Source organism: Bos grunniens, chromosome 6, assembly GCF_055505025.1.
Source record: "Bos grunniens cultivar Pamir isolate PY7600 chromosome 6, Bosgru_T2T1.0, whole genome shotgun sequence".
In the NCBI taxonomy this organism is placed as follows: domain Eukaryota; kingdom Metazoa; phylum Chordata; class Mammalia; order Artiodactyla; family Bovidae; genus Bos; species Bos grunniens.
The window spans coordinates 106934311-107078489 of NC_141170.1; the positions used below are offsets into that span (position 1 = coordinate 106934311).

Below are 144179 nucleotides of genomic sequence, written 5' to 3' on the forward strand. Positions count from 1 at the left end.
TGGCTTCTATTTTTAGGCTCAGCCTTTTGTGCAAACTTGTCATAAATTCTTCCTATCTCTCTGTATGCTGCTCTTTGCAAAGGTCCTCCCATCAGGAGAAGGAATCACTATTCCCGTCCTTGAATCTGAGCTTGACCATGTGACTTGCTATGTTCAAAGGGGCCCACGTACAATTAATATAAATGGAGGTTTAAAAAGGGCTTGTACTTGGGGACTTGTCTGTTCTGTTCCCATTTTTCAGAAGCTCGAGAAACCAGAACTAGACTACTGGAGGATAGGAAACTACATGAAGCAGAGATTAGTTGTCTGTCCTTCCAGAAATGAAGCCCACTAGGCCTAACTCAGAGAAGGGAATGGCACCCCACTCCAGTACTCCTGCCTGGAAAATCCCATGGATGGAGGCGTCTGGTAGGCTGCAGTCCATGGGGTCACTAAGAGTTGGACATGACTGAACGACTTCACTTTCACTTTTCACTTTCATGCACTGGAGAAGGAAATGGCAACCCACTCCAGTGTTCTTGCCTGGAGAATCCCAGGGACAGGGAAGCCTGGTGGGCTGCCGTCTTTGGGGTCGCATAGAGTTGGACACGACTGAAGCGACTTAGCAGCAGCAGCAGGCCTAACTAGTTATGAAGGAGGCCATCCAAGATCATTAGCCCCAGCCCACCTTCTGGGGCTTCTCTGGTGTCTCAGACGGTAAAGAATCTGCCTACAATGCAGGAGACCCAGATTTAGTCCCGTGTTGGAAGATCCCCTGGAGAAGGGAATGGCAACCCACTCCAGTATTCCTACCTGGAGAATCCCATGGACAGAGGAGACTGGCAGGCTACAGTTCATAGGGTCACAAAGAGTCCGACACACCTGAGTGACCACAGGGATCTGTCAAGCTTGCACAGACAAGAACTGCCCAGCTTACTCAAGAAATCATGAGCAAATAAAGTGACTATTATTTTAAGCTACTCAGTTTGGGTGTTGCTTGCTAGCCAGCATTATCACGTTGCCAAACCACCCTGCGGTAAATTTGGCTCTGCCTGTACCCAGGCCATGATTCAAGGCCTGACAACAAAAGGTCAGGATTGAAGCATGCTTTTCCTAAAACAGAAGCATGCTGAACTGAGAATGGAAAGACCAACAAGGACTGATTCCAGGTACCGAGGTGAGGAGAAAAACGAGTTGAATGGCTTCTTAGAAAGGAGATGCAAAACTAGAGGGCAACAGGCAGCTGGGAATAAAAGTCATGAATCTAATGGACATAGTAGAAAGTCTATTCTGACCTTAACTTTTGTCATATAGTAAGCCTTTTGTGAAAGAAGTTCCTTCAATATTATACATACAGAATTTCAACATATTTCTGGCAGTATTTGTGGAAAAGAAGTAAATTCAATGAATATTTTTCCATTAGGATATTTCAAGATGGATAATTTCTGAGTTTCTCCGCGATTGTGGGTGTCCTACGGAGCATGTTTATCGCGAGACTGTCTCAGCCGCTCCTACGTATCTGTGGCTGTGCCGCTTTTCTTATTTCCTCCCATGAAGGAGCTAGCTATTCAGCTAGTTTTCAGGTTTCTGACAGAGGCCTTGCTCCATATGTAGTTGTAGACTTGGTGTGTCGGTGGGAGGAACGATGCCTCCCTGGACCTTCTGCAGCCTGGTGCCGCCTGTGTGGTGTTGGCCACGGCGGAGGCGTCGTGACGGAGCACATGCCTTTTGGTCCCATACAGGCTCAGCCAAGCCCAGCTGACGTGCATGTATGTGACATGGGAAGATCCCACCCAGACTCATGGACCCTGAAAACAGCTGGTAACTATAACTTTGTATTTGCTTCACAGACAAGTAAAGCGAGGCTTTGAGTTGTTAGTTGACTTCTCAAGGTCACATCGCAGATCCCAGACACAATTGGCAATGAAAAGCGAGGGGTCTCTCTTGTCTCTGCTTTCAAGCTTTCCTTTTTTCATGACATCATGCTCCCTATTATTATGTTTAAAAGTAGAGGCCTTCCTTCTTTTTTATAAATTAAATACTGGAAGATTTTGATTTAGAAAAAGTTAAAAAAGCATAGCCCTCTGTAAAAATATTAATGAAGTCAGTTCTTATATTCAGTTATTCAGAAGGAATTTAATTTTCAGAAAGTGGAAAATAAGTGGAATTGGTAATGACTATGCTATATTTAGATGGAATATAATATAATGCTTAGCCCCCCACTGCCCCCACTCCAGTCTCTTAGGAAGCGTTTGATTCTTAAGTTGCTGGGTCAGCTGTAGCAATACTAACAACGTTGTTTGGTGATACTAAAATACATGCAAATGTTTTATATTATTCTTAATCCAAAATGGACACATTTTACTGATAAGTCTTTTTAAATATTTTTTAAAATTGCATTCCATATTTTAGAATGTTGTTTTTCAGATTTCCATATGAAAATAATACTATGGGAAAGGCATTTCATTGCTTTACATATTATAGTAATTGATGTAATTTCCTTGTGATACCAAAGATTCAGCTAATAAAAATAAGGTTTTATAGGTCATGTTTTCCCTTGTGGCTATTTTCTGTTTACTTGTCACAATAAATTAAAAAAAATAGATTTTCTGCAGACATTTCTCTTAGCATATTGAGAATTCTGAGCTATAAGGTCTGCTTATGAACTACAGTCTGATTCTAGTTTATAAAAAAATCCACCTTAAAAACTTTTGGAAATAGAATGTATTCTGTCTCTTTTAGTTTAATACTGCATGGAAACTAGTTTTGTAGCAGTCATAAATTTCTTTGGGTGTGAATGAATTTAAGGAGTCGACACTTCCTTTTTAATATGTTAATAGTTTGAGCAAAAACTTACATGTAAATATACATTAAATCATATAATATCTTTTTTGTGAAACTATCCAGTGAACTTATGTGTCTCTGAATTCAACATAGAATAATGTATAATTATAGGTGTGCTGCTGCTACTGCTGCTAAGTCGCTTCAGTCGTGTCCGACTCTGTGCGACCCCATGGACAGCAGCCCACCAGGCTCCTCCGTCCCTGGGATTCTCCAGGCAAGAACACTGGAGTAGGTTGCCATTTCCTTCTCCAATGCGTGAAAGTGAAAAGTGAAAGTGAAGTCGCTCAGTTGTGTCTGACCCTCAGCGACCCCATGGACTGCAGCCTTCCAGGCTCCTCCATCCATGGGATTTTCTTACGACTAGTCTAATAGGAGCTTTTCAAATTTATAATTTGATAGGTGGAAAATAATTATGATTTGATTAAGCATTCTTTCCCTCAATGCTATAAACTTTAATGACATTTGTAGTGAGAAAATTTCTAGTTCTTATTTTGTGAAGTAGAAAAAGTCAAAATGTAAGGGAAGGAAGTAAATACTTTAAATGCTAGAAATGTTAGACTGTATAGGGAGTGGTAAGCAAGTAATGGTGTTTCAAATAATTTGAGATTAAATGGGAAAAGATTATAGCAGAATAATGGAAGGATAATTAAATATTTAGAGAAAATAAAAATATATAATGGCAAAAACCACTATAATATTGTAATTAGCCTCCAACTAAAATAAATAAATTTAAAAAAAGAAAAAATATATAAACATGGAAAGAACTCACTTTCAATAAAAAGGTAGCTTTTCCCCATACTGTTCTAATTTTAACATGTTGATGTCGTGTCTATTAGTTGAATTTCTTAAATCAGTGTTATTTTCTGGAAGTAACTAGAGGAATCTGTTATGAAAAAGTATATTTTGTGTTGTGGTTCCTATTAAAGATCCATGTTGTTGAACTAATGCATTGATTCTGAAATAACAAGCAGCTGAATGTAGTTCCACTGTTACCATATCCTGAAGTTTTATAACGCACACGACTACAGCAGGTTTAACAAGGGGTACTTGCCTCCCACCCACTGAGACCCCACTCCAGTTAAACCATGCATGAAACTAATACACAGTGAAACATCAAAAGTACCTTGAGTGTAGAGTAATTTTGCCTGGGTGCTGCCCAGCTTATATGTTTTCCTGTGTAGAATATAAAATTTATTTTTCAAAGTTCCAGACAAGTGCACACAAGATGAGGTTTCTTCTGTGTATATTTTCATTAATCTAATATTAAAAAGTCAGTTACTTTGCACAATGATGAATTACTTGGGTTTCCTCCAATTGATTTTCTACATTCAGCAATTATAAAAAAAAAAAAAAAAAAAAACAGATCTGTTTCTTTTGTGTTTGTCTGTCTAGGACATTAAGTGCCTTTTGTCCAGAATGCTTATTTTAGCTTATAACGATGGTGCATTTGATTGATGCTTGCCTCCCCAACCCCACTGCAGTAGTGAGTAGGTCAGGCTTTGCTAGACTTAGGGCTTAGCACAATGTCTGTTCTATAGCAATACTTAATGAATATCAGCTGAAGGAAGAGTGCTCATGGATATTGATGTTACACGGAATCAGGGTCCTTTCTACATTGTGTTTAATTATCTCAGTGAATATTAAGGTTCTAGGATCTTTGATATCGCTTCTTAACTTTGAAAAATGTCTCAGTTAACTCTGCTTCTCCAACGCCCCCTCCCAGCCCCATCCCCTTGCCCCTTTGGAAGTGAGAGACTGATTGGGAAGTTATGAGGACTCCCAAAGTCCATCAAATGTCTGGCTGAAAAAATTTGCTTTTATCTTTCATGGGTACACTGAGATGACTCATATTTATTAATTTGTTCTTTTATTATTTCTTCACTTAAATATTTAAGAAGTATGCTACAACATAAAAGTGTTTTCCTAGTGGCTCAGTGGTAAAGAGCCACTACATTGCATCCTCCTGCAATGTAGGGGATGTGGATTTAATCCCTGGGTTGGGAAGATCCTCTGGAGGAGGATATGGCAACCCACTCCAGTATTCTTGCCTAGAGAATCCCATGGACAGAGGAGCCTGGTGGGCTACAGTCCATGGGGTCACAAAGAGTCAGACACGACTTAAGTGACTGAGCATGCATACACATGTTACAGCAAACACTAGAATAAAGGGTAATGAAGTTTTGACTATGTAGCTAGGTCTGCTTTTACAATCGATAGTATGGCAGCAGAAAGCAATGGTACATTGGCTCACAGGCCAGTTTCCTTGCTTGAGAGTCACTCACCTGAGAGGACTGTGTTAACTTTTTCAGAAGGGATGAGTTGAAGAATTAAAATGCAGCTTAGCAGGCTGAGCAGGGGTTCTTTCCTCTTTAGGAATAGGGAGCCCAAATTGAAAAATAACCATACCAACCCCACCCCTTCATCTCCTTCTGGAAGATTAAGATGAAGCCCTGTTCAAATCAGCTTAAATAGAAGGCAATGAATGTATTTGGTTTTCTAGTGCACAGTTAGCCAAATAAGTTGTTAACAGCTGTGCCCCAGGAGACAAGATTTCCATTAGGAATGCCATCGTTAACCAGGAGGATGAAAGCTGAAAGTCCATCTGGGTGACTGCTGGGAGAGTTCCTCCTTCCTGCTGAAGGTGAACACCAGCATCATAAACAGATCACACGGCATGCTTGAGAAGGAGAAAGGGCTTAAGGAGTGTTTCTCCACACACTGTAGAGGTCTAGAGATGGAAGAATTGCTGGAGTTAGTGGAGGAAGTGAGAATAAAAGAGAACAGAATGTGAAGATTTCAGTAATATGAAAGGAATACACATCTGGCAATAGGAGAAACAGAAAGGAAGAGGAGAAAAGGGGAAGGAAGAAAAAGAAAGAGTGAATATGAAGGAGAGGGAGAGAGAGAAGAAATTGACCAGGGCACAAAGAAATGCCATTCTGTACGCTTGGAGACATTCTTTGAAGGCTCTCTTTTATTTATTTATTTATTTTTTTTGAAGAATTCCAAAACAACAAGAAACACCCCCAACTCTGAAAGCTGCAAGGAAATCTGCTACTGGTCCTGTGAGGAAACAGCATTTATGATAGCTGGTGATACTGAGTATCGTCTCTTGGGGAGGTTGGGGGCTGCTTCTTCAAGCATATCTCTAAGACATGGGGATAGGGTCATGGAAAAAGGGCAGAATCAGATTCAGATGTACTGAATCTTGGCTGTAGATAAGACCTTTAGTAATGTGTTTAGCTTCTTTAAATAGCCTAGTTTCTACATGAATGGGCTAATGTCCTTTATAGTTTTTTATTGTGAGGGTTATATGAAACAATCAGCATATCACAGAAGCATCAAAGTATGATTTCCATGTTAATGTGTTATTTCTATCTTCCTAAGATTTTTCGGAGATCAAGTGGTGATACATAGTTGATGTGGGGGTAAATGATAATCTCATGAAAAAAACATGGAGGTATATTTACAGCATACAATTTTTCTTGTGTAGGAAATTCAAAAGTTTGGATTTATAACTGAAGTTTGCATTCCTACTGACAGTTGAATCTTTCAGAGAACAAGTGAAGAGTGAAAGGTCTGTTTTGCATATGCTGTAAATAGTAGTTTTCTGATGTACTCCTGGCTTTTAGTTAGGTGTGGGGTTAGGGATGGAGTACAACCAGAAAGATCAGCTTTCATTCAAAGGTGTGAATGCCAAGAGATGGGGATCACTGGGGTATCTTAGAGGCTGCCTTCCACAATAACCAAGAAAGAAAGAAAGTGAAGTCACTCAGTTGTGTCCAGCTCTTTGTGACCCCCATGGACTGTAGCCTGCCAGGCTCCTCCGTCCATGGGATTTTCCAGGCAAGAGCACTGGAGTGGGTTGTCATTTCCGTCTCCAGGGGATCTTCCTGACCCAGGGATTGAGCCCGGGTTACCCGCATATTGGCAGACGCTTTACTGTCTGAGCCACCAGGGAAGATCCCCCAGTAACCAAATCCTACTTTTAACAAGCCCATAAAGATAGTTGGAATTACTGCCATTGTCAGGAAGGACCCTGTGTTATCACTGCATATGTAATGTTGCCTTGAGCTAATTGCAGTTTACACTTTCTGAAATGTATGCACTATTTAATACATTTGTAGACTTGACCATAGAATTTCCTTTTATGATCTTCTTTGTGTATTTACTGTCTTTCTACATTTTTAATGGCATTTTGTTCTTACCAGTCCTTTGTTCCCACTGCACCATCCTCCCCTGATGGAAAAGAGAGCTGTAAAAATGTTTAAGAACAACTGACAGAGGAACTGAATAGGGAATTGGATACTGTATTCAGTTTAGGGCCAAAAGCAATAAATTATAAGTTGACAATTTGAACACCAAAGATCTTTCCCTCTAAAACAGGGGTCCCCAGCCTCTAGGATCTAGTGCCTGATGACCTGAGGTGGAGCTGATGTAATAATAATAGCAGTAAAGTGCACAATAAATTTAATGTGCGAGAATCATCCCAACCTCCCCAACCCTAGTCCATGGGAAAAGGTCCAGTGAATTCATAAATAACAACAAAAACAAAATAAAAGTAATATAAAAAACAAATATAAATACAAGTAAAAAATAAGTAAAAATAAATTTAAAAGCAAATAAAAATCAGTATTAAAAAACATTTAAAAGCGACAGAATAAAATCAAAGTATATAGTTGAAAGAGAGTCTTAGAAATGATTTACTCAGTCTCTCATTTTAAAGGTATGGAAAGTGAGCGGTATAAACCTCAGTTTCCAAGCTGTTGATCAAGGATACCCCAAACATAGTAATGTAAAACCAGACTTCTTACATTCCCTGCAAACATGGCCCATTTCAGTCAATGGCTTTTGCAAGCCCTGAACCTGTAGGTCCCTATGGACGCTCTCATCGGCTATATCCAATTCGTCATAAAATTTGGTTCATTTCACTCCTCAAATAAAGTGTATTCGAATCCATTTACTTTTCTCTCTCCTACTAAACATCTCTCTGGTCCAAATGATCATAATCTACATTCTGGATTCCTGTAAAGTTCTTTTCCCTCATTGTGCTTTTACACCTTTCTAATCCATACTCCACAGATTTGGTGCAGTTTTTTAAAATGCAAATCCAATGTCATCAATTCTATTTTTTTTTTTTTTTTAACATTGCTGTTAACTTTGAGACCAAATTTGCTAACGAGTCCTCCTAGATTCTGCAGGATCTGGCCTCTTTCTATCATATCTGGTACTGTCTTCTCCTTACCTAAGGACCTAAAGTTCCGTTTTAAACTACTCTGCTGCTTCAGTTCAGTCGCTCAGTCATGTCTTACTCTTTGCGACCCCATGGAGTGCAGTACGCCAGGCTTCCCTGTCCATCACCAACTCCTGGAGTTTACTCAAACTCATGTCGATTGAATCAGTGATGCCATCCAACCATCTCATCCTCTGTCATCCCCTTCTCCTCCCACTCTTAATCTTTCCCATCATCAGGGTCTTTTCCAATGAGTCAGTTCTTCTCATCAGGTGGCCAAAGTATCAGAGTTTCAGCTTCAGCATCAGTCCTTCCAGTGAATATTTCAGGACTGATTTCCTTTAGGATGGACTGGTTGGATCTCCTTGCAGTCCAAGAGACTCTCAAGAGTCTTCTCCAACACCACAGTTCAAAAGCATCAATTGGTGCTCAGCTTTCTTTATAGTCCAACTCTCACATCCATACCTGACCACTGGAAAAACCATAGCTTCAGGGCCTTTCTTTAAAGACTTTACTCTGCCCAGACCAGTGTTCTCTGCTCTGTGTGTCCAACCTATTCATATCTTGGGTCAGATATCACTTCCTCTAGGATATCTGATGCACATATTAACCTTTCAGATGTATTCAAACTTTGCCTACATTTGTAATAATATTTTTAATTTGTGTGATTATTTGGTTACTTCTTATCTTCCTCACCACATTGTGTTAGGACTGAGAAAATGAATGTTTTGTGCACTATATTATTTCAGTATTGGGCACAGAATCTGAGATCTAGAAACACTTTTATGAATAGTATCTGAATGAATGAGTTGGATCCTGGACTCAGGAATTATTGTACCAACTCAGGATCCTGGTCGCTTAAGTCAGGTCCAGTGTGATTTCTACCACGTTTACCTGCCTTTTCCTCCCTTGTTAAATAAATAGTACTGTCTTTTAATTGAAAGTGAGAGAAGCATGGGAATTTTAATTCATAGTGACTTCTTAAAGTGGAAGGTGAATAATCACTGAAATGAAAAAACAAGGTCTGTTGTTCATAATGGAGTTTGTAAATAGAAAACCTTATTGGACACAAGTCTCAGTGCTAAAAAGTACAGAGGAACATGGAACAATAGGGAAGATGAATTATTTTACCATTATCATGATAAAATAAAAGCAGGGACTATAGACATAGAAGCCCAGTGTTTCCCTTTGCCTGGCAAAGCAATAAAGCTATCCTTTTTACTTCATACTCCCCACCCAAAAAAGTAAAAATATTAAAAGCAGGGACTAAATATGTATGTTATTATAAGTGGGCACAGTGTAGAAAGTAAGTTAAAGGACACAGGACTGGAGAAAAAGCACTAGTCACACTACCATTGCTGGCATACCTGAGCGAGATGGGCAAAGCCATGACTTCCTTTTAAGCTGTAAAATGTAGTATCACAGACTTTTCACTTTTTTCTAGTTAGTTCTCAAAAACTTTAGAAAAACTGATCACGTTGATATTTGTGTGTGTGTGTGTGTGTGTGTACAGGTGTGTCAGTTGCTCAGCCGCGTTCCACTCTTTGTGGGACGTCCACTCCCGCAGTCCACTCCCATGGACTGCCGCCCACCAGGCTCCACTGTCCATTGGATTCTCTAGGCAAGTGTACTCGAGTGGGTTGCCGGTTCCTTTTCCAGGGGATCTTCCCGATCTTGGATTGAACCCAGGTCTCCCACATTGCAGGCATATTTTTTACCGTCTGAACCACCAGGGAAGCCTTATTGATATTTGCTTAGAGTATTCCCCAGCCCTCTCACCTCCTGGAAATATTAGCTTAAAGGAAGGGAAAAATAGTTTCAGTGACCTACTAACCTCGTTAGATTGTTAGAATTAGACTTTGTCCACAGAAAGCTTCCCTGTGATTCATACTGGGCTCTGAATAAACATTCTAACTTTTGGAAGTAGTTTTTTAAAAATCACAATATTTTCCCCCCAAACAATGAGAAGATCTATCTTGAATGTTGTAACTAAAGAGCTTGGAATTCTGCTGTCCCCTGTGGAAGAAGCAAATAGAAAAGACTGCCAAAAATATACCAAACACCTGGAAAGGATGGGCTTTAAGCCCTCTCTCAGGAAGTGATCATGCTGTACATCTCCCACCTGGATGGAAATATGCATTCTTGCTAACTTCCTGAGTAGGACTGTGTTATTTTAAAACTGACAAACGAAAGACTTGCCTAGACCATATCTGATTGTGTAATTGTTGTTAAGGTTGATCACTCTAATAAGAAATTGCTGTTGCGCCAGCATTTGCAGGTACTGATTCAATATTTTTTGGATTCTATACAAAAAAAGTAAAAGTAATAAATATAATTTAAAAAGTACTTATATTTGGAAAAAGGAAAAATTAATGACTGGAGAGAAAAGAAGAGAAAGATATCTGTATCTTTTTTACTTCATACAAAAATCTTTGCTATTTGTATATGGTAGGTGAAAAGTTTTCAAGTTTTCTTTATGATTTATATGAAAATTTGTTAATTTCTAATGGAGGTTTGGGTTTGACCCTGAACACATAGGCACATTGTTTTTAACCTCAAGGGAACAGAATATATTAAATCAGGAATTGTATTTTAACTTAAAAAAAATCATTAATTGGAGACAGAATTTTCCTTTGTTGTTTATTTTACATTACATAAAAACCCTTCAATAAGTAGTTTACTTATGATATTTGAACAATGAATATCAGTGGCTTTGTTGAATTTAAGGTAATAATGTTCAAGGCAAGTTATTTGTGTTTGGGGAGCTTCAGTGTCTTAATCCATAAAATAAGGATAGTTGTTTGTGAAGATATATGCCTATTCTGACAACTTTATATAACTCAGTATTAAACAGCAAAATTAAACTATAAAGGAAAACTAAAGGAGTTAGAAATTAAACACACCGCAAACACACACAGAAAGCAACTTTCCAGGTTTCCCCATCTTTTTGCTATAGGAGAAGTAAACACATTTTTGGCTTTCAAAGGTATATTTTAGAAATATCATTTTATCAGTGACTATAAATGTTAAGCAAAAAGAAACATAATAAACTTCTCAATGTCATGACTTGATTTAATTTGTCTTTCATGTATATCTCAATGGAATGTTTTCTATATACAAATGCCCTTTCTGAAGGCTCTATGAAGCAGAGTTGGGCATCCTCTGTCCCCACTCCCCCAACACCAGTGAAACTGTTAAAGCCTGTACCCTGCAGGAGAGAAACCACAACAGATAAAGTAATAAATGTACCTTCTTTAACGAAGAAAATTTATGGTGTAAGGAGATACTATTGTTTAAGTTGAGGATTTGATTATTCTAACTACTGATTTGCAGATAAAACTTAAGCAAGTCACTAGATACTAATTTTATGATCTATAAAATAAATTGATGAGAATTCTGAAATGCCTTATTCCAATTTCAAATTATAAACGGAGGATTTATAAAACCATCTACCAAGCTGTTACAACTTGGTAGAGGACAATCTACCTCTAGATTGTCAAAAGAGGAAAATCTTTTGACAAGGTATAAGGCCCAACTGGCCACCTGATAGGAAGAGCCAACTCATTGGACCCTGATGCTGGGAAAGATTGAGGGCAGGAGGAGAAAGGGATGACAGAGGATGAGATGGTTGGATGGTGTCACTGACTCAGTGGCCATGAATTTGAGCAAACTCAGGAAGATAGTGAAGGACAGGGAAGCCTAGTGTGCTGCAGTCCATGGGGTCACAAAGAGTCATACACAACTTAGTGACTGAACAACAAAGTCCATGGATTTTATCAAGGCAAAACAAATTAGAAGCATTCTCATTTTGCTTGACTCTCTAGGGAATAAACAGGTAACTGGTCTTTCTTTTATTTCTGAGATTTTTTATCTGATAGTTTGCTCTGGATAGTATGATCAATGGAGAACTAGAAAATGTCTTATTCCTTTTAAATTCATATTACTAAATGTCAGGGCCGTAGCCATTTGCTAAAATGCTCAAAGTTTTAGCACTTAGCACCTTCCTGCTTTGTCTCAATTAAAAATGCATTAGTTGAATATGTGAATGAATAATTGTCAGAAATTCAATATTGGCTCATATGCTGAATTTCCATCCTTGAGAAAAGATACCGTTTATGTTACATCTTGAGATCTCCCTCTTAGCCAGTATTTTGAAGTTTACAAGGGGCACAATACCAGACAGGAGATCAGAATTTAGAAAAACACAGTTTCTCTGTTAAAGGAACACAACAAAATAGAGTAAAGTATGTCTTACTTATGGAAATTAACCTGCCCCAGCAGCTTATCTGGCCTAAATCAAATTTATAATGGGCATTTTCCAAAGTGGGGTGTATTCTTCTGGTTTCCCATCTGCCTGGTCCTCCTGATTTGGTGATGTGTTATGGACTGCCACCATTTGCAACCATTCTGATTCATTTCCTGGCTTTTAAAGTTCTTTCCTGAACTAGTGCCTTCTTGGGCTGCCATCTCAGAAGCAGACCTCTCTTCCTTCTTTGGACCTACTCCAGTATCAACTACATGCAGCTCAGGCCTTTTTTGTGATGACTTGATCAACCAAGGCCCAGATCCATTTACTTTTCAGCTCTAACAGATAACCAGACAGAAGCAAGATTCCTTCTTTGGATCTCCTTTACTTTGGACTTTAAAGCATCAGTTTTTAAATTATTTTACTGACTTGTAGGGAAAACATAATTGATAGCACTGACTAAGAAGGGGAAGCATGGCAAGCACATTAATTCAGCATCGTGAGGCACTTCTGTGTCCAGTGCAGTCTCTGGTCACACATCCTGGGTCTTCTCCTTGTATCTTCCAGTAAATCCTTAATTGATTCAGAGGATTTCTGGCTTGTCTTCGTACCTCATTTCTATCCCTTGTATGAGTGAGGAAAAAATTATGGCCCCTACCATGTTTGGTAAAATAGCTATCTGGTTGTTTTGTTCTCCTTTTAAAAAATTCATCATTTGAAGATTTACTCACTATTCCTCTAAAACTTCTCAAAGTTTTAAAAATACATTTGATGTAGAGTACCAGAAGCAAAAATAATTGCAGCTATCCTATGTATCAATCTTCATTAAAACAAATTGACCCTTGACTTCAAACTGCTAAGCACCTAGAAGGTTTTAGTGGAAAGAATTAATGATTTTGTTTGCTTCTTGTTTTCAGTTGGAATATAGTGACACAAAAAGTTTATTTTAAAGTTAGGGAAAATATTTATGGTTTATTTTAGTAGAAAGATTCATTTTAGAATAACTAAAGTTTGATCTATTTATGCAATATAATTACTTATATTTTTGTGCTAGTGACTGTAGAAGAACATGCTTGCATCTTATTATTATTAATATGTTTTCCCAACACATTAATGGAAACTTGATGTCCATATGGTTATGACTTTGTGGTAATGATTCTTGTCCTTATGTAGGTCTTCCAAGCCTATAGAGAAAAATTCTCATTCCAAGACTACTGGTATTAACCAGCTACTATTCAGATTTGAGGTCTGGGTAAAAAGAGGAGAAGAGAGAATGAGAATAGCATACAATCCAGAATGTGTATAATATTCGTCATATAAGCAGACTGATACGTGGAACTCCTCCGAGCAAAATGATGCCTTGTGAATCTGTAGGACACTGTCGATTTTAAAAATGATTAAAGTTTCATTTCAAGGGTGGAGCACCCCACAAATAGAGGTTACAGTAGGCTGGTGGCAACGGGTGCAGTGAATTGACTCCCAAGCCTGGCTCATTGTTGGAATCTCTTGGTGTGGCCCAGCAATGCCAGAATCAGAAGTTCTATGATACATCCTGAGAATTCTATTTTAAGAGCCTTTCTAGTATGTGAGCTATCCTCCTAATGGTCAGAGAGTAGACATGGAGTCAGAGAACCAGGGTCTGAGATTGTCAAGCCTCACTTTTCTTTCACTAAATATAGAGAAATGATACTTTTCCTGTAGAGCAGGTGTCTGCAAATCCCAATACCAGGCCATGGTCTGTTAGGAACCAGGCTGCAGAGCAGGAGGTGAGGGATGGATGAGCCAGTGAAGCTTCATCTGTATTTGTAGCTGTTCTCCATTGCTCACATTACCACCTGAGCTCAACCATCTAGTTGCAGGAAAACAAGCTCAGGACTCCCTCTGATTCTGTATTAGTGAGCTGTGTAATTATTTCATTATATATCACAGTGTAGTAATAATATAAATAAAGTACACAATAAGTGTAATGCACTTGAATCATCTCCAAGCCACCCCTGATCCATGGAGAAATTGTCTTCCATGAAACTGATCCCTGGTGCCAAAAAGGCTGAGGACCACTGCTGTTGAGTGCTGCAATGTGAGAGTAGACCACATACAAAACACCTGCCCCAAAATTGTCTCTTAGAGGATAACCACTATTTTTAAAATTGATAATAAATGTTATAATCCAAGGCGAAGAACTTAAACAAGGAGAACAAGATTTATTAAGTAGAACTAGAAGAGTTTGGAAGCTGAGGGTTAAGAAATAATACAACAAATTAGGAAAATGGTGCACAAGGAATTAGATGAACAATTCCGAGTGATGATGGAGCTGCTGAAGGGGAGGCATGAATAATGAAGGTCAGAACTACTGAGAAAGTAAGAACCAAGTGGTCAAATAGTGTTGAGGACTGGCCTGGAGAGGGAGCCAACCCAGAACTCATGGAGAAAGTCCCTGAACCCTAGATCAAGAACCAACACAAAAAGCCTGAACAGCAGAGATCAGAACCTTCCATGTGTGAGAATGTGGCATATGGTTCAGAGCTAAGATACTGCTAGGACAGCCTCCCTAGATTTAGGGTATGGGAACAAGGAATGAAGAGCACGTATTTATGGATCATAGGTGAGCACAGGCAGGGCTGGACCATCGTGTCTGAGGTGACAGTATAATTTTCTCCAATTGCTTTCCATTTTGTAGATATTAACAAACTGATCAAAAGACCAAGGCAGTTGACATTCTCACATTTGAACAGAATGTGAAGAAATAGATGTCTTTCATGACCATGACATGACACCAGATTATGCATTAATTATTAATTATGATAACATCACCATCTTGTTTATTAATTAGCATAGAAGATTTTTCTCTCAATGCAAAGGCCTGTTAGCTCAGATGGTAAAGAATCTGCCTGTGATGCAGGAGACCTGTGTTTGATCCCTGGGTCGGAAAGATCCTCTGGAGAAGGAAATGGCAATCCGCTCCAGTATTCTTGCCTGGAGAATTCCACAGACAGAGAAACCTGGCCAGGCTAGAGTCCATATGAGGTCACATCGGACATGACTAGGCAACTGTCACTTATCACTTGGGTCTGAGAAAGGCAAAGACTTTGCTTGTGAGAAAAATATAAACTGAGACTTGGATAAAAGAAACAGCATCCTTTCAGGGGGGAAAGTGGTCAGTCAACAGAATTACTAATAAGTTGGAAGTGTACACAATGATTGAATATAGAACAATTAGTATATTATTGCTACATTTATTTGGATGTTGTACTTAATGAAATTTTGCTACCTACTCCAGATCATAGGGTAATTTTAGATTTAAAAAAGCCAGTTTTTGTATTCTTTTTTCATATTTAATTTTGGTAAAGTCATTTTATTCCTTTGAGTTTCATGAAATTATTCACATGGTTTTAATCCTACCATTTAATTATGTAAATCCCAGACAGAACTAGAGATTAATTTCTTGCTTGAATATTGTTCACTCAAAATGTTTAACAGTGTCATTTGAATACTTTGGCTAAGGCATGACCATTTAAAAGTCTTCATAGAATCTAGGAAATTTTAGAGATCTGACTTTCTCTTATAACAAACACTAAGATGCTACCACCTTCCACACTAAATATTTATACATAATTAAATAAGTTGGGTCTCAATGCAATTGAATAGTTGATATAACATACAATTTTGTACATATGGTATTATCAGTTAATAATAATTTCAATTTATAATTTTCTTTTCATAGTTTTGAGCCCATAAAACTTTTAAAGAGTCTTAAAAATCTGCCAAGCCCAAGATGTGGTGTTTTTAAAGATTTATGGAAAAACAATTGGCTTAGGAGTAAGGATTATTTTACATATATAGGATAACTTCTTAGAAAAAGCATCTCTTAAGATTCATTACAAAGAGTCAAGAGAATGTTGATCCATTAAATATCTTATTTCTCAGAATAATAGAATTTAGTGATTAGTTTGGGGACGGGGTTGATATATTTACATTTATGTGGCTTCTTTCCTAAAGTACTTTGTAAACTTCTTAAGGCATAGTTTTCCTTTTTAGGCCTCATTTTAGCCTCAAGATTCATCTAGTGACTTCTACTTAGTGGGAGTTTATAGATTAATTATTCCTTAAAATGTAGCCACCTCCTTTTTTTTTTTTTTTAACATTGTGAGTATAGTTTCTGGCAGAAATCATGAAAATGTGTTACTAATAGATTTATTGTGCAATACTTAAGGATTTACTGTGACTTCCTATATTGTAACCAACAGAAAAAAAAAATAATGGTCAGCATTTAGGTCTTTGTATTGAAAATAACCTTCTCAAAGTTTACATCTTTGCATATTACTGAGTTAATGCCAGCGCTGAACTAATACATGAGTAGAAAAAAGAATATTCATTTCACAGACTTGCTAATAAAATTGTTACAAATTAACTGGTTCATTTGCTAAGAATTTTCTAGTATGAAGAAATTTGTCTTTTTAAACAGTAAAATCCAATGTATATATTTATGCGAGATCTAATTTCATCTACTTTTCCTTTTCAACTGGCTGTTTAAAATCAAGTAGTGTTGAAAGGCATTGTGCCACATCTAAGTCTGAAATGCCTTAGAGCTGTAACTTGGGTGGAGGTGGGAAAACAAAACAGTTCACAGGAGGTTTATTGTGAAAAGGCCACCAGGACCACTAATTTCATGTTGTAGGGCAGATTCAGAAAGCTGCCTAAGGCTACAACACTGCTGTCTTCATATAGTCAAATCAAAAGATTGTTGTTTTTCAGTTGCTAAGTCATGTCTGACTCTTTGCAACCCTATGGACTGCAGAATGCCAGTCTAAACTCGTGTTCATTGAGTCAGTGATGCCATCCAACCATCTCATCCTCTGTTGCCACCTTCTTTTGCCCTCAATCTTTCCCAGCATCAGGATCTTTTCTAATGAGTCATCTCTTCACATCAGGTGGCCAAAGATACAGTTGATAATATGGTGGAAGAATGGAATGAGTAACATGGGCATAAATTTCCTAAATTATTATTAAATTGTGGAACTGACTTTCATTTTGAAACTTTGTTTTTCTCCGTTTTTTAATTTAATAGAAAAATGATATTACCTGCTAAAACATCACTCATTTGGAAAAATACAAAAAATATACCAGATATATTATCTCTGTATGTAATTGTGAGGGAATAATTAAAAATATTATTCTACAATATGCCGTTTGGGAGCAAGAAAACAATGACATCATTTAGCAGATTTTGAGTTTGTGAAAACATAATGTGACAAAAGAAGCCAACGTCTCTAGCCAACTTAAATCATCACAGATTCTTACAATATGTCTATATTCCTCGGAAAGAAACATAAACGAATGTTAGAGGATGAAATATACCATCTTAGTCATAACTTTCGATATGTTTCCTTTAACAAGTTTTGGTTACATATAAATGCTTCTATATAGGAGCAAAACAACTCATTAGATTTTTGCCTGAGCATGTGCAAGAAAGTATTTATTCGCTAGAGAAAAGAGAGGGGAATGAAATAGAGTGCAAAGAGAAACAAGGAAAAAGACATCTGTGTGGTGTGATAGGATAATGGGATACAGAGTCCTGAAGAGAGATCCCTATGGATTTGAGAAAAAGCTGGAACCCCTGACAAAAGCTTACTCTAAGTAAAATAAAAGCACTGCCAAATACAGAGGCCATAGATTAGGGTCCCAGAGTGTATTTACTGAACCTAATTGGATAGCTTATGATGTATTTGAATATCTGGTTCATGTTTTAAAGAAAAAGCACTGTTAAAAAAAATCTGTAGCTGCTGCTCTCCTTCCCCAAAGTTGTTACCATAGAAACCACACTCCACTTTTAAACAAGTATGAGTGTTTTGGTCTCACATACATAGTGACACTCTTTTGGAAAAATACAAAAAATATACCAGATGTATTATCTCTGTATGTAATTGTGAGGGAATAATTAAAAATATTATTCTACAATATGCTGTTTGGGAGCAAGAAAACAGTGACATCATGTAGCAGATTTTGAGTTTGTAAAAACATAATGTGACAAAAGAAGCCAACGTTTTTCTTTCCCAAACATGAAAGCCCAGATGCTGCTGTAGGAGGTCCTGTGATGAAAAGACAAGCGCTCACCAACTATCCAGGATCAAAACTTAGAATTCTTCTGAGCAGAGGGGAAAGAATTTGGAACTAAGAGTTAAAGAATTTTGTTAGGCCAACAATTTCTGTTTATTTGTGTGTGGGTGCTCTGCCTGGCTAAAGAGCATTATCTCTAGCTGCAAGTTGGAATTTTCTAGTATTAGGCTGGAGAAACAATGATAGGAAAACAGGTCACATTAGAACTTTTCATGGCACTTACTTTCCAGAAGAAACTTAATTTTAGAGAACTTTTTGTTCTAAACTTTTTGTTAAGGACATCGTAATCAAGGTCTTGAAACCTTTTGTTAAATGGAGATGAAATACTTACCTTTTAGTATAGCTATGAAGATTAAGTAAAGTGATGTTTTAGAACAGACTAGTATAATAATTGTGATAATAACACTAATAACAACTGTTATGATTGAACTGTGAGAAGGCAATGGCACCCCACTCCAGTACTCTTGCTTGGAAAATCCCATGGACGGAGGAGCCTGGTAGGCTGCAGTCCATGGGGTCGCTAAGAGTCGGACACGACTAGGCAACTTCACTTTCACTTTTCACTTTCATGCATTGGAGAAGGAAATGGCAACCCACTCCAGTGTTCTTGCCTGGAGAATCCCAGGGACAGGGGAGCCTGGTGGGCTACCGTCTATGGAGTCACACAGAATTGGACACGACTGAAGTGACTTAGCATAGCATAGCATAGCATAGCATGATTGAACTGTAGTATCTTAGAATGTGAATCTATTCGGAAATAGGGTCTTTTAAAAGGTCGTTAAATTAAAATAAGGTCAGCAGGGTGGGTCCCAATCCAGTTTGACTAATGTCCTTATAACAAGAATAAATGTGGACATAATGGAAAGACAGCAAGCATGCTCCAGAACAGAAGAGAGACCACGTGAGAACAGAGAGAGAAGGGGGCCACCTGCCAGCCTGGAGAGAGGCCTCAGAAGAAATGAAACGTGCTGACACCTCAGTTTTGAACTTCTAGCTTGCTGTACTGTGAAAAAATGCATTTCTGTTGTTTAAGCCACTCATTCTGCAGTATTTTGTTATTGCAGACCTAGAAAACTAATATAATAACAGGGAGTGGAAACTTAGAGTGTTTAATTGTAAAAAGCGTTTACAATTAGTACTATTTCTTGGGACAGTTGCTAAATCAGTGTAGAGTACAGGTGAGGCTGTGAAGGGAGTGAGCACTCCTCTGCCTTTGCCCTTCATATCCCAGCAGACCAGCTGTAGTTTAGGCAGTTAATTTTGTCTTAGTATTGCAAAAACAGAGAGAGAACCCATCTCTGACAGTACCTGACAGGGTCTATCACAGTTTATCTTTGGTGTGTCACTTAGTTCTAGATGGAATTTACCTAATTATCAGATAAAATCTGCATATTTTCTTGAAGTTTTACTCATTCTTCCTATGAAAATTTAAATTCACAATAGTGGCTGAGATTTTTTCCTCGCTTTCAAATTTTCTTTCTTTTAAATTTGAGCATGGAAGTAATGGAAATGAAAATCCATTCCATAGAACGTTTGCAAGGCATCCTTCATACTGGTTCAACTTGGAAGACCTATAGCTCTTTCCTCTCTCTTTAAGTATGGCCAGTTTTCTTTCTCACGTTTAATATACATTTCTTTATTCTGGTGAATATGGATATGTTTATTCTTAGCAAACAGGAAGAAGTCTGAACCCCAAATCAAAATGCAAATTTAGTCTAAGTTCAAACTTGGGGGAACCACTAAATAAATGTGCCAAAGTATTATGATGCTTTGGGCTTCCCAGTGGCTTAGTGATAAAGAATCCACTTGCCAGTGCAGGAGACACGGGTTCCTTCCCTGATCTAGAAAGATCACTTTGCGTGGAGAAACTAGGCCTGTGCACCACAACTATTGAGCCTGTGCTCTGGAGCGTGGGAGCCACAGTTCTGAGGCCACGTGTTGAAACTGCTGAAGCCTGTGTGCTCTAGAGCCCATGCTCTGCAACACGAGAAGCCACCACAGTGAGGAGCCCATATGCGCCTCAACTCGAGACTAGCTCCCGCACAGCAACAAAGTCCCAGCACAGCCAAAAATAAATTAATTCAAATTATTTTGTAAAAAGTATTATGATGCATTAAAAATGTTATTACAGTTTCTCTTGGTTAAGATTTCTGTATGTGTGTATATTATTTATGCATATATATATGTATTATCAGTTATATATTAGAGATAACCTTTACTGTATGTTTTTCAACCCACCCATCTGTCTATTATTTTCTATCAAATTCATTTTAGCTTAGGACATATACACAGTTAATGCAGTTTTCTAGGCAGGAATACTGGAGTGGGTAGCCATTCCCTTTTCCACGGGATCTTCCCAACCCAGGGACTGAACCCAGGTCTCCTGCATTGCAGGCAGATTCTGTACTGTCTGAGTAACCAGGGAAGCCCTATATACAGATTAAGTGATAATTAAACCTTAGAAAATTAATTAAAATAGTTCTTTCTATGAGATTACACATATCTCAGGTTAATAGATACCAATCCACATGTTTTCTGTGTTGATGTTTTCCTTTAAAGACCAAATCTGATTACCATTTGTAAATTATTTTTAAGATAGTTACTTGACTAATATCTTGGTTCATTTACCTGAGACAGAAAGCAAAATTGAGAAGATTCATTCAAAGGCATATTGACTACAAATTGTGGTAATGCTAGAGTTCCTAACAAAAATCAACTACGTATGGTTTAGTTATACAAGTTACTAATTCCTTGGGGCATCTTAAATTTGCAGTATGTGTATACTAGTTTTTCTGAAATTTAATTGAATAAGGCATACTTTGTAACCGGCTTGTTTTGGTTACTGTTAGTTTATTCATGGCTCTTCAAGTTTTTATTCCATGGTCAGTTAGTTTTTCTATGTTTGTTAAAACACATGTTTAATCTCAAAATGACATCATATAAACCAAGGAACAGACGTCTTTCACAGACTATCCTAGTACTACTAAAACTGTGATAATTTTGTGTTTTCTTTGCCGTGTATTTTAAAATAAGTTTTGACAAGTCCTTACATTTATTTTTCTCTAAAACTGCACATTTGTTATTTTGAAGTAAGATAGTATTGTTTATGTACTTCGGTAAGAGAATAATTTTGGAATATTAAAGAGCAGGTGGAACGTTTAAATAGTTTTGTTTTTGCATTGGAATAACTTACTTGGAAATGTAATCAGTATCAACAAATATTTTAAGATTTCCTGGGTGCTTAATGCATAGTAGAATTCTAGTAGTTTTTGTTGTATGAATAAATCAGCAATAATAATTTTAAATGTGACTATCATAATTTAGACAAAGCCTGAATTTTTAGTTTGTATTTTTTTAAAGAATCATACCTGAGGCCTACCACTTTTATACATGTTTTAGCTAGCAGATTCTTTTCTCAAACACTGGTTCATTTGTAGTGTGAAGGTAATGTTTTATTGAGAATAAGTTTCAATAACCCATTGATTGTAGCTGCCTCCCATACTGTGACTTGTACCCACATTCCATGTGAAAACTGATTACTGCCACTGGTACTGCAAGTACCTGCCTTTAGAACATAAGAATACCAGATACATTATTTTCCATATGTTTCTCCTGAGTCTGTCCACTGGCCAATGACAGTGCTGTGGTGGTCATAAGGAAAGGTGTGGTTTCTCTTCCACACCGTCCTCAAAAACTGAGGGCTTGCTTTCAATTACTTCTTCCCTCCATGTCCTCTTTACTCTCTCGTTCCTTCCTTTCTAGATAGTGTATATGAATATCATTTTATAGATCCATCATTGTTATAAATATGTACACAAAAATGTCTATTTATAGTAAATAATACATTGAAACCTTTCTGACCCAAGAAATTGTGTCTCATCAAGTTTTTTCTCCTACTTATATCCATTATAGGTTTTGAAATCAATAGCTTATGTTGATGGAGAAGGCAATGGCACCCCACTCCAGTACTCTTGCCTGGAAAATCCCACGGACAGAGGAGCCTGGTAGGCTGCAGTCCATGGGTCGCTAAGAGTCGGACACGACTGAGCGACTTCACTTTCACTTTTCCCTTTCCTGCATTGGAGAAGGAAATGGCAACCCACTCCAGTGTTCTTCCCTGGAGAATTCCAGGGACGGGGAAGCCTGGTGGGCTGCTGTCTATGGGGTCGCACAGAGTCGGACACGACTGAAGCGACTTAGCAGCAGCTTATATTGAATATCTGGTGAATGAATGATTGGCCTGAATATCCTTCCAAGAAGCGCTCCTTTATTAGCTGTATGAGGTAATGCTTAATTTGTTTTAAATTATGCTTTCAAGTTTTAAAGCATAATCTTTTCACCCAGTATTCCAAGACAGGTGAACATACATTATAGATGCCATTTGTATGTTTTTAGCAAACCTATAAACTCATATCTGGAGTCAATAAGATTAAATTTTCTCTTCTAAGAGAACTGGGCAAAGACTGAGTGGAGTTGCAGAAAACTAGAATTGCTGTGTATACACTTGAGGTTGCAATTTGAGAGAGGTGCACCCTAAGGGTAAAATGTAGTATCTGCATTCTAGGAGCTTACTAAATGCTTACTAAATACTTACTAAATACCATGAAACAATAAATTACATGGGTATGAAACAGTTCTTAGACTTAGTTGGTATATAGTTAAATAATCTGATAAATGGTATAGGTATTAATAGTAAGTGCCATACGAGTTCAGACACTGTGGTCTGGAGGGGTGGGAGAACAGTTTCACTGAAGGAAGTGGGACCTGAGAAAAGTTGGAAGCTGATGCAACACTATATGGTTCAAGGTCCTGGGAAGCTGCTACCACCCTGTGCTGGCATCACACTGTCTCTAGACTTGGGGGCCATTGACTATGCATGGTCTTATTAGTCCAAGTCTTGTGGGATACCTATCTAATAAGCTTCCATATCATCAAGGGTAGTGCTTTTGTACCAGATTAATAGTTCTGGTTGCCCTTCTTCCTCCAAGAGTTGAATCAATGCTGTCATATGTCATATCCCTGTTTAGCTCTATCATAACTAAAAATTTGATTACAAGAATACTCATCTTCACAAAAACTCTCACCTTTGTACCATTCTGTCCAGCACTTAATTTGATCCTCTCACTCCCAACCTATTTCCCTTTAGAGGCCTTGTTCTTGATCAGAATACTACTCTATATGTTTCAGTTCTTCTGGGAACATTCTCTTAGATTCTTGTGTTGGTGAAAACTGCCTGTGCCTTAATAGCTGTTAGCTTTAATGTGGCCCTCTCAAGTAAAAGCTGCTTGTTCTTTCTCACACTGATTAAATGAGGTATAAGAAGATATAATAAAAATTCAAATTTTAAGGCAAGATAAGAACTTGAACATAAAATTTTTCTTTGCCATTTGGGCTTCCTCCCTCCCCTCCAGTGTGATTATGCATCTGCATTATGTATTAACTAGACCTTCCCAATGGCAAAAATACATGCTCAACCGTAAGGATCAATTTTTCTCTTTCTGGCACCAGCCATATAACTCCTGAGATGATAACATTCCTTAAATCCTGTAAGGGGTTGTGATGACCCAACACTCACTTTGTAGGTGCATACATCTTTTGTGAACTTTATGTACAGTGCCAATATAGCTCTTCCCTTAGAGATAGCGATTGGTGCAGAAAAGACTGGGCAGAAGACCTAGGCAGATACTGCGCTGTACCTGATGGAAGTTCGTAGATTAAACACTTATGATCTTATCAGTGTTATTAGCTGCCTTACTTGTATTCTGCCTGTTTTACAAGATTATTGTTTCTTGCATTACTAAATGTGTGATGGAGCCTCAGATAAAATTAATGATGACAAAGAAAGAAAAACAAGTATTGTATATTAACGCATATGGAATCTAGAAAAATGGCATTAATGAGCCTAGTAGAGAATGGACTTCTAGCCACAGTGGGGTAAGGTGAGGGTGGGATGAACTGAGAAAGTAACATTGACATATGTGCACTCCAATGTGTAAAATAGCTAGTTAGTGATAAGTGGCTCTGTAACCCAGGGAGCCCAGCCTGGCCCTCTGTGCTGACCTAGAAGGGTGGGATCGGGGGAGGGGAGGCTCAAGAAGGAGGGGATATATGTATAATCTGACTGATTGGCATTGTTGTATGGCAGGAAATAACATTGTAAGGCAATTTTCCACCAATTAAAAATTTTTTTAAAAGTAATGATGATTTGAAACGATTAACTAAACATATAGTCTATAAGATCAATCAGTCACAAAATGCCTCCCAAACCTTTTTTGAAATTAAGACTGAAAAGGGAAAGGATTATAAAATGAAGACTGTTGCCCATCATCTAGCTCTACAAAAATCAAGCCATTAGCTACTACAGGCACTAGTGTATGATAGATACACCCTGAAAGGAACTGAGGGTGAGGGTCAATATGAGGCCCTTTGTGCCCTGGGAAAACTTGCAGAACTGGCCCTCAGATACTTTGAAATTTTCGGGAGAAAATTTTATGAACCCAGTTTCTTGCTCTTTCCATAATTACAAAAGCACCAAAACTAGTAACAGCAACCGTCTGCTGAGATGTGTGCTTGAATGCACACGCCTCCTTTGCCAAAATCACAGCATACTAGCTTCCCCACTTGCCTCACCAAAACAGTTCTCAGAGCTTTCTGAGAACTGTCTCTCAGGTTATAATCCTCAGGTTGACTTGAATAAAAATTTCCATTTCTTTCTCGGATTGACTGTTGATTAACTTTTCAATGACAAAAAGATTGGGTTGTTGTTTTCTTTGGTTTTTATTTCCTGTACCAGCTCTTCATTCTTTTCTTTCCTGCAGATGCCCACTACTACTTTTGAGGCTCGTGGCACTTCCATAATATCCCTCTTCCATATTTTTTGTCATAGCTGTATATTTACCTACTTATTCAAGCCCTTTTATTCAAGAATCTAGATTCCTTAATCCTGTGTATTTCTTTGTGACTTCAGAACCACGTAAATAAATCATCCAAAATGATACAGCTTTTTGGTTCTTTCTTTGGTCTTCTCATCTTTAAATTTCTTTTTATTTCTCTTGGGCAGCCTCTTTTATACAGGATCTTTTCAGAAAATATACCACTTCTGAAATCTTGGTTCTCAATAACCGAATCACCCGAATCACTGTTTTTCTAGAACATTTATGCAAGTACCTCTATTGCCAAAATTCTCCAAGCACATCAAGATTCTAACCCCTACTCACATGTTTTAGTGGTCCGCTCCAAGTTTCATTTTTTCCCCTCCTATTCCACCTACTTTCTCTCTTCATTCTAATAACTTTGTTGCAATTTTTCTTCAACCCCTTGGCCCTGTGTTCTTCCATTTCAATTACCTTGCAGAATTCTGCCATTTGCTTTTGTAATTGAACTTCAGTTGGAAAACTTTGCTAGGGAAAGATCCCATGGCTCTGTGATCTAAAATCTCAAACTTCCACTCAATACCGCTCATTGACTCTGCCTTTTTCTTCTAGTGGGATCGTGTTTCCACTTCAAGATAAGACTTGGCTATCTCCCCTCTTCAAGCCACCTGTAACGTCTTCTTCACTGTCACTCTCAATGGATCATTGTGCTGTTTCATTTCTTCCCCTTCCATTTTCACTGAAACCTACTGTTACTAGATTTCCATACCCACCAGTCTGTGCCCAGCATTCCACTGAAATCTTAGCTGGGTCAACAATAACATACGACTGTCTGCATCTTGCTCAATTTGCCATTGATAGATAATTACTTTTTCTTCTTTTCACTCACCCTTTTCCTTTGGCTTCTGCTTCCTGACTGGTATTGATATTTTAACTTAATGGTATCATCATTGTTTCCTCTACTGGCTACTTCTCCTCTATTAGACCTTTAAATGCCCAGACAGACCCACCTAGATCTTCTTTGCATCTTAAACATACTTTTTCTAAGTAATCATTTGACATAGATACTAATTCATTTTTTATTCTGATGACCTTGAAATGTTTATATTTATCCCTGAGCTCTTGACTTGTATTTCAAACTACTTATTTAAATCAAAATTGGATGCTTCCTACACTTTTCAAACATAACCTATTTTAGGAAGCAGAAATACGTGGTTTTTCCATTCTAAATCTCTTGTTTAAACTTCTCTCTTTCTTTGCCACTTTAGCAAATAACGTCAAAATCCATCTAGTTGTCTCTTCTAGAAGCAAAGAATAACTTGTTATTTCTTTCTTTTTATTGCTATACCAATCTACCAGAAAATGCTATTGATTGTGTCCCCAAATTATTCTCCAAATTTGTTTACTTCTCTTCGTCTCCACTTTCCTATATCAGATCAGATCACTATACCTTTTTTGTCTTAAATATAGATACTTCCTTTTTTTTTAAAAATGTATAGTATTATTCCCTTCAGATCATTCCCTACAAAGCTGTATAGTATGACTTGGAGTCTAATCATGCCATTTGTCTTCTTAAAATCCACCAATGACTTCTAATTATTCTAAGAATATAAAGCAGACTTCTTTCCATGACCTAGAGAATCACACATGCTCTGTTCTCTGCCTGCTCTTCAAATCCATTGCAAGCCACTCTCTGGATAATTTAACATGTTACTGATACTGTAGTCTTTTAAAAATTTAATTAGCCCATCAAGGTTTTTCCCGTCCATATTTATTTGTAGTCCTTGCTGCATCACTGTGAAACTCTTTGCAGGCTTCAATTTTAACACCATAAAGGTTGCATCTTTGTCTTTCTCATTCCTTGTTGATTTCCCAGTGCCTAGAATGGTGCCTGTCACACAGCAGGTATTCAGTATGCATTTACTAAGTTAAATACATGAGTAGATTCATCCCTAAAGGTTTAGATAGAAATTCCCCTCCTCAGATGGGCTTTTGCTAAATACTGTTTCTGAGGTAGCTCTTACCCCAGATTAAATTACATTTAATCTGTCCCTTATTACTTTAATAGTATTCCATAGCATTTTAATTTTCTTCAAAACAGTTATTTTAATCTGCAATTATCTTGCTTATTTATTTACTTGCTTGATTATTACCTGTGTCCTCTAGTAGAATATAAAATCAGCAAGGGCATTTTCTGGCTTACTTATTTATCACTGAAACTTTAGTGCCCAGCATGATATCGGCACACAATAAATCTGTACAGAAACCCCCAGTAAATACTATGAAACAAACTAATGAATAAGAGGGGCATTCCCTCATATGATATTGAATCTGTCTGCCGTGTGGGAGATCCATGTTCAATCCCTGGGTCAGGAAGATCCCCTGGAGAAGGCATCTCCAGTATTCTTGCCTGGAGAATCCCATGGACAGAGGAGCCTCGTGGGCTTCAGTCTATGGGGTCGCAAAGAGTTGGACTCGACTGAGCAACCAACACTTTCAGTGCCCAGCATGATATCTGCACGCAATAAATCTGTACAAAAGCCCCCAGTAAATATTATGAAACAAACTAATGACTATGTAAAGAAACAAAAAGAGCAATGCAGAAAGATTTCTGAGGAAAAGATGAAAGACAATGAAGGCAGACTATGGTAAACAAGTTACGTGACAATAAATGTAAAGACTGTTGTTTACTCCCATTAAGATTACTTATAAAAATGCCACATTGCACAGGTTCTTTTATAAACTCATCCAGAGAGTACAATTTGTTCTTCCCCTTTATTTTCCTCCTTTTTCTGAGCCAATTTCTTACCCATGACAAATGTGCTCTCAACCTCTAGTCATGGTGGAAATATTTTTTTCCAGCCTTTGATGTGGAAATTTTTCAGTGGTTTTGGAAATTTAAATAGATTAGTCAGACGTAGTTTTTTCTTTTTTTTTCTTCTTTGCTAAACCAGGAACACATTCCTTCTCAGATAGGATTTTATCTGGATGTTTAGTAATCTCACTTTTTGTACATGCCTGAACTTAACTCATAGCTGTCCCAATGCTGTATTGTGGTTGTCAAGCTTTTCTACAAAAAATATTGTCTTCTGTGGTTTTGAGTTTTTAATTTAAAATATCCATTCATCAAAAAGTGCACAAAATGTGAATGTAGAACTCCACCTTCCAGATCAAGAAATAAAAAGTTGCCAGCACCACAGAAGACCTACGTCTAATGCACTCCCAATTTCTATCATTTCCCTCCTCCATTACAGTTTGGTTTGATTAAAATTCATAATTCATATAAATAGAATTATCAAATATGTATTTTTGTGCCTGGTTTATTTCGTACAACATTATGTCTCAAAGATTCATTCATGCTGTTATGAATAGCAGTATTTTATTCTTTGTTATTGCTGTTTTTTGTTACACTGGACACATTATCACAATTTATCTATCAATTTCATTATTGATGGCAATTGGGCTTGTTTACAGTTTTTGGCTGTTACAACTAATGCTGAGAATTCTTCTACATGTCTCTTGAGATACATGTGTAAGCACTTCTCTAAGGGATATCCTGGTATTAGGGTTGCTATCTTATAGGGTATGTATATTATTCAGTTTTAGAGAATACTATTTAATAGATTTCCAAATTCTTGACAACAGTTGAACACTAACCAACAGAACATGAGAATTCCAGTTGTTTCATGTTTTTGCATATCTTGATACAGAAAGTCCTTTAATTTTAGCCATTGTAGTGGGTATGTGGAGAAGGCAATGGCACCCCACTCCAGTATTCTTGCCTGGAAAATCCCATGGATGGAGGAGCCTGCTGGGCTACAGTCCATGGGGTCGCTAAGAGTCGGACGCAACTGAGTGACTTCACTTTCACTTTTCACTTTCATGCATTGGGGGAGGAAATGGCAACCCACTCCAGTGTTGTTGCCTGGAGAATCCCAGGGACGGGGGAGCCTGATGGGCTGCCGTCTATGGGGTCGCCCAGAGTCGGACACGACTGAAGCGACTTAGCAGCAGCAGCAGCAGCAGTGGATATGCAGTAGTATGTAATTATGCTTTAATTTTCCCAATGACTAGTTCTGTACCACACTTTTTCATCGATTTATTGGTCATTTGGATATGTCTTTTGCCCATTTTTCTTTTGGGTTGTGTATTTCTCTGTTATGATTTTTCTAAGTATGTTTTGTTTATCCTGCTTACATGCTCCTCAGTTATATGTATAGCAATATTTTTCTCATTTTCTGGACTTGTTTTTTAACTTTCCTAATGCTATCTTTTGGTGAACACAGTTTTTACATAGTAAGGTGGTTTAATGATCATATCTCCCCCTTATTCTTAGAGCTTTTTGCTTCTTGTGTAAAAAACGAGCTACCTGGCTCAAGGTTGTGATATATGACTTTGTATTACCTTATCAAACTGTATAACTCTTTTCTTATCTAGATCTATTCTCTATCTAGAATTGTTGTTTATGCGAGAGATGTGGGTAAAATTCATGTTTTTACCCATGCCTCACACATCCATATTCATTTTCCACCCATACCTCATGGATGGTGGGTATCCAATTAAACTAGCACCACTTATGGAGAAGTCCATCCTGTACTCACTGTGTTTTAGAGCTAATTTGGCATAAATCAGGTGAGTATATTTATAGTCTCTCTGTGCCGTTACATGGGTCTATTTTTCTATCCTTATGCCAACAAAACACTGCCTTAATTATTTCAACTTTATAATGTTTTGATTTTGGTAAAACAAGTCCCACCTTATTTTCCTTCAAGAGTGCTTTGGCTCTTTCTCTTTTCCTTTTTTTTTTTTTTTCAGACTTTTTTTTTAGAGAAGTTTTAGGTTTACAAAAATATTGAGAGGAAAATACTGAGATTCTTCATATATTCTTTACCCCTATACATGCATAGCCTCTCGCATTATCAACATCACTCAGCAGAAAGGTAATTTTTCGTTTGTTTGTTTTACTAAGGATGACCTTAAAGTGACTCACCATAATCATCCCAAGTCCATTATTTACTTAGGGTTCACTTTTGGTGTTGTACATTCCATGGGATTTAGGCAAATGTATATTGACATATAATCATCATTATTATATCATTCAAAGCATTTTCACTGCCTTAAAAATTCTCTGTGTTCTGTCTATTCACCTCTTCCTTCCCTTTTCCCCACTGGCAACAACTGATCTTTTTATCATCTCCACAGTTTTGCTTTTCAAGAATATGATATAGTTGAAATCGTACAGTATGTAGCATTCTCAGATTGGCTTCTTTAGCTTGGTAGTAAGCATTTAACATTTTTCCATGTCTTTTTATGGCTTGCGACTGATTATTTCTCTTTAACACTGAATAATATTCTATTGTCTGGATATACCAAACTTTATTCATTCACCTGTTGAAGGAGGTTGCTTTTAGGTCTTGCAATTGTGAATAAAGCTGCTATAAATATCCACATACAGGTTTAGGTGTGGACACAAAGTTTTTCACCCCTTTCAGTAAATAGGTTCCTTCTGAGGAGAAGGAACACTGAATTGTATGGAAAGAGTGTGTTTTGTAAGAAACCATCAAACTCTTCCAAAGTGGCTGTATCATTTTGCAATCCCACTAAGAATACATAGAGAGAATTACTGTTGTCCACATTCTCACCGTCACTTGATGTTGTCTGTGTTCTGGATTTTGGTCATTCTAATTTGTGTGCAGTGATATCTTGTTTCAGTTTGCTTTACTGTAATGACATGTGATGTGGAGTATCTTTCTCATGCTTATTTGTCATCTGTATATTTTCTTTGGTGAGATGTCTGTTGAGGTCTTTGACCCATTTTTTTACTTGAGTTGTTTGAGCTTTTACTGTTCTTAAGCTTTTGTGTTTTCATATAAATTTTTGAATCAGCTTGTCTAGCTCCACAGAAGAAAACAAAGAACCTGTTGAGATTCTGATTGGGACTGAATTGATTTTATAAATTAATCTGGGGAAGTTAACTTCTTTATCATATTGACTCCTCCAATATATTATTACAGCCTTTCATTTTTGTGGGTCTTTTAAAATTTACATGCAAGATTTATAATTTTCTATGTGGAAATGTTGCACATGTTTTGTACATTTATTTTGAGTATTGATATTCTGTGCTATGTAAATAGCATCTTTACATATATTTTAAAAATTATGTTAAAAAATCCCTTTTTTGAAAAAACAATGGTAGGCAACAGACAGACTATGTAGAATAAAGGTAATACTGAATATTTTAAAGATAAAATTCACATAGTTTTTGATGTTGCTTGTGAATCATTCATTCATTCAAACTTTAATGAATGCCTACCACTTACCAGATTCCATGAGACTCATAAGGGAGATGAAATGGTCCAAATGCAATGTAATAATTCTATAAAAGAGGCATGTATACAGAACTATATGTACATATATTCTCTCTCTACATGTACACAAGGGTATATATATAACATATTTTATACATATATACACATATAATATATACATATTGCATATTATATAATATGTACAAGTCATATGCATATATATATGTATACATTATGTACATATTTTATAAATGTATTTGTAATATACATATGTAAATATATTTATATATAATTTTAAAATTTATAAATTATTTTTTCATATGTATCATCTAATTGAATCCCTTTGACAATCTTGTGAATTTAGTCTTGTTAATTATTGTGGTAGGAATAGGAACTCATACAGGTCCCACAGATTATAATTATGGGGCTGGTACTCAAACTCAGGTCTTGGACTCTGAAGGAGGAGCTCATCCCTCTGTTTCATAAACTTTCCCTGGCACTGAAGTCCTACCAACTTATAAGGTACAGGGTTCCCAGGGGAAACATTCTAATAAATAGAGATCAATGTTGAGATCAACATGAATTCTCCTGGAACGTAAACTCCATGAGAGCACATGCATAGTAAATGACATGGCAAGAGAATGCTCTGCACAAATGAAATAATTACAGACATCTCTTTGATCTTTAATGGCAAGTTTGCTTTTCTAAGTTGTTTTTCTGCAGCTTCCAAGCTAGGCTCTGAGTCATCCCACAATAAAGCAGTTGAAAGAACATTTTAGTTCAGACTTAAAGATGCTGAAAGTAATCATAACAAGTTTGAAAGCAAAGAGTGAATCATTTTTAGATATCAGTTTATTCAAGTCATTTACTATAACTCCTTGTAATATATGATTAGCTGGCTTATCAACTCATCTGACCCTCAACAGATTTGAGAAACTTATAAAAATATGTATTTAATCTGAAAGGAATATAGGACTGTATCCTAGTTCTCATCCACTAGTACTTTGTCAAAACCTTGGGTACATAAATTACTCTGTTTCAAATCAATGGAGTAATTTTAGAATTAAGTCTTCCCTGGTGGCTCAGTGACAAAGAACCCGACTGCCAACACAGGAGATGCAGGTTTGATCCCTGGGTTGGGAAGGTTCCCTGGAGAAGGAAATGGCAACCCACTCCAGTACTCTTGCCTGGAAAATCCCCTGGACAGAGGAGCCTGGAGGCTACAGTCCATGGGGTCACAAAAGAGTCAGACACGGCTTAGCAACTAAACAACAGCAACAACTTTAGATATAATTTACTTAATCTATTAGTTCCATATAATATGACAACAATAATCGTAAATTTAATTCAGAATTTTAATTTACAAATTGTTATAGAATCATAGAAATGGATTGTTTTTCATGTGTAACTGAATTTTTCTAAGTTTTCAGTTCTGTTTCCCAGGGCTGTTAATTTCCGCCCCAGTGATACCAGACTACCCTCATATTTATAACTTTTTGCATTTTTAAGAATTGAGGACTTCCCTGGCGGTCTGGTAGTTTCACTGCTAGGGGCAAGGCTTTGATTTCTGGTCTGGGAGGTAGTTCTGCATGCTGTGTGGTGTGACCTTCCTCTCCCACCCCCCCCCCCAAAAAAAAAGAAAAATAATTCAGGTAAAATTAACATAACATGAAATTAATAATTTTAGGACATACAAGTTACCCACATTTAGTCCATTCACAGTGTTGTGTAATCACTACCTCTATCTAGCTCCAAAACATTTTCATCATCCCCAAAGAAAATCCCATATGCATTTAATAGTTCAGTCCCAGCCCCTGTCTCTCTAGACCTTGGAACCATCAATTTGCTTTCTGCCTCTATGGATTTACCTGTTCTGTATATTTCATGTATATGGAATCATATAATAGGTGACCTTTTGTGTCTGGCTTCTTTCATTTAACTGTTTAAATGAAACTGTTTTTAAGGTTCATCCCTATTGTAGCATGTGTCAATGCTTCATTCCTTTTTATAGCTGAAAATGTTTCACTCTATGGCTATACCACATTTGTTTGGTCATTCGTCAGTTGATGGACAAGTGGATTGTTTCCACCATTTGGCTGCTGTGAAGTGCTGCTATGAATAGAATTCTCTTTAAAGGTTACTTATTTTTTTAATCTCCCACCCACTGCACTATTGCCAACATTGGTCAAATATACTCAATATGAGTCCAATGGGTTCTTTTTCTTATTTTTTAGTTGTTAAGTCTCATGAGGCTACCTCATAAAAGAAGCTATTCCAGTATTGTTGTTTAGTCACTAAGTTGTGTCTGACTCTTTTGTGACCTCATGGACTGTAGCCTGTCATTTCCTTCTCCAGGGGTTCTTCCAGATCCAGAGGTCGAACTGAAGTCTTCTGAATTGGCAGGTGGATTCTTTAGCACTGAGCCACCACGGAAGTCCTAAAACACAGAACCATAGTGTATGGATAGGGACTTGAACCCTGAACCCTCAGATTAAAAGTCTGATGCTCTACCAACTGAGCTACCCAGGCTCTATTCCAGTTTTAGTCAACAGTAATTGTTGGATAATTCTCTATATCTAGCCAAATATTTGTGTTTTCTAATTCTATTAAAATCACTGTAAAATATATATGCATATAAATCACTCAAAGAAGAAACTGAAAAAACATACTTTGCTGCATGTATTTAAAAAACAACCAATTTATCTAATATTTTTATATTTGAACTCCTTTTTGCTTTAATGAAAAATCTTTTATGTGTATGGCTCACAGCACACAGCACTGTGAACCTTGATTTCATTCACTTGGTAATTCCTAGAGATTTCTTCTCAGACTATTCCCTGCATAAACAGGGGTTTTTTATTTTTGTTTTTTTACAAGAATTTTTGAAAGCTATCTTTTTACTTACAGCTGAGAATTCTGAAGTATCTTCTAAAGGATTCAGATTTGTTTGTGTGGAAAATGAGGGAGGCAGGAAGAGGGAACCAATTCTCATAATATTGCAGAAAGGCCACTGTTTAATACTCTTCTCTAAAAATGTTCCCAGCATGTTACAGGGCTTCCCTTGTGGCTCAGATGGTAAAGCGTCTGCCTACAATGCGGGAGACACGGGTTTGATCCCTGGGTCCTCTGGAGAAGGAAATGGCAACCCACTCCAGTACTCTTGCCTGGAAAATCCCATGGATGGAGGAGCCCAGTAGGCTACAGTCCATGGGGTTGCAAAGAGTCAGACACTACTGAGCAACTTCACTTCACTTCACTTCACTTCTCTAAAAATAAATGCAAACCTCCAAACTTGCAGTTTTCCCCCCTTTAACCTTGAATGCATCACATCCCATTAGTCACTGATTGACATTATTTATCATCCTAGAATACTTTATAACAACACATACGTCTGAGCCACTTCCCCTAATAAGGGCTTTAGATGGACATGGACACGTAATAAATCTAAGCTTTATTTTCAGGAGCATTTACATTTTCTTGGGTTGAGACAAGCAGTAATTGAAGTGCAAAGCTGTCTCTTCTTTCCCTCTTTGGATATTAATGCCCATGTAAGTGTCTCTTTGCCACCTTTGTGCTATTGACAGTGTCATTAGCTCAGTCTCAACAGGGACAAAGCATTTTATACATGGAGCAGAATGCTTTTATACTGCTTGATGAGTTTTCTGGGATTTTAAACACTGCCAGTTTTATTAAAGGTGGATGCCTACACTGTGTAGGAACAGTAATTGCAGTTGGTTCAAAGCAACCATTGTGAGAAGCTTGATTTTTAAAGAATAACTATATTTTCTCTTACTAAACTTCATTATCGGAGAAGGCAATGGCACCCCACTCCAGTACTCTTGCCTGGAAAATCCCATGGATGGAGGAGCCTGGTGGGCTGTAGTCCATGGGGTCACTAAGAGTCGGAGACGACTGAACGACTTCACTTGTACTTTTCACTTTCATGCATTGGAGAAGGAAATGGCAACCCACTCCAGTGTTCTTGCCTGGAGAATCCCAGGGACAGGGGAGCCTGGTGGGCTGCTGTCTCTGGGGTTGCCCAGAGTCAGACACGACTGAAGCGGCTTAGCTGTAGCAAACTTCATCATGGAGGTTTCTTGCTTTATCACCATTACTTTTCTAGGGTTGTCTACATTTGCAACCTGACCAAAGAAAAGTTCCAAGTTGTATGCAAATATCCAACAAGCAGTGCTAAAACTATTTGCAAGATGGCCTTTTGGAAAATAGTGCTTTCTATTACAAGCTGTTTGTGTACCCCAAACTCATGTTGAAACCCTACCCTCTCTCCTCATGTCATGGTATTCCAAGGTAGGGCCTTATGGAGGCAATTAGGATTAGATGAGATCATGAGGATAGAGCCCTCATGAGTGGGATTAACACCCTTGTACAAGAGTTTACTCTCTTTTTCTGCTCTGCCATATGAGGATACCAGGAGAAGATGGCTGTCTACAGCCCAGAAGACAGTTCCCACCACAACCTGACCATGCTGTCTCCCTGATCCCAGACTTTCAGCCTCCAAGACTGCAAGAAATAAACTTGTGTTGTTCATAAATCACTCCATGTATAGTACGTTTGTTATAGCAACCTGAATGAAATAAGACTTTGCTTTCCACTTAGAGTCTCTATTTCATTATGGTTGCTAAAACAAAAAGAATGTTCTTAATAAGCCATTTAGTGCAGTTTATTTTATTTTTTAATTTATTTAATGTATATTTACTGAATGTCTACAACTTACCAGGCACATGTGTTAACCTTTTTTTTAAAAAAATAAATTTATTCATTTTAATTGGAGGCTAATTACAGTATTGTATTGGTTTTGCCATACATCGACATGAATCCACCACGGGTGTACATGTGTTCCCCATCCTGAGCCTCCCTCCTACCTCCCTCCACGTCCCCTCCTTCTGGGTCATCCCAGTGCACAAGCCCCGAGTACCCTGTATCATGCATTGAACCTGGACTGGTGATTCATTTCACATATGATAATATACATGTTTCAGTGCCATTCACCCAAATCATCTCACCCTTGCCCTCTCGCACAGAGTCCAAAAGACCATTCTATACATCTGTGTCTCTTTTGCTGTCTTGCGTACAGGGTTATTGTTACCTTCTTTCTAAATTCCATATATATGCATTAATGTATTGTATTGGTGTTTTTCTTTCTGGCTTAAATCACTCTGTGTAATAGCCTCCAGTTTCATCCACCTCATTAGAACAAATTCAAATGTATTCTTTTCAATGGCTGAGTAATACTCCATTGTGTGTATGTACCACAGCTTTCTTATCCATTCATCTGCTGATGGACATCTAGGTTGCTTCCATGACTTGGCTATTATAAACAGTGCTGCGAGGAACATTGGGGTAAACGTGTCTCTTTCAATTCTGGTTTCCTCAGTGTGTATGCCTAGCAGTGGGATTCCTGGGTCATATTGCAGTTCTATTTCCAGTTTTTTAAGGAGTTTCCACACTGTTCTCCATAGTGGCTGTACTAGTTTGCATTCCCACCAACAGTGTAAGAGGGTTCCCTTTTCTCCACACCCTCTCTAGAATTTATTGCTTGTAGACTTTTGGATAGCAGCCATTCTGACTGGCGTGAAATGGTACCTCACTGTGGTTTTGATTTGCATTTCTCTAATAATGAGTGATGTTGAGCATCTTTTCATGTGTTTGTTAGCCATCTGTATGTCTATTTGGAGAAATGTCTGTTTAGTTCTTTGGCCCATTTTTTGATTGGGTCATTTATTTTTCTGGAATTGAGCTGCAGGAGTTGCTTGTATATTTTTGAGATAAATTCTTTGTCCATTGCTTTGTTTGCTATTATTTTCTCCCATTCTGAAGGCTGTCTTTTCACCTTGCTTATAGTTTCCTTTGTTGTGCAGAAGCTTTTAATTTTAATTAGGTCCCATTTGTTTATTTTTGCTTTTATTTCCAATATTCTGGGGGGTAGGTCATAGAGGACCCTGCTGTGATTTATGTCAGAGAGTGTTTTGCCTATGTTCTCCTCTAGGAGTTTTATAGTTTCTGGTCTTACTTTAATCCATTTTGAGTTTATTTTTGTATATGGTGTTAGAAAGTGTTCTAGTTTCATTCTTTTACAACTGGTTGACCAATTTTCCCAGCACTACTTGCTAAAGAGATTGTCTTTTCTCCATTGTATATTCTTTCCTCCTTTGTCTAAGATAAATGTCCATAAGTGTGTGGATTTATCTCTGGGCTTTCTGTTTTGTTCCATTGATCTATAGTTCTGTCTTTGTGCCAGTACCATACTGTCTTGATGACTGTGGCTTTGTAGTAGAGCCTGAAGTCAGGCAGGTTGATTCCTCCAGTTCCATTCTTTCTCAAGATTGCTTTGGCTATTCGAGGTTTTTTGTTTTTCCATACAAGTTGTGAAATTATTTGTTCTAGCTCTGTGAAGAATACTGTTGGTAGCTTGATGGGAATTGCATTGAATCTATAGATTGCTTTGGGTAGCATACTCATTTTCACTATATTGATTCTTCTGATCCGTGAACACGGTATATTTCTCCATCTATTAGTGTCCTCTTTGATTTCTTTCACCAGTGTTTTATAGTTTTCTATATATAGGTCTTTTGTTTCTTTAGGTAGATTTATTCCTAAGTATTTTATTCTTTCCGTTGCAATGGTGAATGGAATTGTTTCCTTAATTTCTCTATTTTCTCATTATTAGTGTATAGGAATGCAAGGGATTTCTGTGTGTTGATTTTATATCCTGCAACTTTGCTATATTCGTTGATTAGCTCTAGTAATTTTCTGGTGGAGTCTTTAGGATTTTCTATGTAGAGGATCATGTCATCTGCAAAGAGTGAGAGTTTTACTCCTTCTTTTTGCATCTGGATTCCTTTTATTTCTTTTTCTGCTCTGATTGTTCTGGCCAAAACTTCCAAAACTATGAATAGTAATGGTGAGAGTGGTCACCCTTGTCTTGTTCCTGATTTTAGGGGAAATTCTTTCAGTTTTTCACCATTGAGGATAATGTTTGCTGTGGGTTTGTCATATATAGCTTTTATTATGTTGAGGTATGTTCCTTTTATTCCTGCTTTCTGGAGGGTTTTTTATCATAAATGAATATTGAATTTTGTCAAAGGATTTCTCTGCATCTATTGAGATAATCATATGGTTTTTATTTTTCAATTTGTTAATGAGGTGTATTACATTGACTGATTTGCAGATATTGAAGAATCTTTGCATCCCTGGGATAAAGCCCACTTAGTCTTGATGTATGTATGATCTTTTAAATATGTTGTTGGATTCTGTTTGCTAGAACTTTGTTAAGGATTTTTCCATCTATGTTCATCAGTGATATTGGCCTATAGTTTTCTTTTTTTGGGGCATCTTTGTCAGGTGTTGGTATTAGGGTGATAGTGGCCTCATAAATGAGTTTGGAAGTTTACCTTCCTCTGCAATTTTCTGGAAGAGTTTGAGTAGAATAGGTGTTAGCTCTTCTCTAAATTTTTGGTAGAATTCAGCTGTGAAGCCATCTGGTCCTTTTGTTTGGTTTGTTTGCTGGAATATTTCTGATTACAGTTTCGATTTCTGTGCTTGTGATGGGTATGTTAAGATTTTCTATTTTTTCCTGGTTCCGTTTTGGAAAGTTGTACTTTTCTAAGAATTTTTCCATTTATTCCAAATTGTCCATTTTATTGGCATATAGTTGCTGATTGTAGTCTCTTATGATCCTTTGTATTTCTGTGTTGTCTGTTGTGATCTCTCCATTTTCATTTCTAATTTTATTGATTTGATTTTTCTCCCTTTGTTTCTTGATGAGTCTGGCTAATGGTTCGTCAATTTTATTCATCTCCTCAAAGAACCAGCTTTTGGCTTAGTTGATTTTTGCTATGGTCTCTTTTGTTTCTTTTGCATTTATTTCTGCCCTAATTTTTAAGATTTCTTTCCTTTTACTAACCCTGGGGTTCTTGTTTCTTCCTTTTCTAGTTGCTTTAAGTGTAGAGTTAGGTTATTTATTTGACTTTTTTTCTTGTTTCTTGAAGTATGCCTGTATTGCTGTGAACCTTCCCTTTAGCACTGATTTTACAGTGTCCCACAGGTTTTGGGTTGTTGTGTTTTCATTTTCATTCATTTCTATGCATATTTTGATTTCTTCTGTGATTTATTGGTTATTCAGCAGCGTGTTGTTCAGCCTCCATATGTTGGAATTTTTAATAGTTTTTCTCCTGTAATTGAGATCTAATCTTACTGCATTGGGGTCAGAAAAGATTCTTGGAATGATTTCAGTTTTTTGAATTTACCAAGGCTGGATTTATGGCCCAGGATGTGATCTATGCTGGAGAAGGTTCCGTGTGCACTTGAGAAAAAGGTGAAATTCATTGTTTTGGGATGAAATGTCCTATAGATATCAATTACGTCTATCTGGTCTATTGTATCATTTAAAATTTGTGTTTCCTTGTTAATTTTCTGTTTAGTTGATCTATCCATAGGTGTGAGTGGGGTATTAAAGTCTCCCACTATTATTGTGTTATTGTTAATTTCCCCTTTCATACTTGTTAGCATTTGTCTTACATATTGTGGTGCTCCCATGTTGGGTGCATATATATTTATAATTGTTATATCTTCTTGGATTGATCCTTTGATCATTATGTAGTATCCTTCTTTGTCTCTTTTCACAGCTTTTGTTTTAAAGTCTATTTTATCTGATATGAGTATTGCTACTCCTGCTTTCTTTTGATCTCTATTTGCATGGAATATCTTTTTCCAGCCCTTCACTTTCAGTCTATATGTGTCCCCTGTTTTGAGGTGGGTCTCTTAGAGACAACATATATAGTGGTCTTGTTTTTGTATCCATTCAGCCAGTCTTTGTCTTTTGGTTGGGGCATTCAACCCATTTATGTTTAAGGTAATTACTGATAAGTATGATCCCGTTGGCATTTACTTTATTGTTTTGGGTTCGAGCTTATACACCCTTTCTGTGCTTCCTGTCTAGAGAAGATCCTTTAGTATTTGTTGGAGAGCTGGTTTGGTGGTGCTGAATTCTCTCAGCTTTTGCTTGTCTGTAAAGCTTTTGATTTCTCCTTCATATTTGAATGAGATCCTTGCTGGGTACAGTAATCTGGGCTGTAGGTTATTTTCTTTCATTACTTTAAGTATGTCCTGCCATTCCCTCCTGGTCTGAAGAGTTTCTATTGAAAGATCAGCTGTTATCCTTATGGGAATTCCCTTGTGTGTTATTTGTTGTTTTTCCCTTTGCTGCTTTTAATAGTTGTCTTTTGTGTTTGATCTTTGTTAATTTGATTAATATGTGTCCTGTGGTGTTTTGCCTTGGGTTTCTTGGACTTGGGTGATTATTTCCTTCCCCATTTTAGGGAAGTTTTCAAGTATTATCTCCTCAAGTATTTTCTCATGGTCTTTCTTTTTGTCGTCTTCTTCTGGGACTCCTAGGATTCGAATGTTGGGGCATTTAACATTGTCCCAGAAGTCTCTGCGATTGTCCTCATTTCTTTTAATTCATTTTTCCTTTTTCCTCTCTGATTCATTTATTTCTACGATTCTATCTTCTACCTCACTTATCCTGTCTTCTACTTCTGTTATTCTAGTTGGTTCCCTCCAGAGTGTTTTTGATATCATTTATTGCATTATTCATTATATTTTGACTCTTTTTTTATTTCTTCTAGGTCCTTGTTAAACCTTTCTTGCATCTTCTGAATCCTTGTCTCCAGACTATTTATCTGTAACTCCATTTTGTTTTCAAGATTTTGGATCATTTTCACTATCATTATTCAGAATTCTTTATCAGGCAGATTCCCTATCTCTTCCTCTTTTGTTTGGTTGGTGGGCATTTATCATGTTCCTTTACCTGCTGGGCATTTCTCTGACTGTTCATCTTGTTTATTTTGTTGTGTTTGGGGTGGCCTTTCTGTATTCTGGCAGTTTGTGGTTCCTCTTTATTGTCGAGGTTCCTCGCTGTGGGTGGGATTGGATGGGTGGCTTGTCAAGGTTTCCTGCTTAGGGAAGCTTGTGTCAGTGTTCTGGTGGGTGGAGCTGGATTTCTTCTCTCTGGAGTGCAATGAAGTGTCCAGGAATGAGTTACAAGATGTCAGTGGGTTTGGTGTGACTTTGGTCAGCCTGTGTATTAGGCTCAGGGTTATGTTCCTGTGTTGCTGGATAATTTGCTTTGTATGTCTTTCCCTGGAGCTTGTTGGCCCTTGGGTAGTGCTTGGTTTCAATGTAGGTATGGAGGTGTTTGATGAGCTCCTATCGATTAATGTTACCTGGAGTCAGGAGTTGTCTCGTGTTCTCAGGATTTGGACTTAATCCTCCTGCTTCTGGTTTTCAATCTTATTTTTACAGTAGTCTCAATACTTCTCCTTCTACACAGCACTGTTGATAAACATCTAGGTTAAAGATGAAAAGTTTCTCCACAGTGAGGGACACCCAGAGAGGTTCACAGAGTTACATGGAGAAGAGAAGAGGGAGGAGGGAGATAGAGGTGACCAGAAGGAAAAGAGGGGGAATCAGAAGAGGAGAGAGCAAGCTAGCCAGTAATCACTTCCTTATGTGCTCTCCACAGTCTGGACCGATCAGAGATGTTCACGGAGTTACACAGAGAAGAGAAGAGGGAGGAAAGAGACAGAGGTGGCCAGGAGGATAAAGGGGGGAATCAAAAGGAGCGAGACAGATCCAGCCAGTAATCAGTTCCTTAAGTGTTCTCCACCGTCTGGAACACACAAAGAGATTCACACAGTTGGGTAGAGAAGAGAAGGGGGAGGGAGGAGATAGAGGCGACCTGGTGGAGAAAAAGGAGAGTCCAAAGTGGGAGAGAGCAGTCAAGCCAGTAATCTTGCTCCCAAGTAAAAATAGGTACTGAAGATTGGGTTCTTAAAGGTACAAAGTTGATAACAAATACCAAAAAGAAAAGATTAAAAATCTAGGGTAGAGTTTGAATTCTCAAAAATACAATATTAAAGAAAAAAACAAAGTAATAAAAATTATAAAATATATATATATGAAGTTTGCTTTAAAAAATAGGGTCTTTTTTTTTTTAGCGAAGTAATAGTAGGTTGTAAAACTGAAAATTAAAGGAGTAATAGAGGACTTAAAATTTAAAAAAAATAAAATAAAAAAAGATTTTTTTTGTGGTAAATTTAAAAAATGATAATAGTAAAAATATATCTAGGACTTTCTCTGGTGTTGTTGTGGGCAGTGTGGGGTCAGTTCATTTTCAGATAGTTCCTTGATCCGGCTTATACTTCTCAAGATCTATAGGCCCCTTCCTATGTAGTCGGTGCTAGCTGCAGGGTTTTAATCTAGTTCACCTGTCACTTCCAAAGCTGTTCCCTATGTTCTGCTTCTTCTGTTTGCTGGTCTCTTCAGTTTCTAATTTCTGCCCTGACACAAGGGGGTGGTGGTGGTCACTTTTTTAGGCTCACTTGTTCAGTCGTGCTGTGGGGAGAGAGGAACTCTGCAAACAAATAACACTGGCGTGTGTGGGGAGTGTTCGCCGTGTCTCGGCCACACTGGGTTTGCCCCCACTCACAGCGTGTGTGCTTTCCCAGTCTATACTGCTCAGGCTCTAGGTTGCTCTGCCAGGGAACTGTCTGGGGCAGGCCCCGGTTTCATGGACTTCCCAGGTCTAAGCCGCTCAGGTTCGGGTTCTCGGGTACTCTACAGAGGCACAGACTTGGTTTGGGCCTGTGTTTTGTGCCCTTCCCAGGTCCAAGCAGCTCAGGTGACCAGGTGCTTGGCAAGCATGGTCGCTGCAACTTATCGCCTCCCCTGTCCCTGCTGCTCAGTTTTCTGGGTGTACAAACTGCGCACCTTCTCAGGTGTGCCGTGTGTCTCTTCTGGGGAGCTGATCTCTGGCTGCGACCCTGCCTGTGGATGTCGACCATCCAGAATCCCAAGAATTCTTGGTTAGCAACAAAGCCTGCTTGCAGTTTGGTGGATGATGTCTCTCTGGGGCCGTGGTTGCCCCCTTCTGGCTCTGGCTGCCCTCACCTGCCTGTCTCTGGCAGAGGATGGGCCAGTCCGCAGCCGGCTAGTTCTGCTCGGTCCTTTGTTCTGTGAGCGGGCCTGGCAGTGTCTTAGGTTAGGGCTTTTCACAGGATAGCTATCCCACAGTCTGGTTTGCTATCTCAAGTTAGTTCCCTCAGATTGCCCTTGGGGCATTCAGGCCTGGTCCTTACTCTAAGCAATGCAGCCCGTGCCTCCCTGCCCAGCCCCTGCTTGTTAGTGGCAGATGCAAGCATCTGAGCTGCTTCTCCACTGGGAATTGGCTTAGGCACATAATCTGTGGGTTTTATTTATTTATTTATTTTTCCTCACAGTTATGTTGCCCTCTGAGGTTCCAAGGCTCACCAGAGACCCGCCAGTGAAAGTGTTTCCTGGTGTTTGGAAACTTCTCTCTTTTTTAAGACTTCCTTCCCGGGCCGGATCTCCATCCCTACTAGCTCTTTTGTCTCTTTTTATCTTTTATATTTTTTTCCTACCTCCTTTCGAAGACAATGGGCTGCCTTTCTGGGTGCCTGATGTCCTCTGCCAGTATTCAGAAGTTGTTTTGTGGAATTTACTCAGCGTTCAAATGTTCTTTTGATGAATTTGTGGGGGAGAAAGTGGTCTCCCCATCCTATTCCTCCGCCATCTTAGAACCGCCCTCCATTTAGTGCATTTTAAAGAACAGAATTATTTATCTGTTTCCTCTCATGTTTGAAATTGTCTTATATCTTCTTTGGTCAACAAAAATCAAGTCAATGTTTTGTGGCCTGAGTATAGATGTGGTGTATACCTCCTGCACACAGGATAAAGGTCTGTACGTGATGCAGAGTTTTAGAAAGAGATATGCATGAGTCCCTTCCGTCCTCATGCTGTGGATGTAAAATGAGATGAAGTGACTTGCCCGAGGTGATGAATATATTCACTGAAAATACTGGCAGGAGCATAATATCTACACATCCCAAGTGTTTTTTTTTTTCCACACAGTGTTTTTGGTATGAAGCCATAAAGAATTGCATGGGGCATGGCCGGGGCAGACGACATCAATCTTGAAGTGATTCTCCACTTATGTGACAGTTGATTCCACCGAGAAATAAAGAGTGGTAGTTGTTTTACTGTTAAAAATTGTGTAAACCTGAAGTTTTAAAATAGTCTAGCTTTTTATAATCAAGTTCTTCTACCTAATATTGTAGAAAAGAAAGGTGAAAATGTACAGTAAATTATAAAATAAGCAGTGATAGAAATTTGATAAATAGATTTTGTATTTCATCTAAGCGTTGCTCCTATAGATAATACATAACAAGAAGAGTGAAATAAACCATCTGGGTTGAAAACTGTAGAAGAAAGGCACTTAGTTGGAAGCTTGTCTATTAAATGAAAATATTTGTACTAGAAGGGTTTGATTTTTGAGTGCATGATAACAGGCAATTAATTTCTTGGCTATTCTAACTCATGTTTTTTTTTTTTTTTTTTTTTTTTTTTAATTTGAAGCTAAACATTGGGCATTTGAAATAATTCTTTAAAATGCAACTTATAGATAAACCTACTTAGAATTCAGTAAACTGAGGGCATTGGGTAAATAGAGTTATGAAAAAACATATGTTTGTAAACACCATGACGTCTTTCCCTGCCCTCAACTCTCTTCCTACTTCTAATGCATCTCTCAGGGGACTTCTTTTCAAGCAGTCATTTAATGAGGGGTTACTATGCACCATGTTATCATACTAGGTGATTTACACAGATTATTTTATTTAGTTTTCAGAACTACCCTGTGAGTGAAGGCTAACTGGAGCTAATATGAAGCCTTTTATGATGTGGAGCCCACTCTGAACTTACAACTCAAACCCGGTGTACTTTGTTCCAGAATCCAGAAAAGACCCAGCAAGCAGTGTGCCTCTCCCTTTGTGGTAAGTGATAGAAGATATAGCTAGTTTCTGTCACTTTCTAAGTAATATCCTGACATTGCCTAGTCATAGACCTCTGAAACTTCTCTAGTTTATCTTCCACCCTCTGGTGTGCATGGATCTTATTAAAGCATCTAGCTTTCTTTATTTCTAATCCCAAAATGCATGTAATACATGTGGTTGTCAGTATAACAAACAATCCAGTATAACATTCCACAGCATATAAAGATTGTAGGGACTATGTGATGAGAGAGGGCTGAAAACAAAATGGTAAAGATACACTTTGTCTCTGAGAAGCCAACTGCTTCTAATCATCTTTGTTAGATTTTCAAAATTATAGGTTAAGTTGATAGCTTTATACTAGCTATTGGGGACCACAGTGATTTTTCCTTATCCAGAACTGCAGATTAAGATTGTGATAAGGCTCAGTCATTCTCCAAGACTTATCAAGCTTTGCACCAGCCAACTAGGCTATTGAAATGGACATATGGTATGAATCAACTTCTCTGCATTAAAAAAATCTTTTATTGTGGATTTAATGTTTTCAGTTCACTGAGGCAGTGGTATCACTTTTAGATTTCTGTATTTCGAGGAAGGTGGGAGAGAAGGGGTGAGAGGAGGGGAAACTTTAGTGAAAGCAGAGAGAATAGCTGTATGGAGACGATAGCCTGACGGAAGCTGCAACATTCAGAAGCGATGGCGCCAACTCCCAACCTCCAGCAAGGACCTGGGAGAATATGCAATGCCCTGAACTCATCTTTCTCTAAGACCCTCCCAAAGTGCTGGTGCCTCCTATCGGCCAAACCAGCCAGAAGGCAGAGGAGGCTGCAGCTGTCACTGCATAGCGATCAGCCTCTGGGAGAGCAAGCAAAATAAATAAAAATGGAGAGCATGATGGATAGGAGTGCTGATTACTGAAAATAACCAAAACTCAGGCCAGTCACAGTGGTAAGTACACTGATGCTAGCTGTTAAGAGGGAAATGAACAAGGCTGTAAAATTATAATGTTTACAGCATCTTGCAGATTTCTTTCAAGCATGAATCTTGGTCTACATTATACTGACTGTTCTTAAATGTCACTAGAAGCTCAACTGAACTTCTGTGTCCAGTTTTGAATTCTGTACTTAGGATCACCTCTTCCATCCTTCTCTTTGTTTAAAGCTGGTCATTTGACCCATTCCTTCAGAATGGCCATATTTTAAAGCATCTAGATCTGAAGATGCAAAATAAATAAAATAAAATAAATTGCTTTGGTTTCTAGAATCTGGGTAACCACCTTTCTGCCAAAGCTCTTCTCCATTAAAAATCTGCTCATATCTGTCTTTTTCCCTCAAGGTTTGACTAGGGATTATTTCTGTTTTCTCGTTTGGTTGGATGAAAGTATTTGAGGATGACACTTGGAAGTACATTAGCCATTTTTAAAATGACTGTATTTGCTTGTTACTATTTTCTGTGTCGTGTAATCAAATATTTACCTCATCCACAGCAGCAATAGCTGTTCTTAAAACCATTTATTTGCTTCTACAATGAAGTTGTCCTGACCAATTCTTTTTTTTTTTTTTTTTTAATGTCCAAAGATGTATGTCTTACAGTTACATGTTGGAGGGAACTGGTGCCAACCAAGTGGTATGCAGTGGAGAAGTTTTTGTTCTGTTTTGTTCAGTTTTGTGTTTCTAGGTGGGTTTTTGAGCTAATAGATCTTGAAATACCAAAATCATATATGTGGAATCTAAGGAACAACTATTTGTGAATCATAAATAAGCTGTGAGTAGTAAACTGAGATTCCAAATACTTCAAGACATAATGAAGCAATACCTCTTTAATTATCCATTTCAGAGAAAGCCCATCACCATCAAATGTTGTTTACCTCACATTGAACTCTGAATAGTGCAGGGGAATTGACATTCCAGAAGAAAGATACTCTGAAGACTAGCAAGAATCCTCATTCTTTTCTAGATTTATATAGGCTAGATTTTAATAGCTAAGTGAAAATTTAAAGAAAACATATTAAAACTTAGAACATATATTTTCTCTTGCATTGATTAAGGGACTTTGGACTACAAAAGAAAAAAGAAAAAAAAATAATGAACCATGATAAAACATCTGGTTGAATTTTGCTAGTTATTTATATTTTAAACATTTCAGCTTTCCTTATTTGAATGAATAATGTTTATGTGGGATAATTGTTATCGTTGATAATGCTGATCTTTCAAAAGAGAGCATTGCATTGTTTGTGGGACCTTAATAATGTGGGAAATTGTTTTTTTTCAATTCAGTTTATTTGCTCAAACTTTTTGGTGAACATTGCATACCCTAGCAGATATGGTGTGGTTTAGAAAGTTGATATTCTAGTTCTCAGTGATTCAAACTCTCTATTCAGCCAAACCCAGGGTGACAGTGTCTGTTTGAACAGAGAACTTCTTGTCCAATAAGTGCATCCCTTAAAGAAAGGAATTTGGGCAAAGTCTGGCAGAACTGTAAATAAAACACAGCGTTTACTTACATCAGGATGGGCTCCCACAAGAATTAAATGAATGCTTGTCCCCCAGGGGAAACTGCAACTACTAAAGACAAAATTTAGGGCTGTTTTTAAGCAAAGAAGAATAATGTTGTTTGATTTTATTACATACAGATTTTGCTTTTACAAAATGTGGAACAGATGGAAAAATTCAATTACCATCATAGTTGTTTTTACATATCTATTCCATTTGAAAGATAAATACAAAGATGAAGATAATTTCCAAATTACTGTTAATTTATGTGTTTTAGTGAAGATCAGCTGGTATATTATTCCTTAGATAATGAAGCATTTTAAAAGAATTTTTTATTATGGCAAATTTTAATTGCATAAAAAATAGAACAGTATAATGAAATCCCATTACTTATCATTAAGCTTTAACAATCTTGAGCATAGAATTAATATTTTCCTAACATAATTTCAGAAAATTTGAGAACTATGAGGTCTACAAGGTATCAGTCCAACAGTATGACAGTATTTTGCAGATGTGGCTGTTGAGAGCTAAAGGAGTTGAGTGACAGCCACATAAGGGCTTAGATCCATTCCTGGAAAGTGGTAGGTCACCACTGCTATTGGTAGTAGGGAAATTTCAGCTTTGGTGAAAAATCTGTCAGAAGTAGAACTTAGGGAAATAGATGAGAAGCATAGATGTCTAAACCCCCAACTGCTGCTGCTGCTGCTAAGTCGCTTCAGTCGTGTCCGACTCTGTGCGACCCCAGAGATGGCAGCCCACCAGGCTCTCCTGTCCCTGGGATTCTCCAGGCAAGAACACTGGAGTGGGTTGCCATTTCTTTCTACAATGCATGAAAGTGAAAAGTGAAAGTCAAGTCGCTCAGTCATGTCCGACTCCTAGCGACCCCATGGACTGTAGTCTACCAGGCTCCTCCGTACATGGGATTTTCCAGGCAAGAATACTGGAGTGGGGTGCCATTGCCTTCTCTGCAAAACCCCCAAAGGAAGGTGGAAACATCAACAGTGGAACCACCAGCTCTCAGAGAGGGGCGATCTGAAGTGGCCATTGTGCAACCAAATCCCCAGATCCAATAGTTCTGTAAGCTGGACATCGCCAACAGGCTGACACTCAGGACTGGGCACTGCTCTGGTTTGTCCTAGGAGCCAGCTCCTCTGTGCTGGAATTATGGGTAGAGAAGAGCTGATATGGAGAGAGACAAATACCAAGGGGAAAGAAAAGAGAGGCAGAAGCTAAGATCAGAATCAGAGATCAGTTTTGATTTCTCTCCTACCTTTTTTAAAAAAATGCTGTCTAAAAGAATTTTGGACTTTGATGATTTCCTCCTTGTTTATGCATGAATTTTTTTCTGTAAATGTCAGGTGGTATGCAACTTCTTGTAAGCTAGAAACATTTGGAAGCCAATACCCGTGCTTGTGTAGTAGAATCTTCACTGAGATTTTTAATCTGGGGGAGGTCCTAAAGTTCCAGTAAATAGGGCTGGCCCAAAACTCTGACATGCATGTGCCAGTCTACTTTGAATCCAAGGTGCTAGGATTGTTTATGTACCAACTTCCTTTGAAGATAAAATGAGACAAGTTAAAGTCTCATGTGTCTTTTATAGGGACCTCCAGCCTTTAAAATATTACTTTTCTCTCTAATTTTTTTTTCTCTAAAAGTGCTCATTAGGTAATAATCTCTTAGGCATGTTTTCAGATTTCCTTTTTCAAATTATAAAAACTGGATCATTTTTGGCCATTTTTTAATTTCACAAATGAAAACATAATGTTCTAAAAATAATTTCACCCTATAAAACAAAGTACTTAAAATCTGGCCAAATACTTGGCTTATTTTTTCTGTTTAAACACATGTGTTTTATAAAATCTCAAATCCTGTTGTAGTCCCTGCGTATTCATAAAGAAGGTTTAATTTAGGCTACTATTTAGTCAATTGGTAGGAAACATCTTACTATTAATACAGTTTACTGTTTTAGAAACTCACACCAGTGTATTCAGTTCAGTTCAGTCGTTCAGTCGTGTCCAACTCTTTGTGACCCCATGAATTGCAGCACGCCAGGCCTCCCTGTCCATCACCAACTCTTGGAGTTCACTCAGACTCACGTCCATTGAGTCAGTGATGCCATCCAGCTATCTCATCATCTGTCGTCCCCTTCTCCTCCTGCCCCCTATCCTTCCCAGCATCAGAGTCTTTTCCAATGAGTCAACTCTTGGCATGAGGTGGCCATAGTACTGGAGTTTCAGCTTTAGCATCATTCCTTCCAAAGAAATCCCAGGGCTGATCTCCAGCAACATATAATTCAAAACTGAGTCTTTTGCAGTTTGTTGTTGTTCAGTGGCCCAGTCATGTCTAACTCTGCTACCCCATGGAATGCAGCATGCCAGGTCTCCCTGCCCTTCAGCATCTCCTGAAGTTTGCCCAAGTTCATGTCCATTGCATCGGTGATGCCATCCAGCCATCTCATCCTCTGACGCCTTCTTCTCCTTCTGCCCTCAATTTTTCCCAGCATCAGGGACTTTTCCAATGAATTGGCTGTTTGCATTAGATGACCAAAATACTGGAGCTTCAACTTCAGCATCAGTCCAGTGAGTTTTCAGGTTTATTTCCCTTAGGATTGACAGGTTTGATCTTGCTATCTAAGGGACTCTCAGGAGTCTTCTCCAACACCATAATTAGAAGGCATCATTCTTTGGCACTCCGCCTTCTTTATGGTTCAGCTCTCTCAACCATACATGACCACTGGCAAGAATACAGCCTTGACTACATGGACCTGTCAGCAGGGGTAATGTCCCTGCTTTTCAACACACTGTCTAGGTTTGTCGTAGCTTTGCTACCAAGAAGCAATTGTCTTCTGATTTCATGGCTGCGCTCACCATCCACAGAGATTTTGGAGCTCAAGGAGAGGAAATTTGTCACTATTTCCACCTTTTCCCCTTCTATATGCCATGAAGTAATAGGGCTGGATGTCATGATCTTAGTCTTGTTAATATTTGGTTTAGGCTGGTTCTTTCACTCTCCTCCTTCACCCTCATCAAGAGGCTCTTTAGTTCCTCTTTGCTTTCTGCTGTTAGGGTGGTATCATCTGCACATCTGAGGTTGTTGGTTTCTCCCACTTATTTTGATTCCAGTTTGTAACTCATCCAGCCTGGCATTTCTCATGATGTGTTCAGTGTATAGATTAAGCAAACAGGGTGGCAGCAGACAGCCCTGTCATACTCCTTTCTCAGTCCTGAACCAATCATTTGTCCCATACACGGTTCTAACTTTTGCTTCTTGAGACAGTTTAGGAGTAATTAAAATCAGACAACAGAATTTTTATGAGAGTCAGAGTATCTAAAATGAAACTTGAACACTTACCAAAAAACAAACGTTTATCTTTGTTTCTTTGTATAGTTCAACAGTTCAAAAAATATGTGAAGCAGTCAGCAGACATTTGCACAGTTTTCTGGTGCAGTTTTTCTAATTAGTCCTCTCTAATTGGAGCATAACCTTAGGGAATGGCTCACAGGGTGTCACATTTAGTTGGAGAAGACAACACATGGGTCAGGGGACATGGATTCCATCAGTGTTGTTTAGCTGTACGTTGCTCAGTGACATCTGATGAGGAAGTCATGGAGAAATACAAGTGGGTTTGGAGACAGTAAGAGAAGGTCAAAGATACGAAGTGCATGTATGGTACACAGACTTCACTTAATTTGCACTTGAGCCTTTGGCTGATTTTATTAGGATAGAACATTTCCATGATTTCCCCTGTTCCTTGATCTGCTACTGTTATAATCCAGACATTGATTCTAATGCCTTGTATGAACCTATTCTCCAAGTTTAAGTACTCTACTATTTTTCCTAAGCTTAGGGGGAACTGCAGAGAAGGCGATGGCACCTCACTCCAGTACTCTTGCCTGCAGAATCCCAGGGACGGGGAAGCCTAATGGGCTGCCGTCTATGGGGTCGCACAGAGTCAGACACGACTGAGGTGACTTAGCAGCAGTAGCAGCAGGGGGAACTGACAAACTACACAATCACACTTAAAAACTTGACTTTGTATTCTTTTGATCCAATATATCCACTTTTCTTACTCAACCTCATACCAAGATGGAATTAAAACTTTTTTTAAAAAAAAGTTTCCTTCTGCTAATAAAGCTTTCCTTAGTAAGCATTGGTGTTGAGGACAGAAAGCAAATTACATCACTATTTCTGTTTGTTTTGCTGCTCTGTTTCCAAAGCAGGATGCTCATTCATTCAGGTACAGTAGACAGAAAAGGGAAGGGTAGTTCCAGCTGTGAAAAACAGATAATCTGAGCTTTTCTTGGACTAGAGACTGATGAGTGAATTAATATAAATGTATCTGAATATTTATGAAACTATATATTCTAGATTTTGATAGATAGTTTGATTTCTTAACTCTTAACTCTTGCTTAACTCTTTCCAAGTGACTGAGTAACCACTTGATGTATGAGAACCTTTAAAGAAAAGGGGAGCAGAAAGAGACCCAGAGTACCTTTTCTAAAAAATCGCAGTGTATGCCACCTTCGTATATTTTTCTCTACCTTATCCCCCACCCAGGTTAAAAACATTCATCAGTCATTTCTACTTTTACCAGATTAAACACTGATGAATTGCATGCCATGATTATACACTAAAATGCTATAATGTTAGATTGAATATCATGTAGAAGTATCTTTATTACTTAAAAACTCAACTCTTCAAATATGCAGAATGAAACTGCTGTATTTTTACATTGATAAATTTTTAAATGTGTCATATTAGAAAGTAACTAATAGTCTTAGAAAATATATCATTAGTATTTATGTCTGTCTGCCTCTAACTTGCTTCCTCTATTTGTATTTGTGTAAATATGTATACGAATGTCTATAATATATACTAAGTATGTTTCGATATTATAAATATATCAAGAAAATATAAAGATTAGTTTATGATCTAAAAACAAAATGTAGCAAATATTTGAAGTGTGTTTTAACATATATGTGAATTCATTGAACCCAGAGGTGAAAAGGACTTCTCATTGTAGTAGAGTCAGTTCTGGTCTTTCTTTGTCTAATAAATAAAATGAACTGTTTCAGAGTAAGGAACATTTCTAAACTCATTCTACGAGGTCACCATCACTATGATACCAAAACCAGACAAAGAAAACACATAAAAAGAAAACTACAGGCCAATATCACTGATGAACATAGATGCAAAAATCCTCAACAAAATTTTAGCAAACAGAGTTCAGCAACACATCAAAAAGCTCCTACACCATGATCAAGTTGAGTTTATTCCAGGGATGCAAGGATTCTTCAATATACGCAAATCAGTCAATGTGATACACCATATTAACAAATTAAAAGATAAAAGCCATATGATCATCTCAGTAGATGCAGAAAAAGTCTTTGACAAATTCAGTATCCATTTATGAATAAAACTCTTCAAAAAATGGGCACAGGAGGAACCTGCCTTAACATAGTAAAGGCCATATATAAGCCTACAGCAAACATTATTCTCAACGCTGAAAGCCTGAAAGCATGCCCCCTAAGATCAGGAACAAGACAAGGGTGTCCACTTTCGCCACTGTTATTCAACATAGTTCCTAGCTACAGCAATCAGAGAAGAAAAAGAAATAAAAGGAATCCAGACTGGAAAAGAAGTAAAGTGCTCACTCTTTGCAGATGACATGAAAAACCCTAAAAATAGTATCAGAAAATTACTAGAGTTAATTAGTGAATTTAGCAAAGTTGCAGAATACAAAATCAATACACAAAAATTACTTGCATTTCTATATACGAACAATGAAAAATCAGAAAGAAAAATTAAGGAATTAATCCTATTCACCATTGCAACAAAAAGAATTAAATATCTAGGAATAAACTTACCTAAGGAGACAAAAGAACTGTACACAGAAAATTATAAGACACTAATGAAAGAAATCAAAGATAACATAAACAGATTCAGAGCTATTCCATGTTCTTGGGTAGGAAGAATCAATATTGTGAAAATGACTATACTACCAAATGCAATCTACAGGTTCAATGTGATCCCTGTCAAATTACCAGTGGCATTTTTCATAGAACTAGAACAAAAAATTTCACAATTCAAATGGAATCACAAAAGACCATGAACAGTCAAAGCAGTCTTGATAAAGAAGAATGGAGCTGGAGGAGTCAACCTTCCTGACTTCAGATTATACTACAAAGTCACAGTCATCAAGACAGCATGGTACTGACACAAAAACAGAAATATAGACCAATGGAACAAGATAGAAAGCCCAGAAATAAACCCATGCACCTATGGGTACCTTATTTTTGACAAAGGAGGCAAGAATATACAATGGGGCAAAGACACCCTCTCTAATACATGGTCCTGGGAAAACTGGACAGCTAGATGTAAAAGAATGAAATTAGAACACTTGCTAATACCATGTGCAAAGATAAACTCAAAATGGATTAAAGACCTAAATTTAAGACCAGAAAGTATAAAACTCTTAGAGGAAAACATAGGCAGAACACTCAATGACATAAATCAAAGCAAGATCCTCTATGACCCACCTCCTAGAGTAACACAAATAAAAACAAAAGTAAACAAGTGGGACCTGATTAAACTTAAAAGCTTTTGCACAGCAAAGGAAACTATAAGCAAGGTGAAAAGACAACCCTCCGAATGGGAGAAAATAATAGCAAATGAAACAACTGACAAGGGATTAATTTGTAAAATATAAAAGTAGCTCATACAACTCAATGCCAGAAAAACAAACCCAATCAAAAAGTGGGAAAAAGATAGACATTTCTCCAAAGAAGACATACAGATGGCGAAGAAACACATGAAAAGATGCTCAACATCGCTCATTATTAGAGAAATGCAAGTCAAATCTACAAGATATCATCTCACAGCAGTCAGAATGGCCATCATCAAAAAGCCTACAAACAATAAATGCTGGAGAGGGTGTGGAGAAAAGAGAACATTCTTGCACTGTTTGTGGGAATGTAAATTGATATAGCCAGTATAGAAGACGGTATGGAGAGTCCTTAAAAAACTAGGAATAAAACCACCATATGACCCAGCAATCCCATTCCTAGGCATATACCCTGGGGAAACCAAAATTGAAAGAGACACATGTATCCCATTGTTCATTTCAGCACTATTTACAATAGACTCTAGTGTTAAGCAACCTAGATGTCCATCAACAGATGAATGGATAAAGTGGTTGTGGTACATATACACAACGGAATATTACTCAGCCATAAAAATGAATGCATTCAAATCAGTTCTACAGAGGTGGATGAACCTAGAACCTATTATACAGAGTGAAGTAAATCAAAAGAGAAAGATAAATATTGTATTCTATGACATATATACAGAATCTAGAAAAATGGTACTGAAGAATTTATCTACAGGGCAGCAATGCAGAAACATACATAGAGAATAGACTTATGGAAATGGGGAGAGGGGAGGAGAGGGTGAGATGTATGGAGAGAGTAACATGGAATCTTACATTGCCGTATCTAAAATAGATCGCCAATGGAAATTTGCTGTATGTCTCAGGAAACTCAAACAGGGGCTCTGTATCAACCTAGAGGGGTGGGATGGGAGGGAGAGAGGAGGGAGGTTCAAAAGGGAGGAGGTATATGTATATGTATGGCTGATTCATATTGAGATTTGACAGAAAACAACAAAATTTTGTAAAGCAATTATCCTTCAATTAAAAATTAAATTTAAAAAATGTACTGTTTCTATGGAAACTGCATTTGGAGAAAACAATAACTAGTATTTTAGGTATTAAAATACCCATGGTATCTAAAGTCAATAGAATGGTTTCTTCTTTAATGATAGAAACACTCTAACATTTAAAATATATTGTATATTTTGAGGATAGCACATATTTTATGGCTTAAAGCTACATTTCAAGTAGTTTCTTTTGTTATTATAATGAATTATAAACTCAGTGCCACTCCAAACATCTACTATATGTTGATTTTAAGAAAAATGCTTGAACTATTGTGTATAATATTTAGTAATAAATTGTGAGAAAAAACCCCTTTGACTACAGTTGGTCAAAATTTGTCTCAATGGTGACACCATAAGAGAAACAAAACAAAACTATATTACTACAAAAAACAGACAATTTTTGTTGGAGTGATTTTTACAGGTAATTTTTAACAGATTAAATATGACATAGATGTTTTCATGTAATTTAATTGTGTAACATTTGGTCTTTCATTAAGCCAGATATTACCTATTCTTTGCTAAATTAATATGAACCATTTACTATAGTAATGCTCACTCAATGAAAGTCAGATTAGTATAACATGCCTTCAAAATTTTTTACCAAGAATTCTAGTTAGCTTGAACTAATTCTAGTAATTAGTTTAGCTAATTTTAGTTAGCTAAAAAATTAAACTATGATTGCAAAAATAAAAAAAGTATTTCTATACCAAGGCAAAACCTCGAAAGGAAAGGAGAAATTTTCTGCATTGAAAAAGAGCAAATAACAAGAGAATGTGAAAGATATTCATCTTAATGCCTTTAATATAATATCAAATTTTATATACTGTAAGAAATCCAAGAATTTGACAAATCAATAACTGTAGCAGGAGCTTTGAAGATATTCCTCTGGATTATGGCTTCTTCCCCATGTTTATATCTGCTTTTTGAGTTTCAGAGATTGGTTACTATATTGTATCTGTTGATAAATCCTGTGCTCACCTATTCTCTTCACCATTCAGTTCAGTTCAGTTCAGTCGCTCAGTCGTGTCTGACTCTTTGTGACCCCATGAATCGCAGCATGCCAGGCCTCCCTGTCCATCGCCAACTTCCGGAGTTCACCCAGACTCATGTTCATCGAGTCAGTGATGCCATCCAGCCATCTCATCCTCTGTCGTCCCCTTCTCCTCTTGCCCCCAATCCCTCCCAGCATCAGGGTCTTTTCCAATGAGTCAACTCTTCACATGAGGTGGCCAAAGTATTGGAGTTTCAGCCTCAGCATCAGTCCTTCCAATGAACACCCAGGGCTGGTCTCCTTTAGGATGGACTGGTTGGATCTCCTTGCAGTCCAAGGGACTCTCAAGAGTCTTCTCCAACACTACAGTTCAAAAGCATCAATTCTTTGGTGCTCAGCCTTCTTCACAGTCCAACTCTCACTCCATACATGACCACTGGAAAAACTGTATGTAACCTTGGATGGACCTTTGTTGGCAAAGTAAGGTCTCTGCTTTTGAATATGCTATCTAGGTTGGTCATAACTTTCCTTCCAAGGAGTAAGCGTCTTTTAATTTCATGACTGCAGTCACCATCTGCAGTGATTTTGGAGCCCCCCAAAATAAAGTCTGAAACTGTTTCCACTGTTTCCCCATCTATTTCCCATGAAGTGATGGGACCAGATTCCATGATCCTAGTTTTCTGAATGTTGTGCTTTAAGCCAACTTTTTCACTCTCTTCTTTCTCTTTGATCAAGAGGCTTTTTAGTTCCTCTTCACTTTCTGCCATAAGGGTGGTGTCATCTGCATATCTGAGGTTAGGGGTTGTTTACTCTTTGAAAATTAGTTTTTCTGCCATTTAATATTCTCTCAAGAGGGAAGAAGTCCATTATCTTGACCTAAAATTTAGAATCTTTAGGTTCCTTTATCAAAATGTTTGAAATAGATTTGTGGTTTCTATCTGGCCAGGACTCATTGTAACCTGCTGTTTGTATTTCTATGTCACTCAGCTGCCTGATTTCAGTATTTTGCTTCAGAAGTAGATGATCATCTTTTTGAATGGGTAAGCTTTCTGTGCTCACGATGTTAATGTTTTTATCTTGGTAAATATTTCTTAATATGATGATAGTGCTCTTCTCTGACTCAAAATTTTAAAATATAAAAAATTAAAGGCTATTATTGCACATAATTCTATAAAATGAAACACACTATGGTGCTATTGATACTTTTGAGTGTGAAGTTTGTGGTATATAATGATGGATAAGGCTGGTTGTCACAAATCTATTTCTCAGCATTGAAACTTACCCACTTAAATTGTCCAAAGAAATTCCAGAATACATAATAAAACCTTTCCTGTTCATTTTTGTATGAGATGAAAGGAAAATACTGCAATAAGGATTTTTGCCAGCAAATACGTCAGAAGATCCGTTATTTCTTAGTTTTTATTCTGTTACATTAGCAATAAAACAAAGCTTTAGGCAAACATTGCTTCACTAGGTTATTATATAATTTTTTGACAGTAAGTTACATTATGGGAGCTCCCTCCTCTGTGATAGGTATATTCTTAAGAGTCTTTAAGATGTTTAAAGTCTCTCTTCACAGATTGGCTACTATAAATATATAAAATTAAATGCTTTCTATAACAGTATCATGTGAACTTCCTCACCAGAAGCCTCACAAGAACCCTATAAGAATGTTAGTCATTACCCACTTCTTTCAGAGGAGGAAATTGAAGCATCAGAGATTAAGGAGCAAGAAAGGGTACTACCCCAAACCTAACTGTCTGTGGGGCTTCCCAGGTGACTCTAGTGTTAAGTTTTGTTAAGTCCACTCTTTGTCTAGTGGACAAAGGAGCCTACTGGGCTACAGTCCATGGGGTCACAAAGAGTGGGACAAGACTGAGTGGACATGCACATACACACCACTGTCTATCATCGTGGCCATGGTGAGGCATGGCCCACATGCAAGTGCCCACATGGCAGGAGGAAAACACTTCTATAGAGAGGAGAAGGAAGTTGGGAGGACTATCTAGTAAACAGAATATGGCATTTCATTGCGTTCTTTCCAGGAAAGAAGCAGGGTTTCTTTCCTGTTGACTCTGTTATCCTTATAGGGCATGAAAGTTCTCCCAACTCTATTTGACTGAGATTTCTGTTTATTAATTTTTTACACCATTTGTTGTTCATCACTTAGTTGTGCTCCACTCTTTGCAACCCCGTGGAATGCAGCATGTCAGGCTTCCCTGTCCATCACCGACTCCCAGAGCTTGCTCAAACTCATGTCCATTGAGTCAGTGATGCCATCCAACTATCTCATCCTCTGTCATCCCCTTCTCCTGCCTTCAATCTTTCCCAGCCTCAGGGTCTTTTCCAATGAGTCAGTTCTTCGCATCAGGTGGGCAAAACTGAAGTTTCAGCTTCAGCATCAGTCCTTCCAATGAATATTCAGGATTGATTTCCTTTAGCATTGACTGGTTTGATTTCCTTGCAGTCCAAGGGACTCTCAAGAGTCTTCTCCAACAATTTAAAAGCATCAATTCTTCAGCACTTAGCCATCTTTATAGTCCAACTCTCACATCCATACATGACTACTGAAAAAACCATAGCTTTGACTAGATGGACCTTTGTTGGCAAAGTCATGTCTCTGCTTTTTAATATGCTATCTAGGTTGGTCATACTTTTCTTCCAAGGAGTCTTTTAATTTCGAGGCTGCAATCACCGTCCACAGTGAATTTGGAGCCCAAGAAAATAAAGTCTGTCACTGTTGTCATTGTTTCCCAATCTATTTGCCATGAAGTGACGGGACCGGATGCCATGATCTTTGTTTTCTGAATGTTGAGTTTCAAAGAACTTTTTCACTCTCCTCTTTCACTTTCATCAAGAAGCTCTTTGGTTCCTCTTCACTTTCTGCCATGAGGGTGTTGTTATCTACATATCTGAGTTTATTTACACCATTATTCAGGTTCAGGTCTCCTTTTGAAATCTTCTTTGCTGCTGCACAACCTCAAAACATTTACTGAATCCTGTTATTTAATACTTGTCTTCTCTACAAAGCAGATTTTGTGTCTTGTGAAGGAAACACCACTTTGGTCTAATGATATGTCTTGTGTCTAGGCACGTGCTTTGGCTACAAGAGTTACATAATAAACATTTGTTAGTGCAATGATTTTTTTCTTCATATTTCCTCTTTTGAACACCAAAGCAGATAGAGCCTCCAGATCATTTGCAGTCACTTTACCTTGGTTGAGCTTTCAGTCTTCAGCTTCTTTCTGTTCCTCCAAATTACCAAGCACGTTGCTGCCCAGGGCCTTTGCACTTAACTGTTCACTTGGAAGAAACAGTCTTCTCCCAGAGGGCCACATTTCTTACTGCCGCATCTCTCTTGAATCTCTGATCAGATGTCCTCCTATCAGTGAGAATGCTTAAAACAGCAGCCCCTCTCCACCCATGACTCCCTGTCTGGTTATTGAAATTTCCATTCTTCTGTTTAAAGTTCAGCTTAATTACTTGGATATCTCAGACTGATATCAGTGGGATGAAAGTGCATGTAGGCACAGAGGTAGGGGGTCAAATCGTCCAATGCCTGAGAGATGTTTTGAGAATTATAACTTTTTCTATGAATGGGAGAAGGAGATATTGAAGGAGAGAAATGAGCAGGGAGATCAGTTAGAAGGATATTTACTACTCTAGGTGAGAGAGAGAGAGAGAGAGAGAGAGAGAGAGAGAGAGAGAGATGTCTTGGAACTAGGTGTTAACAGAGGAAGATACAGATAAATATGTCAGTGAAATAGATGTAAAGCATGAGAGAAAGAGAGGAGTCTAGAATGACCTTAAGGACTATGGCTTGAGAAATTTGAAAGATGGATTTTTTATTTACTAGGTTGAGAAAAACTTTAGGGGAAGAGTTGTTAATGGGTGATAAAGATTTCAATTTAGGACATGTTAAGTTTGAGAAATCTATTTGATATTTAAGTTGAAGGTGACAAACAACCAAATAGAGGAATGAAGTAGACAGTTACATGTGAAATTCTGACATTTAGGGAATAAATCCAGACTTGGGACATGAATATAGGAAGTTGTCAATGTGTGTGATGTGCAAAGCCATAAGGCTGGGAGAGATCACTGAGGAGTGAGGTCAAATAGAGAAAAGCTTGAGACTGAGCCTTAGGACACTTCAGCACTTAGATAAGAAGAAACCAGCAAAGGAGACTAGGAGAAAACAATCGCTATGATGGGAAGAGAAGGAGTGGAATGAGCTGCCTCAGAAGACAAGAGAAAGTGTTTCAAGGAGAAAGGGGAGATCAGCTGGGCCAGTACACAGTACATTTTACAAAATATTTTAGTTTTAATCTTATTTAGCAATGTTGTTGATCGTTTCATGCAGACAACAAAGGGCCTGAGCCATACACATACATGTTCTCCCCTAAACTTCCTTCCCATCTGGGCTGCCAAAAAACGTTGAGTCCCCTGTGCTATTCAGTAGGTCCTTGTGGGTTATCTATTTTAAATATAGCAGTATGTACTGGTCGATCCCAAACTCCCTAACTATCTCTTCCCCCCATCCTTCCTCTGGCAATCATAGTTCATTCTCTAGGTCTGTGAGTCTGTTCCTGTTTTGTAAATACATTCATTTGTATAATTTCTGATTAGATTCTGCATGTAAGGGATGTCCTACAATATTTCCTCTTCTCTGTCTGGCTGACTTCTCTTTGTTTTACAATCTCTAATTCCATCCATGTTGCTGCAAATGGCATTATTTCACTCTTTTTATGGTTGAGTGATATTCCATTGTATATATGTGCCACATCTTTATCCATTCCTCTGTTGATGGACATTTAGGTTGCTTCCATGTCTTGGCTATTGTAAACAGTGCTGCAATGAACATTGGGGTGCATGCATCCTTTCAGACCATGTTTTTCTCCACATATATTATATGCCCAGGAGTGGGATTGCAGGGTTGTATGATAGCCGCATAATTTTTTAAGTAACCCCCATTCTGTTCTTCAACAAAGGTCCATTTAGTCAAAGCTATGGTTTTTCCAGTAGTCGTGTATGGATATGAGAGTTGGACTCTAAAGAAAGCTGAGCACCGAAGAATTGATGCTTTTAAACTGTGGTGTTGGAGAAGACTCTTGAGAGTCCCTTGGTCAGCGAAGAGATCCAACCAGTCCATCCTAAAGGAGATCAGTCCTGAATATTCATTGGAAGGACTGATGCTGAAGCTGAAACGCCAATACCTTGGCCACCTCATGCGAAGAACTGACTCATTGGAAAAGACCCTGATGATAGGAAAGACTGAAGGCAGGAGGAGAAGGGGATGACAGAGGATGAGATGGTTGGATGGCATCACCGACTTGACAGACATGAGTTTGAGTAAGCTCCAGGAGTTGGTGACAGACAAGGAAGCCTGGTGTGCTGCAGTCCATGGGGTCAAAAAGAGCTGGACACAACTGAGCAACCGAACTGAACTGAACTGAACTGAATGCTGTTCTCCATAGTGGTTGTATCAATTTGCATTCCCACCAAGAGTGTAGAAGTTTTCTCTTCACAGCCTTTCCAGCATTAATTGTTTATTGATGATGAATCATGTAAGGTTTGGATTGAGAAAAATAGAGGTCTTTTCCAGTCTTTAAAAGGATAGTTTTAATGGAGGTGACAAAATCCGGTGTTCGAAGGATCTGACAGGAGGTAATCCGAGAAAAGAAAATACATACACAGAGGACGAGAGTGTGAGATAGATTTTGGAGACAAGTACTTCCCTTTCTAAATAAGAATGAGCAGTTCCTTGCCATTGACAACTCATTACTTGGCATACATGTGGGATGCATATAAGTATGCATATTTATGTGTGTGTGTGTGTGTATGAATATAGGCCAAAGTTTAAGAGTAGGACAGTAACATGTCCAAAATTATGTTTTAAAAAATTATGGTAGCATCAGTATCAGCAATGAATTTAGAAGACATAATGATCTCTCTAAGGCAATAGTGAACTGAATTTTAAAAACTAAAGTTGAATTCAGCTTAACATTTCTCATGTTTCTTTAGATTTTTATTCAAACAAGCAGAGTTGACAGAAAACAGTCTTGAGAAACATGGGTAGTGAAATAATTGAAAGTACATGTTTTAAGCATGAAATTAAGGAAAATCAGATTACAGACTTAGATTTAATGTTTGGGTGTTTTATAAAATCTGAAAAATATATAGAAAACAGTCATTTTGAAATTCTTGAGAAAATTATACTTCATAATTTATGGCAAAGATGTTTACTAGTTCACATAAAAGTAAATGTTTAACTATTTCTATTTCTGCTTTATTGACTATACCGAAGCCTTTGACTGTGTGGATCACCACAAACTGTGGAAAATTCTGAAAGAGATGGGAATACCAGACCACCTGACCTGCCTCTTGAGAAACCTGTATGCAGGTCAGGAAGAAACAGAACTAGGCATGGAACAACAGACTGGTTCCAAATAGGAAGAGGAGTACGTCAAGGCTGTATATTGTCACCCTGCTTATTTAACTTCTATGCAGAATACATCATGAGAAACGCTGGGCTGGAAGAAGCACAAGCTGGAATCAAGATTGCCAGGAGAAATATCAATAACCTCAGATATGCAGATGACACCACCCTTATGGCAGAAAGTGAAGAGGAACTAAAGAGCCTCTTGATGAAAGTGAAAGAGGAGAGTGAAAAAGTTGGCTTAAAGTTCAACCTTCAGAAAACGAAGATCATGGCATCCGGTCCCATCACTTCACGGCAAATAGATGGGGAAACAATGGAAACAGTGAGAGACTTTATTTTTTTGGACTCCAAAATCACTGCAGATGGTGACTGCAGCCATGAAATTAAAAGATGTTTACTCCTTGGAAGAAAAGTTATGGCCAAACTAGATAGGATATTAAAAAGCAGAGACATTACTTTCCCAACAGAGGTCCATCTAGTCAAAGCTATGGTTTTTCCAGTACTCATGTATGGATGTGAGAGTTGGACTATAAAAAGGGCTAAGTGCTGAAGAACTGATGCTTTTAAATTGTTGGAGAAGACTCTTGAGAGTCCATTGGACTGCAAGGAGATCCAACCAGTCCATCCTAAAGGAAATCCTGAATATTCATTGGAAGGACTGGTGTTGAAGCTGATACTCCAATATTCTGGCCACCTGATGTGAAGAACTGACTCATTGGAAAAGGCCCTGATACTGGGAAAGATTGACGACAGGAGGAGAAGGGGGCGACAAAGGATGAGATGGTTGGATGGCATCACCAACTCGATGGACATGAGTTTGAGTAAACTCTGGGAGTTGGTGATGGACAAGGTGGCCTGGCATGCTGCAATCCATGGGGTCGCAAAGAGTCAGACACGACTGAGCGACTGAACTGAACTGACTGAAATGTTTAATGACAAAAAAGTGTTTCATATGTGGTCTGGTGAAATTGCTGTGAAGTGATCACTCCCTAAAATATGGTTGTGTTTGTATTTTAATGGTCCATGAATCACTAATATAAAGCAGATTTTTAACAGACCTTGTGCATTGGACACCACTGTCATGGGACAATGCATCCATATATGATCAGTGGTATAATCATTTGCTGTACATGTTAATGTTTAGTAACTTATACCCAAAAACTAGTGATATTATAAACTGGTTTTCCAAAATCATGATATAGTGATTGGAACATTGGATTAACTGTCAGGAAAATTATATCTGGTTAACAACTCTGGACCTCAGTTTCATTATCTCAGAAAAATTGTATTTACCTTGTCTACATTTTAAGATTGGAAGGATGGATCAAAGAAAAAAGATACAGCCTATTTCAATGTGTCATTAATATTTCTTAATATTTCAATCCTAATTTACATTAATAAAATATACATTAATTTCTATTATTTATCAGTATTGTAAATTGTGCTAAAGTGTGCATATTACAATGTGAATGTATATGTATGTGTGTTTAAAAAAGAAATATCAGTGGAACAAGAAAGGATATTTTGGTATCTCAATTTCATTTGTTTCAGCAGATGTATTAGATTTTAAAATAGTAATGTGAAACTCAAGCTAGAATTGAGTTGCTGAAATATTTTATAAAGTATCTTATTACAACCAAAATCAGAGGTCAGGTGTCACTTAGCTTTAGAAAACAAGCTTTGTTTATTAAAAGAAAACCAATCCATTGCTCTTTCATAATACTAATGAGAAGCCCATGTTATTTTTCCTCATATGTTTGCTAGATTTCTTTTCACACCCTATATGTCATGTCTTAAATTCTGTCATTTATGCCACATTTGCAGCCAGATCTTCACTCCCTCACCTGGTCAGAATGCCTATTGTTTGCCTGCTAATCTCTTTCACACATTCATTTTTTCACCTATTCTTGAGCTCCAATCCTTCTTGATTCATATACACATATCCTTAGCACACTCTAGACACACTGGAGAGAATTTATCCTTTTGGCCCTTGATGAGTGCCCTTTCCTAAGAAGACTTATGAATACATACATTTCATAAATAAAAGTAATAAAAAAGACAGATTATCTTTAAGAAGAAAAAAAGCATAGGTGGGTGTTGGTGTCAACCCAACTCTCTATGGTCTCCTGTATTATCTGCATGTCTTGTGAGCCTTGGAAGATAGACATAGTGTCTCCCTCTTGAATGAAAGGCAGTAAAAGTCTCCCTCTTGCTCATTATAAAAAGTTCTAAAACTGAACTAAAAGTTTCTTTCCTATAATGCAACCCATATACAGGTGTCACCTAGCCCTACTTTCATCATCCTGTGGGAACTAGGGCTTAAGGAAGCTACATATATGCAGGGTACTTATTGCATGCCATAGATTGTATGTTTGTGTCCCCCTAAATTCATATGTCAAAATTTAATCCCCAAAGATGTCCTTCTCATTATTGGGGACTGGAATGCAAAAGTAGGAAGTCAAGAAACACCTGGAGGTGTAACAGGCAAATTTGGCATTGGAGTACAGAATGAAGCAGAGCAAAGGCTAATAGAGTTCTGCCAAGAGAACGCACTGATCATAGCAAACACCCTCTTCCAACAACACAAGAGAAGACTCTACACATGGTCATCACCAGATGGTCAACACCAAAATCAGATTGATTATATTCTCTGCAGTCAACAATGGAGAAGTTCTATACAGTCAACAAAAACAAGACCAGGAGCTGACTGTGGCTCAGATCATGAACTCCTTATTGCCAAATTCAGATTTAAATTGAAGAAAGTAGGGAAAACCTCTAGACCATTCAGGTATGACCTAAATCAAATCCCTTATGATTATACAGTGGAAGTGAGAAATAGATTTAAGGGACTAGATCTGATAGATAGAGTGCCTGATGAACTATGGACGGAGGTTCGTGACATTGTACAGGAGACAGGGATCAAGACCATCCCCATGGAAAAGAAATGCACAAAAGCAAAATGGCTGTCTGGGGAGGCCTTACAAATAGCTGTGAAAAGAAGAGAAGTGAAAAGCAAAGGAGAAAAGGAAAGATATAAGCATCTGAATGCAGAGTTCCAAAGAATAGCAAGGAGAGAAAAGAAAGCCTTCCTCAGCGATCAATGCAAAGAAATAGAGGAAAACAATAGAATGAGAAAGACTAGAGATCTCTTCAAGAAAATTAGAGATACCAAGGGAACATTTCATGCAAAGATGGGCTTGATAAAGGACAGAAATGGTAGGGACCTAACAGGAGCAGAAGATATTAAGAAGAGGTGGCAAGAATACACAGAAGAACTGTACAAAAAAGATCTTCACGACCCAGATAATCACAATGGTGTGATCACTCACCTAGAGCCAGACATCCTGGAATGTGAAATTAAGTGGGCTTTAGGAAGCATCACTACGAACAAAGCTAGTGAAGGTGATGGAATTCCAGTAGAGCTCTTTGAAATCCTGAAAGATGATGCTGTGAAAGTGTTGCACTCAATATGTCAGCAAATTTGGAAAACTCAGCAGTGGCCACAGGACTGGAAAAGGTCAGTTTTCATTCCAATCCCAAAGAAAGGCAATGCCAAAGAATGCTCAAACTACCATACAATTGCACTCATCTCACATGCTAGTAAAGTAATGCTCAAAATTCTCCAAGCCAGGCTTCAGCAATACTTCCAGATGTTCAAGCTGGTTTTAGAAAAGGCAGAGGAACCAGAGACCAAATTACCAACATCCGCTGGATCATTGAAAAAGCAAGAGAATTCCAGAAAAACATCTATTTCTGCTTTATTGACTATGCCAAAGCCTTTGACTGTGTGGATCACGATCAACTGTGGAAAATTCTGAAAGAGATGGGAATACCAGACCACCTGACCTGCCTCTTGAGAAACCTGTATGCAGGTCAGGAAGCAACAGTTAGAACTGGACATGGAACAACAGACTGGTTCCAAATAGGAAAAGGAGTACGTCAAGGCTGTATATTGTCACCCTGTTTATTTAACTTATATGCAGAGTACATCATCAGAAATGCTGGGCTGGAAGAAGCACAAGCTGGAATCAAGATTGCTGGGAGAAATATCAATAACGTCAGATATGCAGATGACACCACCCTTATGGCAGAAAGTGAAGAGGAACTAAAAAGCCTCTTAATGAAAATGAAAGAGGAGAGTGAAAAAGTTGGCTTAAAACTCAACATTCAGAAAACTAAGATCTTGGCATCCAGTCCCATCACTTCATGGTAAATAGATGGGGAAACAGTGGAAACAGTGTCATACTTTATTTTCTTGGACTCTAAAATCACTGCAGATGGTCAATGCAGCCATGAAATTAAAAGACATTTACTCCTTGGAAGGAAAGCTATGACCAACCTAGACAGCATATTAAAAAGCAGAGACATTACTTTATCAACAAATGTCCCTCTAGTCAAGGCTATGGTTTTTCCGGTGGTCATGTATGGATGTGAGAACTGGACTATAAAGAAAGCTGAGTGCCGAAGAATTGATGCTTTTGAACTGTGGTGTTGGAGAAGACTCTAGAGAGTCACTTGGACTGCAAAGAGATCCAACCAGTCCATCCTAAAGGAGATCAGTCCTGGGTGTTCATTGGAAGGACTGATGTTGAAGCTGAAACTCCAATAATTTGGCCACCTGATGTGAAGAGCTGACTCATTTGAAAAGACCCTGATTCTGGGAAAGATTGAAGGCAAGAGGAGAAGGGGACGACAGAGGGTGAGATGGTTGGATGGCATTACTGACTCAATGGACATGGGTTTGAGTAGACTCCGGGAGTTGGTGATGGACAGGGAGGCGGGTGTGCTGCAGTTCATGGGGTCGCAAAGAGTCAGACACAGCTGAGTGACTGAACTGAACTGAACTGAATGATGATATTTGGAGGTGGGGATTAGTGTACTTATAAAAGAAACCCTTTTATACAGAAGGAAAAACTGCTCCCTTGCTGCTCCTTGCATGTGAGGACACTGAGAGATGACCATCTATGAAATAGGAGGTGAGTCCCCGCCAGGCTGATGTCTGCCTCTGGAGCCCTTCTCTGAGTATGATGGGGAGCTTCAGAAATGGGAGGGACTCAAAGTTTTATAGAATTGTTGGACACAGGCAATCTAATGTTATTCTACTCTGTCCCATATTGGGTGTGTATGTGTGTGCTCATTTTCTCAGTTGTGTCTGACTCTCTCTGTGACCTCATGGATTGCAGCCCACTAGGCTCCTCTGTCCATGGGATTTTCTGCACAAGAATATTGGAGTGGGCCGCCATTTCCTCCTCCAGAGATCTTCCCAGCTCAGAGATCGAAACCGTGTCTTCTGCATCTCATCTTGGCAAGTGGATACTTTACCACTGTGCCACCTGGGAAGCCTCTCATATTGGTGAAAGTGAAAGTGTAGTTTCTCAGTCATGTCCAACTCTTTGTGACCCCAGTGGACTGTAGACCACCAGGCTCCTCTGTCCATGGAATTCTCTAGGCAAGAATACTGGAGTGGGTTGCCATTCCCTTCTCCCAGGGAACTTCCTGACCCAGGGATCGAACCCAGGTCTCCTGCATTGCAGGCAGCTTCTTTACCATCTGAGCCACCAGGGAAGCCCTCATGTTGGTAGGCGCATCCAACTTGAATCGATGGGGTCTGGGCAAGTTCCACAGTCATGATAGGAAGATAATGTAACCTCATGGGACTTATTCCATGGTAGTGATAGAAAGCCAGTGTAATCTCATGGGACTTGTTTTATTAGCCAATTCAGTGTTCCACTGTTGCAGATTCTGATCTGAATGTATAGTAGTAATTAATGTAGCATATGCCTGTGTATCTCTGTGTCATGAGTGTCGGAGAGGAGCCTGCCAATCAGCAACAGCTGTGTGTGGAGAAATGCTGATAATAACTTTGGGGCTCTATAACCTAGTGATCCTTTTGAGCTAAATGTTTCTGTGACTGATTATTTTGATGGTTTGCCCCTGGCAATGGGAGCCAGCCTTCATTCAGAGGCATCCTTTGGGTTTTATATTTGTCATCTCCATGACACAGCTATCAGGCAACCTTTCAAAATGCAACAGTTAGCTTGCTCCAGTGGTCTTATAGAAGTTGAATGCCTGATCCCAGGAGTCCTTGTCACTCTCTGGTCTGATAGTCTCATTTTGGGGTTGAAGAAATTAGACTCTAACTTCAGGTATGGGAAGGGCCCAGTACTCCCCTTTGTCAAGTGAGAATGGAGTATCCAAGAGCATAACCGAGCTGGCCCCAGTCGCATCGCAGCTTTTTATTATAAAGTGATAATTACCCCCATAGGAGAAACCTTATCCTTACAAAGACTCTTGAAATAAAGTTGCTGACTCAATATAGCCGTCAGTTAATAGAGATTCCTCTAAATGTGTGAGCCTAGCTAGAATGGTATTATTTAATTTACTTCTTCAAATACTGGTTCAAAACCTATTCTGATTTTTACCTTTTTTGTATGTGTGTTTTAGTCCGTAAGTTGTGTCTGACTCTCTGCGCCCCCTTGAACGGTAGCCCGCTAGGCTCCCCATCCATGGAATTTCCCAGGCAAGAATACTGGAGTGGGTTTCCATTTCCTTTTCCAGGGGATCTTCCTGACCCAGGGATTGAACCCTCATCTCTTGCATTGGCAGGCGAATTCTTTACCACTGAGCTGCCTGTGATGCCTTTTACCTCTTATATTCTTGATACACTGGCTGAAAAACTATTCTGATTTTTTACCTCTTACCTCCTCCTGGTCCCCACTGGTCCATCTGTAACTCTGTTTTGTCACTGAACGTGGCTGTCCCTAGAAAGGTATTATTTTTTCTTGCATGTTCCCTGGGCATGCGGAGTTGCTTTAGTCATGTCTGATTCTTTGTGACCTCATGGACTGCAGCCCACCAGGCTCCTCTGTGGGATGGGATTCTCCAGGCAAGAATACTGGAGTGGGTTGCCATGCCCTCCTCTAGGGGATACTCAGTTGAATTGTATTTCCTAAACATGTCATGCCTTTAGTCATGTCTATCTGGAACCTTAGGATGTGAACTTATTAGGAAAAAATTGGTCTTTGCACATATAATTTTGAATCTTAAGATAAAATCATCCTATAATTAGAGTGGGTACTAAATTCAATGACTGGTGTTTTTATTAGAAGGTTTGGACACAGAGAACATAGAGAGCTTCACACTGAGGAGGCCCCTGTGAAGTTGGATGCAGAAATTGGAGTTGTGCTGTCAAAAGCCAAGTAATACCGGGAGCCAACAGAAGTTAGAAGAGGCAAGGAAGGATTCTTTCCTAGATTTTTCAGAGGGAGCATGACCCTGCTTGATTTTAGACATTTAATATCCAGAGCTGTGAGAGAATAAATTTCTGCTGTTTTCAACCACCAAGTTTGTGATCATTAGTTATGGTAACCTTAGGGAACTAAGGCTGAGATATGATCCAGGACAGGGTGGTGGTTCTAAAGCCAATTTTGAAAACTTGGGGTTCCAACCTGGCCTTTTCTGGACATGATGCTCCTTTCTTTACCTTAATTGCAACCCCAGGTTGGCCTGATTTGTACATTTTCCAGGTATAGCATAGCCAAAAGAGGGGCTACTATATTCAAACGTAATGCTGGTTCAGCCATCTACATTCTCCTGTGGAATTGACGTGGTCCTTGGTCATAATTGGAATGACCATTCGGCTGGGTATACCTGCTGGCCGAGTTCTCCTCCACAGTCTCATGAAGGCCAAAGCAGGGACATAATGGGTCTCTGTAAATTCTTTAGGAATGCTCTTGTCCCTGTTTGGCCTAACTCTTATAGATGAAAAGTCTAGGCATGATTGGGAGAAGGTAAACTTAGAACTACTGGAATGAAACACATTGATTTTGTGGCAGTAGAGGGAAAACAGTAATTCTGACATCTGGAAATGGAATTGCTCAGACTCTACATGATGCAGGAGAGGACAGACACTAATAATCATATTTCTTTTATTTTTTTAATTTTTTAAAATATAAATTTATTTATTTTAATTGGAGGCTAATTACTTTAAAATATTGTATTGGTTTTGCCATACATTAACATGAATCTGCCATGGGTGTACACGTGTTCCCCATCCTGAACCCCCTTCCCACCTCCCTCCCCATCCCATCCTTCTGGGTCATCCCAGTGCACCAGCCCCAAGCATCCTGTATCATGCATCGAACCTGGACTGGCTATTTGTTTCATATATGATATTATACATGTTTCAGTGCCGTTCTCCATATTTCTTTTAGAATCAGCCCTGGAGACTTTCTCACAAAGGAGAAATGACCTGGTGTTGTTTTCCTAAATGGTTGAAATAATATTGAACTTGTTTGTGGATCTGCCAGACAGCTCTCAGTATAATTTGACCTTGAGATTAACTCCTCTTAATCTTACTAAGAAGCTTATTAGAAACAGCAGGGGATGGTCCAGTTTTTGTACCTTCCATGCAAAACATCTATCACCACCCATGAGTGTCTGCCCAAGCCCCATTCCTGTACCTGTTACCCAGTCAATTCTATGAGGCATACAAATTCCCTCACCTTGGTGGTAAAGGGCAAAATGATGGATTGGGCTGGCTGCCTTTACACAATAACTACAAAATGAAGGTCTGGACTTAGTTATGGAACTGAACTGTGAACCCTAAGGTCCATCAGCTAGAGATGAGGCCACCTTGGAGGCACTATCAATCTGTGCTCCTCAAACTAATATAGGGCCAACAACTGTAAACAGCATTTCCTTTCCGAGCTTCTGGTGTGGAAGTCAGGCATTAATTTGCCTCCTTCCTGCAAATACAGCTACGCTTACCTTTGAGGTTATCATCTGAGACCTTCTAGTGTTTAAAGAAGCGTCAGTAGATCAGGTGGTCCTCGGACGGCTGTGGTGGTCTCTCCTGTCACTTTCTCTGTGCAGCTTCCTGGAGAGATAGCTGACTCATTATCTACATGTACCCTGATGGCAGTTATCCTTGTGGTGTGAGTCATCCAGTTAGAAAAAGTACTGAGATTCCACCCATCACTGATATCATATAGTATTTGCCTTTCTCTTTCTGACTTACTTCACTTAGCATGATGCCCTCAAGATCCAGGTCCATCCATGTTGCCACGAGTGTCAGGATTTCCTTCTTTCTCATCTCTAAATTTTCTTTTATCCGTTCATCCATTGATGAGCACTTACATTGTTCCATATCTTGCCTATTGTGAATAACGCTGCAGTAAACATAGAAGTATAGATATCTCTTCAAATTCATTTTCTTTGTATATATACCCATGGATGGAATTGCTGGATCCCATGGTAGTTTTAGCTTTAATTTTTCAAGGAACTTCCATACTGTTGTCCATAGTGACTGTACCACTTTACATTCTGACCAATAGTACTTAAGGATTCCCTTTCCTCCACGTCCTTGCCAACACTTGTTATTTCTTGTCTTTAGAACAGAGAGTAGAATGGTGGTTACCAGAGCCTGAGAGGTGGGGGAAATGGGGAGATTTTGATCAAAGAGTAAAAACTTCCAATTGTAAGATGAATAATTTCTGGGGAGCTTATGTATGGCATGGTGATTATAGTTAGCCATAATGTATTATATATATAAAAGTTGTTAGATAACTTTAAAGTTATCATCCCCAAAAGAGATGGTAATTGTGTGACATGATGGAGACATTAGCTAACACTATGGCGGCAATCATTTTATAATCTGTAAGTGTATCAAATCAACCAGTTGTGTACCTTAAACCTACGCAGTGTTATATGTCAATTATATCTCAGTAATGCTGGGGGTAAAAAGAACAAAAAATCGTGGAGAAATTTGTCCCTCACTTTAGCTGAAGCCCTGGAAGGCATTTGTATTAGTATTGTATTAGGCATTGTAGTCTAGGCATTGACCAGAATTGCCATAGATGATAGAATTATCCTTATGCACCAGCACAGAGTCTGTGATCACTAATACTAATTACCACCAGTAGGTCATTCACTAATCATCCTGCTGTATCTGGATTAAGGCCTCTGGACAAGTGGAAAGATCAATACCTAAAATTAAGGGGAAATCTACCTTATTTTCTGTCATGGGCTGAGTTGTGTTCTCACCACCTCCCCCAATCTAGTTCATAGGTTGAAGTCCTAAGCCCCAGTGCTGCATGATGTGACTGTATTTTGAAATAAAATTTTAAAGATCTCTTTGAGTTAAAATGAGGTGGGGCTCTAATACAATATTACTGGTGTCTTTTCAAGAAGAGGGAGAGACACCAGGGATGAAAATACACAGAGGAAAGGCCATGTGAAAAGTTGGCCATCTGCCAGCCTAGCAGAGAAGCCTCAGGAGAAACCAAACCTACTGACACCTGGATCTTGGACATCTAGCCTCCGGAAATGTGAGAAAATACATTTCTGTTGCTTAAGCCATGAGGTCTGTGGTAAAAAGACATACTTCATTGTATTGCACTTTGCAGACATGTTTTTTACAGATGGAAAGTTTGTGGCAACCCATATTAACCAAATCTGTCAACACCATTTTCCCAATAGCATTTGCTCACTTCATGTCTCTGTGTAACATTTTGATAACTCTTACAATAGTTCAAATGTTTCACTATTAGTATATTTGTTATGGTGATCTGTGATTGATCAGTGATCTTTGATGTTACTGCTATAATGTGAAAGTCGCTCAGTCATGTCTGAATAGTCTATGGAATTCTCCAGGCCAGAATACTGCAGTGGATAACCATTCCCTTCTCCAGGGGATCTTCTCAACCCAGGGATAGAACCCAGATTTCTTGCATTGCAGGTGGATTCTTTGTCAGCTGAGCCACCAGGGAAGCCCAAGAATACTGGAGTGGGTAACCTGTTCCTTCTCCAGTGGATCCTCCCAACCCAGGAATCAAACTGGGGTCTCCTTCATTGCAGGCAGATTCTTTACCAGCTGAGCTACCAGGGAAGTCCTAAGTCTATTTATACCAACAGAGCATTTTAGAATTACGGTATGTACATTTCTTTTAGACATACTGCTATCATACACTTAAAAGACTGCAGCATAGAACACGACTTTTTATAAGCATTGGGAAACCAAAAGATTCCTGAGACTCACTTTATTGCAACATTTGCTTTATTGTGGTCTTCTGGAACTGAACCTACAATATCTCAGACTTATGCCTGTACTTTGTGATGGCAGCCCAACTGACTCATACACTTTGTAAGACAGACCTTAGAAATCTGTGGTATTTGTTAAACTGTTTGGTTGCAGGACCCAAGGAGCCTGGTTGAGGTCAGTACCACCAGTTTTTCTCATCCTGCCCCAGGAGCTCTAATGAGATGTTTTATGGAACAAATCAAATGGATCTGGTTCCAGTCCTTGTGGTCAGATTAATCAGAGTGGGTGATGGAATGGCTCACTCATGAAAAATTTCACCAGATGAGGAACGGTTATTGTTGGGAAATACTATGGTTGTCTCATGTTTCTGAAGATCTTGTGAGCAGAGGCACTGACTTGCCATTTTTGCTCACTGTCTTTGCTTGGATGTTTGTATAGGAATAGCCTCGAAAGACAGATAATGTCTCCCTCTGACACAGAAGGCAGGCTTACTTACTGGTCATAACAAAAGATTTGAATTCCCTTAGCTCAGGTTTCTTTCCTGTGTTGTAACCCACCACATGTGCAGTTGTTATTCAGCCTTTGTGTGGCCCTCTGGAAACTGGGACTCTAGAAACTGCTATAAAATATGCTAATGCTCACACTGCTTGCAGTGTCTTGAGTAACTAAATCTTTGTCATTGACCCAGGAGGTTTGTGTCTTTGGCCGAGCATTCATGAAACATTTAGCTTCTAAACAGTGTAAACTCTTAGACCCTTCACAATATTTGACAGCTGGAGGAAAATTCTGCTGCTTATTGAAAGGGAAAAAACGCAGGAAACAATTGAAGTCTATTTCAAATAATCTATTGGTCAGTTGGGGGCCAAAGTCCCCTTCATATCTGGGAAAATTTAAGGGTTTTTAGTTATCCCTTCCATTTTCTGCTCATTCCTAGATCAGTTGCAATGGATGCCTCTGGACTCCTACATAAACTTGATTCATTCTCTGAATGTGTTACTTATCTTTATTGTTAAGATGCTTTTGTGGGCATATACACATATCAAAACTCCTAAAACTGTACACTTTATATATGTGCAGTTTTTGTGTGGCAGTTACACCTCAATAAAACTGTAAAAGAAAAGCAAAGTTTTTTTGTGTATGTGTGTTTTTTGTGACTATCCTGTTGGATTGCACATCTCAAAACCCACTCATACTTAGATTTTCAATAAAGTAAAATATATGTAAAAATAATTTTGAATACATATATATACATATATTTTTGAGCTGAAGAATGGGACAAATATGGCAGAGAAGGTAAATTCAGAAGGTACCTTCAAAAATTCAGAAGGTAAATCAGGTTATTCAGGAGACTAGAAAATCACAATCCAACTTTTTTGCCAGTTTTTAATACTGTGTATTTTCCTTCTCCATATGGTTCTAAACCACTAAATATGTTATTACCTTTCTTTAAATTTTTAAATTATTTTTTAAAAGGCAATAAAAATAAATTTAAAAGCCTTTTACATTTACTCACATTTTTACCATTTCTTCTGTTGTACATTCCTCAGCAATCAAACCTCCATCTACCTATCATTTTCTTGATGCCTGAAGGACTTTATATAGAAATAAATTTCAATATATATTCATATTAAGTTATAAAATATGTACAATACATTATTTATTGTGTAAATTATATGTCATATTATAGTTCAGATCTACCATTAAGCTTTTGTACATCTGGGAATGTTTTTATTTTATATGTTTTGGAAATTATTTTTACCAAATATAGAATTTTGGTTGCCATTTTCTTTTCTTTCAGTATATGGAAGATGTTGCTTTCCTGTTTCTGCCTTGCTGCATTCTGACATGAAATCTTCAATTATTTGTCTCTCTGTAAATGATGTGGTTTCCCCCTGCCCCCTGGCTGCTTTTAAGATTTATTTTTACATATATTTTTAAGCAATTTAATTTTGATATGCTTGGTATAATTTTATTCACATTTGGTACTTGAGATTTATTGGGCTTCTTAAGAGCTGTGGCTTATGCTTTCATTTAATTTCAACAAGTAATTTGGCCATTACTTTTTGTCCTATTTCCACCCTACCCCTTTCTTTTGGGGACTTGAATTATATGTACATTTGGTCACTTTGGCCACCTGGTGTGAAGAACTGACTCACTGGAAAGACCCCGATGCTGGGAAAGATTGAAGGCGGGAGGAGAAGGGGACGGCAGAGGATGAGATGATTGGATGGCATCACCGACTCGATGGACATGAGTTTGAGCAAGCTCTGGGAGTTGGCGATGTACAGGGAGGCCTGGCGTGCTGCAGTCCATGGGGTTGCAAAGAGTCAGACACGACGGAGCGAACAAACTGATACTGAGAGGTCACTTGAAGTTGGCCAGCAGGTCACTATTCTTTTCTTTTTTCTTCAGTCTTTTTCTCTCTCCATTTCATCTTGGATAGTTTCTATTGCTATGTGTTAAAGTTTACTAATCATTTCTTCTTTAGTGTCTCATCTGACACTGATCTCATGCAGGGTGCCTTGGGGTCCTAAGTGGGAGTGGGTAGCAGAGAGGGGACCCAGAAGCTGGTATAATCAAACATGGCTACCTGTGGGGTGGAAGCTAGTGAAACTGCAGAAGGTCCCTGGCCGCTTTGCTAGCCTTTTGTTGCTGCTTCAGTGGTGAAAACTGCTGGGTTTATCTGTTCAAGCCGTTCACTGTTACTGGGTAGTGTGGCTGTTGTGCTGTGTGACTTTTACAGGTAGTCTCTGCTTTTCTTCCTTGTTTCTATGATTCCCTGTATGTCTTGGCTTTGCTGGTCTGGATGCGGTAATAACCAAGTGGGACCTTCCTGCCCTGGAAGACTGGGGAAGCTGATTAATTACCTGACTTGTTCTCCCTTTTCAAGGAAGAATAACTCTTTCTAGCTGGGGATATCCCTCTTGGCTCTGAGAAGTTTGGAAAAGGGGATGATGCAGCTGAAATGAAGCTGTCTTCTCTTTCTGTGTGGTTTTTCTCAGGTTTTTGTTCTACTATGTTGGTGAAGTTTTTGTTGATCTTCATATGAAGATGGTGGGGGGGATGTTTTGGTCTCTTGGTTTCTTGGCCATCTTGGTCTAAAGTCTTCTAGAAAATAGGTGTTTATGAGAGGAAACTTATTGGATCAGATTGTTAATCAATTTAAATTATTTAACCATGTCTTTTTAAATACTTCATCTAAGGAAACTACTAAACCATTTTCTGGTTATTACTATTGACTGTAGTTCAAAGTTAGCATTAAAGACCAGTATGTAGCAATGTAAAACTCAGATTGTATGTTGTTTTTAACTACACAGTCACATAAATTAGAATCATTAGTTCCTAAATTTGAAACATATTCTTTTATACCATATTCAGCATGAATATGTCTTTGATATAGCACTGAGATCACTTATTTATTATTTATTGAATTTTTACTCTTTTTATTATCTTTAATTTAAAACCTCTTCCTATAATCTCCATGGTTGATAAAGAGTATTTAGGAAGAATGCATTCTTTACTCAGAATAAGGCAGCAGGCAAAATCTTACTGAATCTTAATGTATGTGAAGCATTTTACACAGGCTCCCACACTTAGTTCTCATGAACAAGCAAAATAGATATGACCACTTCCTGTTTATAGATAAGAAATTGGATTAAATGAGTCATACAGTATCATGCACTGGTTATAGCAAACACCTCTTCCAACAACATAAGATGACTCTACACATGGACCTCACTAGATGGTGAATACCAAAATCAGATTGATTATATTCTTTGCATCCAAAGATGGAGAAGCTCTATACAGTCAACAAAAACAAGACCAGGAGCTAACTGTGGCTCAGATCAGGAAGAACTCCTTATTGCAAAGTTCAGACTTAAATTGAATAAAGTAGGGAGAACTACTAGACCATTCAGGTATGACCTAAACCAAATCCCTTATGATTGTACAGTGGAAGTGACAAATAGATTTAAGGCATTAAATCTGATGGAGTGCCTGAAGAACTATGGATGGAGGTTCATGACGTTGTACAGGAACCTACGATCAAAACCATCTGCAAGAAAGAAATGCAAAAAGGCAAAATGATTGTCCAAGGAGGTCTTACAAATAGCTGAGAAAAGAAAAGCAAAAGGCAAAGGAGAAAAGGAAAGATATATCCATCTGAATGCAGAATTCCAAAAAATAACAAGGAGAGATAAGAAAGCCTTCCTAAATGATCAGTGAAAATAAATACAGGAAAATAATAGAATGGGAAAGACTATAGCGCTCTTCAAGAAAATTAGAGATACCAAGAGAAAATTTCATGCAAAGATGGGCACAATAAAAGAAACGGTATGGGCCTAACAGAAGCAGAAGATAATAAGAAGAGGTGGCAAGAATACACAGAAGAACTATACAAGAAAGATCTTCATGACCCAGATAACCACAATGGTGTGATCACTTTCCTAGAGCCAGACATTCTGAAGTGTGAGGTTAAGTGGGCCTTAGGAAGAATCACTATGAAAAAAGCTAGTGGAGGTGATGGGATTCCAGATGAGCTATTTCAAATCCTAAAAGACGATGCTGTGAAAGTGCTGCACTCAATATGCCAGAAAATTTGGAAAACTCAGTAGTGGACTGGAAAAGGTCAGTTTTCATTCCAATCCCAAAGAAAGGCAATGCCAAAGAATGTTCATATTACTGCACAAATACACTTATCTCACACACTAGCAAAGTAATGCTCAAAATTCTCCAAGTTAGGCTTCAACAGTATGTGAACCAAGAACTTCACATGTTCAAGCTGGATTAAGAAAAGGTAGAGGAACCAGAGATCACATTGCCAACATCCGTTGGATCATAGAAAAAGCAAGCGAATTCCAGAAAAACATCTACTTCTGCTTCATTGGCTACACTAAAGTGTTTGACTGTGTGGATCACAACAAACTATGGAAAATTCTTCAAGAGATGGAAATTCCAGACCACCTTACCTGCCTCCTGAGAAATCTTCATGCAGGTCAAGAAGCAACAGATAAAATCGGACATGGAACAACGAACTGGTTCCAAATTGGGAAAAGAATACGTCAAGGCTATATATTGTCACCCTGCTTATTTAACTTATCTGCAGAGTACATCATGAGAAATGCTGGGCTGGAAGAAGCACAAGCTGGAATCAAGATTGCCGGGAGAAATATCAATAATGTCAGATATGCAGATGACACCACCCTTATGGCAGAAAGTGAAGAGGAACTAAAAAGCCTCTTGATGAAAGTGATAGATGAGAGTGAAAAAGTTGGCTTCAAGCTCAACATTCAGAAAACTAAGATCATGGCATCTGGTCCCATCACTTCATGGGAAATAGATGGGGAAACAGTGGAAACAGTGTCAGACTTTATTTTTGGGGGCTCCAAAATCACTACAGATGGTGACTGCAGCCATGAAATTAAAAGACACTTGCCCCTTGGAAGAAAAGCTGTGACCAAGCCTAGACAGCGTTTTTTTTTCCCCCCAACATTTTTTTAGGTTATTTTTTAAAATTAATTTATTTTTTATTGAAGGATAATTGAAAGCAGAGACATTATTTTGCTGACAAACATCTGTCTAGTCAAAGCTGTGGTTTTTCCAGTAGTCATGTATGGATGTGACAGTTGAACCATGAAGAAAGCTGAGCACCAAAGAATTGATGCTTTTGAACTGTGGTATTGGAGAAGACTCTTGAGAGTCCCTTGGACTGCAAGGAAATCTAACCAGTCCATCTTAAAGGAGATCAGTCCTGAATATGCATTGGAGGGACCGCTGAAGCAGAAGCTCCAATACTTGGCCACCTGATATGAACTGACTCATTGGAAAAGACCCCGATGCTGGGAAAGATTGAAGGCAGGAGGAGAAGGGGACGACAGAGGATGAGATGGTTGGATGGCATCACCGACTCAGTGGACATGAGTTTGAGCAAGCTCCAGGAGTTGGTGATGGACAGCGAAGCCTGGTATGCTGCAGTCCATTGGGTTGCAGAGTCAGACTCAACTGAGCCCTTAACTGAAGAAACTGGCAGTGTCATATAGGTAGAAAAAACAAACTCTATTTTTTTATACTTGAATCAATAAATATTTGTTTCTTTTATTTAGAGAGGGTGTTATACGTTTTTTTAAATTGGTTCTCAAAAGCCAGTCTTTACTCATGATGATGTACACTACTTTAGTTTTTCAGAAATATTGCGAAAACCAATCTTTGTATAAGAATTGTTTTAAACTAGATGTGATATTTTTCATTAATATAGTACTAGTGAATTTTTTTCCAAGAGTCTGAAAAGAATGGTAATTGTTAGGGTAAAGCATACTGAACAAAAAGCATGATCAATTAAATAATGGAAGAGGGGATTTTTCAGTGTATAATAGCATTTTAGAGTTGATATCATAAAAGAGTGTCTTAGACCAAATGTAGACACTGACAGCTTCCTTATTAAATAATTTCTTTAAACTTAAAGGTTTTGGAGACACGTTCTGAAAAGTCCCTCAGAAGTCATCTAATTTTTCCATACTTGACTTTGGGGAGTTGTAATTTGCTGTAAATTGCCATGTTGTCTATGAGCCATTTTCACACATCTTTTTTTTGCTGTCTTTCCCCGTAACTCTCTCAGTGGCTCTTCCTTAACAGCTGTCTGTTGTCCCAGATCTCATACAAGCTCAACAGCTCCCCAGGTCATCTTGAATCATTATGCAATGCTTATGATGATTTCTTTTTGTTGCTGTATAAATGAAGGAACAATGAAAGTGTAAAAAAAGTCCTGTGTAAAAAATAAATTTCTTTCTTTGTGGTGGTCCAAATTCCACTCCAAAACAACAAGTTTTGTCATAAACTTGTTTCATATTGTACTATGTAATATTTTATTCATATAATTCTCAGGAGTGCACTTACTTTTCATATTTTCTCTATTCCTTTAGGCAGATCCTCCCAGTTTTTATTTTTCTTCTGTTTCCAAGGCTCTGCATTCATTTTCACATTTCATTAGTAGTTAATTTAAAAATGCAATTAGAAAGAATTCCTTTGAGGATAGCAGGCAAAAATTGGCTTCTTTCTGCTCAATTCTTGTTAAAGAGCATGGGAAGATTCTTTTCAACTAAGAACGTTTAGAACAGAGGCCAAAAAAATATCTCTAGCAAATTATTGCTATTTTGGCATTAGTATAGTTTTGCCCCCTACATTTGTCTTTTAGGTGGATTTAGCAGTAATTAACCCAGTTGAATGGTAAGCTTTTGATCCCTGGGTTCTTTAAAAGTAAAAATAGCACAGTATGTTTCAGGTTCTCTTTAACAAAATATCAGGTCATTTTACTCTGTGTTTAATCCCCAGCTTTGAATAGTGTACATGAAACATGACTCTTGAGTTAAGAGAGTCCAAAGTATCCAGGAATGTTTTGTAAAATTATCCAGGAGACTTTCTTAAAATACTCCAAAATGCACCAGGGTCATTTGCACAACTTCAGAATGTCTGTAGGATATGCCAATGTATCAAGGTATGCTGCTGCTGCTGCTAAGTCACTTCAGTCATGTCCGACTCTGTGCAACCCCTGAGATGGCAGCCCACCAGGCTCCCCTATCCCTGGGATTCTCCAGGCAAGAACACTGGAGTGGGTTGCTATTTCCTTCTCCAGTGCATGAAAGTGAAAAGTGAAAGTGTCCAACTCTTCGCAACCCCATAGACTGCAGCCTACCAGGCTCTTCCGTCCATGGGATTTTCCAGGCAAGAGTACTGGAGTAGGGTGCCATATGGCAGCTTCTAATTACTGACTTTGATTTTATAAGAGAAAATTATTCTGGGGAAAATGAAGTAGAAAATTGTAAAAGCATGGAGGTCTTTATAAGCATGTAAAAGAATATCTCAGGGAAGCTGCTGTTGACCTTATTAATAATAAAAGGGAAGCTTAAAATCAGAAGGATCTTGACTGTTAGCAGCTGATTAGTTGTTTTGTCAAGATGGTAGATAGTCCTTGTTAGCCAAAATTCTCTAGTTGATGATTCTGTGTTGAAAAGTTCTCCGTATTTTTTTAAGAGTTTTGTTTTATTTTATTTATGTGTTTTTGCTGGGCTGGGTCTTCGCTGCTGTGTCAGCTACTCTCTTGTTGTGGTGTGCGGGCTTCTCTTGTTGTGGAGCCCAGGTTCCAGGGCACACGGGCTTCAGTGGTTGCTGCTCACGGGCTCGGTAGTTGTGGCTCACGGGCTCTAGACCACAGTCGCAATAGCTGTGGTGCACAGACTTAGTTCCTCCACTGGCATGTGGGATCTTCCCCAGTCGGGGATCAAACACCTGTCCCCTGCATTGGCAGGCAGACTCTCCAACAGTGAGCCACCAGGGAAGCAAATATTCTCCATACTAATGGCCTGGGCTTGTGTAAGGAAAATTGAGAAGTCCAAGAAAGTCTTAGCCATTAACAGGTACCAGAGAGCATAATTGTAACCCAGAAAGGAAGAAAGATTCAGAGATTATTTCCTATGATGATGCTCCCAACTCCAACATTGATCTGATACATTGATTCACCATTATGGACTACATACTAAAGATTTGTAAGAGTGACTGAGTGTGTACTCTGGTGTGGGCTTGCTTGTATTCAAACACTAGCTCTGCTACTTAGTGTATCATCTTTGTTCCAGTTTTCATATCTGTAAAATGGGGTCCTAAGAGTATCAGTTTTATAGTTAGCTATGAACAGTAATGGATATAAACTTGGGCAGACTTTGAGAGATGGTGAGGGACAGGGACCTCAGATATGCAAATGACACCACCCTTATGGCAGAAAGTGAAGAGGAACTAAAAAAGCCTCTTGATGAAAGTGAAAGAGGAGAGTGAAAAAGTTGGTTTAAAGCTCAACATTCAGAAAACGAAGATCATGGCATCTGGTCCCATCACTTCATGGGAAATAGATGGGGAAACAGTGGAAACAGTGGCAGACTTTATTTTTTTGGGCTCCAAAATCACTACAGGTGGTGACTGCAGCCATGAAATTAAAAGACGCTTACTCCTTGGAAGGAAAGTTATGACCAACCTAGATAGCATACTGAAAATCAGAAACATTACTTTACCAACAAAGGTCCATCTAGTCAAGGCTATGGTTTTTCCTGTGGTCATGTATGGATGTGAGAGTTGGACTGTGAAGAAAACTGAGTGCCAAAGAGTTGATGCTTTTGAACTGTGGTGTTGGAGAAGATTCCTGAGAGTCCCTTGGACTGAAAGGAGATTCAACCAGTCCATTCTGAAAGAGATCAGCCCTGGGTGTTCTTTGGAAGGAGTGATGCTAAAGCTGAAACTCCAGTACTTTGGCCACCTCATGCAGAGTTGACTCATTGGAAAAGACTCTGATGCTGGGAGGGATTGGGGGCAGGAGGAGAAGGGGACGACAGAGGATGAGATGGCTGGATGGCATCACCGACTCGATGGACGTGAGTCGGAGTGAACTCCGGGAGTTGGTGATGGACAGGGAGGCCTGGCGTCCTGCGATTTATGGGGTCGCAAAGAGTCGGACACGACTGAGTGACTGAACTGAACTGAAGTGAACTGAGGGACAGGGAGGCTTGGTGTGCTGCAGTCCATGGGGTCACAAAGAGTTGGACATGAGTGGGCAAGTGAACAGCAACAACATGAGCAGTAAAGCATGCACTGATGCAAAGCACTTAAAGTAGTCTGGTGCAAAGGTACTTAATAATTTTTAGTTTAACTATTACACTGAAATACAAAGTTCTAAAATACGATTCATTATTGCAGTTTCAATTTATTTCTTCTCGAACATTTTTCTGTGTTGGTTGGGAACAATTAATGTTCTTTGACTTGAAACCTTATATGCTTGAATTTCAACATCAGAAGAGTGAGGGTAGAACATGCCGTAGAATTATGCAGGGAGCTTAATATCCCCTGGAGACGCTGCTAAGATCTTTTGTTGGTAGGATCTGACAGGGTCATCGAGCAGGGCTTTGGATCAGTAGAGAAAAGACCTGAGTTCTAGTTTGAACTCTGTCAATGAGTATTTGACTTAGGATAAATAATAAAATTTAATGTGACAATCATTATGGCCATGACAAGCTATATAGCCTCTCATTCTAAAACTTCTGTTGAAACACATAGAAGTATTTATATACCTCAGTCCAGTAGTAACTGTATTAGACTATCATAAATATAATTTTCTTTTTTTTTCTTTTATGGGTATGTGTTGTCTCCAAAAAGTATACTTAATTATTACATTTTTTCAAATTTATTCTAATTTTAAGTATAGTTGATTTATAATATTATAGTTTCAGTTATATAACAGTACTTAAATATTTTTCCAGATTATACTCCATTTAAAATTATTGTAGAATACTGGCTATATTTCTTGTGCTGTAGCATATCCATTAAAAAAATTTTTTTTTATTAGAGCATAATTGCTTTACAATGCTGTGGTGGTTTCTGCTATACATCAGTGAAAATCAGTCATAATTATATGTATGTCTCCTCCCTCTTGAGCCTCCCTCACCTCCCTACCTATCCATTTTATACAGAGTAGTTTTTATCTCTCAACCCCCTACCCCTGTTCAGCCTCTCTCTACCCCTTCCACAGATAATAATCACCAGTCTGTTGTCTATACCTGTAAATTTGTTGCTGTTTTGCCATATTCATTCATTTGTTTTATTTAAAAAATCTAAGCTCCATTTTAATTTTTCTTTTGTTGGAGTATAGTTACTGAACAATATTATATAAGTTGTTGTTGTTTAGTTACTAAGTAGTGTCTAATTCTTTTGCCATCCCATGGATGGCAGCCCACCAGGCTTGTCTGTCCATGGGATTTCCCAGGCAAGAATCCTGGAGTGGGTTGCCATTTCCTCCTTCAGGGGATCTTCCTGACCCAGGGATTGAACCCAGGTCTCCTGCATTGCAGGCAGATTCTTTACCATTGAGCCACCTGGGAAATCCATTATATAAGTTACAGGTACAATATAGTGATCTGCAATTTTTAAAGGTGAGAGTTGAACTATAAAGAAAGCTAGCACCGAAGAATTGATGCTTTTGAACTGTGGTGTTGGAGAAGACTCTTGAGAGTCCCTTGGACTGCAAGGAGATCCAACCAGTGCATCCTAAAGGAAATCAGTCCTGGGTGTTCATTGGAAGGACTGATGTTGAAGCTGAAACTCCAATACTTTGGCCACCTGATGCGAAGAGCTGACTCATTGGAAAAGACCCTGATGCTGGGAAAGATTGAGGGCAGGAGAAGGGGACGACAGAAGATAAGATGGTTGGATGGCATCACCAACTCAATGGACATGAATTTGAGTCAACTCCGGAAGTTGGTGATGGACAGGGAGGCCTGGAATGCTGCAGTCCATGGGGTTGCAAAGAATTGGACACGACTGAGCGACTGAACTGAACTGAACTGATACTCCATTTATAGTTATAAAATATTTGTTATATTCCCCACATTATACAGTATATCCTTGTCATTAGCTTTTCTTTTTTCAATTCCACATATGAATGATAACATACAGTATTTGTCTTTCTCTAACTTATTTGTCTAAACATAATACCCTCTAGATGCATCCATGTAGTTGTGAATGATAGAATTTTATTCTTTTTTTTTTTATGACTAACAGTCCATTCTATGTATACATGACATCTGTATCCACTAATCTGTTGGTAGACACTTACATTGTTTTTACATTTTGACTATTGTAAATAATGCTGCTATGAACATTGGGGTGCATGTGTCTTTTTGAATTTGTGTTATTTTCTTTGGATTTACATCCAGGAGTGGAATTTCTGTATCGTATGGTAGTTCTAGTTTTTGTTTTTTGATGAAAATCTCAAATACTCTCTTCTACAGTGGCTACACCAATTTATATTTTTACTAACAGTGTACTAGGATTCCCTTTTCCTACATCCTTGCCAGCATTTGTTATTTGTGGACTTTGTTTTGACAGCCATTCTGACGGGTATAAGGTGACATCTCATTGTGGTTTTGACTTGCATTTCTCATGATTAGTGATGTAGAGCATTTTTTCATGTGCTTATTGACCATCTATATGTCTTCTCTAGGAAAAAATCTACTCCAATCCTCTACCCGTTTTCTAATCAAGCTGTTGTTTTCTTGATATTGGATTGTATGAGCTGTTTATATATTTTGGATATTGGGCATATTATTTTCAAATAATCTCTCATTCATTAGGTTTCAGGAAAGCAGCCAGAAGCCTGGGCAGTTTCAGTCTGTTTTCTCTGCCATGTTTTGGGAATAAACAAGTGTGTGCATGCTCCTCACACACAGAGTCTAGGTTTTTATTACAGCCCCTCTGTAGGCCCCATTGGTTTTCAAACCAGCTAAGGGGACATGTCCTGCTGGTGTTGGACCCCAGAGCTGGGGCACCCAACTTGTGGATGGAACCATTCACTCTCCAGGGAGAATGTGTGGGTCCTGTAATCCCTCTCCTCTTCTGTGTCCTCTCCCAGAGGTACAGGTCCTGACCTGTTTGTTTCCCTTCCCTTCCTACCCAATTCAGCTTGGATTTTTCATACAGTCTTTGCTGTAGATGGTTCTTTCATCCAGTCTCCAGTCAGTTTTCAGTGAGAACTGCTCCACATGTAGATGTGTTTTTGATATGTTCATGGAAGCAGATGAGCTCTGTGTCCTGCTCTGCCATCTTGACCACCTTCATCCATAAATAAAATTTTTAATGCTGATGGTGTTTAACTTTTCAAAGTTCTTTATAATAGCCAGGACATGGAAGCAACCTAGATGTCCATCAGCAGATGAATGGATAAGAAAGCTATGGTACATATACACAATGGAGTATTACTCAGCCATTAAAAAGAATTCATTTGAATCAGTTCTAATGAGATGGATGAAACTGGAGCCTATTATACAGAGTGAAGTAAGCCAGAAGGAAAAACACCAATACAGTATACTAACGCATATATATGGAATTTAGAAAGATGGTAACAATAACCCTGTGTACGAGACAGCAAAAGAGACACTGATGTATAGAACAGTCTTATGGACTCTATGGGAGAGGGAGAGGGTGGGAAGATTTGGGAGAATGGCATTGAAACATGTAAAATATCATGTATGAAACGAGATGCCAGTCCAGGTTCGATGCACGATACTGGATGCTTGGGGCTAGAGCACTGGGACGACCCAGAGGGATGGTATGGGGAGGGAGGAGGGAGGAGGGTTCAGGATGGGGAACACATGTATACCGGTGGCGGATTCATTTTGATATTTGGCAAAACTAATACAATTATGTAAAGTTTAAAAATAAAATAAAATTTAAAAAAAAAGAAAAAAAAACATTTTAATAGTAACCACCTTAAACAATTGCATTACATTAGTTTAGGTATGGCAACTCTACTGTTAAAAATCTTTACACTTTAAAATTCTTCATTGCTTTTCGCCGCTGTGGCAGCGGCCACGAGTACGCTCAGGCTTCAGAAGAGGCTTGCCTCCAGTGTCCTTTGCTGTGGCAAAAAGAAGGTCTGGTTGGACCCCAGTGAGACTAGTGAAATCACCAATGCCAACTCCCACCAGAAGATCTGGAAGCTGATCAAAGATGGGCTGATCACCAGAAGCCTGTGGCTGTCCATTCCCGGGCTCGATGCCGAGAAGGTAACCTGGATGAGGAGGATGAGAATTCTGTGCCGGCTGCTCAGAATGCTCGATACCGTGCATCTAAGAAGATTGACCTCCACATGTATCACAGCCTGTACCTGAAGGTGAAGGGTAACGTGTTCAAAACCAAGCAGATTCTCATGGAACATATCCACAAGCTGAAGGCAGACCAGGCTCGCAAGAAGCTTCTGGCAGACCAGGCTGAGGCCCGCAGGTCTAAGACCAAGGAAGCCCGCAAGCGCCGTGAAGAACGGCTCCGGGCCGAGAAGGAGGAAATCATCAAGACTGTCCAAGGAGGAAGAGATCAAGAAATAAAGTTCTCCCCCTCTTCTCTGTACACAGTGGCCTCAACAATTGCATAGATCACTCATTCAATAAAAAACAAGCCTTTATCTGCCTAAAAAAAAAAAAATCCCCATGATTTAGTTTTTAAGTAGAATTAATCATTTTGCATCAATTCATTCATTCAGTGTCATAGTTTTCTATACTTTCCCTCCGACCCCTCTTTTTCACATTTATTCAATGTTGAATGCATACTATGAGTTGAAAATTATGTTACACAAATTATTAAATTCTTTGAATTTTCACAATGATGTCTAATCTCCACAAGAATGTAAGAAGGGAACAAATTATCAAAGGTAACTTTAAAACAAAAAAGATGAGGACATCATATGCATTTTGAATAAGCTAAGTTTGACCCTGAACATGAACTTTGAATTTATGCAAGGAAAGAAGAAGACAATATTTTTACAGAAAGAAAAATGGGGACTAAGAATCCCTTGCACTTATAAATTCTAGTCACATTGCTCTCGCTACAGTTTTTAAGTTTAGTGCAAGAGTCCGTTAAATGTTGCTGACGAGACCTGATTAAAAATTGACACAGGCCATAGATGTTTAATGTCTGGCACTTATACTAATCTTAATTTTGTTTCTCTGTAAAGAATGTATGAGGAGGAAAGCCTTATTGAGTGAAATCTAGGCCAAGCAAACATATGGTGGCGGGATTTCTTTTAGATGAAGTAATTTAAAACTGAGATTCTCAGAGAAGAATTTTTTTCCCTGAAGACTTTTATAACAGTATCCTTAAAATCTGGTCATGACAAACTGGAGAAAATGATCCTTTAAAACCTGAAAATATGCTCAATTCATTTCTCTGAAATCAGTCCTGGGAAAATGTCCATATCATTTTGGAATAGCAAACAGATTTGTCCGGTGGAATTTTGCCAGAGAAGAAGTAATGTAGACGTGTTAGGCTTTACTGTGGAGACATGAAGCATCCCTCTCTGCTAATGATTCATGAACAGGAAGATGAGGCATCTTTACAGCTCTTGCCTCCTCTCTTAAGCTGAAATACCGTGCTGTTCACGTCATTGTATACATGTTTACATTGGTTTAAATGTGTTGTTACTGTATATTATTATACACAATCATTAGACTCCTATTTGAAACAAAACAAAACAAAATACCATTACATCACACAGCACTAAGTCTTTTAACTATTACTTCAACCTAGCTGAACTTCTACATTAATATTACCTTGGTTACTAAGATAAATTTTATTTAAAAAAAGCAAGCATTTGTAAGACTTGCTTAATTCTCTGCCACTTAATAGTTAGACATTATTATTACAATGGATAGCATTAGTAATAACGATTATCATACAATTGCCTCATATAGGAAGATAATCACTGCGTTCGTCGTATGGTATTAAATAAGGCACTTTGTTTCTATTATCTCATTTAATCTTTCAAACATTTCCAAAATACTATTTTACATATGAGGAAATTGCAGCACAGAGAGGTCAAGCATGTGGCCAAAGTCACACAACTAACAATTAACAGAGCTGTGATTCAAACACAGGTAAGCTTTAATACAGGTTAGAGCAATAGGAGAAGACTTATCGGAGGAAGCATCTTGAAACTGTTTTAAAAACTAGTCATGATTCGATGAGGAGAACACATTTCTGATGTGTGGAATAATGTGGCCACCAAAGGGGGCCATTAAGGCAGAAAATTTGTGGGAAATACATGTGTATGAACAAACAAGAGATGGATGGTAAAGAAATCAGAGAAAAATTCTACATCACTCAAGCAATACAGTGATTGTCTCTGCAAGAAAGAAATTTGATTGTGAGGCTAATATAATTACTTGGAAAAAAATCTCAAGCTTTGAGGGGAAAAATCTTTGAAGAAGATTACCTGTATTTCATGTATGAGGACAACTGAAAGATATTTGCAGAAATTTGTGAAATGAGAAAGAATACCACTCCCATAGTCACCCTGGAGAAAACGAAAAGAGAATCCCTGAAAAAATTTGCTAACTGAGGGAACAAAGTTCTCAAGATTGGGATGGGTGTGCTTAGTAAAAAGAAATCAGGGATGGGGGCAGTGAAACTTAAAGTTGTTGTGTAAAAGTTTTTAATATTATTTAAAATAATGCAGATGTCAAATAGTTCATAAAAGTAAGGATAAATAGTGTAAAGTAGTAATAAAATCCAAGCTAAGTTCTTGAATCATTCCAAGAAAACAACAACAAAAAGGAAATATTAAGGAGGTGATTAGGGATAAAGTAAAGTTTTATTTCAAAATGAGGGAGTGTGAGGGAAGGCGCCAAGATGGCGGAGGAGTAGGACGGGGAAAACACTTTCTCCCCCACAAATTCATCAAAAGAGCATTTAAACGTCGAGTAAATTCCACAAAACAACTTCTGAATGCCGGCAGAGGACATCAGGCACCCAGAAAAGCAACCCAACTCCTTGAAAGGAGGTAGGAAAAAATATTAAAGACAATAAAAGAGACAAAAGAGGGAGGGACGGAGTTCCGTCCCGGGAAGGGAGTCTTAAAAAGAGAGAAGTTTCCAAACACCAGGAAACCTTCTCACTGCCGAATCCGTGCCGAGCTTTGGAAGCACAGAGGACAACATAACAGGGAGAAAAAATAAATAAACAATTAAAACTCGCAGATTGCGAGCCCTACGGTAACTCCTCCAGTGGAGAAGCAGCGCAGACGCCTGCATCCGCCATTAGCAAGCGGGGGCTGGGCAGGGAGGCGCAGCGCGGGCTGCATTGCTGAGAGTAAGAATCTGGCCTGAATACCCTGAGCACTATCTGAGCGAAATAATTTGGGCTAGCAAACCAGACTGTGGGATATCTACCATGCGAAAAGCCAGCCCTAACCTAAGACACCGCCAGCCCGCGCACGGAACAAAGGACTAAACAGAGGTAGCCGGCTGCAAACCTTCCCCCTCCGGTGACCCAGAGCCGGAAGGGGGCAATCGCAGCCCCAGAGAGACATTATCTATAAAACTGGCTTCTTTGCTAACTAAAACTTATTGGGGGTCTGGACGGTCAACATCTGCCTGAGAAGGTGCGCCGGTTTTACACCCAGATAACCAAGTGGCGGGGCGGCGATAAGTCGCAGCATTGGCGCTCGCCAAACACCTCATCACCTGAGCTGCTCGGACCTGGGAGGAGCACAAAACGCAGCCCCAACTGAGTCTGCGCCTCTGAGGACTACCTGAGTGCCTGAACCTGAGCGGCTTGGACCTGGGAGGTGCATGCAACCCAGGCCCAGCCTCGGATTGTTCCCGGCGGAACAACCTAGAGCCTGAGCAGTGTGGGCAGGGAGGCTACACGCGCCGTGAGCGGGGGCAGACCCAGTGTGGCTGAAGCACTGCGAGCGCACGCCAGTGTCATTTGTTTGCAGCATCCCTCCCTCCCTCCCCATAGCGCGACTGAACAAAGAGAAGAAATACAGCTCCACCCACCAGAACACCGACACAAGCTTCCCTAACCAGGAAACCTTGACAAGCCACCTCTACATACCCACATACAGCGAGGAAACGCCACAATAAAGAGAACTCCACAAACTGCCAGAATACAGAAAGGACTCCCAAACTCAGCAATGTAAACAAGATGAAGAGACAGAGGAATACCCAGCAGATAAAGGAACAGGATAAATGCCCACCAAACCAAACAAAAGAGGAAGAGATAGGGAATCTACCTGATAAAGAATTCCAAATAATGATAGTGAAATTGATCCAAAATCTTGAAATTAAAATGGAATCACAGATAAATAGCCTGGAGACAAGGATTGAGAAGATGCAAGAAAGGTTTAACAAGGACCTAGAAGAAATAAAAAAGAGTCAATATATAATGAACAATGCAATAAATGAAATTAAAAACACTCTGGAGGCAACAAAGAGTAGAATAACAGAGGCAGAAGATAGGATTAGTGAATTAGAAGATAGAATGATAGAAATAAATGAATCAGAGAGGATAAAAGAAAAACAAATTAAAAGAAATGAGGACAATCTCAGAGACCTCCAGGACAATATTAAACGCTACAACATTCGAATCATAGGGGTTCCAGAAGAAGAAGACAAAAAGAAAGACCATGAGAAAATACTTGAGGAGATAATAGTTGAAAACTTCCCTAAAATGGGGAAGGAAATAATCACCCAAGTCCAAGAAACCCAGAGAGTCCCAAACAGGATAAACCCAAGGAGAAACACCCCAAGACACATATTAATCAAATTAACAAAGATCAAACACAAAGAACAAACATTAAAAGCAGCAAGGGAAAAACAACAAATAACACACAAGGGAATTCCCATAAGGATAACAGCTGATCTTTCAATAGAAACTCTTCAAGCCAGGAGGGAATGGCAAGACATACTTAAAATGATGAAAGAAAATAACCTACAGCCCAGATTATTGTACCCAGCAAGGATCTCATTTAAGTATGAAGCAGAAATCAAAAGCTTTTCAGACAAGCAAAAGCTGAGAGAATTCTGCACCACCAAACCAGCTCTCCAACAAATACTAAAGGATATTCTCTAGACAGGAAACACAAAAATGGTGTATAAACTCGAACCCAAAACAATAAAGTAAATGGCAACGGGATCATATTTATTAGTAATTACCTTAAACGTAAATGGGTTGAATGCCCCAACCAAAAGACAAAGACTGGCTGAATGGATACAAAAACAAGACCCCTACATATGTTGTCTACAAGAGACCCACCTCAAAACAGGGGACACATACAGACTGAAAGTGAAGGGCTGGAAAAAGATTTTCCATGCAAATTGGGACCAAAAGAAAGCAGGACTCACAATACTCGTATCAGATAAATTAGACTTTAAAACAAAGGCTGTGAAAAGAGACAAAGAAGGTCACTACATAATGATCAAAGGATCAATCCAAGAAGAAGATATAACAATTATAAATATATATCCACCCAACATGGGAGCACCGCAGTATGTAAGACAAATCCTAACAAGTATGAAAGGAGAAATTAACAATAACACAATAATAGTGGGAGACTTTAATACCCCACTCACACTTATGGATAGATCAACTAAACAGAAAATTAACAAGGGAAAAAAAAAAAAAAAACATGTATCTATAAAGCTCACTAAAGCAAAGCACAGAAAAAAAAAAAAAAGAAGATCACACACATACACACTTACACACACATAGAATGGAATGCCAGTCAGCCATAAAAAGGAATAAAATTTTGTCATTTACAAAAAAAAAAATAAAATAAAGTGCTGGGGAAAGATAAATATTTCAAACTTCAAGGCATAAGTTTGAATAAGCAATTTCATGGCATTTATTTTCAGTAAATACAAATTTTGAGTCCACTAACTGAAATAGAATAAGCACAAGCAAACTGAGGTACAATAAAACAATTAACTAAGAGTACTGTGAATCAAAAATACTTAAGGACCAAATCTGCACTTGAGTTTAGCCATTGTTACTTTTTAACCCAGTTTTTAACAAAGCATAATGTCAATACAACACTATTTTGTGATCACAAAATTTGATTTTTTTTTTTTTTTTTGCCTTTTTCAGAGCTAGGGGAGAAAAATACTGCCTAACTCTATCATTTCAGCCAAATGGAATTCTCTCTCATTACCATCTACTTGCTACTCGCTGTATATACATTAAAAAAAAAAAAAAAAGAGGGAGTGAGTAGTTATTGCTTCTTTCTTGATAATATTAGAAAAATACATGTTCACATTTAAAAATATGAATATTATTATTAATAGAATTAAAAAGAAGATATACAACACCTAACTCATTAAAAAACAGCATGGGTTCAACAACCATGTATAATACATGAAAATAAAAATAAAAAAGAAGTATAAAAATTGCAGAGGAAATATAAAATAAAATCAAAAGTAAGTTAACTTACACAGTTGTTTTTTTTTTTTTTTCAGTAAAAGAATCTTTATTTTTCTATGCAACTGTAACTCTGTGAGTAATTTTTGTATGATAGGCATCTAATTCCTAGAGATTTTGCCTTCTTAATCCACCAGGTTTCATTACCTCAATTCGTACATTTATAGAATTATTTATTTTTCTTTACAGGTTTTCCTTTTACATCTTTCTTTCCTTTCTTATCTTTTGGAGAATTCCTTCCCTTCTTTTGCAATTTTAGCAGTTCTTCAAATCTCCCAAGTCCTTTGCGTACCATCATTCCACGCCACCAAGCCTGAATCTTTGTTGCCAATTCTTTCATATTTCTCCTTTCTCTAAGGTATTCCCACACAGCTTCAGTGCCTTTGGCACACACCGACATTGGGGGTTCTTCCATGGGGTTGCCCGTTAGTGTCAGAACTTCTAGATTCACTAGACTATCCAAATTCTCTGGAAGATAAGTGATCAAGTTGTCCTCGAACCGTAATTCTTTCAAAGCTTGTGCTTGGCAAATAGCATCTGGGAGTTGCTTAATTAGATTGCAGTGGCAATCAAGAATTTCCAAGTTAGGCATTGATCCCAAGGATACAGGCAGGTATTCGAGATGATTGTTCTCAATATACAGCTCTTTAAGATTCTGTAGTCTCTTAATGCATTCTGGCAGATGGGTAAGCTTGGCTCCCTCATCTTGGCCAATGTATAATTTCTCTAAAGACGCTAAAGAAAGGATCTCTTTCGGAAATGAAGAGAACTGATTTCCCGTTAGTCCAAGAATCTTCAGTTTTGAAAGTGAACCGAAGTCTGAAGGTAACTGGCATATTTTATTATCATCCAGGGCCAAGACTTCCAGGTTCTTCAGCGAACAAATCTGCAACGGACAATGTTCCAGAAAGTTCTGGCTGAGGTCGAGAAACTGCAGGTTAACCAGGCGCCGGAAGGAGCGGCGCAGCCAACTTACACAGTTTTACAATAAATATGATTGAGTATAGATTCTTATTAAGATGAATGTTATACAATAATTCAATGATATGCCATCATGAAACAAAAGTGAAATGTCACCCTAAAAGAAAATTAAAATGAATGTTGACAGTATTACCTATTCATTGAAAGCAGAAAGAAATTAAGGGCAGCAATAATAATAACAGAACATATAATAATTCAAGGGAAATGGATTAAAAACATAAGAGAATTATATATATTTGAAAATGTCCAATCTACAATAAAGCTATAGTGATCACAGACATTCACGTTTCAGATAACATAGTTCCAAAATGTGTGAAGCAAAAACTATTAAAAGTAAAAAAAAGTAAAAGGGAAGAAGTTACAGGCAAATAAAGTAGGAGGTTTTTTTCTCTGAGTCTTTTTTGGGTGAAGTAGACAAAAAAATATGTATATATTTACACATACGTGGTAGAGCCCTTGTGGCTCAGCAGTAAAGAATCTGCCTGCCAGTACAGGGGAAAAAGGAGAGGTGGTTTTGATCCATGGTCCAGGAAGATTCCCCAGGAGGAGAAAATAGCAGCCCACTCTAATTTTCTTGCCTGGGAAATCCCTTGAACAGAGGAGCCTGGCGGGCTACAGTCCATGGTGTTGCAAAGAGTGAGACGCCCCTTAGTGACTAAATGTCAACAGCAACAATACACATGTATACTCACCCAGAGCCAGGCATCCTGGAGTGTGAAGCCAAGTGGGCCCGAGGAAACGTTACTACGAACAGAGGTAGTGGAGGTGATGGGATTCCAGCTGAGCTATTTCAAATCCTAAAACGTGATGCTGTTACAGTACTGCACTCAATATATCAGCAAATTTGGAAAACTCAGCAGTGGCCACAGGACCGGAAAAGGTCAGTTTTCATCCCAATCCCGAAGAAGGGCAAGACAAAGAAAGTTCAAACTATCACACAATTGTGCTCATTTCCCTCAAGCTAGGCTTCAGCAGTACGTGAACCAAGAAATTCCAGATATACAAGCTGGATTTAGAAAAGACAGAGGAACCAGAGATCATATTGCCAACATTTGTTGGATCACAGAAAAAGCTAGGGAGTTCCAGACAAACATCTACTTCTGCTTCATTGACTACACTTAAGCCTTTGACTGTGTGAATCACAGCAAACTGGAAAATTCTTCAAGAGATGGGAATACCAGATCACCTTTCCTGTCTCCTGAGAAACCTGTATGCAGGTCAGGAGGCAACAGTTAGAACTGGACATGGAATGATGGACTGGTTCCAAATTGGAAAAGGAGTACATCAAGGCTGTATATTGTTACCCTGCTTATTTAACTTCTATGCAGAGTACATCGTGTAAAGTGCTAGGCTGAATGACTCACAAGCTGGAATCAAGATTGCAGGGAGAAATATCAACTACTCCAGATATGCAGATGATACCTCTAATGGCAGAAAGTGAAGAAAAACTAAAGAGCCTCTTAATGAGAGTGAAAGAGGAGAGTGAAAAAGCTGGCTTAAAACTCAACATTCAAAAAACTAAGATCATTGCATCTGGTCCCATCACTTCATGGCAAATAAGTGGGGGGAAAGTGGGAACACTGCCAGATTTTATTTTCTTGGGCTCCAAATTCACTGTGGACAGTGACTGCAGCCATGAAATTAAAAGACATTTTCTCCTTGGAAAGAAAACTATGACAATCCCAGACAGCATATTAAAAAGCAAAGACATAATTTTGCTAACAAAGATTTGTATGGTCAAAGCTATGGTTTTTCCAGTAGTCATGTACGGATATGAGAATTGGACCATAAAGAAGGTTGAGCACTGAAGAACTGATGCTTTCAAATTGTGGTATGGGAGGAGACTCTTGAGAGTCCCTTGGATTTCAAGGAGATCAAACCATTTGATCCTAAAGGGAATCAACCCTGAATATTCATTGGAAGGAGTGATGCTGAAGCTGAAGCTCCAATACTTTGGTCACCTCATGTGAAGAACTAACTCATTGGATAAGACCCTGATGCTGGGAAAGACTGAGGGCTGGAGAAGAAGGGGATAAGACAGAGGATAAGATTGTTGGATGGCATCACTGACTCAATGAACATGAGTTTGAGCAAACTCTGGGAGACAGTGAAGGACAAGGAAGCCTGGTGTGCTGCAATTCATGGGGTCCCAAAGAACCGGACATGACTTAGTGACTAAACTACAGTGACAGTGTAATATATACTTTATAACTCTGTTTTATATGGGCTTTGGTCCTTGTCCAATATTTTTATATGCATTACATAAAACTATCTTTAAATATGTGAAAGACCAGTAAACAGAGATCCACTGGTTATTACTAAGATCCTTGCTCCTGAAAGAGTGGAAGAGATAAGGTCGACTGGAGACAAATATAGAAAGTGTACCTATTTTCTACTTTGAAAGGCTCTCAGTTGTAATTTCTAGTGAGTCTAAGGGCAGTATAAACTAATTGCAACTGGATGTGAAGTAATTCACTTCTGTAATCTAAAACTTTTGGATGTTGTCCTGGGTGTTGGTTGAGGACTATTATTGATACTTACTATAGCAAAAGAAATATACTTGTGTTCATTTTTAATCTAATATTTCATCTATTTTCAGTTTCCATTCCTATTGGAGGTAAATTCTCTTTTACAGTACATATTTTAACACCTGTTTCCCAAGATGTTTGGCTGTCAAATGCTGAACCAGTGTATTAATAAAAATATCGACCACAGTCAGACCATAGACACAGAGGGCTCAGATTAAATTGTCTGACTAAGGAATCTAGAATAAGAAACATACTTGTCAGTACCAGCTGAATGGGATAGCCATATTATGAGATAAGCAGAAAAGGAACCAGAGTAGAATGGTCAAAGCTTAAAAATGCCATGGGTCCTATGTAAGAAGTGGCTAAATCCTAATATCAGAATTATATTTTGTTCATTCTTTATAGTCACTTTATATATAACCATAGAGTGTAGGTTCAGTGAAAGTTAAAGCGTTTTGGTTTTTAGGTGGCGAAATGAACAGGGAGGATCCTCCCTGACTAATAGGGAAGCAATTCTGCTGCCAAGAGTAAGGAAAATCTAGGTTAATGGCATTCCTTAAAGAACAATCTTAATGAGGCCTTTTTGTTAAAAAGAGGTTTCCATTTTCTGCTTCATTTCATAAACAAAGACAATAAAGAAGTTTCCAAGATCAGTTATTTCATATTCAAGAAAAACTAAGCAGATAGCACTGTCTGTGGAGGAGCATAATCTCTCCTTATCTGTAGAACCTGGTTGCTTTTGGGCTTGCCACTGAAGTAAGCGGAATCTGTGTCTGAAAGCTTAGAGCTGCCACACTGAGAATGTTCTACAAAGGTATATTTTCTAAAGTCTTGACAGGAAACTCAGAGCAAAAGAAATCACAATAAAGTCTCAATGTCCAAGTTTAGTATTTCTCACTCTGTCAAAAAAGAACTGATTTCAGAAAAAATTTAGGAAATGTTAAAGCAAATGGTTCATTTGCTGTATACTGGGATAGGCAGTGTATGCTCCTACATAGCTCTAGACTCTCATTACACAGTCATGCTCTTGGAGAATTTCAAGTTTATAGCATTTCAGTGGGGTAATTTCCATATTTGTAAAAGGTTGTTAGTTATTGTCATATGAAGGAAAGTATGGGAATTGGAATAAAACAATTGTTTTTCATTCTGAAAAAAACATGATTTTCCTGATAGACCAGGTAAAACCCGTATAATACTTAGATGATGCCTTTTGGTTTAAATATGATCTACCTATACTGTATGTTAGTAAAAGAATGACAAGGAAGGTGTGCTTATACAAAATACAAATCGCAACTTAATGTAAAATATTTGATTTTGTAAGAAAAGTGTGAAATTGACCTTATCAGTGCAATAAACTTTTATTTTAAAATCGTTAGCTCCAATTTGTCTCCGCAAGTGAAAGGAAAAAGGGATAAGTGAATTTGTAATTAAGAAGGTACATATTCAGAGATACCTTTTTCTTGAGTATACGTTTCACTACTCACAGAAAATGAAAAGTAATTGGCAGTATTTGTTTTTAGCTCTTACACTGATGTTCTCTAGTTACTCTTTTCCAATTCCAAAATCAATTAAAAGAAAGCTTTGCATATATATATATTTTTTGTGATTCTTTCTTATCAGTTATTTCTTATGTTATTTCCTCTGTTAGATTAAAAAATCTCAAATATAACTACCTAATCATACTTCCCTTACAGTTTAGTAAGCTGCATTTACACTGGCAAATCTCTCAACTACCATTTATTAAGTTTAATGTGGCCACTAGTAACTGTTCAATAGTGTAACCATTTTCTAATATGTACCATAATGTATAAAACCCAGAGGACTAAAAGGAATTTATGGTGGAATAGCATGACATTAACTTGATAAGGCTTTCCATTCATCTTCGATAATTTTTTTAAAAAAATTTTAAACACTGGTGACTCTGTTTCAACAGTGTGGAATACGAGAAGTAGTTTTTCACTCTGGTTAAATAATGTCTTGATATTGTAGATTCTTCTGAGAAACTGTACACATGTGTGCCTAACTGTGTTTAATGTGTTCAGGAAATGTTCTGGGAAAAATGCCTTCCTTGTATTATTGGTTACAACTTACATATTTCAAGTTGACTGTTACATAGGACTTTCAAATATTTATTATTTTTTTCCTTTAAAGAAGAATGCTGAGATAGAAATGTTTTTTAAGAATTTTCTTCATTTGGTTTCAAAAAAGCCTGAGAAATTTAATTCTAATGCTTTAAAAACTCTATCATAAAGAAAAGGATAAAGGAATAATTCCATTCTCAAAGAAAACCCTTGGATATTTGGGAAAAAGTTAATAGGATGTATATAACTTTATATAAAGGGCAGACAGTATGACAATACTTCTCCAAATAATGCACAATTTTTCCTTCTATTTCCTTGATCATTTTAATTAAAAAAAAAAAGAGCTAGAGTTCAGAATCAAGGTTTAATTCAGAGAGAAGAAATAAAAAACTTATCAGGAGTAAGGTAATTTGTAGACACTCCCTAAATGCTGCACAATAAAAATGAAACTTACAAATATAGAATTTAATTTTGTGAAATATTTTAATTGATAGCTGTCTTTATTCCCCTCCCTAACTCTGTAAAAACCTGAAAAGCAAATTATTAACAACTACAAAAAGTACTGCAGTCTAAAAATGAACTGAGCAAACTGAGGGACACAGTTATTTTAATACCACATTTTAACAGGTTTTGGAAGGCAAGAAGAATGAAAAAAAAAATCAGCCAAAAATGTAATCTTGAAAGAAATAGAAAAGCACAAATATTCTTTCTTTTTAAAAATATGTTATTAATAATACTTTATTAATGCTATTCTTTTAGTTTTGCTGCATTTACTATGGTTATATCAGATGTCAGCATTAAAGGAAGCTTCCTGAAGGGTGTATGTGAACTGTTCATTCTATCTTTGCAATTCTTTTTTTTCTCTGTTACCAATAACCATCATTTCAACATTGGCCATAATGAGAAACAGTGCATGAGAGTCACATTAAATGTGTGGAAAGCATAAATTTTTAAAGGCACAAGTTTTCCACAAAATATGGATTTTTTTCTAGTATCAACAAATATTTTAATATTCTATTTGTTTGTAATATTATAACAACATAATCCTTTAGTGCAAATATTTGAGTTGTTTTAGGATTGTAAACAGTTCCAACATAGATTTTGTCCACTTTTCTGATCATTTCTGTTGGATTAAATTTCTGTAGGAATAAAATTAGTAAGTTAAAAGGTATAAAAACTTTGGAATTAAAATAAATTGTATCTCTTGTCATATTGTTTGATGAAAATATGTAAACAATATCCTGTTCCACAATCCACCATAGTGCGTAAGGTACCATTTCCCTAAACTCTTTGTTAGTTTGAAACATGAAAATTATTATTGCATTTAATACATTTTCATTGTTGGATATATTTTTGACTAGTTGTATTTCTTTTTATAAATTATATATTAACCACTGTTTCTTATTCTGTTAGTGCATTTATCATTTTATATTGACTTATGATTGCTTATTTATAAAATATACTAAGGTTTATATCATTAATATTTTCAGTGTGTCTTTTACTTTTTATTTGTCATTTTTAAGGTACTAATATTTCCAATTTTAATGTTAAATCTATAAGATTTGCTTTTAATGATCTCTGACATTATTTCATCTCAAAAGATCTTTTCCATTACCAATAATACATATGTTCAACTTACATTTTCTTTCAGTTCTTTGATTTCTTTGTAAACCTTTTTACTGTACACATGTTCTAGGAAATAGCTGATGGACCAATGTATAAATCTCTGTCCTTTAGATTCTGAATCATCCATACTATTTAATTATATCTCACAATGACTAATTTGAGTCATCAAATTAGTGAAGGCTAACTGTATGTGGTTTCAGTTCAGTTCAGTTCAGTTGCTCAGTCATGTCCGACTCTTTGAGACCCCATGAATTGCAGCATGCCAGGCCTCCCTGTCTATCATCAATTCCCAGAGTCCACCCAAACCCATGTCCATCGAGTCAGTGATGCCATCCAACCATCTCATCCTCTGTCATCCCCTTCTCCTCCTACCCTCAATCTTTCCCAGCATCAGGGTCTTTTCTAATGAGTCAGCTCTTCGCATCAGGTGGCCAAAGTATTGCAGTTTCAGCTTCGACATCAGTCCTTCCAATGAACATTCAGGACTGATTTCCTTTAGGATGGACTGGTTGGATATACTTGCAGTCCAAGGGACTCTCAAGAGTCTTCTCCAACACCACAGTTCGAAAGCATCAATTCTTCGGTGCTAGCTTTCTTTATAGTCCAACTCTCAAATCCATACATGACCACTGGAAAAATCATAGCCTTTACTAGACGGACCTTATTTGAAAAAGTTTAGAAATTTGTATGCATGTCAGTAAGCAACAGTTAGAACTGGACATGGAACAGCAGGCTGGTTCCAAATAGGAAAAGGAGTTCGTCAAGGCTGTATATTGTCACCCTGTTTATTTAACTTATATGCAGAATACATCATGAGAAACGCTGGACTGGAAGAAACACAAGCTGGAATCAAGATTGCCTGGAGAAATATCAATAACCTCAGATATGCAGATGACACCACCCTTATGGCAGAAGGTGAAGAGGAACTAAAAAGCCTCTTGATGAAAGTGAAAGTGGAGAGTGAAAAAGTTGGCTTAAAGCTCAACATTCAGAAAACGAAGATCATGGCATCCGGTCCCATCACTTCATGGGAAATAGATGGGGAAACAGTGGAAACAGTGTCAGACTTTATTTTTCGGGGCTCCAAAATCACTACAGATGGTGACTGCAGCCATGAAATTAAAAGATGCTTACTCCTTGGAAGGAAAGTTATGACCAACCGAGATAACATATTCCAAAGCAGAGACATTACTTTGCCAACAAAGGTCTGTCTAGTCAAGGCTATGGTTTTTCCTGTGGTCATGTATGGATGTGAGAGTTGGACTGTGAAGAAGGCTGAGCGCTGAAGAGTTGATGCTTTTGAACTGTGGTGTTGGAGAAGACTCCTGAGAGTCTCTTGGACTGCAAAGAGATCCAACCAGTCCATTCTGAAGGAGATCAGCCCTGGGATTTCTGTGGAAGTAATGATGCTAAAGCTGAAACTCCAGTACTTTGGCCACCTCATGCGAAGAGTTGACTCACTGGAAAAGACTCTGATGCTGGGAGGGATTGGGGGCAAGAGGAGAAGGGGACGACAGAGGATGAGATGGCTGGATGGCATCACTGACTTGATGGACGTGAGTCGGAGTGAACTCCGGGAGTTGGTGATGGATAGGGAGGCCTGGTGTGCTGTGATTCATGGGGTCACAAAGAGTCGGACACGACTGAGTGACTGATCTTATCTTATGCTTCATCCAGCCCAGTGTTTCTCATGATGTACTCTGCATATAAGTTAAATAAGTAGGGTGACAATATACAACCTTGATGTACTCCTTTTCCTATCTGGAACCAGTCTGTTGTTCCATGTCCAGTTCTAACTGTTGCTTCCTGACCTGCATACAAATTTCTCAAGAGGCAGGTTAGGTGGTCTGGTATTCCCATCTCTTTCAGAATCTTCCACAGTTTATTGTGATCCACACAGTCAAAGGCTTTGGCATAGTCAATAAAGCAGAAATAGATGTTTTTCTGGAACTCTCTTGCTTTTTCCATGATCCAGCGGATGTTGGCAATTTGATCTCTGGTACCTCTGCCTTTTCTAAAACCAGCTTGAACATCTGGAAGTTCACGGTTCACGTATTGCTGAAGCCTGGCTTGGAGAATTTTGAGCATTACTTTACTAACATGTGAGATGTGTGCTATTGTACAGTAGTTTGAGTATTCTTTGGCGTTGCCTTTCTTTAGGATTGGAATGAAAACTGAACTTTTCCAGTCCTGTGGCCACTGCTGAGTTTTCCAAATTTGCTTACACTCCCAGAATTTGTATTAATATTAGCATATTAATGGAAAGGCAATCTTAGACACCTTTCAGAAAAAGAATATTAGCTGTTTATAGAAGTAAACTTAATAAAGAGATATATAACAAATATTCACTTTACTATGCTGCATCATTAACGCTAAATAGCTCACGGAGTCCTTGTACTCTTGGTTTCTGCAGATCTTTCTGAAATTCATAGTAGGGTTGGAACATAGGTTAGAGAGGAGGTGGGGTGAGCTCTGATGTCCTAAAAGCCGTAATTGTTGCTATCAGCTGTCCTCAAGCTCAAGCTCGTTTTAATTCTTGGTCCTTCACTGACTTATTTTTTTTTAAAATATTGTTCTGGCTTTTTATGGCGACTCTTATCTTCCATGTGTTTTTACTGCGACTGTCTTGGGTCTTTTTTTCACCTTTTCGTATTGGTAGGGTGAGTTTTACAACTGTCTAAGAACGATTCAGGATCTAGTATCAGCCATGGTCCAGTGGGGAAACAAAAGGGACACCATGCATTTGAACAGAGAGAATTCTGTACCTATTGTTAGGGGAGCATAAAACTATTAGTTAAATAACTGAGAGGATGAAAAGGAGCTATAAGCTCTAATGGAGGTAGCAGATCCAAAAAACACCTACCACCCTTCTGAAAGAGGCTGGAATTACTGAAACTTAATAACTTGGGAACCAGACTTTGTAAGCTGGCTGACACTAGTGTCTCTGAGGAGCAGAAAGTGATGAAGCTTGTTCTGCAAGTTTTGGAAACACTGAAACCTGGATTCAGTATTTTCTATGGGTCAGAACCAGAGAAGGCAATGGCACCCCACTCCAGTACTCTTGCCTGGAAAATCCCATGGATGGAGGAGCCTGGTAGGCAGCAGTCCATGGGGTCGCTGAGTCGGACACGACTGAGTGACTTCGCTTTCACTTTTCACTTTCATGCATTGGAGAAGGAAATGGCAACACACTCCAGTATTCTTGCCTGGAGAATCCCAGGGATGGGGGAGCCTGGTGGGCTGCCGTGTATGGGGTCACACAGAGTCGGACACGACTGAAGTGACTTAGCATAGTATAGCACAGAGTGGGTCAGAACTGCCCTTGCTGAGGTTAAAAAAAAAAAAAAAAAAATATATATATATATATATATATATAAACTGCTAGGATGATAGTCACAAAGCAAGAGGAAGGCAGGATGTCCACAGAAAGCAATCAGGAAGATGCGAGTGCCTTCTCCCTCCTGCAGGCCCTCAGTTTCCCTTAGCACCCCCTATTAATGAGGTCTAACATGGATATACGGAGAAGGCAATGGCACCCCACTCCAGTACTCTTGCCTGGAAAATCCATGGATGGAGGAGCCTGGTAGACTGCAGTCCATGGGGTCACTAATAGTCCAGTCCAGACATGACTGAGAGACTTCACTTTCACTTTTCTCTTTCATGCATTGGAGAAGGAAATGGCAACCCACTCCAGCATTCTTGCCTGGAGAATCCCAGGGACGGCAGAGCCTGGTGGGCTGCCGTCTACAGGGTTGCACAGAATTGGACACGACTGAAGCGACTTAGCAGCAACATAGATATAACTGTGTATATGTATGCCTAACACGGATATAACTGTGTATATGTATGTCAAGACTGGGAGCTGACTGTGGCTCAGATCATGAACTCATTATTGCCAAATTCAGACTTAAATTGAAGAAAGTAGGGAAAACCACTAGACCATTCAGGTATGACTTAAATCAAATCCCTTATGATTATACACTGGAAGTGAGAAATAGATGTAAGGGACTAGATCTGATAGATAGAGTGCCTGATGAACTATGGAATGAGGTTCGTGACATTGTACAGGAGACAGGGATCAAGACCATCCCCATGGAAAAGAAATGCACAAAAGCAAAATGGCTGTCTGGGGAGGCCTTACAAATAGCTGTGAAAAGAAGAGAAGCAAAAAGCAAAGGAGAAAAGGAAAGATATAAGCATCTGAATGCAGAGTTCCACAGAATAGCAAGGAGAGATAAGAAAGCCTTCCTCGCAATCAATGCAAGGAAATAGAGGAAAACAACAGAATGGGAAAGACTAGATATCTCTTCAAAAAAATTAGAGATACCAACTAACATTTCATGAAAAGATGGGCTTGATAAAGGACAGACATGGTATGGACCTAACAGAAGCAGAAGATATTAAGAAGAGGTGGCAAGAATACACAGAACTGTACAAAAAAGATCTTCATGACCCAGATAATCACAATGGTGTGATCACTCACCTAGAGCCAGACATCCTGGAATGTGAAGTCAAGTAGGCCTTATAAAGCCTCACTAAGAACAAAGCTAGTGGAGGTGATGGAATTCCAGTAGAGCTATTTGAAATTGTGTAAGATGATGCTGTGTAAGTGCTGCACTCAATATGTCAGCAAATTTGGAAAACTCAGCAGTGGCCACAGGACTGGAAAAGGTCAGTTTTCATTCCAATCCTAAAGAAAGGCAATGCCAAAGAATGCTCAAACTACTGCACAATTGCACTCATCTCACACGCCAGTAAATTAATGCTCAAAATTCTCCAAGACAGGCCTCAGCAATAAGTGAAACGTGAAGTTCCAGATGTTCAAGCTGGTTTTAGAAAAGGCAGAGGAACCAGAGAACAAATTGCCAACATCCGCTGGATCATGGAAAAAGCAAGAGAGTTCCAGAAAAACATCTATTTCTGCTTTATTGACTATGCCAAAGTCTTTGACTGTGTAGATCACAATAAACTGTGGAAAATTCTGAAAGATATGGGAATTCCAGACCACCTGAGCTGCCACTTGAGAAACCTGTATGCAGGTCAGGAAGCAACAGTTAGAACTGGACATGGAACAACAGACTGGTTCCAAATCGGAAAAGGAGTACATCAAGGCTTTATATTGTCACCCTGCTTATTTAACTTATATGCAGAGTACATCATGACAAATGCTGGGCTGGATGAAGCACAAGCTAGAATCAAGGTTGCTGGGAGAAATATCAATAACCTCAGATATGCAGATGACACCACCCTTATGGCAGAAAGTGAAGAGGAACTAAAAGAAAGTGAAGAGGAACTGTTGATGAAAGTGAAAGAGGAGAGTAAAAAAGTTGGCTTAAAGCTCAACATTCAGAAAACAAAGATTATGGCATCTGGTCTCATCACTACTTGGGAAATAGATGGGGAAACAGTGGAAACAGTGGCAGACTTTATTTTTTTGGACTCCAAAATCACTGCAGATGGTGACTGCAGCTATGAAATTAAAAGATGCTTACTCCTTGGAAGGAAAGTTATGACCAACCTAGACAGCATATTCAAAAGTAGAGACCTTACTTTGCCAACAAAGGTCCGTCTAGTCAAGGCTGTGGTTTTTCCTGTCGTCATGTATGGATGTGAGAGTTGGACTGTGAAGAAAGCTGAGCACTGAAGAATTGATGCTTTTGAACTTTGGTGTTGGAGAAGACTCCTGAGAGTCCCTTGGACCTCAAGGAGATCCAACCAGTCCATTCAAAGGAGATCAGTCCTGGGTGTCCATTTGTAAGACTGATGCTGAAGCAGAAACTCCAATACTTTGGCCACCTCATGGGAAGAGTTGACTCATTGGAAAAGACTCTGATGCTGGGAGGGATTGGGGGCAGGAGGAGAAGGGGACGACAGAGGATGAGATGGCTGGATGGCATCACCAGCTCGATGGACGTGAGTCTGAGTGAACTCCAGGAGTTGGTGATGGACAGGGAGGCCTGGCGTGCTGCGATTGATGGGGTCGCAAAGAGTCGGACACGACTGAGGGACTGATCTGATCTGATACATTATTTTCTTACTGTGTAAGGGTGTTGATTCATTGTGTCTACAGAGTTCTAGCTAGAGAAATAGACACAAGGGTATGAAAAGGTTGATACCCCTGGAGGAGCATGATGTGTAGGTAAGCAGAGTGGAAAAACTTTAAGCCCTGTTCAAAGAAAATCTTCAAAGCCAGTAGCTGAACTCATAAACAGCAATAAAATGATAAAGTGTAACAAAGCTGTAGCAATTATCATATCAATTTACCCATATATTTCTCTAATCCTTTCCGCATATATCATTATAGCAAAATATCCAGATGTAATAATAACAGGAAATTTCAAAGTCCTTTGGCAGAATCTCCAGAAGACTTTGGCCCATTCAGAGTCTTACTGCATTAGCAGAAGGCAAGACCTATTGGCTTTGATTCAGTTTTTAAGCGACTCTAAGGGAAATGTCTTACTGGGCTTAATTGCTATGAATTGCTATTTCTGTTTAACCAGAGCACATGATTTTGGTAATATACAATGCTTAAAGTATATAACTAATCATTATCCAACTGTGAAGTGGAAACTGATACCCTTGCTTAACATGGCAATAAAATCTGTCACTTTTTCAATTGTGAATATTTCAGTTTTATGAAAAAGTGGAATTTCTGCAGACTATATGAAAATATTTTATTGCTCAGAAAGTAACACCATATCACTTAATATTTTAAAATTATTTCAAATATAAGAATTCAACTGTTAGTTAATTGGCATGTAATTGTCACATAAGAGTCTATAAATAACTAACTCAGGTCTGGATGCTTAGTTTCTTAGGTTTTGACAGATAAATAAAAGGAAACAGAAAGAAAACTGTGTGCATGCGTGCTTAGTCATGTCCAACTCTTTGTGACCGCATGGACTATAGCCTGCCAGGCTCCTCCGTCCATGGAATTTTCCAGGCAAGAATATTGGAATGGGTTGCCATTCCCTTTTCCAGAGGATCTTCTTTACCCAGAGATTGAACCCATATCTCCTGTGTTGGCCGATGGATTCTTTATCACTGAGCCACCCGGGAAGCCCAAAGCAAAAGTCAAGAAGTATTTGTTGACCTTGTATTGGTATTGTATTGATCTTTGAAATTTAAACTCCTATGTAGGTAAAACAACTTTTTTTTTTTTGTTTGGCTTTGAGGAAGAATCTAGGAAAGGGAGTTAAAATATGTATTTATTTTCATATTATGATCAACACGGTCAATAGCGTTAATGAACCACTGAAAACATAGCACTAAAGCTAATTAACTTATAGTGGGGAAAAATTTGAGATATTAATAGTTTTATATATTAATGTAATGGCATGGGTATCAGGATATTAATTGGAAAACACTAAGTGAAGCAGAAGGGATTTAATGAAGGTAACTGGTTACATATGTGACAAAAGAATTAAGAAGGCATCAGGTTGGCAAGGCAACTCAGATTTAACAGCTACAAGACGCCACCATTCCTAGGTTGGAGGGATACAGGACATAGGTAGTTTTATCAAAGCTCAGGGCACAGGGGTTACCTGCGATAGAATGCAATCACAATAGACCTATCAGAGTTGAAGAGAGAGAGAAAAAATTAATTGGAAATGCCACCTGTGATGCAGAGGAAGGAATATGGCTGGCTGCCTCTCTGCTTCTTCCCTCTTTCAAGTGACCTGCTAGTGCTTTCCTGAATCACGATGAGCCAGGGCCAAGAGACATGCACGTCTGGAAATGAAGCTGGCGGGACTCAGTTCCCCATACTCCTAACCCACCTCACCCCACGATACAGAGGCGGGCAAGGAAAACAGCAGGAAAGGGTCTCGGTGCAAACAAAGCCAGGGAGGACCAAGATGATTAAGTAAAGTGTAGAACTTATGAGCCAAAGGTCGATGTTTCATGCATCCCTTATATATTCACTCTTTATTGGTACTTGGGGCTTCCTTGGTGGCTCAGACAGTAAAAAATCTGTCCGTAATGCTGGAGAGCCAGGTTTGATCCCTGGGTTGGGAAGATCCCCTGGAGAAGGAAATGGCAACCCAGTCCAGTATTCTTGCCTGGAGAATCCCATGGACACAGGAGCCTGGTGGGCTACAGTTCATGGGGTCACAAGGAGTCAGACATGACTGGGTGATGGACATACACACTTCATTGGTAGTACTTGAATATTTAGAATAGTGTAATAAAATTTATAGGCTTTCTATTTTTTTCCCTAAAGACTACTTAATTTTGGAAGGGGGTAAACATAAATTTAACAAAATATGTAGAGAAAAAATAAATTGTGTCTTCTGTAAAATTTTATAGTACTCTATGAAATTTTTAATGGACATGTGATTTATTTTTTTCTTGTTTGAAAGAGAGAAAAATCTAAAATAAAAGCACAAGGGAGGTCAAAGGACTGAGGGTGGAACTGTTTTGGGCACTGCATGAAAAAGAAGAGGTCAGAGGTCACCATAGAGTCCAGCGGGGTGATGCAGCTCCATTTTGATCTGACTGGTGTCATAACCAGAAAGGGGAACCTATAGAGTCACACCTCAGAATTGACAGAAAATGCTGGACAGCAAAGAAGTTGGAAACCAAAGTTAGAAATTAGTGTGCTGCAGTTTCACTGAAGAGAGAGACAGGCTTGTAGAGACTAAGTTGCCCTTCAAAGGCTCTGATTTCTTTCTGAAGCTCCCAGTCTTGCTGACCTGGGGAAGTGAAATTTTATCAACCCGCCTCCAACTGAAACTTTATATCTGGAAATAGGGTTCTAATAGCAACCAGGTGGTCACTGTATGGTTCTAAGAGCCCTCTGTCCTGTTTATGGCTGACATCTGGCCTGGATAAATCACTCTATATTCTAGGATGAGTCAACAGAGGAAAAAAACACCTCAACAAACTGAGGGTATGGAAATACTTTATAACATTAAAAAGGAATATAATTTAGAAGAAGTGGAAAAAACATATACTTGGAAAAGATTTATTATAGGAAAAATGGAAATACATTTTAAAAACTTTCTGCATTGAGTTAGTAAAAACTTTTTAAAGAATTAGACTTTATGAAAAGAGTGAGGAAGTACCCATTTAATATAAAAGATGGAAGTTAAAAAGCAAGCTGGGGAGATGAGAAAACTCTGCAGTTTTTAGTAGGAAATTAAAAATAGAATTAAAATATGCATTAAACACTAAAGAAGAGAATAAATATTATGCAAGATTAAATCAGTTATTAATAAACTTGGTAGATGTCCCAAAATAGGATATGATAGAAGAAGAATAATGATAGGGAGATTATTCTGGATAGATAAGACTTCATTTAGTATTGTATTTCTGAATAAGAAAACAAAACAAGTGCACAAAATAAAAATGCACAATATGATAAGAGGAATACATTCTGAAATAAGGAATACCTGAATGTGATTTAAAATTTTTCCTTATTTACCAGGAGAACTTAATGAAAAAAATACCTTAGACATATTACGGTTAAATTTTTTATTTCAAAAAGATTAAATAATTAGTCACGCACACAAACAATTTAGATGGAAGAATTTAGCTTTAATGTGTCTTTGTATCTCCAGTTTCTCTTTTTTTTTTTGATTCAAGAATAAAAATTTGTTTTGTTGTATACTTTATGTTGCCCATCAGAAAGTACCTGTTATTATTAACTTATTGGTTCACTCTTTTTTTTATTTATTTATTTTTTACTTTACAATATTGTCTTGGTTTTGCCATACATCAACATGCATCCACCATGGGTGTACACGTGTTCCCCATCCTGAACCCCACTCCCACCTCCCTCCCCATACCATCCCTCTGGGTCATCCCAGTGCACCAGCCCCAAGCTTCCTGTATCCTGCATCGAACCTGGACTGGCGATTTGTTTCTAATATGATATTATACATGTTTTAATGCCATTCTCCCAAATCATCCCCCCCTCGCCCTCTCCCACAGAGTCCAAAAGACTGTTCTGTACATCTGTGTCTCTTTTGCTGTCTTGCATACAGGGTTGTCGTTACCATCTTTCTAAATTCCATATATATGCGTTAGTATACTGTATTGGTGTTTTTCTTTCTGATTACTTCATTCTGTATAATAGGCTCCAGTTTCATCCACCTCATTAGAACTGATTCAAATGTATTCTTTTTAATGGCTGAGTAATACTCCATTGTGTATATGTACCACAGCTTTCTTATCCATTCAATCTGCTGATGGGCATCTAGGTTGCTTCCATGTCCTGGCTATTATAAACAGTGCTGCGATGAACATTGGGGTACACATGTCTCTTTCAGTTCTGGTTTCCTCAGTGTGTATGCCCATCAGTGGGATTGCTGGGTCGTATGGCAGTCCTATTTCCAGTTTTTTAAAGAATCTCCACACTGTTCTCCATAGTGGCTGTACTAGTTCTTCTTATTGAACATGCTCTGTTATCCCCATTTATAGATGGAGATACCACGATTAGAAAGATTATTTTCTTAAAGTCATGCAACATCTGCTCCACAAATATTACCTTGGTAAAGCTGGAAGGATTTATAATGTTAAACAAATTTAACATTTGTTTAAACATAGGCAAGATTCTTAAAGATTCTGAGTATATTAATTCCTCTAACATTAGAGATAGATTCCCAAAATATATGAAGGAAAGTCATCATAAAGACAAATAAATATGTCTCTGCATTCAGTTGAAGTGCCAGCCTGATCCACCAAAGAGGCTGACTTTAAGAATCAATGGCAAGAAGGCTGAACTGCTAGAAACTATTCCTGATGAATTCGTGGCATAATTAGGGTAAAGACATAAGAACTTGGAATGTGAAATAGTGTGTTAAATAGTACACAAGGATTCACAATAAAAAGCAATAGTCCATGCCCTTCCCTTCTCACCTATAATTCTCTTACCGAGAGCAATGTTTTTAAGCATTTGTTTCAGTTCTTTTGGCACACGCTCTTTTCCTTCTCAAATATAGGTACATTTAACAATCTTTTTATTATCTCTATTGGTTAAATTTATGTAGGTAGTCTGCTATTTTGAAACCATTAAAATAATATCTTTTTATTCCCTTTTCCCCTCCTATAACAGTTCCATCATCATCAGTCAAGGTGTGGAAGTCAAATGGAATATGGAGAATATGTTGTAGACGAATGCATGCCAGACAGGAAGGGGAGTAAATGAAAGCCCTTTGTAGTTAGTGGACTGTGGGAAAGAGAAGAGCGAGAGAGGCAGTAGAAACACCTGTTTGCATGCGTTCCCCTAGCTTCCGGCCCTGGGGATGGGGGGCGGAGACCTATGTGGTTGAGGGAAAGCCAGAGAGTGAGGTCTGCAGAAATGTATTCGTGCACAAACCCTGAAGGATACATGTGGAGGCTTTGTGTGGTTACAGAGAGAAAGAATGTAATTTATGGCTTTGTGATACAGAATCGATTCATACGTTCCTCTAATCTCCTGGGGACAGGGAAGTAGCTGAAATGGAAACCAGCTGGCCTGCTTCTGGGGCCACAGCAGGAAGGTTTGAGTGTACACTAAGCAAGGTGCTGGAGGGGGTCTTTGCTGAGACATGAAGGAGGGGGCAGCCAGAGAGAGCCGAGGCGCAGTTAGGTCAAAAAGGCAAGCTCAACAGGCCTGACAGAGCCAAGAGAACAGAACACAGTTCTTCACTGCAGATGTTAACAGGGGAAGTCAGTGAGTGCCCAGATGAGTAGGGAACAGCACTGGGGAGGCCCGGTGACCTCGGAGCTGACACCACCTTCTACGAGATTCCATATCAAGTTAGGCTTGGAGGGAGGGAAAGTAAATGAGAGGGAAGAAATCTTACAGATAGGGCATTTACCTCGAATAAACTGAATTATTTAAAAGAAACAAGTTTAAACTAGCACTGAGTTTAACAGGAGCTTTGTTAGAAATATTAGATCAATTTTAGAAAAAACTACATGATTTTGTACTGCTGAGCAGTAGTGAGTCTATATTTCTACACAAATTATGTATTCAAACTTCTATTCATTATTCAGTGTCTTTTATTTTCTCAATTTTGACCATCATTTCTCTTTTGTCTTTCCCTCTCCCTTTCCTCCTCTTTCCATCTCCCAGCAGCTGTCCCTGTTTCTTTACATACACATTGCCAATTTGGTAAAAATTGCAGTATATTTTGTGACCATAAGGAATCTTTTTAGCTTTTCCTAAACGTTGATTCCAAAGGTAGAAAATGTGGGCGCCATCTTCCTGCTCTGATGTATGTGCTGTTATTGTTGTTGTTCAGACACCAAGTCATGTCTGACTCTTTGCAATCCCATGGACTGCAACACGCCAGGTGTCTCTGTCCTTCACCATCTCCTGGAGTGTGTGTTTCATGCCCTTAATTGAAGGTCATTGAATTCCTTTTTTGGTTTGAGTAGTTTCTTTATCTTTGGACTCTGATTATCTTGTATTGCTTGTTACTTTCCTGAAGTCTTAGCTAGTTGCTCTTTAGACCTACTGAACACTTGAATGCTGAGACTTCCCTTTATTGAGCTCTTTGATTAGATTCTTTGTTTCCTATTTTATGTTTATACTTCCATTTTTTTCCCCTGGAGTAAATCCTTCAGTAAATTAGGGAGAGAATATATGTTGGAGATAAATATTCTAATGCTTTGCATGTCTAATGATATCTCTATTTTACCAACAGATTTAATAATGATGTAGATAAAATTGTGGACTAATGTGATTTTTTCTACATTTTTGAAGGCATTGGTTCATCATGCTCTACCTATAGTATGTCAGTTGGAAACAGAGATACCAATAGGATTCTAATTAATTTGAACATAAAGCTTTTTCCCCTCTCTTTCTGGATGATTTTATTCTTTTTAAAGGTTGAGATGTAATTGACGCACAGCATTATACTAGTTTCAGGTTATAACATGATTTGACATTGTATTTACTGTAAAATGATCACCATGATAAATTTAGTTAACACCTATCTCTACACATAGTTAAAATTTTTTTCTTGTGATAAGGACTTTCAAGATCCACTCTCAGAAATTTTCAAATATACAATACAATATTATTAATTATAGTCACTATGCTACATGCTTTGAGGAGGGCATGGCAACCCACTCCAGTATTTCTGCCTGGAGAATCCGCATGGACAGAGGAGCCTGGAGGGATATAGTCCATGGGGTTGTAAAGAGTCAGACATGACTGAGTGATTAAGCACAGCACATACAATGTGTTATATCCCCGTAACTTATTTATTTTATCATTGGAAGTTTGTGCATTCTGACCCCCTCACCCGTTTCTTCTATCCACCTACTCCCAGGGATAATATTATTCTTGATGTACTTAAGTTTCATGTTTCTCTAACTATGGGTCTTCTTTCATTTGTCTTTCTTTTGAGAGCTAATCCTTTTCAATCTGAAAGCTTATTTCTTCTTGAACTGGGAAAGTTTTGCTTATTTTATTTTAAAAACAGCTTTATCTGTCTTAATTTTCTGTTTGTTGTATTTCCTAGATTTATCTTCCAGATCTCTTACTTTTGTCACATTTTCTTCACTTGATTTTGTTTTCACTTTCCTGAAGCTTTCCTAAACTTTATATTTCAACTATTTATTTTTCATTGACCATGATTTATCTAATATATAATGCTAGAAGTATTCTCAAACTGAAAACGACTCACATGCTATCACCAATGGGATTAGTGCCATACAATGCAATATAGTGGAATTCAAGGCTGACGGGAGAGACATCAGTAACCTCAGATACGCAGATGACACCACTCCTATGGCAGAGAGAAGAACGAAAGAGCCTCTTGATGAATGTGAAGGAGGAGAGTGAAAAGCTGGTTTAAAACTCAACATTCAGAAAATGAAGGTCATGACATCTGGTCCCATCACTTCATGGCAAATAGATGGGGAAACAAAGCAAACAGTGACAGACTTTATATTCTTGGGTTCCAGAATCACTGCAGATGGTGACTGCAGCCATGAAATTAAAAAATGTTTGCTCCTTGGAAGAAAAGCTATGACCAACCTAGACAGCATATTAAAAAGCGGAGACATTACTTTGCTGACAAAGGTCTGTCTAGTCAAAGCTATGGCTTTCCCAGTAGTCATGTATGAATGTGAGAGTTGGACTATAAAGAAAGCTGAGTGCTGAAGAATTGAAGCTTTTGAACTGTGGTATTGAAGAAAACTCTTGAGAGTCTCTTGGACTGCAAAGAGATCCAACCAGTCCATCCTAAAGGAAATCAGTCCTAAATATTCATTGGAAGGACTGATGCTGAAGCTGAAACTCCAATACTTTGGCCACGTGATGCAAAGAACTGACTCATTGGAAAAGACCCTGATGCTGGGAAAGATTGAGGGCAGGAGGAGAAGGGGAGGACAGAGGATGAGATTGTTGGATGGCATCATGGATTTGATGGACTTGAGTTTAGGCAAGCTCCAGGAGTTGGTGATGGACAGGGAAGCCTAGTGTACTACAGTCCATTGGGTCACAAAGAGTCGGACATGACTGAGCCTCTAACACAGCTTGCCATCTGCCTCTCTAAGGATTAAGTTATGTGCTGCAGATGCTGATTTTCAACATCGCCTGAGAAGAGTTTAGGGCAGAGAGCAGAGATGAGGCACTGTGCTCAAGGAAAAACTGGCAAGACAATAATAATTCAGATAATTAGATATTAATATTTTCAGGAGTTGATTTTATGAACCATATTCTTGTGCTGTGTGTGCTGTGTTAAGTTGCTTCAGTCATGTCTGACTCTTTGTGACCCTATAGACTGTAGCCCACCAGGCTCCTCTGTCCATGGGATTCTCTAGGCAAGAATACTGGAGTGGGTTGCCATGCTCTTCTCCAATTCTTGTACCTCCCCATATCTAGAAATGCACTAATATCCTTCATGGTAACTTTTCCTTGTGACAAGCAAAAGCTTCATGAGACTAGTAGGTGCTTTTGGAAAAATATGTGCTTGATTGCATGTATTCCCCCTCCACCAAAATCTTGTATGTACTGACCTTCTCCACCTACCTCTTTGGAGCAGTTTCTCATAGCTACCCAAGGTGTTGTTTCCCAGGCTGCAGTCTTCATTTTCCCCCAAATAACACTGAACTCTCAACTCTCACGTTGTTCCTTTTTTTTTAAGTCAACAGGAGGAAAAGCGGACTAGGGGCAGCAAAAAGGTCTCTGGGTGTCCCAGTGCTGTCTTTCCATATGTGGCTGCTAATTGCACAAATGTGTACAGTTTGTAAAAATTCATCAAGCTGCGTGCACTTTTCTTCACCTATACTATACTTGAATGGAAAATTTAAAAGGTAGTGATAAATTGGTAAAAATAATATTGGCAATGCATTTTACACAAAATGTTAATTCTTTACCATTTAAAGAAAGCTGTTGAAAATGAAAGAGAAGTGACTATAATGGCTGCGATCCAAAAGTCTACAAGCAATAAATGCTGGAGAGGGTGTGGAGAAAAGGGAACCCTCTTACACTGTTGGTGGGAATGCAAACTAGTACAGCCACTATGGAGAACAGTGTGGAGATTCCTTAAAAAACTGGAAATAGAACTGCCTTATGATCCAGCGATCCCACTGCTGGGCATACACACTGAGGAAACCAGAAGAGAAAGAGACACGTGTACCCCAATGTTCATCGCAGCACTGTTTATAATAACCAGGACGTGGAAGCAACCTAGATGCCCATCAGCAGATGAATGGATAAGAAAGCAGTGGTACATATACACAATGGAGTATTACTTAGCCATTAAAAAGAATACATTTGAATCAGTTCTAATGAGGTGGATGAAACTGGAACCTATTATACAGAATGAAGTAAGCCAGAAAGAAAAACACCAATACAGTATACTAACGCATATATATGGAATTTAGAAAGATGGTAACAATAACCCTGTGTATGAGACAGCAAAAGAGACACTGATGTATAGATCAGTCTTATGGACTCTGTGGGAGAGGGAGAGGGAGAGGGTGGGGAGATTTGGGAGAATGGCATTGAAACATGTATAATACCATGTATGAAACGAGTTGCCAGTCCAGGTTTGATGCACGATACTGGATGCTTGGGGCTGGTGCACTGGGATGACCCAGAGGGAGGGTATGGGGAGAGAGGAAGGAGGAGGGTTCAGGATGGGGAACACAGGTATACCTGTGGCGGATTCATTTCAATATTTGGCAAAACTAATACAATATTGTAAAGTTTAAAAATAAAATAATTAAAAAAAAAACCTCAACATTCAGAAAACTAAAAAAAAATAAAATAAAATATAAAAAAAGCAAGAATTAAAAAAAATCACAAATGAATATATGCAAGGAACTAATAAATATGTTGAAAAAGTTAAAATTCATTGGTAAATAAATGCAAAGTAAGATGGCTATGACATGTACCTTAAATTGGTAGGAATAAACTGAGGAAAATGCTCCATGTTGGTGAAGGTTTGGGAACATGATTCTTCTGAATTATTGCAGAAGGTATGAATACTGGTAGAGAACTGTCATGAGCTGGCCATGACAGCAAAAAGTCGATTAAAGAGACTATTCCATAGCCTGATATTAAGGTCTAGGAGTTTATCTTTAAGAATTAATTATGAATGTCATAAATATTCCATATTTCAGTTATTTATCAGAGCTTGATTTATCAGAGTTAAAAAATTTTTAACAACTAAGCCTATTAGAAATGGGCTAATAAATTTGTGTTAAAGTTTTTATAATAGAATTTTGTGGGGCTTTTAAAAGTGATGCTGTGGATGATTTAATTGCATTCAAAGATGTTAAGGATACATTATTAAGAAAAAGGTTAAAAAACTATATAAATTTGTTCTTGTATACTTTTTCTTCCCTGAAAGGGAATGGAATGAAACTCATCAAAATATTGGGCTGTGTCTCTCATAGGTGAATTACAGATCATTTTAATTTTCTTAATTTGTTATATTTTCCTAATTTTCAAATGTTTCTATAATCAACCAAAAAGCACTTGTCATTTTTATAAAAGATCTTCTAAAACTTCTTTACATGATAAATTATTTACATTTATAGAACTCTCATTTTTGCTTTTCTATGACAGAGTGCCTTGATTATTTTCATTCATATAGTTTCTGGTGCTACCAAGCCCATCATTTAAATTTTCATGTGCCACAGGGTTATTTTATTTCATTCAAATTAAAATAATTATAATTTTAGAAGGAATAAAAAATCAAGAAAAATTTGTCTCATGTGCAGAGAGGAAGCCAAATTACATAATTCTAGCACAGAAGCAGTGATCAGACATTAATTTTGGGTGTCTGTGCCATTTAAAGGAACTATAAATACTCCTTTCAGTTCCTGGGTTAGGTACAGAGGCCAGATATAACACTGCAGGCTACAGAAAGACTTCACCAGGCTTTGGGCTCTGCATCTTTCTTTGGATAATTTAGGACTTAATCAATGACATACATCAGGCCCTAAGAGGAATGGTATTCCTAACTAAAAGCTGAAGATTTAGTTATACAATCTTGGTAACAGTAGAAAGTGTGATTTTGAAAGTTCAATTTATAATTGCAAGTCTGAGTTTCTTTAGACTTTATACAGCATCTACATTTCACCTAATTTTTTATTCATATGCAATAAAACCACTGATGTAAAACAGTCATGCTATTGCATGAATGATGTTAAAAGTGTATTCTACAGGTGCATAAAAAACAGGACAGTCTCTTGTAAGGGTAAGAGAGAAAGTGCAAGAAGTAACACTGATAAGAGCATTTCTTATAAATGACCATATATTCCAAAATAGCAATTGATAATGCTAAATTAAGTCAGCCAACTATGATATTTCCTCTAAGTTGTCATTTTTTCCTTCTAAATCTGATAAATACAGTACTTATATAAATATAGTCTACCCTAAAGTTAACCTGACTTTAAATTTAAGCTACATTTTGTTGCCAGTGTGAATTTTAGGCTGTGTAATATTTTCTTTATTTGTATTACTTAAATAAGTTTTAATTTTCATTTCCCATTTTACCAGCTGATAGGAATTTAATCTTAGTTCAAGGTTCACACACTCCCTGGCCTGGCTTCCAATTAAATTCCAGAGGACTCACAGAGTGCCAGGTCACAGGAGGGGAAGGGCATCTGCTACTCAGTGTTCCCTGTACCTGACGGCAGCTGCTGGAGCATCGTCACTGCCATCTGGCCTTTAGTCACTGGTCTCTATAGCTAGCTGTGAAATCATCCTTTGTCCTATGCACTCTGCCTTGCCAGTTTTCCAGCTGCTTCCCAAACCTTTCTAAATACCATTGCACTTTAGGAAACTGAGTCTCTCTAAGTTTCATTACTACTCGGGGATGTGTAGAATCATTCTGCTCCTGGGGTTTGGAAAACCTGTCTCCCATATCTCCACATGTTTGTTTGTAGCTACCACTAATAGGTTTCATAAGTACTCATGAAGATTTTAAATAATCTTCTAAATTTCTCTAATCTTCTAAAAAAACCTAGTACAGTATTTCTAAAAACAGATTTTCTTTCCTTTTTGCCTTCTCTGAAAGTAAACATATTATAGATCCTCTGATATGTGAGGTATTATGGTAGGTATTGTATGATATAAAATCAGTATGGCATTTCTGAGAATGTAGAGTGTTGGATATAAAGTTAGGGAAAGAATAACTGAATGTCTGTAGTATTTTAGACATAGTTCATTATATGTATTTTTCCCACCAAACTCATATAATAGATGCTATTATTATTATTTTTTTTTTTTGGAAAGAGATAGGGAGCAGGAGCCAGTAACCATGTGCCTAAAGAGTAAAGCTGCCTGGCTCTAAAGAAAATTCATGCCCTGAGAGGAGTCTTACAGCTGAAAGACACTGAGCCATAATTTCACACAAATGTATCTGATTCCAAAGTCATTGCCATTTCAAGTTAACAGCTCATACATTAGTGTATATGATACCATTAAGAAGCAGATTCTTCCATCCTATCCATAGAGATAGAGATGTAGACAGTCAAAGGGGACCCTAGAGTAACAATCAACTAATTTGATGACCCAGTCTGTAGATCACAGTCTGAGCAATTGTATTAAAAGATATGTCCTCAGAAAGTAACAATCTCACATGGGATCATCAGCCCATGCACAATTCCAATAAAGGTCAACTGAGCTAACTGTATAGTGCACTTATAAAGCCCTTCTTTGACAAAGGAAAACTTTGGTTGAAATGTAAATCTGGAAGGTGTGTAATCTGGGTATTACAAGTTGGCTTTGAGTTGACAGGAGGATGTGATTATTAAAGGATCATGAACATACGCACAGAGATAATAGCACATAAATGAAGTTGAGCATGGCTAGAGATTATAGTGCAGGGTAAGAAGCATAGGAGATGGTAACGTTTGCAGTTAGGCTCTGATTAGGTCACTCACCCAAGATAGATCTGTGAAAAAATTGCACTGTTTTCAGAAATGTGAAACTTTTTTTAAAGGACAGTAGTGATGTCAATCAGATGTTGTTTTAGATGATGATAATTAAGGAGTGAGACTAAATGAGGCTGGGGTTATAATTCACCTTAGGAAAAACTTGGTTTTAGACCAATAAATATAGGAAAAGTATCTGAGAGAATGAATAATAGTGAGAGAAATGAAGGGAACAAGTCTCAGAATGTTTTATGTTAAAATTGGCTGGATGTGTTAACTAACTGTAGTAGCTAAAGGAAATGTTAAGTATTTCTTTAACACTAAATCAAGGTGTCTGGAAGTGTGGTAGTGCCATGAACTCTGAAAGGATACCTGAGAGAAGGAAAAGTTTTGAATGGAGCATGTGAGTCTGGGCTTTGATTTAATGTGTTTGAGGTTCTAACAGAGTATCACTGTGGGGCTAGTGTTAGAAGTTAGAAATACAGACTTGGAACACAGTGAGGAGATCAAAACTGACACTTGGAAGTATACTTCATGGTGAGTTTGTAGAACTATGACTGTGGTTAATATTAAATTTGGTATATCAACTAAGATTTTTGTCTCCTGAATTTGGGGAAATAGGCTTTAAAGAGATAACTAAAGAAAAATTAGCCAGTAAAGAATGTAGAATTAGAGTCCCTCAGAAAGGCATGAGAAAAAATATGAAAAGAATACAGGGTCACAAAATTATAAGAGAGAAGATATTAAAAAGAGCAGAATGTTGCAGCATGGTCAGGATTTATGGGGTCATCTGATTTGACAAATAATCATTAAGCAGCTTTATGAAGGTTTAACTTCATACTTTATGAAGGTTTCAACACTCAAACAACTAAGATCATGGCACCTGGTCCCACCACTTCATGGCAAATAGATGGGAAACAGAGGAAACGGTAACAGACTTAATTTGGGGGGGCTCCAAAATCACTGCAGATGGTGACTGCAGCCATGAAATTAAAAGACACTTGCTCCTTGGAAGAAAAGCTATGACAAACCCAGAGAGTATATTAAAAAGCAGAGACCTTACTATATGGACAAAGTTCCATATAGTCAAAGTGATGGTTCTTTCAGTAGTCATGTATGGATGTGAGAGTTAGACCATAAAGGATGCTGAATGCTGAAGAATTGATGCTTTCAAACTGTGGTTTTGGAGAAGATTTTTGGGAGTCCTTTGGACTGAAAGGAGATCAAACCAGTCAATCCTAAAGGAAATCAATCCTGAATATTCATTGGAATCACTGATGATAAAGCTGAAGTGCCAATACTTTGGCCACCTAATGTGAAGAGCCAATGCATTGTAAAAGACCCTGATGCTGGAAAAGATTGAAGACAGGAGGATAAGGGGAAGACAGAGGATGAGATGGTTGGATGGCATCACCAACTCAATGGACATGAGTTTGAGCAGGCTCTAGGAGATGGTGAAGGGCAGGGAGGCCTGGTGTGCTGCAGTCCACAGAGTCGCAAAAAGTCAGACACCATAGAGTGACTGAATGACTATGAAGCAGCTTTAATAATGAAAAATTTTAGCACAGTGGACAAAAAATCCTGGTGTCAATGGGTTGGTGAGTCTAGGTTAAGAAAGACAATGTAGTCTGCAAATCTAGAAGACATCTTAAGGAAAGCAGGAATGTGAGTTAGAGATAAGGAAAAATGGTTTGAGGAAAACACAGGGTAAGGACAGGACATGATTTACTTTAAGAACTAAATAAATTTATTATGTTTATAAACTGAGATGAACATAATTAGTCAAGCAACAGATTGAATTAAAGGAATAGAAGAGGAAGCAGATGACTGGACAAATGAAAAAGAATGAAATTAAGAGATTAAGTGAAGGGGAAAAGATAGAAGTTTTTGAATACAGATAATCACCTATGGGGTTTCCCTGGTGGCTCAGATGGTAAAGAATCCTCCTGCAATGCAGGAGACTGAGGTTCGATTCCTGGGTCGGGAAGATCCCCTGGAGCAGAGAATGGCTGCCCACTCCAGTATTCTTGCCTGGAGAATTCCACAGACAGAGGAACCTGGCAGGCTACAGTCCATGGGTTGCAGAATCCGACAAGACTGAGTGATTAACACTATACAATACTGATGAACTATAGACTGAGGTTTGTGACATTGTACAGGAGACAGGGATCAAGACCATCCCCATGGAAAAGAAATGCAAAAAAAGCAAAATGGCTGTCTGAGGAGGCCTTACAAATAGCTGTGAAAAGAAGAGAAGTGAAAAGCAAAAAGAAAAGGAAAGATATAAGCATCTGAATGCAGAGTTCCAAAGAATAGCAAGAAGAGATAAGAAAGCCTTCCTCAGCGATCAATGCAAAGAAATAGAGGAAAACAATAGAATGGGAAAGACTAGAGATCTCTTCAAGAAAATTAGAGATACCAAGGGGACATTTCATGCAAAGATGGGCTCGATAAAGGACAGAAATGGTATGGTCCTAACAGAAGCAGAAGATATTAAGAAAAGGTGGCTAGAATACACAGAAGAACTGTACAAAAAAGATCTTCACGACCCAGATAATCACGATGGTGTGATCACTCACCTAGAGCCAGACATCCTGGAATGTGAAGTCAAGTGGGCCTTAGACAGCATCACTATGAACAAAGCTAGTAGAGGTGATGGAATTCCAGTTGAGCTATTCCAAATCCTGAAAGATGATGCTGTGAAAGTGCTGCACTCAATGTGCCAGCAAATTTGGAAAACTCAGCAGTGGCCACAGTACTGGAAAAGTCATCAGTTTTCATTCCAATCCCAAAGAAAGGCAATGCCAAAGAATGCTCAAACTACCGCACAATTGCACTCATCTCACACGCTAGTAAAGTAATGCTCAAAATTCTCCAAGCCAGGCTTCAGCAATACGTGAACCGTGAACTTCCAGATATTCAAGCTGGTTTTAGAAAAGGCAGAGGTACCAGAGATCAAATTGCCAACATCCGCTGGATCATGGAAAAAGCAAGAGAGTTCCAGAAAAACATCTATTTCTGCTTTATTGACTATGCCAAAGCCTTTGACTGTGTGGGTCACAATAAACTGTGGAAAATTCTGAAAGAGATGGGAATACCAGACCACCTGACCTGCCTCTTGAGAAACCTGTATGCAGGTCAGGAAGCAACAGTTAGAACTGGACATGGAACAACAGACTGGTTCCAGATAGGAAAAGGAGTACATCAACGCTGTATATTGTCACCCTGCTTATTTAACTTATATGCAGAGTACATCATGAGAAACGCTGGGCTGGATGAAGCACAAGCTGTAATCCAGATTGCTGGGAGAAATATCAATAACCTCAGATATGCAGATGACACCACCCTTATGGCAGAAAGTAAAGAGGAACTAAAAAGCCTCTTGATGAAGGTGAAAGAGGAGAGTCAAAAAGTTGGTTTAAAGCTCAACATTCAGAAAACGAAGATCATGGCATCTGGAAATAGATGGGGGAACAGTGGAAACAGTGTCAGACTTTATTTTGGGGGGCTCCAAAATCACTGCAGATGGTGACTGCAGCCAGGAAATTAAAAGACACTTACTCCTTGGAAGAAAAGTTATGACCAACCTAGATAGCATATTCAAAAGCAGAGACATTACTTTGCCAATTAAGGTCCGTCTAGTCAAGGCTATGGTTTTTCCTGTGGTCATGTATGGATGTCAGAGTTAGCCTGTGAAGAAGGCTGAACACCAAAGAACTGATGCTTTTGAACTGTGGTGTTGGAGAAGACTCTTGAGAGTCCCTTGGACTGCAAGGAGATCCAACCAGTCCATTCTGAAGGAGATCAGCCCTGGGATTTCTTTGGAAGGAATGATGCTAAAGCTGAACCTCCGGTACTTTGGCCACCTCATGCGAAGAATTGACTCATTGGAAAAGACTCTGATGCTGGGAGGGATTGGGGGCAGGAGGAGAAGGGGACGACAGAGGATGAGATGGCTGGATGGCATCACTGACTCGATGGACGTGAGTCTCAGTGAACTCCAGGAATTGGTGATGGACAGGGAGGCCTGGCGTCCTGCGATTTATGGGGTCGCAAAGAGTCGGACCTGACTGAGCGACTGAACTGAACTGAACTGATACGAATTAGCTGTAGAGTGCTCTGTATCTTTACAGAGGTCTTTTAATATCTCTCTTAATTTTTGCAATAACTTTAAGATGTATATTTTTATACCTATTTCACAGGTGAAGAAACTGAGGTGATAGATGATTGGCTTAAGGATACCCAGTAAGAAAAATAGCAAATCATTATTATTATTTTTTGTTGTTGTTGTTGTCTCCTTCTTTTGTGTCAGAAGGTAAATAACAAAGAATGGGGAAATAAACATTAGAGAAAAAAGAAAATAAATTTGAAGGAATTTAGTTGCATACTTTTTAAATAAACAAGAAGGTGAAGTTATTTGATAATAGATTTGGCTGTATCTAAAGATGGGCAAAGGTCGAAACTAGTGGAAGGGGTTATATAAGAGATAATATGTTTGAGATAAGTAAAATAATAATTAACAATTAATATTCATTATTCAGTGCAACTAGATTACAGGGTTTATAGTGCCTTCAGCTGGCACAATAATGTGAATTTTCTCTCCTGTTCTACTTAGTCATTTCAATAGATATGGAGAAATAGCAGTACTAACACAGATTTGGGAACTGCTGAGGTATGTAAAGCAGAGATCAATTCTTGATGGCAAGGTTGACCATGGTCAGGATGGGTAAGAAATTGAGTGAGATCAGAAGAGGAACTGGGAGATAGGACTATATGAGAGAGACTGGACACACAGGAAATGTCAAGCTTTGAAGGATTCACATGTTGGAAGGTTTAATGTGGGCAGCTGAAATGGAGATGATGGTCCTTAGGGTCAAGATGTTTTGAAACTTACGGGCTCTGCTGTCACAAATGTTATCAGTGTGAGCATTCATATAAATTGTAGTAGAGTGAAGAGTGGACATTAATGATGTAATCCAGTTGCCAAAATTGAAGATTGTAGAGTACTGGATTGGTAAATAGATCATTTAGATGATGGTCAGAGAAAGTATTGTGACTATATATGTAGATTATGAAACAGAGGAAATGGAAAGAGAATAGAGAATAAAAGGATGTCAGCTTGTTATTCTTACGAGAAGAAAATTTATATGACATATAAAGCAATTTAAGCAAGTGGTAAATTAACTTATCCTTAAAATAATTGTGAAGGCAGCAATTTCTGATGAATTAAAGAAGAACAGTTTATTTATAGAGTTACTTAAGGCTAGATCTTAATATGTGAATCCAGGGGAATTAGATTAGTATTGAGGCATTTAAATTACTTCCATTAATATAGATCATTACAAAAATAACCAAGTGGAAATTTTGTGGTCTTCAACTTATAAGTAAATTAAGTAAGAGTGGTGAAACTGAATAGACAGTAATGGTCAAGAGTGTGAGTTAAATATTGGCTCTGTTACCTTGGATCCTACTGAATGACTTAAATTATCTTTCTAAAAGCTTTGGTACTGAGTATGTTTAGGGTAAAAAATGTGACAAAGATGTTTACACTATCCTTTTTTCCTTTTTCTTTTGAAACAATTTCAGACTTACAGAAAGCTATGAATATTTTATAGAATTTATATATGCCCTTCCCCTGACCTTCCTCTTGTTGTTGTTTGGTCATTAAGTTGTGTCTGACTCTTTTGTGACACTATGGACCCGACCAGGCTTCTCTGTCCATGGGATTTCCCAGGCAAGAAGAGTGGAGTGAGTTGCCATTTCCTTCTCCAGGGGATCTTCCCTCCCCAGGGAACAAACCTGGTTATCTTGAATTGGCAGGCAGATTCTTTACCACTGAGCCAGCAGGGAAGCCTGAGCTTCCTCTAGTGTTAACTCTTTATATAACCATAGAACAGTTAATGGCAACCCACTCCAGTACTCTTGCCTGGAAAATCCCATGGACGGAGGAGCCTGGTGGGCTGCTGTCTGTGGGGTCACACAGAGTCAGACGCGACTGAGCGGCTTCACTTTCACTTTTCACTTTCCTGCATTGGAGAAGGAAATGGCAACCCACTCCAGTGTTCTTGCCTGGAGAATCCCAGGGATGGGGGAGCCTCTTGGGCTGCCATCTATGGGGTCACACAGAGTTGGACAAGACTGAAGTGACTTAGAAGCAGCAGCAGCAGAACAGTTATTGTTAAAATTAACATAATGCCATTATCTAAATTATAGACTTTATTCAAATTTAGTCTAAACTATAGATATTATTCCAGTTCACTATTTGTGTGTGTGTGTGTGTGTGTTTCCTTACATTAACTTTATTATTATTATCTTTTTACTTTACAATATTGTACTGGTTTTTTCTGCTAATATATTTGCTTCCGTACCAGAATCTGACCTAGTGTTTTACGTTGCATTTAGTTTTTGTTTCCATATTCCTCTTCAATATGTGACAGTTCCTCAATTTTTTCTTATGTTTCACTCTTTGACTATTTTGATGAGTACCTATCAGTTGTTTTGTAGAATGTCTCTGCATTTGACTTTGTCTGATGTTTTCTTGTGTTAGGTAGTTAGCATAGGAAAAAGAAGTCCAGAATGGCGGTGGCTAAAAGACAAGGAAGGGAAAAGCCTGTGAAACAGAACAAACGAAGGTCCAAGGACCGGAGTGAGGACCTCAGGTACTCTTGGCTAGCCCAATTTACATAGGGCAGGCCCACGGGGAGGAAAAAAAACATAAAAAGAGGAGCCAAAGAGTCGGGGGTCTCTCTCTCTCTCATGCACACACACTTTCTCTCACTCTTCCCCGCTCTCTTCTCTTTATGTCTTTTGGGTCAGCATGCCCTCATGCCTCGGGGATATATTTTCCTTGATTTTCTAAATAAAACTGACCTGTAACACAGAGCTGTGACACTGGTCTGTCTGAGGGCTGTAACGCTGGTCTGTCGCTTCAAATTTTTGTTGCGATGAGACAGATCCGAGGACATTACACAACCCCCTACATCTATGGTGCCGTGACTCTGATTTAACCTGGCTGAAACAACCTCAGAGTGGACCCTGCAAGGAGGAGGCCAAGCACAGCAGGAACCCAACTCAGTGAAAGCTCCCACGGTGGAAGCTGAATGCGAAGAAAACCCAGCCCAGGGAAAGTGACAAGAAGCCCAGTGTGCTGGAAACCCGGACAATGAAAAACGTACTCAGCAGAAAGCTCGTGAGGCTCAGTCTCAGATTCCAGAAGACCTCTGGTTAAGGTAGGAGGTCCTTGCTCCTATGGCTGGAAGGACATATGCCTAGGAAAATCTTAATTCCTTTACAATCATTTCTTGTTTCCTTGAACCCCCTGCGAACAGGCAGGTGGCAGTGGGTGCAGTTGAGGGACTCTGGAGAGGCTACTCCTCAGTGTGTCCTGAAGACTGCACTATCTGCTGAGCCCCAGGAGTTGTTACCAAGGCTGAAGAGGGTTCTTCTGTCCTTAATCTTCTTTGTGCCAAGGATCAGGCCAATGAAAACTGTGAGCACAGATCAGGTATTTAGCAGATTTTCCAGCAGGTTATGAAGGGGATTCCTTGGCATGTTTTTCCCACTGCATTTTCCTCCCATCCTTCAGCTCATCTCTCCCGGGACTTGAGCCTGGCCAAAACCCATGATGCCTGGCTTCAGGACCTAATGAAGCTCAAGTTCTTGATGTCTCATTGCAAAAATTCAGTTGGAGACACAGTGATAGGTAAGAGGTGGATTTGTTCAGATTCAGAGAGAAGCAAACTCTGCAGGGTGTGGGCCATTGCAGAGGGCAAGTGTTTCCGCCATGGAATATGGTGTGGCTAGTTTTTGCGATCTGGGTGAATTCATATGCTAATGAGTGGGAGGATCATCTCAACCATTGGGGAACCTCCCACTCCTCTGTCTCTTGACAGTGCCTGGGAACTGTCCTGCCACCTCTGGGTGTGTCATTTAGCTTACAGATGGGGAATCAAGGTTTCATTGAATCTGACTTGTCACCTTAGACCCATTGATTTTAATCAGTTTATGCTATGCCCTTGTGCTGTGTCATTATTTCAAAAGTTGTGCCATGCCCCCTTCCCTTCTCCTTCATGCTCTTTTCCTGAGCCACATCTGGGCCCACAATGTTGCCTCTACAATCTTCTGGATGGTCAACCAGCAAATAGCTGGCCTTTGGGGAGGATATTCTGTATAATATTCAATCCCTCTAGATATTCAGGCCTTCATCTTCCATGTTTCTTGCAACATGTGCAACAACAGTATCTCTCAGTGAACCCGCTAGGGCAGGCAACAGGCACACAATGCCTGCTAGAAGTCCATCTGTCAGCATCCCTTCAAAGGCAGTTGGGCTTCCAGGGATAATGTTTGCCACTTTGGGAGTTAGCCCTGCAGGCTGTTTGGGCACAAACCCTGAATACCCTTCTCCTAAAGTTACAAACATACCCCCAGACCAAATCTCCACTCCACTCTTATGGGACATCTGGTCTGTTGCCTCTTATCAATTTGTTCTTAAGCCACTTACTAACTCCTACAACCAGGACCCTGTCCCCTTGTAGGCAACATTGCTCCAACCCACTTACTATTAAAATACTCTTAATGTCCCTGACAGGGCCAGATAACCCATTCATTTGTCATTACTTCTGTTATTACCTAAAGTGGGTCTATGACAATGAAATGTTTACCATTGGAAAACCCTAAGCTGCTCTTATGGAGGACTAGGGGAGGAAATCAGTGACTTAAAATCCCTTAGAGCAGTAAGAGGATAAGGCTTATGACTATTTCACCAGGTTCTCAGTCTCAGGGCACAGGCTTAGATTGCTTTACATCATGATATCTATTTCCATCTGCAGTAAACAAACTGGCAATGAGTTAAAATTACAACCCCTTAATCCTACCCAGCACTGGTCACACTGGAGACCTTGGGATTGCCCGACTCCAGTCCGGGGGTCCCAGGAGGTCGACCTGCCTAGGCATCTGGTCCTCGAAAGGTTATCATGCCTCAACCTGCTCGAGGATCCACCAGTCCAGGAGTCCCAGGAAGTCATCATGCCTCGACCTGCCCAGGGACCCAATTCTCAGGAGGCTGACATGCCTCGACCTGCCCAGGGATTCAATCTCCAGGAGGAGGTCACACCTCAGCTTGCCTGGGGATTTGCACCCTGACCAAGGGATGCCTGGCTCTCAGGTTGCAACAGGAATGGGAGAAGAGGAAAGAAACAAGGCATCCCAGATATTGGCCACCCTCCAGGGAAGCCCTATGGCAAAACTTGAGTCCTTAAATTACAAGGCATGAACTAGCCAGATGCCTAATCTGTGGACAGGCGAGGCATTGGGCCAAAGAGTGTCCAAACCATGACAAGTCTCCTGAAACAGCTTGCTACAAATGCCATCAATGGAGACATTGGGCGGTACTCTGCCCTCGGGACCCAAGAGCCTCAGGGTCAAGCTCCAAGACTTATCTCATGATGGTTCAACAGGACTGAAGTGGCCCGCCTGTCATAGGTAACCATCACACAGCTGGAGCCAAGGGAGTAACTGGATGTGGCAGGTAGGTCTGGAATTTCTTGGTTGACACAGGGACTACCTACTCTTTCCTGACCTCCTACACTGGAGCCTTCTCCTCCCAAACCTGTACCATTTTGGGTGCTACAGGAAAAACAATTACTAAAAGATTCACCCAGGCACTTCTTTGTTGTTGGGATGGACAAATATTTTCCCACCAGTTTCTTGTGGACCCTGAGTGTCCTACTCCCTTATTGGGAAGAGAGATACTCACTAAACTGGGGTCCACCCTTGTGATGGGAAGCTTTTTAGCCCCTAGAGCCCTACAGCTTCTGGTTACTACTGAGGAACCCACTACACCCTCTTCAATAGAGAGGGACCAAAAACTATGGGAGGACAAATTTAACCACCAGGTATGGGACCAGGGGACTCCTGGATGAGCCCACCGAGGTGAAGCAGTCATCATTGTCCTCCGAGATTCAACTCGGTTTCCTAACTGGAAACAATATCCCCTCAGAAGAGAAACTCTGGAGGGACTACAGCCTCAAATAAATTCCTTGCCTGTGGGCTATTGGTCCCCACCAATTCGCCATGGAACACTCCATTTTTGGTGCCCTTTACAGTGTGAGACTGAAACCTCAGCTGGCAGATGGACTGCCTCCAGGAGCCTAAGGATTTGATCACCATATTTGATTGGGGACCCTCGGGTAGTCAATTAGCTTCTTTCTTTCCAAATAGCAGCATGTGCATGTAGCACCAGAAAGGCATTCTTGGAGTCGGTGTCAATGGCTACTCTTTTTCCTTTTCCCAGCTTTAAAGCTTGAGTTAGGGCTATGAGCTCAGCTAATTGGGCTGATGTACCTGGTGGCAAAGGTTTAGCCTCTATGGTCTCAAAATTGGAGACTACTGCATATCTGACTCTTCTTTTTCCATCCAAGATAAAGATGCTTCCATCAATATACTAGATATCCTCAGGATTGGTCAGAGGATCTTCTGACAATCCCTATCAGAGTTTTCTCCAGCGGTCCAAGGTTTCTAGGCAAGAGTGAAAGGGGAGAGAGCCCTCGGGGGTAGGCAGGAGGGTTGGCTGGGTTAAGAACCTTACAAGGGGATGTAGTGAGGCCTAGATTTTCCATTAGCACTAACATCTGATGTCTGATCCTTTGGTCAGATATCCATAAATGGCCTCTCCAATTCAGGAGTTGTTTCACTTGGTGGCTGCTAAAAATATAATTAGTTTGCCTCCAAGAGAGAGATATAAGCATCTTCTATTAGGATTGCAAGATATCAAAGGCAGGGAGGCCAGCCTTGGGCGGTTAGGTTGAGCCTCTTGGATAAGTAAGTTACAGGCTGGGGCTCAGCCTGTAGCTTAGATCCCAACCTTTGAGTGAACACTCCCAAGGCTATTCCTTCCTTTTTGTGGTAAAAGTTGGGATGCTTTTTCTGCGTCTGGCAACCTCAAGGCAGGTGCTTGAGTTAAGGTTTGTTTTAGTATAGCCTCTGCCTTCTTCTGAGGAGTTCCCCACATCAGTGGAATTGAATCATCCCATCCCTTCAAACTTTCATATAAGGGCTCAGCAATTAGACCATAGTTGGGTGTCCAGATTCTACAATATCCAGTTAGCACCAGGAAAACTCGCAATTGTTTTCAAGTCGTGGGAGAAGGCACCTGGAGGATTCCTTGTACTTGATCAGAGCACAGCTTCCTGGGCCCGTGTGTAATATGAACTCCCAGGTAAGTGACCTTTGTCTTGACCATCTGTGCTTTAGCATGAGAGACTTTATATCCCCTATCTACCAAAAAATTTAGAACCTGAATTGCATGTTGTTTGGCATTTTTCTCATCTGGAGAGCAGATTAGTAAGTCATCTACATATTGTAATATTTTCTCATTAGGTCCCAGGTCCAGATCTAGGAGATCCCAGCTGAGAGCCTGCCCAAACAAGTAGGGGCTATCTCTGAACCCCTGAGGTAATACTATCCAAGTCATCTGTTGGTGTTTTTCTCCTGGAGCCTCCCACTCGAAGGCAAAAAGATATTGGGATTCTTTAGCCAGTGGTATGCAAAAGAATGTATCTTTGAGATCCAGGACTGTAAACCACTTGGCACTGGATGGGATTTCTCCCAAGATTACATAGGGATTGGGTACTGTGGGATGGAGAGGGACTACAACTTCTTATATGATCCAGAGATCTTGAACCATTTGCCAGGTTCCGTCCTTTTTCTTTACAGGGGGAATTGGGGTGTTCCACGGTGAATTTATGGGGACCTATAGCCCACAGGCAAGGAATTTATTTATTAGAAAAGCTGTAGTCCTTCCTGAGGGGATGTTGTTTCTGGTTTGGAAACTGAGTGGAATCTCAGAGGACAGTGACAACCAGTTCACCTTGGTGGGCTCATCCAGGAGTCCCCTGGTCCCATACCTGGGGGTAAATTTCTCCTCCCATAGCTTCTGATCCTTCCCTGTTGGAGAGGGTGTAATGGGTTCCTTAGTAGTAACCAGAAGCTGTAGGGCTCTGGGGCTGAAAAGCTTCCCACCACAAGGGTGATCCCCAGTTTAGTGAGTATATCTCTTCCCAATAAGGGAGTAGGACACTCAGAGACAAGACGAAACTGGTGGGAAAACATTTGTCTACCCCAGCAACAAGAAGTGCTCAGATGAATCTTTCAGTAATTGTTTTACCTGTAGCCCCCCAAATGGTACAGGTTTGGGAGGAGAAGGCTCCAGGGTAGGAGGTCAGGAGAGAGTAGGTAGTCCCTGTGTCAACCAAGAAATTCTCGGACTTACCTGCCATATCCAGTTGCACCCTTGACTCCAGCCCCATGATGGTTATCTGTGACAGGCAGGCTAGCTGGAGTGGGCTGCTTCAATCCTGTTGAACTATCATGAGGGAAGGCTTTGCACTTGACCTTGAGGCTCTTGAGTCCCGAGGGCAGAGTGCTGCCCATTGTCCCCACTGATGGCATTTGTAGCAAGCCGTTTTAGGAGACTTGTCATGGTTTAGACACTCTTGCCCAGTGCCCTGCCTGTCCACAGATTAGGCATTTGCCTCCTGCCTAATTCTTCAAGGACACAGGGTTTGCCATAAGGTTTCCCTGGAGGGCGGCCAGCATCTGGGATGCCTTGTCTCTTTCCTTTTCTCCCTTTCCTGGGCCTTGGCCTCCTTCTCCTGTTCTCTGTTATAAAAGGTACTGGTGGCTGTCTGGACCATCTCATCTAAAGAGGCAGCAGGGTCTTGCTGCTGTAGCTGTTGTAACTTTATCCTGATGTCTGATGCACATTGGGACAGGAATTTGTCCTTCAAAATCACCTTTTCCTCGTAACAGTCTAAGTCCAGACTGGTAAACTTTTGGAGGGCCTCTTTTGGCCTTTCCAGAAAGGCAATGGGGTTTTCATTGGGTTCCTGAGTTATTGCTGAGACCTGGGCATAGCTGGTTACTTTTTGCTGCGGTGCTTTTAGTTCTGCCTTTACATAGATCAGAAAATGATCCATTTCCCAGATGTGCTCAGGGTCATTATAATTCCAATTAGGATCTGAAGAGGGGACAGCAGTTTCCCCTACTGGGTATTTTAACATTTGATATGTTAAGCCCCATAGCATACCTTCAGGCTTCCTTTAAGACCGTAGCATGCTCAGGGTCAGATAAAGTTTGACTAAATATGACTGTGATGTCCTTCCATGTCAAGTCAAAGGCCAAGGTAATGTGTTGGACTGTATCTATATATTTGCCTGGGTTATCTGTATAGCTTCCCAAGTCTTGTTTGATCTATCTTGGTTCTAAGTGGGAGAAGGGCTTATGGACCCAGGTTTGTCCAAGTTTTTCTCCAGTTTCAACTAAGGGACATACTCGAGTTGGCTTTTGTGGAGGGGGTGCTCCCAGATATGGGGGCATGTTTGGATACGAGGAAGGGGCACCAGGCAACTCGGGAGCCATGGGAGGTGAGCCTTCATGGGGGGCTTCCTTCTCTTGGTTGTCTGTTCCTAACACCATTTGCCTAGTAGGCTCACTTTTAAGGCATACAACAATCCCATACTTAAGACAGAGTTCCTTCATATCTCTTAGAAGAAAATTTGGACATAGGGGATCTCTGTCCATTTCCCTTGTCTTTTGCAGAATAATTCTAGCTGCAGGATGGTATTGTAATTTAAACTCCCATCCTCAGGCCAGTGTTCCTTGTCCCCCAGAGGATACTATGGCCACGCAGTGGCATAAAAGAATTTTAAGTGACTTCTCCTTAGAGGATCAGACATCTTCCAGTTACCAAAGATGCATCTCAAAGGCATCAGTCAGGAAGTGGATTGGTTATTTCCCACCTGAAAGACAGTGATGACAGGCAGGAAAGGAAAAAAAAACTAACAGGCCTCCTTCTATAAAGGGTGGACTTCCTTAGGGGTGAGTCTTTGTGAAGCTTATCCCACCCAGTAATGTTGCAACCTGAGAGCTGGGCATCCCTGAGTCAGGGTGCAGATCCCCAGGCAGGCTGAAACATGACAGCTCCCTGGAGATCGAATCCCTGGGCAGGCTGAGGCAGGTCAGCCTCCCAAAAACTGGGTCCCTGGACAGGTCGAGGCATGTTGACCTCCTTGGACCCCTGGACTGGCGGATCACTGAGCAGGTTGAGGTGTGACAGCTTTCTGAGGACCAGATCCCTAGGCACGTTGAGGCAGGTCGACTTCCTGGGACCCCTAGACTGGAGTTGAGCAACCCCAAGTTCTCCAGAATGACCAGTGCTGGGTAGGATTAAGGGGTTGTAATCTTAACTCATTGCTGGTTCATTTACTGTGGATGTGCATAGATATGATGTAAAGTAATCCAAGCCTGTGCTCTGAGATTGGGAAGCTGGTGAAACCACCATACGCCTTATCCTTTTATTGCTCTGAGGGAACATAAGTCAGTAATTTCCTCCCTTAGTCCTCCATAAGAGCAGTTTAGGATGTTTCCAATAGTAGACATTTCATTGTCATATTTAGGTAATAGCAGAAGTAGTGACAAAGGAGTGGGTTATCTGGTCCTGTTAGGGACATTAAGAGTATTTTAATAATAAGCGAGGTGGAGCAAAGTTGCCTATAAGGGGGCAGGGTCCTGGTTGTAGGAGTTAGTAAGTGGCTTAAGAACAAATTGATAAGAGGCAACAGACCAGCTGTCCCATAAAAGTAGAGTGGAGACTTGGTCTGGGGGTATGTTTGTAACTTGAAGAGAAGGGTGTTAAACGTTTGTGCCCAAATGGCCTGCAGGGCTAACTCCCAAAGTGGCAAACATTATCCTTGGAAGCCCAATTGCCCTTGAAATGATGCCACCAATAGATGGACTTCTAGCAGGCATTGTGTGCCTGTCAGCCACCCTAGTGGGTTCACTGAGAGATGCTGTTGTTGCACATGTTGTAGGAAACACGGAAGATGAAGGCCTGAATATCTGGAGGGATTGGATGTTATACAGTATTTCCCTGCCAAGGGCCAGCTATTTTCTGTTTGACCATCCAGAAGATTGTAGAGGCAACATTGTGTGCTCAGGAAAAGAGCATGAAGGCACAACTTTTGAAAGAATGACATAGCCTAAGGGCATACCATAAACCAATTTAAATCAAATGGATCCAAGAGGACAAGTCAAATTCAAATAAACCTTGATCCTCAATCTGCAAGCTAAATGACACACCCAGGGGTGCCAGGACAGGTCCAAGTCGCTGTCAAAAGAGAGGAGTGGGTGGTCCCCTGATTGTTGGAATGATCCTCACACTCATTAGCATATGAATTCACCCAGCCAGCAAAAACTAACCACACAACATTCCATGGCTGTTGCACTCCCTTCTGTGATGGCTGACACTCTTGGAGTGTGCCTTTCTTCGAGTCTGAACAAATCCACCTCTTACCTATCTCTGTGTCTCTCAGTGAGTTTTTGCAGTGAGACATCAAGAGCCTGAGCTTCATTAGATCCTGAAGCCAGGCAGCATGGATTTTGGCCAGGCTCAAGTCCTGGGAGAGAGGACTGAAGGATGGGAGGAAAAAGTAGTGGGAAAAACATGTCAAGGAATCCCCTTCATAACCTGCTGGAATATCTGCTAAATACCTGACGTGTGCTTACAGTTTTCATTGGCCTGATCCTTGGCACAAAGAAAATTAAGGACAGAAGAACCCACACCCACTTGGGCAACAGCTACTAAGAAGCCCCTGCCACTTAGTGAGAAGTTCCTCAATTGCACCCGCTGCTGCTAGCCTGTTTGTGGTGGGTTGGAGGAAACAAGAAACAAGAGATTGTAAAAAAATTAAGAATTTTTAGCCATATGTCCCTCCAGCCATAGGAGTGAGGACCTCCTTCCTTAACCAGAGGTCTTCTGGAATCGGAGACTGAGCCACGTGAGCTTTCTGCCAAGTTTGTTTTTCTATCCCAGTTTCCACTATGCTGGGCTTCTTGTCACTTGCACTGCACTGGGTTTTCTTTGTGTTCATCTTCCACTGTGGGAGCTTTCACTGAGTTGGGCTTCTGCTGTGCTTGGCCTCGGCCTTGCCAGGGCCAAGCCAAAGTTGTTTCAGCTAGGTTAAATCCGAGAAACAGTACCATATATGTCAGGGAAGTTTGTAATTTCCTCGGTTCTGTCTCGCTGAAGCAAAAATTTGAAGTGATGGGCGGACCAGTGTTACAGCTCAGTTTTATTTGGTAAGCAAAGGAAAATACATCCTTTAGGGTTGAAGGCAGGCCGACACAAAAGATGTGAAGAGAAGAGAGAGAAAGCTCAGTTTTGGCTCCTCTTTTTATATGTTTTTTCCTCCTCCTCCTGAGCCTGCTCTGGGTAAATTGGGCTAGCCAGGAATGCTGTTCACTTCACCTGAGGTTCTCACTCTGGTTCTCTGACCTTCTTTTGTTCTATTTTCATGGGTTTTTCCCTGCTTTGTCTTTTAGCCACTGCCATTCTGAACTCCTTTTTCCTATTCTAACTACCTAACAATAGGAATTTAGGTTAATGCCTCATTACTGGAACCTCTAAAACTACTTAATACTATTTCAGCATGGATTTCAAAAGTTGAAATAATAATTTAGTCAAGCCCTTTTATAATAGTTTTGGCTCATTTCCTAGAAATCTAACTTGCCGGGGTCCAGCCCCAGTGGATCCAGGGAATTCGAAGGGGAGACGGCTTCGGCGATCAGGATACGATAGAATTAAAGATATAATGAGTGGCTAAATAGGGATAGCTCAGCAAAGAAATTCAGTGAAGAAAAGAGGCTTAATAAACTTGGTTTACGTGGAAAGCCAATAAAACTCCAAGACAAGGAGTTTGCGTCACCTACGTAGGCCGCAGGTGTCCTCCCGTTCTCCTGAAGGAGCGGAGACACTAAGGCCTCCCCGCTCAGATCTTAGAAGCCCAGGCAAAATTAGTAGGCTTGACGAGCCTCCACTCTCCAGATGGTAATTCAGCCAGAAGTTGAGAGAAAGAACAACATGGGGAGACCAAGCTTCGGTGAGCAAGGCCTGCACTTTATTTTCCAAAGTAGTTTTTATACCTTAAGTTGTGCATAGAGGATAATGGGGGAAGGGGTAGAGTCATGCAAGGACAGCAGTCCTTGATCCTTATCGAAGCCAGGCTTTCAAACTTATCATATGCAAAAGTTTAGGTGATTTACATCATCTTCTGGCCAGGAGGCCTGTTAACATTTTATGACCCTTTCTTCAGAAAACTTATTTTTCTCTAAAGGTGATTATTCTATTGTCAGGCGCCACCCTCCAAAAGCATTAGATAAAGTTACATTCCTATAGGGCAAAAGTGTGGTGGGCTATAACAAGAAAAGAATTAACTCAAGGGTCCAAGGTTACAAACATTAAAGCTACTACTTAAATTCGTATACACCAATTATATTAATCAATACACTCCCAGGGACACAGTAGGTAAGGGATATGGAAACTTAGCAGCAAACATTGGCCCAACAAGTGAAAAACCCTTCACCAATACAATTTCTAATCAACCCACTATACTATACTAATAATCTTCTAACTGCTCAAAGGAATCTGTATTTAGAAAGTTTAGAACATCTCGTGCCTCTCACGGTTGGGAGGCTGTGAACAATCACATGTGGCCGGAAGAACCTGTTCAGGCAGGCTAGAGAACTTCCAAAGGAGTTTGTGAACTAAAACACTCTTGTTGCACTCAGGAACTTTATTAACTGAAACTGTAAGTTGACTCTTTTTCAGAAAGAGGTGGTGGGGGACAGCCCCCTGTAAAGTCAGAGGTGTAGGTGAGATCACAAAGCAGTAAAGTAGGCAGACTCTGGCTTTGGGGGTAGATGCTCGAGAATTTCCAGAGGGACTCCTGAGGCTTGATCCCGCCTTTGCACATGCCGAGCCTCCTTCCTCATGACCTTTGCCACGGGCAGAGTTCCTCACGCTGGCTCCTAGCACTAACTGAATGATTATTAGAAACTAAAAAGACTCAGATTGGCTATTTGAAATTTTTAAATATGTGTTTCATTAAATCTCGTGCCCATATGCCCATTTGCTTCATAAGTGCAAAATGCAGATATAAAGTGTCTGGTAATATTATTGTTCAAAGATGGTCTCTTCAAAACAGACTTTCAAAAAATGTTTAATAAAATAGTGTTGAATGAGTTTGAATTAATAAAAACTAAAAATTTTTTTTCTTTTCCACATTAACTCCAAACATTAGGTGGTTTTAATTGACAAGCAGCAGTACACATATCAAATGTAATTCTCAAGGCATGAAAATAAATATTATTTAATCCTATACCAGTGTCTCCACATAATGATACCTAGTTTAACATTCTAAAAATTTTAAAGTGGGTATTTAAATACTTCCTGGGCATGGAGCTTTGTCATTCTGGATAGCTTTATATCTCTTTTCCTGGCATTAATATCTTCAAATTCAGTGTCCCTATATAAAAATTTTTAACAAGACCTCAGCACTTTGTTAATTATAAAACACATACTCTTTAAATTTATCTTAAAATATAGATTTTTATATTATGGTTATGTTTAATAGTTGTGTAACATGGAGGCAATCTTCTTCTGTTTATTTTATTTTGGATGAAAATATCAAATATTAACAAATAGAGGTATACGTTTGCACCTATTTACATGCTTTTTTTTTTTTTTTTTTTACTTTTTTGATGCCTCTGTAAACACTACATAGTACAAAAGAAATCACAAAATAGAGATATCCCAGAAAGTTACCAGATTTAATGCTGTTGTTCTAATAACAAAAGCAATCTATTTAAAGATATTACAATTGATATATATAGTTGCTAAGCAACAGAATAGAAAAACCTAGAGCAAGTTTAACTCAGAATGTGTGGCTTGGTCTTCATTAGCCTCTGGCAAGGTTATACTTTGGGTGGCAATATCAAATTTTCAGGAATATATTTTGTATCATTAAAATATTGACATCCAGTTCTAGAATAAGATGCCATAGATTCATTCCCCACTGTTTCTCCCCTCTAAATATGACTAAATACCCAGAAGATCATTCAATAGACAATAATAAAATGATTCTGGAAACTTGAAAGAAGAACACGAACTGCTTAGGAACCTTAGGAGTTGAAAACAGGAAAATGATAGAGGAATTCAATAAAATTAAGGGCCAATTCTTAAAAAAAAATGTCAATACAATTGATAAAACTCTACCAAGACTGGCAAAGATAAATGTTGAATTTTTAATATTCACCTTCATTTCATTTTATCCTATGCACATGAGGAGTTCTGGATTATAAACAAGATTTCTCATTAAATACCTTATAGCAAATAAATGCATCCTATTTACCCCCTTCCAACATTTTCCCTCATCCACATCCTTAGGGAAATGTGATAAATCAGGTAAACTGTCTTACATGAATAGATAGATACCCTGCAGGTGGGAGAAAAGGCAGAATGATTTTTCACTGCTTAATAGAAGGAAAGGAGGCAGCTGCTCCCCTTAGTTTACAGAATATCTTCTTACTGCGACTGTTTGATATGTAAATAATGTCTTTCCAGAAGCCAGATAGCCCTATGTGCCTCATACCTATAGATGTCTCCAAGTTTCTAGCTTCATTTCTTATTGAAATATAAATATCTAAGGAAATAATGTTGTAGAATTCCTGGACTTTTGGAGCTTAACCTCAGAACCTAGTTCAGGGCAATAGCCACCAGCTCTATCTAGAAAATGAAAGAAGTTTTTAATCATTCTTCCTGATCACTGTAATTAGCAAGGGCCAAAGAATATAGATATCATTATTGTGATAGGCAAAATATTTCAGGAGGCTCAGGTTTTATTCAGGAACTTTATTTAGGGAAGTCTTATTTCACTATGTAAGATAAGAGGAGACACAAATAACCAGTGTGAGGAATGAAATGGAATAACAGAAGAATCCTGCAGCCATTAAAAAGTGAAAGTGAAAATGAAGTCGCTCAGTCGTGTCTGACTCTTTGCGACCCCATGGACTGTAGCCTACCAGGCTCCTCCCTCCATGGGATTCTCCAGGCAAGAGTACGAGTGGGTTGCCATTTCCTTCTCCAGAGGATCTTCCCAACCCAGGGATCGAACCCAGGTCTCCTGCATTCTAGGCAGTTGCTTTAACCTCTGAGCCACCAGGGAAGCCCCATTAAAAGGACTATTACAAATATCTTTATGCTCGTGAATTTGACAATTTAGAAGGAATAGACGAATTCCTCAAAACAGACAAACTATCACAACTCAGCCAAAATTGAATTGATATCTTGAATAGTTCTGTAATTATTAAGGACATTGAATTTTAAATCTACTGTAAAGAAATATCCAGGCACAGGTGGTTTTAATGAAGAATGTTTTACCAAAACATTTGATGAAAATTAAAAATATGCAATGTCTTCCAGTAAATATGTGTGTAGGGAATACTTCCTAACTTATTATAAGGCAAGTATTACCCTGATAACAAAAGGCAGCATACACAAACACAAAAAGCAAACCACAAAGCAATATCTCTCATAAATATAGATGCAAAAATTCTCAATAAAATCTAACAACCAGAGGTGATAAAAAAAAAAATCTAGCAATCTCTCCCTGATAAAAAAATTTCTCCCTGCAAAAAATAGTGGAGTATAAAAATCATCTCTCCAGTAAAAGTGATAAGGACATTGGCAAAAACCATCAAAACCAACTTTTCAGAAATTTAAAAATTAACTGGTCTTACCTGGTGGCTCAGTGTTAAAGAATCTGCCTGCCTGTGTAGGAGACATGAGTTCGATCCCTGGGTCAAGAAGTTCCCTCGGAGAAAGAAATGGCAACCCACTCTAGTGTTCTTGCTTGGGAAATACCCATGGATGGAGGAGCCAGGTGGGCTCCCTCCAGTCTGTAGGGTCACATAAGAGTCAGGCAAGACTTAACAACTGAACAAGAAAAATTAACTAGGCTTGCAACTATCTGTGGACAATCTATTCAAGAAAAAATATAACCAAATCTTGTGAAATTTATGGCATTTTATTTTGCCGTATTTTGATCCTTCCCTCTCCTCTCCAGTTCTGAGATAGCCTTGAAAGCTAATAGCTCAGAATCACAGTGAAAACTGTTAACCTGATACACAATGGAGCACTCAAAAGAGCAGTTGCATCTCTTTCAAACACTTATTTTCAGGAAATTGTCATTTTTTTTTTAACCTGTCTGGCAGTATTCAGGAAATCTCCATTTCTAAGGATTTTATTTATTTGACTTGACTCAGAAATCACTTAGTGTGAACAGCCTTTTCCCCCAGGGGCATTTGTTGAAAACAATCAGTGGCAATTATTTAACTTCACACCTTACTGCAGTGGTATTAAAAGTTGGGGCAAACAATTAGCTAAAAAAAAAAAAAAAAAAGGAAAAACTGAGTAGTGAAATTTCCAGAGGAGGCTTTGATAAGTGTTAACATATTCTTGGATATCTAAAAGGCCACACATAAATAGGATTCTGCACATTCTCAGAGAAGACCCAATGAGACCCTATGCTCTCTCACCTTTGACTGATCTTGAGACACCATAGAAAATGAAGGTTAGGTCAGAGGAGTGACCTGCCTAGCAAAAGTGTTGAGGGTTTGCTCTATCACATGAACAGAACCCCTTAATAAAGACTGGGAGACTTTTTAGCTCTTTACATTTAAGGAAATCTTTGTCTAATATAAGTAGCTGGCCGCTAAGCTAACCAAGCACTGACTTCAATGAGTTTACACAATAGAGATTGGACTTTACAAAGTTAGTTCAGAAAGTGATTAAACAAACAGATGACAACAAGTCTTGGGGAGAGGGAAGAAAAAATTCCAGATTTGTCTCATATTTAAAATGTCCAGCTTTCCACAACAACAAAAAATACAAGACGTGTAAAGAAGCAAGCATAGAGGAAATTCCTCTATGACCTAACATAGAGGAAAAAAAGGGAACTATCCCGGGGGATGTCTAAGTATTCAACTTACTAGACAAATACTTTAAAATAACTATCAAAGAACTAAAGAAAAGTATGAGAACAATGTTTCCTTAAATAGAGAATGTCAATTAAGAGGTTGAGCCATATTTAAAGACAATAGGTTTTGTGGAGTTGAAAAGTATGTTAACTGGAATGAAAAATTCAGCAGGGGTCACAACAGCAGATATAGGCAGCCAGAAGGAGGAATTTGCAAACTGGAAGATAAGGCAAGGCGTTTGAGATTATCTTCTGGGAACAGAAAGATAAAGAATAAGGAAAAAAAATAAACAGAGACTTAGAGACCTGTGGAATGCCATCAGACATACCAACATAAATATAACAAGAGCCCCCAAAGGAGAGGAAAAACAGAGGCAAAAGTAATATTTCAATATTATTTGAAAACTTCTCAAATTTGGTAAGTAAAATTAATCTGCACATATAAGTAGCCCCATGATCTCTAAGTAGAATAACCTCAAAATAACCACCACCTACATATCATAATTAAAATGTTGAAAGCCAAAAACAAAAACAATCTTGAAAGAAGCCAGAGAAGTGACTCATCACATACAAACAACTCAGTAAGATCAATAGCTGTTATACAGTCAGAAACGATGGCAGCCACAAGGCAGTGGAATGACGTAATAAAAGTGCTAAAATTTGTGATGGTTTTATGAAGCTATACAACTGGTAAAATTCCAGGGTGCTACCTACATAAGTATACACACACATAAGTGCATATACAACTGGTAAAATATGAATAAGCTTCATGGTTTATACAAATGTCAAATTCCTATTTTGGTACTGTACTATAGTTATACAAGATGTTGACACTGGGAAAGTCTAATGAAAAATGTAAGGACCTATTTATAAATTTCTTTGTAATGTTCTATAAATCTATACTTAGTCCAAAGTGTATTTAAAATATGTACCAAACTTTAATTTCATGAGTACTCCATAAAATATTACTGTTAAAGAGAGAATTCTCAAAGTTCCTGAAATAATACTCATCAAAGCTGAGGCCAGTTGCCTTAATTTTACTTTTGTTTCTGTTCTCTGAAACTTTTAGAATGAGACAGTAAGTATACCATCAACCCAATGCCAAGATGCTACTGTTACATTCCTGAAGCTGTGCTTGAATTGTAGTGTGACCTTAAGCTAATCATTGAATTTATGTATCCCTAAGAATATTCAGCTGCTTCCTAACAAACGATTCTACATGTGATATTAGTCAACATGTATTTTAGTTTTTTGAAAAGAAATGGCATTTTATAAAAAGATTGATAGTCAAAAAGATCTTTTGAATAAAATTAAATTTCTACTTACAGTAGAAAATTGTCCAACAATGTGCATAGAAAGTAAAGGCTTTCATGAACAAATGCTGTGTCTCAGTGATACTGACCTATTTCACTTTATAAATTGCATGATATTCAAATCTGTGACTCACAGTAATCTTAGTTATCTCTCTTTTGTTAATATTTTTCATAGGATCATTGAATCCATAGGCTTCTCTTTATCCCTAAAAATTATTTTCTGCTTTTTTAAAAAAAATTCTATGGTGTTTAATTTTGGAATATTCTGATGCAGCCTTCTCACTTTAATTTAAGTATCACATTAAATTAAAATGCTTTTGATTTCATTAACTGAGCTCTTACCCATCAACACAGCAAGGCAAGTCATAACAAAAACCACAGTTTTTGCCTAAAATCTTAGCAGTTCACTTACAGTGCTTTGGGAAAATTTTAATTTACATAGTGACATGAAAAAATTTTGATTGCTTTTGGAGACTTTGAGAATTCTTTGACTGACTGTCATGATCGAACTAAGAAGATCATGGAAT

At 38.8% G+C, this 144179-nt stretch overlaps 1 non-coding gene and 2 pseudogenes across 2 annotated transcripts; 1 reads left to right on the forward strand and 2 right to left on the reverse strand.

The window, feature by feature from the left end:
- Positions 1 to 1460: 1460 nt before the first annotated feature.
- On the forward strand, positions 1461 to 88099 carry LOC147371174 (large ribosomal subunit protein eL19 pseudogene; annotated as a pseudogene).
- Positions 34053 to 34125, reverse strand: TRNAK-UUU (transfer RNA lysine (anticodon UUU)). Its single transcript has one exon. It is a non-coding gene; the product is annotated as a tRNA-Lys (tRNA).
- A 5843-nt stretch (positions 88100 to 93942) lies between the features above and the next one.
- LOC147371176 (leucine-rich repeat and IQ domain-containing protein 4 pseudogene) lies at positions 93943 to 129496 on the reverse strand (annotated as a pseudogene). The gene is made up of 3 exons (XR_015166019.1): positions 129453 to 129496; positions 127341 to 127505; positions 93943 to 94893 (listed from the first exon to the last, which is right to left on the reverse strand). The product of XR_015166019.1 is annotated as a leucine-rich repeat and IQ domain-containing protein 4 pseudogene (transcript).
- Positions 129497 to 144179: the final 14683 nt, after the last annotated feature.